Source organism: Rosa chinensis, chromosome 1 (genome assembly GCF_002994745.2).
Source record: "Rosa chinensis cultivar Old Blush chromosome 1, RchiOBHm-V2, whole genome shotgun sequence".
NCBI lineage: Eukaryota > Viridiplantae > Streptophyta > Magnoliopsida > Rosales > Rosaceae > Rosa > Rosa chinensis.
In genome coordinates, this window is record NC_037088.1 from 61,411,689 (window position 1) to 61,539,940 (window position 128,252).

Consider the following 128,252-nt stretch of genomic DNA (forward strand, 5'->3'; position numbering starts at 1 on the left):
TGCCAGAAACCCGACTTTGCATCGAATTTCGAAAAGACTTTAGCTCCTTTGAGCTGGTTGATCAATACTCTTACTTGAGCAATTTGATAACCGTCTTTGACAGTTTTCTTGTTGACATCTCTGTAGTCAATCACCATTCTAGCTTTTCCTCTAAGGTTTTCTGCATGATTTCTCACGTAGAATGCTGGAGCATGATGAGGGCTAGTGGAAGGTTGAATTAATCTCTTGTTCAGAAGATCTTCAATATCTTTTCTGAATTCTTTTTTATCTTCCTCTTTGTACTGAGGAATGGCTTTGACATGACAGATGGCATTCATGTCATGTAATCTTAATTCACAGACCACTGGGTCTTTTTCCCAAAACTTCTGAGGGTCTACGTCGATATTCTGTTAGAGTAGTTTCTTGATTTTTTCAAGAGTGAGAACTTTCTGCAACTCAAGCTTATTCTGAAAGTGCTTAAGGTTATGCTCATGAATGAAACTAGCTTCTTCTTCATCTGCACTAGTTGTTTCTTCTTCTTCTTCTTCTGAAGATGATTATTCAACAAGTAGTTCTCCTTGTTGTTTGATTTGGAGGATGGTTTCAAATTTGGGTTTGTAGGGGGTAAGATCACACCTATTCTGTTGCGATCTCTGATATTGGGTAGTAAAGTTTGGACCTACAATACTTTTGGCTTGAGTAAGCCTATCTGCCCAGAACACCCGTTCTCCTTTTCTGAAGCCTATTGCTTCTTCATCTTGAATAAATCGCTGTTGGAGAATGAAATCATTTCCCAACAAGAAATCTGAGCCTTGGCCTTCAGATTGCCAGACATTGTGGATGATAAATGTTCCTCCACCAATGGTGATATGAACATTTTTTGCTACTTTATTCATGGTGAGATGACTTCCGTCAAATGTAACACCTGTAGTTGTTCTTTTCTTATCTTCTTTCCAGAGTTCTTCTGGAATTGCAAATCTTTTTGCAACAGTAAATCCTGATCCATTATCTACAAAGGCATGTAGATGATATTTTTTGTGATCAGGGAATTTAAGTCCAATCTCTATGTAGTTGCTGTATCTACTAGTAGAGACGACTTTCGATTGTTGAAGCTCATTTTCTTGAGCTTGTTCCTTTGGAATGAATGGTTTACATTCTTCTGGAACAATTTCTGGTGGTTCAACCAGTTCAAAATTTTCTTTTTCATCAATGTTTTCTTCATCGATGATTTCTTCCTTTATTTTTTAGGACGGTGGTTCCATGATTTCTTGGAACAAAGTTTCTACTTCTTTCTCCTTTTGCTCAGAGAAATATTCTTCATATTCTTGTTCTACCAATTGGTTGACAATACCATTCTTGGTTTTCCTTCTTGCTTCAGCTATGAAGCATTCTTTGTGATAAGTCTTTTTTGACTCTTCACAAAACATAGGGAGACCATTCTTTTCGTGACATAAGTAGTAGTCACAAACGAATGTACCAGGGTTCACCTGATAAGCAGACATTATTGCCTCTGTCTTGCTTTCTTCCCAGTTTTTGACTTTCAGGACATTCATCTGTCTAGATTCGAAGTACTCTACTTCAGAATCTGATTTAGAGTCAGATGATTCTTCTTCTCCTGACCAGGCAGAGTATACTGACCTGTTGTCTTCTTCATCATCAGAATAGGCTATTTCGTAGCCTTTCATGTTTGCTGTTTCTACTATATGCTCATATTCTTCAAAGAGCGCTTTAGTAGATCTTTTACCCTTTTCTGGGCATTCATTGGCATAGTGCCCTTCAGCTTTACATAACCAACATCTGCAAGCTTTCTTGCTTGGTTGTTTATGTTGATTAGTATTCTTCTTTTTCTTGAAGAATTTCTTTTTAGGATCTTCATCCTGTTGTTTCTTGTAATTGGAACTTTTCTTGAATTTCCAATCTTTTTTCTTATTACTCTTTCTGAATTTTTTAGAGTAATATTTTTCTTTCTTTTTTTTCTGTGGAATTTGGATTCATGACATCCCCAGTTGGTTGGCATATCCAGTATTCCATAGCATAAATTTTCAACTCCTTTGAGTTGTTTCTTAGCCATTTTTGCTCTAAGATTGGCTTTGCATTGTTCTTTCAATAATTGCCTGATTCTGTTGGCAATTCCCCCAACTGAGAATCTTTCAATTGGTTTTTCAGCTATGCTTTCTCTCACAGCTGTTCTCCATGGTTCAAGGAGTTTCCTGTGCAACAGGTTGACTAGATCAATGTTTTCTAGTTCACCAATTGTACAGTAATATTCTTGAAATTCATTCAAGTATTCTTCAAAATATCTCATGTCACAGATTTTGAGAGTATAGATATTTGATTTGGCTGTTTCTTTAGCCTTCTCACTTAAATTTGAGAGATCTCCACAGAACTTATCGTACAGGGGTACTGCAAAATCATACGGAGATTTTGAAGTTTTGATCTCTTCCAGCCATTCTTTTCCTCTGGCTGTCTCTTTGAAAGAGAAGTAATACTTCTTAGCTACACCAGTAAGCGTAGTTTCAAAGTACATCTGAAGATCAGGAGCTTCAAATTTTCCAAGGGTTAGAGCAGAGGCCATCATCAGGCTGTCTACCCATTGGTCAAGAGTTTTTCTCTTGTCTAGAGCTTTGTCTAGATCTAGCCAGATACCATAATTTGAAATTGGTACTCTGGGTATCTTGTCGTCTGGGACAAATCTTTGAGAATTTCTTTCTCCATTTTTTCCCGTAGGGCTTTCTGTATAGGGAGTTTTAGTTTTCCCTTTTCTCTAATGATGGAAGTTTTGGAGCTATCCCCGTCTTCCATTTCAATATCCTGATAGGGAAGGAGTTTTCTTTCCTTTCCTGGATTGAAATTTTGCATTTCTTCGATTAGTTTTTCTAATCGTTTAGGATCTTCGCAGAATTCTGCTTCTTCATAGAGATCATAGAGCTTTTGTGCTCTAAGCATATTTACTGGTCTGTTCAGATCAGCTTCTAATTCTTCTTCAGTGATAGATTCTGTAGGTTCTTCAACCGAGAATTTTGTACCACTGCTACTAGCTCCTCTAGTGCTGTAGCTTCTTCTGAAAAGATTCTTGTTTATCCTGATATTCTCAGGACTGACATCACTTTTCCTGTGATTGTCAAAATTTAGACTGATTTCTCCAGTCTTTCTACTTTCATAAATTTTAGCTTTTGCACTTTCTGCTGGTAGCTTCGAACCAGATAATTTCCATTCAATAGGAAAAGTTACTTCATTCCAAGTAACCTTGTGAATCTGTTGTGAATGGTTCTTCTGACTAGTGAGGAATCCAGTAGTAAGACCAGGGATGTTAGATATCCTTGTCTTTGGCTCTACTGTGGTACTCATCAGTTTATAGTATACTCTGTATACTATTGCTAATTCTTGCATATTTTTTTTCATAGATATGCCATCTGTCTTGACTCTTAGTCTGAGACAGTGAGCTGCATCTTTTAAGCTGGTTGAGAAATTTGGGAAGCAATTGAAATAAGCTACTTGATTGCATAAAGATGCTTCAAGGGTTCCCAACAGACTAGCTTGAAAATCTGTTAGTCTATTGTCTTGGAGGACACATAGAACTGAACAGTTTATGCCTTCTCGAGCCAAGAGTTTTATGCCTACTTGGACTGCTCCAATATGCATAAATTGATAATTTTTTGTTCTTGCTCGGGCAACTTCTTCAGGAGTGATCAGTAGTAGATCTGTTTCTCCTATTGTGGAGGGGGTTGTAAATTCTAGTAGTTTGAAATGATGGCTCTCCATCAGATCAAATGTTCCCCTTTTGTAGATTTGTTTAAAATCTAGCTTTGGAATTGAGGCATTTTTTACCTCATATTCGATTTCAGTATATTCGAACTCTTCTGCATTTAGGAGTTGTACTCCTTTCTTTTTGCCAAAAATGCTCATCATTTTGACATCTCGAGTTTCTTTCGGATTTTCATACCGAATACTAGTATTACTAGTTGATGGTTCCAGAAAAATCATGTTTGGAACATGATTCTTTTCTGGTCTCTCTAATGGTTTGAATCCATTAGCTTTCTTTGTTTTTACTGTAGGCACTGTCTTGTCCTTCAGTATATTTTTCATAGAGTCCAGCGTTTTTTGCTGTTCATTGATTTTTTTACTAACACTTGTTAGTTTTTCTTCTTCCGTTTTTGGAAGTTCCTTGAAATAATCCAGTTTGTTTTCCAATTTTTCTAATTGGTGGATTATAACAGGTATTTTTTCTAGATGATCTTGATATCTAGATATTTCTTTCTGCAGGTTCTGATATTTTTCATCAGAGGATTTTAATAGAGAATTCAGTCTCTCTATTATTAAATCTGAAATTGTCCCCATTGGGGATTCCCCTGCTGAGCTATTTTACTAGCTCTGATACCAGTGAAGTGCATATCTAACCAATGCTCAAATAATCAAGAGGTTTTTGTTCCTCTTCCAGAACATATAACAGATTATCAATATCTTGCTCTACTTTATATATTCTAGTTTGAAGTCTATAGATGATATCCCAGTAGTCGGGAGATTCTCTGTTAAGGTTATCTCTATAGGCTTTCAATTTTCTCAATTTCTCTTTTTCTCTTTGCAATTCTTTGCTAGTATTTTTGCAGATAGCAATCAATTCAAGTCTGTCAACGATCGAAATTATGAATAGTAAAATAACTGTTTACCTTCGAGTATAGAGGATGGATTTATACCTGCAATATGGTTAAACAAACAAATTCAAAAGCATGAGCCCACTACGCTCCGTCAATTTTCTTTTTACTGAAGGGAAAGATTAATACTTAGAGAGAAAGTGAAACTTACTAAAGACAAAATGTCCTGAAGTGTAAACTTTTGTCCTTAGATGTATAGAACCAAAAGTTGAGGAGTTCTTTGTGTTTTGGACTTCTACTTTGAGAGCGTTGTTTACATTTTCTACTCGAGAACTCCCGAGTCTTTACATTTTCTTTGGTGATCAGGACCTCTTCTTGCTTGCCATATGGTATGACAAGATACCAGAAAAGACTATTGTTTGGTACGCAAATGGAGACAATCCAGCACCAAAAGGATCCAAAGTGGAGCTCACAAAGGATGGTCATTTCAGGCTCACAAAGCCTGTTATTAGTGGAGTTGCTTATGCTGCCATGCTTGACTCCGGCAATTTTGTTCTTGCAAACCAGAATTCATCAGCTCCTTTATGGCAGAGCTTCAAAGACCCCAGAGACACCATTTTACCGACCCAAGTGTTGGAAATTGGAGAAAAGCTCTCTTCCAGGCAGACTGCCACCAACTACTCAAAGGGCCAGTTTCAACTCCAATTTAAACCATCCGGTACGCTTGAGCTGTATCAGCCTTGCCTACAGAGCAAGCATATTCATCATACTACATAAGCAAAACATCGGATGCAGCTGATGCAATGAACTCTGGTTATCAGCTAGCCTTCAATGAGTCAGGTCAAGTCAATGTTGTTCTGAGGAATGGAAATATAGTAACCCTCTCAAGTCTCAAACAAAACAGCATCCCCATCAAGAGATTACTATTTCAGAGCAACACTAGATTCCGATGGGCTTTTTACCCAATACGCTCATTCAAAGTCCCTAATAAATGGGAATTGGACACCCTGGATTTCTCTGTGGTCTATCCCAGAAAATATTTGCTTGGATTCAACTGGAAACGAGGGCGGCGGGCCATGTGGATATAACAGTTACTGCAGACTTGATGCAAACACAAGGCCAATTTGTGAATGCGTTCCTGGCTTTTCTCCTTTAGATCCCGAATATAAGTTGCGCGGCTGCAAACAAGACAGGATGCACAGTTGTGAACCACAAGATGTATATGTGATGCATGATCTACCAAGTACTTTCTGGCCCACTTCTGTAAACTATGAAGTGTTGCAGGGACTCAGTGAAGATAATTGTAGCAGAAACTGCCTCGACGATTGTAACTGTGTCGTGGCTATGATATACAATGGGGGCTGCATTAAGAAGAAACTGCCACTCTCGAATGGAAGGCAAGACTGGAATATGTACGGCAAGGCGCTCATCATAGTACCAAAATCTGCTGACGCTTCTGAGAATCCTGCAGCTCGAGATTCAAACGCAGAGAAGAAAGATCAGAAAACTCTCGTCTTAGTAGGAGCACTCCTTCTAGGTAGCTCTGTGTTTCTCAACTTCCTATTTGTTGCAGCAATTGCTTTGCTTATTTTCTACACATACCGAAAAACACATGGGGTTATCACTAGCACATCAAGTATTATGGATGGAAATCTACGCGCTTTTACTTACAAAGAGCTCGAAGAAGCCACAGATGGTTTCAGAGAAGAACTTGGAAGAGGGGCTTTTGGCACTGTGTACAAGGGAATCATATCATCTCTAAGCTCAACAAACTATGTGGCAATCAAGAAGTTGGACAAGGTGGCACAACAAGGTGAAAAGGAATTCAAAGCAGAAGCGAGTGCAATAGCCAAGACCCATCACAAAAACCTCGTCAGATTGCTCGGCTTTTGTGATGAAGGGGAAAATAAACTCCTAGTCTATGAGTTTATGAGCAATGGAACACTGGCTAGCTTTCTGTTTGGGATTTCAAGGCCTGATTGGAACAAACGGATCCAAATTGCGTTTGGTATTGCCAGAGGGCTAATGTACTTACACGACGAGTGTAGCACCCAGATCATCCACTGTGATATCAAACCCCCCAACATACTTCTCGATGATTCATTTACAGCAAGGATTTCGGATTTCGGATTGGCAAAGCTTCTGCTAAGTGATCAAACTCTGACTCATACAGTCATTAGAGGGACCAGAGGGTATGTTGCACCAGAATGGTTCAGAAATACTCCAGTTACTGCATGCAAAGGTTGATGTTTACAGTTATGGGGTGATGCTGTTGGAGATTATCTGTTGCAGAAGGAGCCTCGAAATGGAAAGGGAAAATGAAGAAGAGGTGATACTAACTGACTGGGTTTACGATTGCTACGCGCAAAGGAGATTAAACAAGATGATCGAGGACGATGAGGAGGCCAGAAATGACATGAAAAGGTTGGAGAGGCTAGTAATGGTGGCAATTTGGTGCATACAAGAGGATCCATCTTTGAGACCCACCATGAAGAAGGTTACACAAATGCTCGAAGGAGTGGTTGATGTATCTGTACCTCCAAGTCCTTCTCCTTTTAGTTCAATATGCTGAAACTTACTGTATCCATGCATCCATAGTTGTTTCTTGACTTCTTCACTACTAATTAACTAAATTAAGGAAGGTCTGTATAAGTTTAACAATTCATTCTACAAGTTTATGTTGCGCCAAGCAGTGGCGGAACTAGAAAATTATTTTTGAAGGGGCCAAAAAAATAATAAATAATTATTTATAAAAATACATAAAATATATTTATTCTTTTCATTAAGAGCGTAGATATTAAAGCATGTATTAATGTTTTCCATTTAAATTTGATTCCTTAACATGCATTTTTCCTTCTCGAAAGCACTAACTAATAGGTTGAAATCTCATACATCAAGGAATTTATTAGTATTTTCCTTTCACAAAGCATATAAAATAGAGTAATTTGGAATGTGGAGGGGCCACAACATAATTATTTTTCAATTTTCTAATAAACTCCAGCCAATTATACATGGCCACATTAGATTATAATATGTCTTGGGGGGGCTCGGGCCATCTCTGGCCCCAATGACGTTCCGCCTCTGGCGCCAAGCCGCCAATTGTTAATCAAATTAGCTGGTGTTTCGAGATCAAAATATTAATTTAACAGTTTCTGCAATTTATGTACACAGCCTAATTCTAAAATTGAACTTTTTCTTTCTCCTTTTTTTTTTTGGTTAAAACAGGAGTAGGGAAGAGCAAAGTGCTCTCCCACCCCAAATTTATTGAAATAAAGATAATGTACAATCTAATAGGATGGTACAACAGCCAACCTCTTGGAGAACAATGTGAGTGACAGCAAATTTAAACAATACAACTAACACAAAGAGAAAGGACAAATTAATGAAAACGAAAGTTAGGGAGACCAAGCTTATCTCGTCGACATTGGTCCTGAATGAAATGAGGAGGCTCGTCCCACCAAGTCAATGCAGACAATGATAAACCAATATTAGCAAGAGCATCTGCCACTTGATTACCTTCCCTGAAAATATGAGAAGATCGGAAGTGCATCTGAGAAATGCGATGCAAACAATTACCCCATGCCACTCGTAAACGCCATGGAACAAGATGAGGATCTCGAAGAAAATTAAGCACTAGTGTTGAATCCACCTCAAGGAAAATATGCTTCCATTCCCTAACCCAAGCCAGCTCAATAGCTTGAATAACTGCCATGACCTCCGCATCAACAGAGCTAGGAATATCAAGGTTAGAAGCAAAAGCACCAAGGAATGAACCATGGAAATCTCTAAAAACTCCACCAAAACCCGCTCTCCCTGAAACACTTTGCCATGCACCATCAGTATTAATCTTAATCCAACCCAAGATGGGAGGGTGCCAATTAACTTCAGTAATCCTAGGAGCCCGTCGAGAACAACAATTTAATCCAAGATGAGAAGATCTTAGAGGAAACTTGTTTCTTACTAACTTCTAATGAGTTCTTGTTCTTGCATCCTACATGATACACTCCGTTTAGTTCACTTTTATCAGAACATTTAATGGATTATCTATATGAGCTCTGAAACTAAATATAGGAAACTTCCAACAATGGTCTCTATTGTTTAAAATTAATATCTAAAAGACAGAGCCGCTCACCTCCTTTCTCCTAGGGTTAGGGTTTCTGCAGTGTTTCTGTGCAATCATCAACAATGACTTCTGTTAATTCCATGGCTGCTCGGCTAGCTTCTTCTCTGGCCATTGCTGAGGGGAGGAAGCAAGTCGACCTGCGACTGTTGAGGGAAAATATGCACACTGTGAGCGTAAATGACACCCAACATAATTTCACTCGTATTCATTTAGTAAATAGAGCTTTAATTATTTCGGGTTCGACCCATTCAAGATAGAATGTGTCTCTTAATTATATTCCCTTGTTAAAGGGAAACACCCTTTGATTTCATTTATGAAGAAACCAATTGTGGATGTGTGTATGTCTATTTGTTTTTGCGGCTGCACCCGGATATTTGAATGAGTTGCCTACGTACCCTTGGAGAGGGATCAAGCCACTTGTATATAGTTCAATAATTCCAATGGGTAAATGACCCACTGGAAGGTATTGCTTTTTGGGATAGGAATAGTGTTTGGACGAATTTGGTGTAAGTGAACCAGGGATTCGATTTGTTTGGAAAGGTTGTGACGTTTCCTGGTGTTTGGCCGAATTTGACTGATGAGGTCAGGGATTCGGATTGGACGACCTAGGAAGTCATGGATTTTGTTTGGACTTGCGGTTGCATCTAGTGGGTCACTAGATTGCCTACATACCCTCAAGGAGGGATCAAACCGTTGTAGTTCTTGAGTTTGTATTTCTGGTATTGGCAGAATTTGACTGGAGTCAATGATTCAATTTAGGACTGGCTGAATTTTGACTGGTGGAGTCAGGGATTCTGTTTGGACTTGTGGTTGCATCTAGTGGGTGTTGCTAGATTGCCTACGTACCCATTGTGGGATCAAACCGACCGTAGTTCATAAGGATTTGTATTTCTGGTTCTATACCAACTTTTGTGTTCGACTGATGTATATATTTCTTGAATCCGTCAAGTGTATTTCTTTTGCAGAGATTCAAATCTTAGAGCGTCTGTCAATCTGATTTGGGCACCCAATATATTGAGGTTTGCAGTGGGCCTTGAAATTTGGAATGGGCTTTGGGCTGCAAATTAATCGGGCCAGAGCTTCTGAGGTGAATTGATTTAGACACCCATTGCGTTGAGCTTCTGAGGTTGGGCTCTGGGACTTGAAATGGGCTTCGCGCTGCTTCACTTTAGCTATGAAGTTGTCGACGGCTAATTTGGTGAGGCCCGTAACTTTGCATTGAAGATGTCTGACTTGACAATAGATATTTGATTTGGACCCATCGAAGAAAATAATTTCACTTTGTGATTTTAGGCTTTCCACAAATTGGAGTATTGAAAACTAATGGATTGTAAGTCTTCATTAATCCATTAATTTCTTTTTCATTATATTTCTCACATTCTTTTTGTTGATCAACCCAATGCTTTTTTCCATGCACCAGCATCAAATTGACTTTTACAATTAATGTTCTTTGTAGCCCATAACTTGGTTTAGTTACCAAGGACCATTGTGGAAGGAGTCTGACGTCATAGCCCCTTCTCTTTTTGTTCTGGAAAGCACACCATCGAACCAGAGTTGTTGCACTTTGGGTTTTGTTGTTTTCCTTGTTCGAAATGCTTCATGCTTCAGCTTTCAAGCTTAGTGTATTCCATTACCGTGTGGTCTCTTGTGGGCGTCATCATACTCCAACACACCAAGAGGAAGGCATATTTATTCTTCATTCTTGCAAGACCACATACATGACTTTTCTTTTCTTTTGTACATACCATTCCTCTGACACACAATTGTTTAATTTTCCTTGCAGATTTTGGCTTGGTGTTGAATCCCAACGGCGAATTAGTTTGCATTAGGCTTCATTCTTTAGTTGCCAGTTTGTCCTACATGCAGAACCATTTTCTCTTCTTTGGTTCAATGGAAAATAAATGTGAGTCATTTGTTTAAGTTTGCAGGTCCGGTATTCTCAAAAGAAAGCTTGCAACTTAGCTGACGTTGAGTTCTTGAACTTGCATTGAGTCTTGCAGGAAAGATTTGTCACAAGACCGTTATTATTTATGTCAATGGTAGGCAGTATGAACTCGTTGTCGACGTCAAGGGGTGATGATATAATCATCTAAATTTCTGATGGTCATGACCATCCATAACCTTGGTCGTTCGTGAACAACCTCTGTTATGTTTAAAGAGTACGTGATGGCAGCAACGTCATTTTTTTTGTGGATTTTGCATTGAAATACGGATGTTCATGAACAACCAAGTTTTCCAATGCATTAAATTTGCAGCACCATTTCGGAGGAATTTTGACCATTGAAACGAGGCCGTTCGTGAACGACCGTTTTGTTTCATGCGTTACGAATTTGAGAGCATCAACAATGTCATTTTGACGAAGAACTCTAACAACAATGGTCGTTCGTGAACGGCCTATTAGAGTTTTGGAGGCCACAAGACATAGATGACTAATTGGAGAGGCTTCACAGGGAAGGCAAATGTATACCTGCGGCTTTCTTTCTCTGGTAGCTGTTCTTCTCTGTTTCTTTTTGCTACGTCTCCTCCTCTGCTTTTTATTTCTCTTATTCTCTCTGTATTTTTTTTTTCTGCCCTCTGTAGTGTTTTTCCTCCTCCTCTTGCTGTAGAAGACGTGCCTTTTTATAGGCAACAATAGATAATCTTGATTAGATAGCTATCAATTCAATTCAAATTGAGGTTATAATCACCTTTGCCAATTTGAATTGAAATGATTATAGCATTAACAACTTTGAAAGTTTCTAGTGTCTTTTGTTCATTCAAATCTTGGATAAATCTTGACTTGGTCTTGAATGAAGATCATCCAAGATTCTGAATTTGAAATTTGATGTCTTGAGTACCACTCCACGTGATGCATGCATGATTTGTTATGTTGCTTCCTTTCTTTTTTTATTTTTTTTTATTTGAAGATAGAGTTTCTGTTATGCACTTATTTGAAAGCAACTAGAACTCTACCCTCTTTGGCCACAACCAACCAAATTTGAAAGATGCTGGACTCTTTCATTGTTGCATTAGACCCATATTTGCATTTTGGGTTTGTGAAATTTTTGATATCAACAGCGACCGACACAGGGGAAGGGTCTGCGGCAGGCAGACGTGTTTTTGGTGGGAAAGCTGCTCACCACTCGAGAATATACGACTCGATCCTTTCTGGGGATGTTTCGGAATGCATGGAGGGTACATGGATCACTGCGTGTAGAGGAAGCGGAGGGGCAAAGGGATCTTGTCACTCTGTTTGATGCTACAAATCGGGATCGGATCTGGAAGGGAGGTCCTTGGGTTTATAATCGCGCTCCAATTGCCCTAGCTTACTACGATGGCGTGGCTAACATTGAATCGGTCTCCTTCACCACGTCGTCGTACTGGATCACGTTGCAAGGCGCATCCCCCCTGCGTTCCGTTCCAAGAGGGTGATGACCACGATCGGCTTTACTCTGGGTGATTTTAAGGAAATTGAAAACAGGCCAAGAAGGTTGGAAAGCTTCGGATCAGGGTGGAGATTCCATATAACCGGCCACTGTCCTTCCAACAATGGTAATAGGTGGAGGATGAAGTAGAGTTTCTCTGCAAGTTTAAGTTTGACAAAATCTTTGGTAGATGCTCGGTTTTTGGTTTGGTTACTCACGTAGGCCTCGCATGCTTGGGGCCTCCTTTGGAAGAGAATGATGAGGCAGAACACATGGTCCTGGGTGCGTCACAGGCGAGTCACTCTGCTGCACCGGAGATGCAGCCTGCTGGGCAACTTATCTAGACCTCAGGTTCAGCTTCAACCAGCACCCTAAATGTAGGACGGGCTAGGGTTTCTTTGGGAGGCAAGGACATTGTCTTCCATACTGTGCTTCCCAACTCAATGCCGGAGTGACTGCTCCATAATCCGGCAATGCTGATGCATCGACCTTGGCGTCAAGCTCAGATATGAGAACTGCCTGAGATGATGGTTGTACCTGACAGCATCATAGGAAAGAGGAGACTGAGGGAGGATGATACAATCAATATCTCTCCTAAGAAGCTCAAACTGAGCCTTGCTGTTGGAAAAATAAATTTGAATCTGGAACCGGAGCAGCTAGGTTTGGTACTGGTGCTGCAAACTGAGGAACAACCCATCCATATGAAGAGAAAGAGAGGGAGACCTGTAGGTAGTAAGAACAAATTATCCTACAGGGAAAAGAAGAAAGCAAAGCAGGGGGATGAGACCAGGGTAAAGAAAAAGCTTCTCCCCAAACTTGACAAGGCAAGTGGCAGATCAAGCTCTAATCCGAAAGGGAAGGAGCTAACTCTTTTCTAATTGCAATTTTCTTTCCTTCAAGTCTATGTGAAGGTGGTGAAGCTTTGATATGTCTTCTATGACGTTTCTAATCAGTGTTTGTACCACAATCGCGTGCCTGGCAAGCAAGGGTTAGTTGAATATTTCTTCCATAGAAGGCAAGGTTTGATCACTTTGTATAGGCTTGCAAATTTGCGAGCGCATCAGAGACTTCAATAGTTTGCTATAGCTTGGATAAGGCAGCCATTTTTTAGTTTTGTTTTGGCTTTCTTATGTAAGCTTTGTAGACTATAGCCTTTTGGCTGTTGATCTATTGATATTCAACTTCTATTTCAAAAAAAAAAAAATGGTCTATATTGTTTAATGATATCAAAGTTAGGGGCTTTGTTGCATGCTTGTGCTGCTTTGCTCTAATTCTAAAACAAAGATAAACGATGGGGCCTTAAAGATTGAAGTTGGAACTTGTCTTCGTTTCTTTTAACAATCTTTACTGAAAATCTGCACGTAAGTTGTCATTGTTCTCAAAAAATTGCTTTAAACTCTAAGGAATATGGACTGCCTCTGCTTTGTTCTGTTTGATATATTGGTGACAAGTTTTTGATTTCGTCTATTTGAAATATCTTTGGATGCAGGAGGAATATGATACTCATCATCCAAAAGGTCATTGTGCAATGGTTCTTCCTTTTCTACAAAAGAGGTCAAAAATTATTGAAATAACATTGTGTTTGCTCTTGTACAATTTGGTCTTTGTGCAAGAACAAGAAAGGAAATTGGGATTTGAGTTTATGGATTAGGTGATAGGATTGAGGTTGAAGTTCTTCCTTTATCTTTCTGGGGTAAATATCATAATTGGGATTGAAGATGAAGAGGATGGATGGGTACATACCCATGGGTAAGGCAATAGAGGGAGTGCAACACATAAAATCATAAAATATAGTAAATTTTGTTGTAGAGAATTGGAAAAATGTATTGTATTCATCTCACCATGAGGTTTATATAGGGTTACCTCACGTACGTATACAAAATGCAATACATAATAGCTATACTAATCAATCGCACATTACAAGTATGTCAATCGCATACATTACGAGTCTGTCAATCGCATACATTAAGCAATACATATTGCATGAATAGTCATTATCATTCACAACACTCCCCCTTGGATATTCCATGTCAATAGTGTTGCCTCTGCTATGCGCTTCTAAGTTGCCTCGTCAAAAACCTTGCCAAATAATAAAAACCCTGTGGGAAAAAACAACCTTGGTCGAAGGAAAAAAAGAGCACAACGCGCGTGAATTGGAGTAGTCGACATCCTTCAACACTCCCCCTTGTGCCGCTCAAACTCGGTGATGATGTTTTGATCGTTGCCTCACTAAAAACCTTGCTAGGTAACAAAAACCCTGTAGGACAAAAATAACCCTGGTCGAAGGGAAAAAAGAGCACAACACGTCTTTCACTCTTCGAGATCGAACATGTAGACATCATACCTCCCCCTGATGTCAAGGTCTCCCCTTGATTTCTACAATTATGGGAGTTCGGATAACTTTCTTAATCCGATGCTCTTCACATGTTTCTCGAATGTGGATTTAGGTAACGACTTGGTAAACAAGTCTGCTACATTATCATCTGAACTGATTTGATTCACTTCAATATTTAGAAGTGTTTGTTGTTGCTTATTGTAAAAGAACTTAGGCGATACATGCTTGGTGTTGTCGCCTTTGATGAAACCTAACTTCATTTGCTCAATACAAGCTGCATTATCTTCATAAATGCATGTAGGTTCATATGTGGTAGACTTCAAACCACAAGTTCCTCGAATGTGTCTAACTACAGACCTTAGCCATATGCATTCTCGCACGGCTTCATGTAGAGCGATAATCTCTGCATGATTTGAGGAAGTAGCAACAAGGGTCTGCTTTGTAGACCTCCAAGATATCGCAGTGCTTCCCATGGTAAAGACATAACCCGTTTGGGAGCGACCTTTGTGAGGGTCAGAGAGATACCCTGCATCAGCAAAACCCATCAAGACATCGTTATCATTTTGATGGAAGGGAGGAGGAGCACGGAAGGTGGCGTTTTGCCTTGTGGAGTCCGATCCCACACTTCCATTATTTCTTTTCTCTCTGTAGGGATAGAACAAGCTCATATCAATCGTACCTCTCAAGTATCGAAAGATTTTCTTTATGCCAATCCAATGGCGACGTGTTGGCGCAGAACTGTGTCGAGCTAACAAGTTCAATGCGAATGAGATGTCCAATCTTGTGCATTGAGCTAAGTACAATAATGCGCCTATTGCACTTAAATAAGGCACTTCAGCCTCTAATAAGTCTTCATCCTCATCCCTTAGACGAAACGGATCTTTTTCAGGCTCAAGACTACCATCGATCATGAGAGTACTCACAGGCTTTGCTTTATCTTCATTAAAGCGCCTTAATAATTTTTGAGTATATGTTGACTGATGGATCATAATCCCATCACTACGGTGCTCGAGTTATAGTCCGAGGCAAAACCGTGTTTTCCCAAGATCTTTTATCTCAAATTCAGATTTCAAGTACTTAGCAGTTTCCTTTAACTCATCTAGAGTTCCAATTAGGTTCATGTCATCGACATAAACTGCTACAATTGCAAATTCAGAACTTGTCCTCTTTATAAACACGCATGGGCATATTTTATTGTTGACATATCCCTTCCCAATCAAGTAGTCACTTAGACGGTTATACCACATCTGTCCGGATTGTTTCAATCCATATAGTGAGCGTCTCAATCTTATTGAAAACTCGCTCCGTGGTTTAGAGTCACTTAACTTGGGTAATTGAAGTCCATCTGGAACCTTCATATATATCTCTGAATCTAGATCCCCATAGAGATATGCTGTAACCACATCCATAAGCTGCATGTCAAGTTTTTTGGAAACTACCAAACTGACAAGGTAGCAGAATGTTATAATGTCCATTACGAGAGAATATGTCTCCTCGTAGTCGATTTCAGGGCATTGTGAGAAACCTTGCGCCACAAGGCGGACTTTGTATCTAACAACCTCATTTTTCTCATTACGCTTTTTAACAAAGACCCATTTATGGCCAATAACATGCTTTATTCTTGGGGGTGTCAGCGTTATAGACCCAAATACATGTCTCTTTGTTAGTGAATCCAATTCAACCTGGATCGCATCTCTCCATTTAGGCTAGTCTGCTCTTCGTTGACATTCTTCAACGGAGCGAGGTTCGATATCATCGTGTTCTATAATTCATTGAGGATAATAGAATCTCGATTAAATGTCTCATGTACATTAGTGTAATTCATGGAGATCTCCATATTCCCTGGAATTGGTTCTAACATTGGAGCGTCCCCCAATGATGTCTCTTGGACATAACCATAATCTGGAATATCTTCATGAGACGGGTTATTTATGTCGATGATTAATGAATCTTTCTGTGCCAAACTCGCTTTCTTTCTCGGGTGAGAATCCATCGAACCTTTGGGCCTCCCACGTTTCCTTGCTGGGAGCCCGGCCTAAGCCATATTGTCATCACTATTAGTTGGGGCGGCGCCATGCCCAATACCTCTAGGGGTGGTGCCATGTCCATGATTTTTAGGGACATCAATCCTTGCAGGCACGTTTGAAGCAGGTATATGTGATCTTGTCACTTTAGCGATATCAAAAAACGCATCAGGCATAGAGTCTACTACATTATGAAGATTGAGAATTCTCCACACTTCAATTTCGGACTGTGCAGTTCGGGGATCAAGATGAGACAAAGTGGGGACAGACCACTACAATTCATGTCGTTCCTGTTGAACATTATTGTTCCTATCTCTCCCTAACGACGGGAAGACTGTCTCATCAAAGTGACAATCCGCAAATCTAGCGGTAAATAGATTGCCTGTCAAGGGTTTTAAGTAGCAGATAATGGTTGGAGAGTCATATCCAACATAAATGCCTAATCGTCTTTGAGGACCCATTTTGGTGCGCTGTGGCGGCGCAATTAGCACATAAACTGTACACCCAAATATGCGTAAGTGTGAGACATCAGGCTCATATCTTGTAACCATCTAGGACGCAGAAAAGGGTTGAGTGACAGTAGGCCTCAGACGAATGAGCACAGCTGCATGCAATATTGCATAGCCCCAAGCAGAAACAGGGAGATTGGTGCGCATAACCAATGCTCTAGCGACCATTTGAAGTCTTTTAATGGCAGCTTCTACGAGACCATTTTGGGTGTGAACATGAGGAACAGGGTGTTCAACCTCAATCCCAATGGACATGAAATAGTCATCAAAGATGTAAACTCTCCAGCATTGTCAAGACGAATTGACTTAATGGGATGATCAGGGTGGTGAGCCCTTAATTTAATGATTTGTGCTAGGAGTTTAGCAAATGCAGCATTTCTTGTGGACAATAGCATGACATGTGACCATCGTGTCGATGCATCAACCAACACCATAAAATATCTAAATGGTCCGCAAGTTGATTGAATAGGTCCACAAATATCACCTTGGATTCTTTGTAAGAATGGAATATTTTCCTTAGTGTCCTTTGCATAGGATGGTCTCGATCCTAATTTTGCTAAAGAGCAGGCTTTGTAAAATGAAAGATGGGCTTTTAGAAGCAACCAGGGAAGTATCTGGTTGAGCCACGAAGTCACAATTGACTTTAGAAGTAGAAAAAGGAACTAAGGAGGTATTGGTGGCGTCAATACCACTTTTGGGCCGCAGGGGGTAGGCGGCGCCAGCCCTACCTTGGATCGAATTTTGGTTCTAACTTCTTTTCGTTTTGAAAAATGGATGTCCGTGTGAAGTCTTTAATATACGGATCGTCATATCACGACTTGGGTGTCCCAAACGGTCATGCTAAAGCCTATATGTGTCAGAATCCCATAAGTCATCTCTCATGACATAGTTGGATTCAATAATTCGAATAGTGGTTGCATACAACCCACTAGAGCGACACATAAGTTTCTCTAATACTCGTTTATGTATGTAGTCGTTAGATGTGATACAAAGGAACTCTTGTCCATTCTCACAATATGTTTCCACATGAAAACCATTGGCTCTTATATCTTTAAAACTCAATAGGGTTCTTCCAGCCCTAGGAGCATATAGAGTTTCGGTGAGATTAATACTTGTGCCATTTGGCAACATAAATTGAGCTGGTCCTCGATCATGAATCAATTGTGATGGTCCAGCCATCGTAGTCATAGAAGACCGACTAGGCGTCATCCATAGAAATAGTTGCATATGTTGCAATATAGTATGTGTGGTGCCACTGTCAACAAGGCATTCCAACTCTCCAGGAAACATACTGAAAAATAATAAAGTTCGGAATTAAAACATGTCCATGACATCGAATAATAATTCGATACTTTATTAATAAAGATAGCCAATGATTACATCAAAGGTCCCAAAAAGTCTGATCCAAAATAAAATCAAACTAAGATACATTGTAGTCACTCTATCCGTTTGGTAACTCCAATCAAATATGAACAGGAAAGTAGAGAGAGATGTTGGTGGAGCGAGGCTCTCTTAAGTACCATTAATCTTAATGATTTTCCTAGACATCATATTTTATTGGGTGCACCACATAAGAAAGAGTTTAATACAATTGTCATTTATTGACTAAGGCATATTGCCATTACAAAAATTCTTGGAAAATAAAAAGGACTATTCTAATCAAAGTCTGCAGCATCCTTGTGCACTTCATCTTCAGCTTTGAAGTCCTCTATGGTGAGATTGATATCTCCACCATCTTCTTCTTCTTCTTCTACAACGTACACTTCTTGCTCCCTCAGGTCCCTGTATGCCCTGTATCTTGAAGCTAGTTGCTCACTTGCCTTGCATTGCTTGAACCAATGCTCACTTGATCCACATCGATGACACATGTCATTGTGGTTGCCTCCCTTTAATTGAGGTGCACGTTGTGGGCGTTCCCTAGGAGGGTTGGCGCCACCACCACTAGCCATGGCGCCACTACCACTACCAGGGATACCACGACCACCTCTCCCACGTGTGGCATTGCCACCACGTGTATTCGCACCAAACCTGCGGTTTCCTTCCTTGTTAGGGCGGTTATATGGACCCATACGTCCCTCATATCCCTTATTCTTAGAGTTCCGCTCCTTGCGCCCTCTTTTAGGTGCATTATAATTCGCCTCATGAACGCTCTTAGTTCCAATGGGCCTTGAATTGTAATTCCTCACTAGTATGTTATCATGTTTCTCAGCTACAGATATGAGATTGATAAGCTGATGAAATCTCGTGATTCGTCCAGCATTGACTTCAGTGCGGTATTGCTTTGATACCACAATGGCTAAAACGGGGAAGGTGGAGAGAGTTTTCTCAATTAGCTCTTGCTCTGTGACAGCTTGTCCACAAAACCTCAACATGGACTGTAGGTGAAGAGCTTCTGAATTATATTAAGCAACATACTTGAAATCAGCAAAGCGCAGATTGTTCCATTGAACCTTCAAGTCAGGGAGGAGGGAATCTTGGACATCACCAAAGCGCTCTTCTAGCGCTACCCATAGCTCTCTTGCATCCTTAATTGACATATACTCCAATCTAAGTGCTTTGTCCATATGGCGTCGCATCAAGATACCTACTTGAGCATGCTTTGTAAGTGTTCGCACAAACACACGATCCGGGTTAGGTGCCTGGATTATGGGTAATATTCCCTTTGAAGTGAGGTGGTTCTCAACATCGATTACCCAACTGTGGTAATCCGAGCTTGTTGAGTCAAGCATGGGAAAGTCGAGTCTAGGTTCATTCGACATCCTGAAAATAAGAAGAGAAGATATATTAGTTTCGGAGCTAAACTTCCACGAAAACTAAAATAATAAGATTTTCGAGCTATGCTACCAAGAAAACAATTTCCAAGAATCTCTTTTGGATTAGACCAAACAATAATGTTTGAATATGGTCACAATTTGATGCTTATGGACACTCTTAGTCCGAGCATTATGAACACTCTTAGTTCATACGAACACTCTTAGTTCGTTAAGCGTGAATCCCCACAATTCTGGTTTATTAAATAATCGAACCCATGTTCGTATATTGAAAATCCTACATAAAATAAAGGAATTTAAATGACAGGAAAGCAGGAACTTTAATCTTTAAAACTTACTTGTTGAAATTCGGAGCAGATTCGCTTCTGAACAGCTCCCACTTCGAATGGTGTACAGATCTCAAAATGACTCCAATAGGGCTGAAATTTGGAGTTCAGATAGAAGAGGCAGAGACAAACAACTTTAATGAAGGAAGGATTTTTATATGAGGTCCCAATCAAGAAGTTTTGGGGCGTGCAAACAGGCTGATCTGCACAGGAACGAGCGTGCTGCTGTGCTGCAGGGGCAGCAAGCTTGCGACGATGCTGCAGGGGCAGTAGGAGGCACATGGGTGCTTAAGGGCTGCAGGAGCAGCGCACGGTATGGCTAGCAAGGGCTAGGAGCTTGCGGCAGTTTTTGGTGAAAGAAATTTCGGGTGTTAGGGTTTTTTTTCCTGGCTAGGGCTTGAGTTAGAGTATCGTGCTGATAACGTGTTGTAGAGAATTGGAAAAATGTATTAGGAAAATGATTTGTGGCCTCAATGAGGCCTAAGATTTGTGGCCTCAATCTTAGGTGTCATGCCATGTCATCTACACAAATCACCTATTTGTTAAATCATGCCATGTCATTATTGAGAAAAAGATCATCTTATCCTTCAAAAATCTAATGAATCTAAATTATTTTGGCTTTCTTCTAAAAAAAATAAAAATTTGGCTTTCTTTCATTTTTTTTTTCATTACACTCGTGCTTAGATTTAAACAACAATTTTTTTTTCTTCAATCAAGAGTAGAAAAACTTTCATGTAACTCAGTTACTAGATTTGCACGTACATTCGATTAATAGATTTGTATAACACATGTATATGAATTCAACTTTTGTTAGGTTCCTGCAAATTTTGAAAATATAAGGTGAAAAATACATATTCATATGATTGTATTTATTCTTTTGTTCATTGTTTTCTCTTTATGTAGCTAGGGTTTAAACGTTAAATCTGAATTTATTATTTTTTGTTTGTCTTTCCCTTATATTTAGATTGCAGATGTTAATTAATGGCTGCTAACGTGTAATTTTTTTGTACCTCTTAATTTAGACATAAGTATTTCTCAAATTCAATTAACTAATGCTATATTTTTGTGGATGAAATTAAACAATATTTGGAAAGAAAAGTTAACGTCTATTTCTTGACACATAATTCAATATATTAATGCCATTTGGGAAGAAAAATTAAAGGAAATAATTTAATTAAATGAAGAAAAATATTGATCAAAGAATCTGTAGACATATCTCTTAAATTAATATATAATTAATAGCTGATATTTTTTTTTGTCACCTAATTAAATTTATTAATGTAATTGATTCACCCCCTAATTAACATCTAAAATGAAATGTAAAAGGGTTGGTGTTGAAATAGTATGATGTGGCAAGATATATTATATGGAATTGAAAATAAATTTTTATTTACTTATATGGCATGACACCTAGGATTTAAGGCCACAAATCTTAGGCCTCATTGAGGCCCTATATCATTGCCCAAATGTATTATATTCATCTCACCATAAGGTTTATATAGGGTTACATCATGTATACAAAAGACAATAAATAATAGCTATTACATTTGGGCAATGATATAGGGCCTCATTGAGGCCCTATATCATTGCCCAAATGAGGCCCTATATCATTGCCCAAATGTATTATATTTATCTCACCATAAGGTTTATATAGGGTTACATCATGTATACAAAAGGCAATACATAATAGCTAATCAATCGCACATTACAAATATGTCAATCGCATACATTAAGCAATACCTATTGCATGAATAATCATTATCATTCACAACAAATTTAGGGGGGTGTATTCAATTCAGATTTTAAAAGACTTTGTTTGAGTTTTTATAATCCATAGATTTACTTAATCCACAGATTATTTAAATTCTATATGGACTCTGATTGATTTTAATGGATTGATTTACTAGTATTTGTTTAGATTTTACAAATTCTAGCTTATGATGTTTTTGGTAGGTTAATTTTTTTCTTCTTCTTCTTCTTTAATTAAGCAATGGATGTATGGATCCAACTATAATACTATATCAATGACAAGAAAGTATGGCAATCTACCATTCTTTATGTTGTGTATAATGATATATGAACAATAAGAGAAAACTAACAAGCCAAAATGTTACACAAAAAATAAAGTAGTAAACTAATGACATAATTTATTTCATATCTAATTTACAAAAGAATCATGTGTGTATGTATCATCTTAATAATACCATTGAAAGTGAGCTTCATTAGCTAGAAGGATTAAGACTTCTAGAGCTATAGTGATAAAAATAAAATAAAAAAATTATTAGATGAGAGCAGAGGCAGAGGAAGATAGTGGGAAAATAAGTCTAAGACAAAATGGATAAGACACTTCTGTTGAGTCCTGCTTTTTTTTTTTTTTGGGTGAAGAGGTTTTTTATTTTTTGAGTAAGAAAGAATCCATCAAAATCTTTTGGGAAGTGGTTGGATTGTTTTTGAGTTTTGATATGTATAAAAAGCACTATAAAATCCTCCAAAATCCAGCATTTAATGAAATTCTTAAAAATCCGTATACTTTTGAATATCAGCATATTTGAATGGATAATTTTAAATCTTAATTGAATACATCAAGATTTTAAAGGACTGTTTAAAATCTCAATTGAATACCCATAGACTTCTAAAATACAAAAAAATCTTGTAGACTCTTGATTGAATACACCCCCCTTAGATAATAGGAGTGCAGATTACAATTTGGGGAGTGTAAATTTACACTCCCTAAAACAATGACTCAATTATCACCGATTCAGTTGATGCTTTCTGAAGGTCGATGATGCTACTACATAGAGGAAGTGGGAAGACAGCAGGGCCTATTAAAAACTTGGTTGAATCCATAAATGATATCCCCTCCAACCTTTAAAACCATGATTGAAGGATTTGCCAAATTCTCGGTCGATTGACGCGTTGCCCATATTATAAATACCCAAATCAATGTTTACTACTGAAGAGACTACCTTATTGTTCATGAAGTATATGCAATTGGCTTTACATCCAGAATAATCAGTGACCTCAATACAGAAGGAAGAACTACTTTGACTCAAGAAGATTGCTCTATTCCCCAAATTCTTGACCTCAGAGTCTTTCCATGATTTGCCGTTATCAAACGGGACCTCGAAAACCCTACAGGCGGTAGTGGATTCATACTTTTTACCGGAGTAGAGACACAAAACAAGCAATAGAGCTCCGGCGCATTCCACCAAGTATTGTTGTTTAATGCGGGGCCTCCTAGTACCAAGTAGTTCCTTTTGATTTATCTTTGGAGCAACAGCCTTCAGTGTTTTAGGGTCGTCGATATCACAAACACAAACGACTGAAACACAGCCAAAAGAGTTCACCACATAAAATTGTCCCCGATAGTAAGTCAGATCCCTGATATAATTGTACTCTGGGAATGATAGCTTCGTCCAATAATTTTCACGTAGTCCTGGTCTGCAATATTCCAAAGTATTATACGCATGAAACATGACTACGTAATCCGATGTCCAAGAAGGACTCGACGATATGACAAACTTGCATATGCCGTCATGATATTTTATCAAACTATTTGGGAGTGGAATGTTTATGGCATGTTTGAAGGGATGTAACAGATTAAATTCCAACTCTTTAGATACAGTGACTACAGTGACCAGCCATCCTAAAGAAGAATAGCACTTTTTACCTTTAGCATCTTGTAATTTACGTCTGTAAACCTTATCACCTTTTGCAGTCAGACTGTAAAGTCCAATCGTCACGTCGCCGCCTGCAACACCCCGTGGAAGGGTAAGTACTACTGGTAGCATTAGGAGAGGAACTTGATATGCTAATAATCTCAATCCAGTGCTAGTAATAGTACCAGTACTAGTACTAGTACTAATACTAGCAAGGTAGTTTTCCTTTGCCTCCATCGCCGCTGAACTCCATGATTTGCAAACTGCACCAAAAGCAATAAAATCCTCCAACGAAACCATCAACCGATTGGCGAAACAGAGAACAAGCTCTCGAGGAATATCCGTAGACCAGTCGACAGCCATTTTTCCTCTTTTTTTTCAGTCATGCGATCTTTAAGAATAGCTTTGCCTCGCCCAAGGGGTTATTTAGGGAGTATATATAGGGTTTAGGCTCCGTGACTAAACCCTATACTCTATATAGAGGCGCTGTGACTTGCCAACCGAATAATTCGAGATTTAATAGGATTTGGATGTAAGACTAAAATGGACATTATTATTTACTTGCAGAAAAAGCAATGGGAAATCTAGTGACTTAAATCCCAGATTACTTATTCATTATGTATCCAAATGCTTAAGGCAGGGAATCAGAAATAACTGCTTGGTTATCAAGCTAAGTGTTAATTAATAATATACCTAAGAATATGTGATTCTGTACTGAATAGCTTCCTTTATGGGAGGAGACTAAACCCTAGACTGAACCTGGTCCATGCACTCTCACCATCACCAGACATTCATATACTCGTCCCAGAGAGAGATTAGATAGTGAGAAGAGCAGAAGATCAGTGTTTGAGATCAATGGCCTCTTCAAGTTTGTTGACTCTTCAAGAACACTTTACTCATACATTTGCTGCAAATATGTTCATGTATTTTGTATGATTGTATCTATGATCCTTGTGTGTTGGATTACAGATTACAAATTACATTGGATTGCCAAGGTTTGTAAGCTTTTATTTGGACTTGCATATAACACATAATTCATCAAACACATGCATTTAAAGTTTACTTAAGAACAAGAATTAAAGTTTGTGCATTGACTACTATCCTGATCATATTACAATTAGGAAAGTGAATAAATATTGTAATATGTGGAAATCTGATTAAGATGTGAAGTAATATTCGCATGAGCATAATATCTAGCTGGTAATGTTTGCAGATTAGAGACTAACCATATGCAATTAGGATTCCTCAATAGGTAGGGATCCTTAAGCATTGTCTCCTATAAATAACATGGTCCCTGCCTTCACAATATATACACACAAGCAATATAATATCCCCATTATAGAGAGTATTGGAGAAAGACAGAAGATCAAGTTATCGCCATCGACACAATGGCATCTTCTTCATCAAGTAAGTATTCCGGAATCATTGGCCTCTGTTTGATATATCTATGTTTGTGTTCTTATGGTGATATGCTATGTCTAAAGGATTATCTCACAAACTTTTCCTGAAAGATAAAAGTTTACTTATTAGACTCCTAAAATGATATGGAGATAAAAGTTTACTTATTAGACTCCTAAAATGATATGGAAAGATTTGGTGAAAATCCTTCAACCATCTACTTCATCAAAAGAAGAAGGTGGAGCATCGAACAGCTTAGAGAAAAGCTGCTTATAAAGCAAAGCAACAAAATGAGAACCTCCAGATTCTTGATGTCAGTATCTTTCTTGGTATCTTTCAGAGGTACTATTACTTGTTCATTTAGTTTGTTACTTTTGTATGTAAACTCATTGACTGCTGTGATCTGTAGGTTTACAATTTTGAGATGACAGAAGTGATTAAACATGAATTTATGACACCATCATCTACCATTTTTTTGCATAAGAATGAGTTATTCTTGACAATTCAAAATCGAACTGTGGCTGTTTGGAACTTACGAGGGGAACCTGTGACTTTATTTCTTTTGTGGCATCCCGACAACAATACTAATGTTGTTACACCCCATATCTGATATACCTTTTTACTGAGTTACATGAAATTCTTTATGGTTACCGTTCGCAGTTATAATTTTAACGTTTAGGGGGTGGTTAAAAAAATTGACTTTTTATGAGTTAAAAATTTGAGAAAATCTCCTTCATGAAAGTTGTAGAGGATGTTAAACAGAGCGCGTGAATATGTGGTACGTAAAAATCGGAGTTCGTATGCAAAAGTTATGAGTGAATTACGAAAATTACTGTTTATGGTAAATTTTTTATATATAAGGAAAGTTACCCGGGTAGGTTTCCAAAACCGGAAACCCACCCCTCTTCCTCTCTCTCTCTCCCCGACTCTTCCTCCCCTCTCGGCCGAATTCTTTCCCCTTCGATTTCTTCCTCTTCCGGCCGACTCCGGACGTAATCCGGCCACCCCCAAGCTCGGTTTCTTCCCCCGGTCACGTCTGTGGAGGTATCTTTGGACGATTTGGCCGGAAAAGCTCGGATCGAAGGAAATTCCTCCCCGGTTGCAGTTTTGGGATTTTGCCGATTTCCGGCCATTCCGGCCACCTCCGGCCGCCATATTCCCATCGAAGGGTTCTTGGAGCTTCGGGGCTTTCCTTCACCGGCTCGATTCGGCCACTTAGAGGACGAGAGGAATCTCCACACGAGGAGAATCACGAGCGACGTCAGGATTGACCGCATATTGTGAGTGGACCTTTGATTTTAATTGATGCATGCAAATTAAATTCCGCAAGTTTTAAGTTATTGATTTATCAACTTAATTATCGAGCATTTTATTTTGGTTTGGATTATTGAATGTTTTATTGGTTTGAACTTTTGAATTAAGATTCGTTATGCTCGATTTGAGGATTTTGATTTATGCGGATTCGGAAATTTATACTATTGATTTTATATTTATAATCAGCTCTTTGAGCTTTTTATGAGATTTACGAAATAAGAATTCGAGGAAGCAAAACTTTATACTTCTTTATACCCTACTTATTGGAACTTGAGATGATCTTGGCGTGCGGGGTCACGTCTTTATACACTTGGATTCTTATTTCGTGAGATATGTGGGGAAACTATACAGATTTATTGGCTTTCGACGATCTTCTTCCTCACCATACGCGGGTCATGTGCTCAGGTCTCCTCCTCACTTACTTTGTGTTTGTGAGTGGCAGTTGAGGTAGCTTTCTCCTCCTCACGTGGGTGGTAGTCGAGGTGATATTCTCCTCCTCGTACAATTTATGTGCGAGTGGTAGTTGAGGTTATATGTTCTCCTCCTCGTACAATTTATGTGCGAGTGGTAGTTGAGGTTATATGTTCTCCTCCTCGCACAATCTATGTGTGAGTGGCAGTCGAGGGTAGGTAGAGCCTGAGGGGCTCCATTCCCGTATGGTGAACCCATTTTCCCCATGTTCTTTTGTTGTTGTTCTTGACTAGTGGGGCTAGTCGGTCTTTTCTTAATTATTGCATGCATCAGGAGGTTTATTGAGATAAATATGGAAAAGTATAAAACCCTTTTTCTTTCAATTATTTATTTTTGTCCACTCACGCTAACGTTTTATATACTTTTCCCTGGGCCATTCGGTTTCAAATGCCCAGATTGCAGTACTGTTGCTCGGTGTACGAGAGTGAGCCATAGTGACCGCACCTGCTTCCGCCATCACATTCTGTAGGTTACCTGGTTAACCTACTATATTCCTTGTCTATTTATATTCCTAGAATGCTCTGATTACTAAGGGATATGTGACCCAACTTATATGTATTATATTTGAGGTCTATGACCTAACTTTGGTGATTGTAGTAACTTGTACCTTTCGGAGATTATATATGATGTTGTTAGCTTTGAGATGGATTGTCTGAATTTGGGAGCAGGGTGGCTCCAGGAGTTGTGGTTGGTTAATTAGAAGTGAATTTTGGTTTCCGCAGGTTTTTGGGTTAACCATTTTTAAGGGAGGTTATGCCGAAATTTTTGGTAAATCTCCTTTAAAGGTGGGTCCCGCAGGACCACTTCGGATTCCAGGGTGGAATTCGGGGCGGGTCTTGTCAAATGTCGTATATATCTATACTATTATTAAGAGAAGATGTTTTGTTAGCCAAAACTGAAAATTTTGACAGTTTTAACCTTGAAATATTAAAAAATTTTGAGAATAAATTAAATCACAAGGGTAAATAAGACAATTACAAAATAGATTTTTATTCAGAAAATAAAAAAGAAATAATTCCACAACCTCTACTTTTCTCTCCCACTATTTTCTCTTTACAATAACTACCCACTAAATCTATTTCTTCTGCAGATAAATATTTTTTTTTTTTACAATTAAAATTTTCTTACACATGCAAAGCATGTGATTACAGAATAGTTACTAGTAATCAGAATCTTATTATTTCTTACTGCAAGAGTTGTTCTGATTATCCATTATTTGAAAACAATGGTAATTTTATCTTATACGTGTGAATATAGGATGATCAAGTTACATATATATACGTACGATGAAAATACCTAACAAAGCACTATTAAAATCTCCGCCTGTAAATCAAGCATTGAAAGTGGCCTGCTTTCATGTTGCGGTATGGGTTATTGGTGAATTGTGTAGTTAATTGTAATGTTTATTATAGAGTACTGTATTTTTGTCATTCCTTTCCAAGGATTTTAACTATCACATACTTCCTGTAGTAAAGTCTCCAAGTTAGTCGTGTTAGAAGGGTTTTTCAGTACGGCTCAAAGTTGTGAATACGTTGGATCTCTAACGATGTTTTCTCCCTATTTACAGGACCATCGATTAACATCAGCAATATTTTTACTGGGAAATGCCTTGCTAAAATAAGATCAAGCAACAAAATAGAAGACGAATGCAGTTGTATCGGCGAGTGTAGTACTACCCCTTGCAGTGCAAAGCAGCTTGTCCATTCATCAAGAATTAGCAGCACGGTTGCGGAAGCCTTGGAAGATTGTAATGCTCTCTTCTACGATGAGAAGCGGAACGAGATTTATAAGGGCAACATGCATGCTCTGCCTAGTTAATGTATGGTCTAACTAATGGCTATATCTGCAATGTCCATGGATTCAGTGTTGTGTTAATCTTGTAGATGGTTGACATCATTGTGCTGCCCCAGTAAAGCTGTACCATTAATTTCTCTTGTACCATTTACCTAAATCAGTACACTTTGTGTCCTGGCCTTCACTTATAAGTAAGAAGACTTTTTCATGGTGGTGAATTATAAAGCTGAATTCGACTGAAAATTAATCTCTTTTTTTTTTTTTTTTCCTCAAGTGCTTTTGTTAGTGTTATGGAGCTGGACATGTGGGAAGTGGAATTAGTGTGACCACAGGTCCCCCTCCTTTTCCTTCCTTTTTAGGGTACTCGGCCTTCTTCTGGGGTACCCTCTCTCTCTCTCTGGTGGTAAGAACAGCACTTTACATGGATTGAAAGTGTCGCAATAGAGAGAAGGGCATGAGTGGAGCGTCAGCTTTAAGATTTGGTCATCTCCGAAGTTTCCTCTTCTTCCACCTCCACCTTTTACACCACTAGCTTCAGGCTTCTACAACTATTGCACGATTTTGGTAATCCGTACTTTGAAGTATGACATACTCCGAAATAACTACACAGTTAAATTCAGTTAAAAAAACAGATCTACCACTTTCGGTAGAAGGTTTTGACTGACATCAGAGGTTCTATAATTAATATTATTTGGAACTGACATTTGAAGAATGTGATGACAGTAGATGTGAGATTTTTATGATGATCTGGGAAATGTAGCCATTGTCCAGAATCCGAAATTTCCTTTTGGAAACTACTCCTTCTATTTCTTGTCCTTAAAATATTTTGAAGCTAAAGGACACTAACATGTGATTTGGGGAATAATCACGACCAAAAAGAAATAAAGATTTTACGGAACAAATAACATTTAAACAAGTGGCCACTGCTTTTTGCAAACCGAAAAATAGAAAGAAAAGAAAATAGAGTAAATCCATGATTTGATACCCATCCTTATCATATGAGAGATTTTTCTAATCCCAGAATTTAAGGTATACTTGACTTTGCTGAAGTGAATAAATTAAGGCTATAACATCTCATGACTCATCGGATAAAGTTTCACTCGTCAAAAACTTATTTTAATGTTTTATTTCACAGATCTGAGAGAGTAATCTATTATTTTTGCTAACAAATTTAATTAGTGGTGTTCATTTAGTTAGTAAATGCCTATAAAAACTATGTTCATTTGTCGTTGGATGTGATAGTGGAAAATAAAACAATTCAACTTAAATGTAATTATTTTTATCTTTAGATTTACATCTGAAGGTAGTTAAGCAAGATATTATTAGTCAGTAACTGACCAGATGAACATTATTACAAATCCAATAATGACTTCTTCACTTATCAGTTATTCATTTTAATGCTAACTACAAGTCGGAATTTAAAAGAATAATTTTTTTCGTTTAATCCGAAAACCACTTCTCTAAAAAAAAAAAAGAACAAATCAGGACAATCAATCAAGACAATAATAGTAATACTTCCTCAGGCTAAACTTCTCTGGCAAATCAATCATTTTAACGGTCTGCTTTAGCCGTAAGTCTACTCAATCGGAAAAGAGTAATGCATTATTATTTTGAGTAACAAAAAATAATTATGTTGCAGACTTGCAAGGCGGTGGCTTTTTAGCTCCTAGTATTAGTCTTGAATAAGCCAAGAGTCGTTGTACGAGTCACTTCACTCTCTCTCTCTCTCTCTCTCTCTCTCTCTGTGTCTCTCTCTCTCTGTGGTAGAGACGTAGAGTAGTAGTAGTAGGAGAAGAAGAAGAAGCAGTGGCCACAACCACACTGAAACCAAAGCCCAAACCTTTTTGCTTTTCCTTTTCCTTTTCCTTCTTTCTTCTCTTTTCACTCTTCATCTTCTTCTCCATCTGCATTCTCGCCACTGCACCTTCTCATCAGATCTCTCTCTCTCTCTCTCTCTCTCTCTCTCTCTCTCTGCGCCTAAGGTACACACACCGCCTCCCTCTACTCGCATTTTCAAAATCTCCTGCTCGGTTTTTCGGCTTTTGATTTCGAGTCATTGAAATGAGGATGAATGAGTTTGAGGAAATCTTTTCGATTTTGCATGTGTTCGTGGTTTGGATTGGGAACTAGTTAGTTAGATTTGTTCATAATGCTAAAATTAGCATTGACTTAATTTGGCTGTGGTTGATTTCAATTGAGTCTTGTTCCGATGCTGAGATAGGGATTTCGTCTCCTTAGATCTGAATTCAAAATGCTGAATTTTTGTAGTAAAGGTAAAAAAAAAATTTGAGTTTGAGCTGAATCTTGATTTTGAATGACTTCTTTTTTCTCTCTCGCAACTTTCGAATTTTGTTGAAATCGAATCGGGATAAGCAATGCTGCTAATTTGCCTGCTGAGTGGTTTTTTTCTTTCTTTTTTTTCTTGTGTTTGATAATGACATTCATGGAGTGTCGGTGTGAGTATTGGAATAAATTCTCTATAGATGAGTTGGCATAAAGGTTGCTGCTTTAATTGACTGGTGCACACTTTTTCTCTATGTTTAGTTGTAAGGTCACTGATATTAATTCTCCTTTTTTTTTGTCCGTGTTGATTTTCTGTCCCTCATTTTCGGATTCAGGTTGCTCTGCTTCTGCTGTAAGCTAATTGAAAATGGAGGCGGAGATAGATGCTGATACACTGTTAGATTATGCTGAGTTTCAGATTTTTCCATCCCACAACAGGTTAGATTTTCGGTACATTTTACTTTTTAAGTCTATCCTTCTGGTATTCAGTTGTGTTGGATTCTTGGAATCATGTTCTTTCTGCATACACTACAATCTGTTATCTGTGGATTATGAATGTTGAGAAACCCTTCCATTATGATTTAAATTAAACGAGAGGTTGTTGCTGAAATTTCAATTTCACAACTTGATCACTAAAGAAGGAATGGGCGATCTAGGGAAAAGATTTCATGAACATTCATTTGAGCTAGATATATAAGTAGTTATCAGGTTGTGCACTGATGATTCTTGTGTTGGACAACTCCACCTCTGTTTGACAGCATCTGAATACTTACAGAGAGAAACCCTCCCATGTTGTTTTCTTTTTCTATTTCAAAGTACGTAAACCACAAGGTCATATCTCTTTCTTAAGTAATTCTACCTCGACAAGTGATATTATGATTGAAACCATGATGTCATTCTGGTTGCATACTGGAGGAACTCTTCTACAACATGCAGATATAGTTTAACTTGAACTGAGTATGTATTAAACAGAATTTAAGGGTGATTTGTACGGACCCAAGTTTTTGTGTGTAGAACAAAAGGATTTAGGGAGTTGCATTTCCACTCTCCCTGTCCCTATGCGAAAATATTTTGGTTGTGTTTGTTACAGTCTGTTAAATTATAGGTTTGGATCTGCATAGTACTCAACAGTCAACACTACTCTTTTAACTTTATCCCATATCACAATTTCAAAAGTTTCTGCTAGTTTATATGACATATTTCTCAGTACATTATCTGTTCTTTCCCGTTGTGATTCTTTTCTTACCAATAAGCTTTATGGTGGTTTAGGTATGAGGCGCATGTTTCCTGTGATGGCGTATTTGAAAAGTTAGTAGCTGGACCCCTAGAACCACTTTTGCCACATTTTCTGGAAGTACATGAATTATACTCAAGGGGATCAAATGCTACCTTCAAACTCCAACTTCCAGAAAGCCTGCATGGTGCAGCATGGTTCACAAAAGCAACTTTAAGCAGGTTTTAGAGAGACTTTGAGTACTAATATACTCTTTCATTGTCACTTGTGTACTTACCTCTTTTGTTTCTTTCATTGGAGCACTTATATTTCCTGATACGAAAACTATCTTATTTCTTCCCAGATTCTTACAAATTGCTGGTTCACCAGATGTTATACATACTGCTTCTGCTCTCAAAGATGAAATATCTCAATTGGAAGAAGCCAAGAAGTTTCATGTTTCTTTATATGGCCAGGTCTCTTCCACCTTTAAAAATTGATGTTTGAGTATGTGGTTTTTTAATCATACTATTTTCTGGAAACTAATATGCTTAATTGCTTGTCAACAGCCTGAAGTCGAGATTGCATCGCCAGATGCTTCAAAGTAGGTCCTTTCAAATGTTTATTTGGAATCTCATGTTGATTATTAATTTAAACTTTCATTTTTCATTTAAGATTCTATTTTAGTTGCATCAGCATGAAGCTATAGGAATTTGTACTGTCAGGAACGAACTTTTGCGGGCTATGGACTTGAGGCTTACAGCATTAAGAGGGGAATTAGCTGCAGCTTTTAGCAAGACTTGCCATGTTTCCTTCTCCTCTAAAGAGGTCACAGATTTAGCAAAGTTTTCTCAACATTTTGGACCAATAGATTTCAGGTAAGCTGCATTATTTTACCTCATACTTTATTTATGTCCATGTGCTTAAATAGGTGTAGTGAAATTTCATTTGTTAAATATTCTTACAGAAGGAATATCATGGTGAAAATGCAGGAATGTTTTCTGCAAGTGCTTAGAACAGTATCAAGAAAGCAAGACCGCTGACCCCTTGAATGATGACAAATTGTCATCCACATTCAATTTTAGAAATGACAATGTTGATGAGACAGATGGAAATTCTCAGATGTCAAAACCAATGCAAAGTGCTAAACCAGTAGAATATACTGTTTCACCTGCAAAAGTTGCCCAGGTTGAGAGACAGAGTTCAACTGAAAGTGGGGAGTCTTCTGAATCAAGTGATGAGGACCAAAGATCTGCAGAAAGAAGTCGAAGTCTTATGAGAAATGCGGCACCTAGAAGGTCGGCATCTCCAATGCGGAGGGTTCAGATAGGTAGAACCGGGTCGCGCAGGGCTGCTGCATTAACTATTAAGAGCCTCAACTATTATCCATCTAGGGAAAAGCCTTTTTCTAATGAAGATGGTGAATCCGAACACTCGAATAAGAAACCTGAGTTTAATGTCCAAAGGATCAGTGTTCAAGACGCAATTAGTCTTTTCGAAAGCAAGCAGAAGGATCAAGCTACAGATACTCAAAAAAGGAACTCATTAACAAATATATCTGCGGTTCCAAATAAAGCTGTATTGAGAAGATGGAGTTCAAGTGTGGGGGTAGCTTCGACCCAATGCCAATCAGAAATTGTCTCTGAAGACTGTGTTCCTGTGACTCCCAATGGTAAGTCTAATGGTGAGACTCCAAAATGTTCAGAGGAAGTGAAGTCAGATTCTGACCCTTTACCTACAGGTCAGAACACTATTGAGACTCCAAAGGTTGATGTCAACCAAGAAAAATTGGAGAAAAAATCAGTGCCATTTGATATTCATGTGGACAGTAGCATAACTCAGGAAGTTATTAGAAAATCAACAGCATCGAGTGAGTGGAATCAAGAGAGGGAAGCTGAACTGAACCAGATGCTGAAGAAAATGATGGAAAGCAAGCCTGTTAAATCTACAAAGTCACAAGCTAGCAGGAACCCAAGCATTCCCGCTGAGAATAGAGGTGGGTTTTATGACCACTACAAGGAGAAGAGAGATGAGAAACTACGAGGAGAGAATTCTAGAAAGCGAGCAGAAAAGGAAGCACAAATTAAAGCCATGCAGCGGATTCTTGATGAAAGGAAAGCAGAAATGGCCTCTGCAAATGTGAATGATAGTGATAAAAAACGTGTGCAGAAGCCCCAAAAGTCGCTTGGAAAATTATCTCAGCCAGCAAATCCCAAGAAGGAAACTTTAAAACCTTCTGTTCCAAAGAAGGTTTCACCTAGAACATCACCCTTGCCTGCTACACGCAAGTCGTGGCCATCAACACCAACACCAAGAGCCACAGGAGTATCACCAGCTAAAACTCCTGTTAGTGCCTCTTCTGCCAGCACTACTCCAACTCGTCAAAAACCCAAGCCTACACCACCCACAGCTAAAGTGGAAAGGCCCCAACAGCGAAAGAGAAATGTGAAGGAATCGGTGATTAATAATGATAGGAGCTTGAAGGGAGTGACTGAGAAGCAGCAGCAAGCAGTCAAAAAGAACGGAAAAGCAACAAAACCAACAAAACCAACAGTAGTGACAACTTCTGGTGATTTTTCTGGTATAATTCCAGCGAAGGCCAACAAGTCGACCAAGAAGAGCAGTGTAGTCCCACTGGAATCGAAACCTTTTCTTCGCAAGGGTTCTAGAGCTAGTTCTGGTGCTGGTCCTGTCGTTAACAAGACCAGAAATGCTTCTCAATCAGACGAATCTTTGAGAACCAGCAAAAACATGGTTGAAACTCAAGAAGCTGAGGTGGTTGGTAGTGCTTCTGACCTTGTGAGTCAGCATCAAGGGCCTGATCTTATGTCGGTGGGTTTTCCTGATGATGTTGTAGAATCAAAAGCTCCAATAAATGATAATCTGACGTGTGATGAGACACAGGAGGGTGACCCAGTTTCTGCTGATAGTAATGATATGAAAGATGTTGCAGATTCACCAACGAAAATTCAAGTTGAAGAAGAATCAATCATCTCCCCAAGTGCTTGGGTGGAAATAGAGGAGCATCAGGCCATGTCCCCATATAACAACAGCAAGTCTCAGCTTACCACTTCAGCCAATGTTGCACCATCTGGACTGTCAAGTCCTCGTGTCCGTCATTCTTTGTCCCAGATGCTGCAAGAAGAAAGCAATGAACCAGATAATATTGAGTGGGGGAATGCAGAAAACCCTCCGGCTATAATATTCCAAAAAGATGCACCAAAAGGACTGAAGAGGCTCCTAAAGTTTGCTCGGAAGAGCAAGGGAGATGCAAACAGTACCGGTTGGTCTAGCCCATCAGTCTTCTCGGAAGGAGAGGATGATGACACTGTACTCAGAAAGGCTTCTCTTCATGCAAAGAACTATGGGCAGCAAAAGACATCCTTATATGAAGGTTATGATGCTCGTGAACTATACTCTGGTAAGTTTCATCCTTCTTTTTGTTTATTTTGTATCCCATTTTTCCCCTTCCTCTGCAGTTGTTGGTTTTATTGAAGTAGATAGTGGACAAAGGCTGCACTCGAGCCGATTTGACCTTGCACACACACGCTTATTCCTTTCATATTCCTAGTCTGATGGTTTAACTGTTGGGGATATGTGCATACAGCTCAATCAAATATCAGCAAATTTGAGGCACAGAGTTCTTCTCATAAGTACCAAGAGGGCCGCGACACAGCTGCAGCACCAACAACTAAAGGTTTGTCTTCACATGAGATCTAGAGTATACAAAATATTATCATCAATGATAGATTACTCCTATTTTGATTCGCCATTTTAATCTTTTAATAAGATTCCAATACTGTCTACCATTTTTGTGTTTCAGCAACAAGGTCATTCTTCTCTCTTTCAGCATTTAGGGGAAGCAAACCAAATGAGATGAAGTTTCGTTAATGCTAGCGATGATTATAGACTATAGAGTAATGGAGTGATGCTTAATATATGCCACTTTGTTCCTGGCCATTGCAAGTTAGGCGTGGCTGAACTTTTTGACTCGTCCTTGTTCTTCACTGTCGTTGTAGGCTTGTAGCATGTATCAGACCACATGTGCAGGGATGAGTCATCCCAATACTTTTGTAATCTATCTCTTTCGTTTTCAATTTCACATTGTAATATTCTATCTGTGCATTCAACAGACCCATATTAACCCCCTATGCTTAGAATGTTATACAACTACAGGTTAGTATTTTTCAAAGGAACAAAGTCGTTTCATATCATATCATATGCAGATTATAACGTGTAAAAATTGCCTATGCCTGATTAAAGACCAGCTGAAATTGTGGCCTACTTTTATGTTAAAGCTCGGGTTCCCTTACACGGCTGCTTCATTTCTCGTTTCATTAGCTCCTCCACTAAAGCATTTCTCATTTTGATTGGCTTAGTTTGGACATTGTCCATGCAAGTGAGGTTAAGAGTGTGCAAACCCTCGCCCTTGGCAAATGAGGCTAACGTTGGGCATGGCAAGTAAGCTAACGGTGTCTATGATGACGCTTATGCAAATGAGGATAACAGCGCCCATGAAAGTGAGGTTAAACACCAAAAGATATCGTATTTTTTCCAACCTTGTGGTAACTAGCCCACGAAATTTCTCCCAAAAAAAAAAATTGTTGTCCGAGACCATGATTTCCACCTGAAACTATGGATTATAGCACGGTTATTTGTTCAAAATCGCACATTATTTTCTCACCAAAATCATCTTATTGGTGAATAATGATTTTTGAGCAAATCATACAAGTAACAGGACTCAAATATCTTGACCCAAATTTTCAGAAAATCGTGGAAATCATAAAATAAAAAATCTGATAATTTTTTTTGCACAACGTCGCTTAGAACCCAGGTCTGAAGGCTTTGCCCCATTGGCTTGAACAGTGCACACACTTTGCAAGACCTAGATATCTGGGTTGTGATAGTCTCAAGCTATTTCCAGAGTGGTTGCAAAACTCAAAGTCGCTCTACAGACTAAGGATTGTAAAATGCTCCAGAATGTCGGCTTTGCCCCGAGGAATGTGTCAACTCACTGCTTTGACAGACAGTGGGGCTATCCTTTGGAATTCAACACTGTGGCCTAAGAAAGTTGTGCATCCTGAAATTTTATCACCCACCATACATGTATTACTCGCAACAGTATTTAGGTTGCAAACCATTGAACAAAGTTAGCAAAGGATTACAATCACTGTCTATGAAGAAGAAGAAAAGATCAGAACAGGAGAGAATATGCTGACTGAAATCATGTGAGTTGATACTTGGCAAAATAGGTCTTCCCCTCTTTTCTGAGGAATTGAAGATCTGGGAAAATGACGTCTGTATGTGATCCATAATAACATGAAAATATTTGATAGAGTCGATCTATGCTGTCCACGGCACCACTGTCACGCAATGATAACTGGATAGATGAGAGCTTCACAAGTTCATATCCAATAACAATGTGATTAAGGTTATAGAGCTTTTCCAGGATCTGCCAATTGCCCACAATAGAATCATGAAAATAAAATTTGGAAGTATGTACTAGAAAAATCTATCGAGGATATTTTGAAGGAAAAGACAAAACAAGATCATTCTTCTTCATGACTTGAAACTATGACAGAAGTGGGGACTATGAGCTAGTAAAATCAAAAGATTTCATATGACTTGAATCACTTGATATGTCATTGCATTTGTATCATGCTCATCCCCACATAAGAAATATCTGGGAAAAATATTGCTCGGGGATTTTGAATCTCGACTTTCTGGTCATGCTTAAACTGCGGTCAATAACCATGATGTATCTTATATATGAATTCATCCTCACAAAGATCTGATCTAAGAAACATGAACTAATGCAACAAAGCTAGGTGAAACATGAACTAATGCAACTAAGCTAGGTGATGTGACTTGCGTACAACAAGAGTTTTACCTCAATTGATGCTTTACAGTGCTCCATTGCAGGTTGCAACTCTCCGACCAAACAAAATGCTTGTGCAAGATTATCTTCTGCCTGCAAATATGAATCATTCAAGTTAAGCATAAACTGATCCAGTCATATGAGCCAAACTTATGAGGATCATTGCAGATTCAAATGTTACAAAAAAAAATGGCCAAGTGCTCAAACACAAAAATGTAATAATATTGATCATAATAACTTGAACAAGGAGAAATTTATATCATATGAAAGTAAAGTGTGCTTGAAACTCACCTCTGCAATTCTTCTATTATATGCATGCAAAGTTGATCTCAGCACACCAAGAGAACTTAAAGCACCCAAAAGCGTGGTACTAGAGACATTTTTTGAGTCTATTGAATTCTGTAATCTGTCAAGAAATGAACAGTCAAGACTCTAGTATGCAGAGTGATGATAATAGATACGTGACTTAATTTCAAAGCCATGGACCACCTCTTAGATAGTGTTATACCTTCTGATACAGTTATTTGCAGCTACAGAGGAAGATTCTAGATCACGATAAGAACCACATTTTAGACAGTAGCCAGGATTTAACTGGTAAAAGCTATTGATTTGCATATCATTTGCAGCTTTATTGATGTCATCAATATTGAGCTCTTCAGCCTGAACAAACATCAAAATAGTCGGTGAGGATAACATAAAAAGAATCCAAAAGGAGTTGGCAAAAGTCTTATAAATAACCAAGGTAGTCAAAAGTGAAGATACACAATTGACTACCATTTTCCGCATGTAGTAGGGCCGAAAAGTTTCTCAAGTAAAAATTCAGGATGTGACTCCAATGTCAATAATCCAGTTTAATGCTAATATTAATGTACATTACAGAAAATACAGAGTACCTGAAGAAGAGAGACGATGCTGTCAGTGTTGATGATGTTCGGTAAGTGCTTAAGTTTCTCTTTTTCACAGTTAATAACAGAACTCTCCAAGACTATGCCAGAACAGTTCAGCTTCACACAGTGAAACGCATTTAGCACTAAGTCTGAAAAGTTCATTTTTGAACAACCGGTGCACTGACATCGAAATGAGTACTCATCTTCCAGAAACTTAATCCTGTCCTTACAATCCCACTGCCCAACCTGTAGAACTAAAACTTAGTTTTCACCTAGAAATGGCAACCTTTCATCAAATTGGCGTTTCAAATCATGGCAGAAAAGGTTTTGGCGAACAAAACGGGTACTTAATTCTGTATACTACAGCTGCTTGATCAAGCAGTTACAGGGAGAACATCACAATGTTATTCCATATTACCAGAACTGAACGAGATTAAGAGTAAGTGCGTGTACCTGTGGACCATAGGACAACTCAAGGGGACACCCTGCTGAGACATATTCTGTAGTTCGTATATGAAGAGTGCGTGAAAGGAAATAAGCATGGATGTTAGGTCGACAAGAATGGTTGAACAAGCTTCCTGATGCATAGATAGCTTGACCTACTCTGACCTATAAAAAGATGATGATGCAGCATGATTCAGAAGGCACACATATGTAAGTACATCAATTACAAGCATCTTTGCATTAAATTTTTGAGTGTCGCACATGACAAAGATCAACAGTATTATTGTAAAGACGGTGTAAGGAGGACAGGAAAGGAGGGAAAAAAAAGGAAAATATAAAAGCATACCATAAATGCAAACCTGTTCCACATTACTGGTTGGACCTCCTTCCCAAGATGACAGATTTCCAAACTGATCTACTAGTTCATGCTGGTCAATGAATTTCATACGAACAACTGTCATAGAGTTCACCCTAATTTGGGATATAAGTATAACAATCTGCAACAGCAAGAGAATTGGAACATCAGAAAACAGATGGCAATCAAGCATGATATTAAAAAAAAATGTAGATATAGACTGCCGCAGCATACACAGCTATCAGAAAACAGCCTCCATTACAACTTAATCTCTGACATGATATATACAAATAATATATATATATATATATATATATATAGAGAGAGAGAGAGAGAGAGAGAGAGAGACAACCTGTGAAATGGAGATCCCGTTTATTGGTATTTCAAAGCCATTACAATGTTGCAGACAGCATGATAATACAGCAGAGAATATATGTAATTCCAATTTCGATTCTGGAGGCATTTTTGAATAATGATGAGAAAGATCCTAGAAGAAAATATAGAAGTTAGTCAGTTACAAATCAAAATGTATTCGTGAAATTGACACAAGTAACTTAATTCGTAAAGTAGAAAACCTAGACAGGAATAACAGGATATGTACCGAAATTTCTCCGAGATTAATACTATCTGTGGAACCTCCTCTTTTGATTATAGAGTTGACTAGTACTCGACCAGCCAAAACTATCTCAGAAGGCAATACTGCTGGCCAGGGTACACCTTTACATTCATGCTTATGTTCAGAAATCTGATCATCTCTTTCAGAATCAGCAATTAAAGTGGCCTCCACGATGTACTTCTGAAGGTTGTCTGGTAGATACTTATGAATGCTTTGATTGTTTGGGTAATCGCAGCACATTTCTCCTCCTGCCTCTATACAGCATTTCTGGGAGCAATACCATGGTATTGAACATGATGTACATGGGACTTTATCCGCTGGTAGTTCATTCAAGCAATAGTGGCAATGTGTTTCCCGGCAATGCTTTAATATTATCTGCAAAGCCAAGGGCCGATATATTTTAGATTCCTCATCAGCAGCAGAAATGCAGGTATTTGCAGTGGCAATAAGAGCTCTTTATTCATACCGTTGCAAAAGGGTCTTCGGTATGTACCAAGGATGCTTGAGGAATGTCCACCGTGGAAGCCAAACCCTTTCCTTTCTCGGGTGTGGTGACACATTGTAATTTCATTTGGTGTGGTTCATCTGATGGATGACAATGTAATTTAATTAGGTTCTTAGTATTTCAGTTCCCTGATATTAAGAAAGAAAAGACAATTAGGAGATTTAACCAGCAAAACAAGCTACAAACTCCAGGATGTCTTCGCATTGCTAAAGAAGATTGCACTTAAAGGCTCAGTAACAAAAGTGTACTCAAAATGAGACATCTGCCATCGCTACTATCCCAAGGCAAGCATGAAAACCCAGAAGCTTAATTGAATATAATACAAGAAAACTCAAGTTCGATAAAACCAAAAGCATATTATAAGTGAGAGTACTATTTCATGCTGTTTTGCGCCAAGATGGAGCTTCTGTATGTTTCCAACTTGTTTTATTCATCTTTAGTTTTCATCACAGTTTAAAAACATAGGGGTCCAGAGTGTATCATTATCGCAAGAATTAAAGAGGATTATTAATCAACAGTGAGCAGAGCTTTTCAATCACAAAGTCCAAAGAGCCCAGTATAGTACATAATCGATAACTACCAGTAGTTTCTAACTTGTAATCTTACCCAACATATTTGAGTTATTCTGATTATGTCGTGTCGATGGACTTGCGGCTTTATACTGTTGGTCCAAAACTATCTTCATCTCACTTTCTATCTGTTTCTTCCCACCAACTGATGACTCCGCAGTCTTTGCTACATCCAAGTCCCGTATTGCATCCTCATATTTTCCCATAGATGCATTTGCCTTGCCTCTTCTAAACCATGCCTACAGCAAAAACGAAAAAAAGTAAAACAGGAGAAAGCTAGTGCAACCCTCTTTGTCTCTCTTGTTCTATATTCACAAAGTCATCAACTCCATTACAAACACAAAAAAAACTTTCCACATCAAGAGCATCTCACCTTGGCATAGTTTGAAGAAATCCGAAGCGCCCGGTTGCAGTCTCTTACACACTCCCCCACAAGCCCCATTTTCTAAGCAAAACACACCACACATATATCACTAACAACCAACCAAAACTATCAAAAAAGAAGCCATCTTTATCACGTTTTCAGTACACGGTACTCACATGCAATACAGAAGCCCGGTTCACATACAAGGTAGCAACCAACTTTCGGTCTTGTTCATATGCATCCATTGGAGCAACTCGCAATGCCTAAAATATAATCAATAATTGCACAAATTGAAGTAACTAAATCACTCTAATTAAAAAACAACTAGAAAATCTACCTGGGTATAGAAATTCAAAGCATTAGCATAATCACCACTCAAGAAGCACCTATTCCCCTTTTGCTTACTCTCCAAAGCACCCTCTTTATTCTTCCCGCACAGCGCAACTTCCGGGTCCGTCAGGTCATTAACCATCTGGGAATTCACAACAGATTCATTTCGGTTACCCCTCGGAAGTTTCGAGAAATAAAATGAGAAAATGCATGACCTACTCGCTGGAACGGCTCGAAATGGAGAAGGAAGTCGAGGAGAGAAGAACACGAGCTGGGCAGATCGTCAGTAGTGCTCTCTGCGATCATTTGCTTTAGGGTCTCGGGAACTAAAGACTTCAGCTTCTCCATTACTGGTTGTTGCTGTTTGGGCTTGGCGGTGGTCAGAGAGTTCGTTATTTTTGGTGGGAGGAGGCGGAAGAAGGCGGTGCTTTTATAGTTTTCCACTTTAGGTTGATGTCCTTAATCTTTTATCAAATTGCCTATTCATCCTCTCACAAAAGAATATTAGGAAATTTAAAATAGAGGCGCCAACGACGGAGGGTGGAACCGAAATGAAGAATAATGTCATTCGATATAATAGAGCGTGGTTAGAATATGTACTTAGTTTAGAACTAGGGAATGTCGGGAATTAGTTTAGAACTAGATTTGATAGGCTATTTTGAAGTTCAAGTTAAAATATCATTGTTGAAAACTAGGGTTCATTCACGAAGGTTATAATATCTCACTCTTGATTGAGGCCAAAATTTCATCTTATTCATATAGACAAGTCCCTTCACCCCTGTTCAAGAGTTGATTTTCCAATACATAAAAGGATCATCACTTGCCGAGAGTGAAATGTGAGGTTGCATAAAGTTACCTTCACCCTTGTTTGATTGATATTAGGTGCATCATCATAAAGCTATAGGCATTTGTACTATTAGAGTATTAGATAAGATGGACTTGAGGCTGACAGCATTAGAAAGGGAATTAGTATAGTGCAGCTTCTAACAAGGCTTCTCAATGTTCTCATTCCTTCAAGGACCTAGCAAAATCTTCTAAATATATTGGAACAAGAGGTTTCAGGTTAAGCACCATTGGCTTAGTAGCTTTTTAGTTGCTGTGTAAGTAACCATTTGTTGAACTGCAAAGATGAAGGGAGTTATATGATCAACAAAGAAACCATCCATTAGCACAAAAGGAAAAATAAGCAATCTTCTTTTAACACTTCTACAAAAGCTTTTAGTCTTTGTGACCTCTGTGATATCATTATTACACAATCACGCAATTCTTCAAGACTTCGACTAAGCCCAAGCTCTTCTCACGGGCACGAGATCTGATGTTTTGATCTCATCTATCTTAGCAGCTACAATGAAATCATTCATGGTCAATCCTCCTGCAACAATGGAAGTTGGTATTGTCATTGACAAATGGTTTTGCAACAGCCTCAAGAAAAAGTCCTAAAAGTTTGCAAGAAGTTTACCAACGGAAGATGTCCATAGCTCTGCTCTAACTTGATTGGGTTGCTCCAAGTGAAGATTTGGGAAATGCCCTGCAGCTTCCACAACCTTATAAACCCTATTGATGAGTTCAACCCCACATTGGTAATCTCTCAATTTCCACAAGCACTGTAGTTTGAGCCCATCTTCTCCAACTATCAATCTCCACCCAAGAACCTACACACAAAAAAGAAGCACAATATTCTTGAAGCAAAAACAAAAAGGGTCCTCAAAACTGCGCATTATAAAGAGTAAAAGAACGAAACTCGAGTCACGCATTTCATCGAACACGTTATGGGCATTTTGCAAGTGTTGGTGAACGAAGAAACTGACCTTCCTGAGGAGCTCTTGCGCGTCCTCTTCAAGCATAGGAGCCTGGAGAGGAGAGACAGGGGTGCACTCTTGCTGGGCTAGAGAGGAAGCAGACACAGTTGGGATGAGGATCTTGTGCTCTGTGTTCTGGAAGCCCAGTACTTTGTCTCCAAACTCACTGGCTATCTCTGCCGGGAACGGGTCTCTGGCCCCAAAGTCTCCAAACATGTCATGTTCCAGAGCCTGGGTTCTCGGGCCGGGTCGGGCCCGAGTCGGAAGAGTGAAGAAGTTGGGGTGGTGGTGGTGGTGGTGGTGGTGACATGGAAGAGAGAAGTGAGGGAATGAGAGGTTGGTGGTGGCCATGGAAGTTCGGATTTTGTTGGTGTTATCTGGATGATGATGATGATTGGCTTTTGTTTGGTTTCCGGAAAAAGGCCGGCTATTGGTGCCCGAGGTACTCAGAAAACCACGTCATTAACTATAATTTTGATGCATTTATCAAATTTTATCTAGAAATTTCACTTTACTAGACTATCGATTTTACTCAAAAATTCGTTATAGGTTCGTGGTTAATTATTTTTATCCAAAAATTATATTTTAAATTCGATTACTTCACTTATAAATTATAATAGTGTCGTGACCAGTGGTGAAATCGAGATTTCAATCTTAAAAATGCATATTTCAGAACAGTATTTGATCCTTATTATTCTTCTCTTATTACTTGGCTCATCATTTCAACAACTTTTAGTGCAAATAATTGAATTTTTGTTATTCAAGAAATTGAATAACAAATTAGTTAAAAGTCGGTGGGTATTTCAAATTAGACTGAAAATAGACATGGAAGTCAAAACTTATGATTTAGAAACATAAAAATAAGAGTGAATTTAATCAATTTATGGCAAAAACTTAATAAGAAATTCAAATTATTCAATCATGTGGTGACCCGAGAGATGGGTCCCACAGCACCACGACCCCGAGCCAATGAGAAACCGACATGTCACAAATGACATCCCGATAACTCATCAATCCGAAATCGCAAGGCTTTTTGGGTTTAGATTGTTGGTTTACAAAACATTTTCTTGGACAAATCATTCTAGCAACCTATTTTCAAAAGCGGAATTTAAAGTGGGCTAAAAGATTTGGGCTTACAATCAGAGCCAAATTTGGAAAACAAATCACTAAGTAACAACCAGGATGAGAGACGCGCCTCAGGGTTACGGGCCTCTCGAAGTTTTGTAAATAAGCGAGTAGGAAACAAATAAATAAGTAAAAAGTAAATAAATAAGTTACTTCAAAATCCGATAAGAGACCAAAACCTTCTTTTAATAAAGTCAAAGAGAAATGCGCCAAACCGGGCCATGTGCCTCCTCTGTGCGCTCCCCGACCACATACTCGAAACCTGCACACGGTTGTAGGTGTTTGAACCCAAACTAAGCATTTTGGCCTGACAAGGCGTGTCTTGGAGAAATTGAGCCAATGCCAGTGGCTCAAGCTATATATTGTCGACAAGTTCGAAATATATTATTTATAGGCTAAATAAAGCCTACCTGCAGAATTATGGAAGATTATGCGAGCTGTAAGAAAAGTCAACTTTAACACATTTTCCCACTTCGGCTAGGAGAAACCGAGCCCAGCTCAAGAAAAACTGGAACCAAACAATAAGGGTGAGCTTTCGTTCTCGCATGTCCAGTAAGGGCCGACCCAACCATGCTAGGTTTAAAAAATAATATACTTGAAGATATTTACTACATAATATTGTGCATGTTTATCGAAAATACTTTAAAAAGAGGCAACCACAAACATTTGTTCTCTTTTATAAAACATATGCAGCATGCTTCACACAACTTGGAGCTCCGATATACGTACCTGATGCTAAACTAAAACAAATCGGTGACCGATCCGGTTCGTCATCATTAGAGAACCGGCCAACTACTCTGTAGTCCATGTGACTACAAGTAGCGAAAGTGTCTATTTCCTGGCCCTGAGTCTCCTATGACTGGTTCATTGTTGGTACTCACCCTTCCTCGACAAACACAGGAGCACAGCCCCCTCCGAAGGTTCACGGTTATCGACACTGTATGATCTCTAGGAATCAATGCGTCAAGGTCCCATTCACTTTCAGGTCACAAGTACAAACATACAATGGGTACAATATCTCAACATGCAAGTCTAGCCTCGGTTTTTGCAATCAGCAATTATCAGTTATGAAAACACAGGTATCATGAGGCATTAACTAATGAACAACCAAAAACGCACTTGCAGACAACATAGTATCTTAGTATAGCATTCCACATATATCGAAAAACCTCTAACAAGGAAGGGACAGCTCACCCTACCTGGATATGGAGTGCTCGTCCACATTCGGGTTCGATCCCGACTTTTGATCATTTGCCCGAATCCAAGTGCACATGCTCAAGTTCTTTATAATAAAAATAAAATTAATGAGTAACTTAACGTCACTATAACTCAACTAACCGAGCAACCAAAACATTTACTTAATTTCCTTAAAGTCCAACGGATTATCCTTTAACATAAAAATCTATTATCCATTCCCAAATAATCCAAATGATATTGCATTTGAACCATTTGGGATATGGTGATCATGCTTAGCACTTTGGCCTTTATTTCTTTACCCTTTTTACTTTAAGAAAACAAATGACAATTTCCATTCCCGAACATTCCACTAAACATAATAAGCTCATTCAGGATATGGTGATCGGACTTCTTTCCTTAATGTAATTCAGGTCAACCAAGTTGACATTTTTACTTCGTCTTTAAACCTTAAGCAAATAAATAGCAACTACCATTCCCGAATAATTTCATTTTACGGTAATTCCGGGATATGATAGGTTTGGAATATTTCTATTCACGGGCCTTAAATTGAACATTCCACATATTAATTCACTTATCAAAACCGGTCCATTCTTATTTACCACTTTTCTCATGCATTTGACCAAACCTCCGATTCCATTCTTATTTTACATTTAAACTTCGAAAACAAATTCATCCTTTTAATTCTCAAGACAATTCTCGTCTATTCAATAAGCTAATTCATACTTATTCATGCCAAGTTTCCAACATAACTGTTAATACACAAGCAGCATAACCATATCTTATTTTGTTTACTCAGTAATGCCATAACTTTTATCAATACAAACAACACACAACCATATCGATTCCAAAATGCACAGTCCCCTTACCATTCTTCTTTTTCCCAAATTAGAAGTCGAATCGTCGAAGCTGCACTCTACCACCATTAATCCTTCAGATTCCCTAGTACGCAAAAATGGGATCAATAATCCATTCTCAACCAATCCATATCCAAAACAAAGTCTCGAGTTTTCTTACCATTCCTTAACATCAACGTAACTAACCCAGCAACTCCTCTCTTCCAAAACTTCAAATTCCGTAACTTCACATACCTAAAGTCCTCCAAATGCAGAACTCCTCAAACCTCAAATCAAACGGCAATAGATTAGGGTTTCTCAATCCACATCTAAATTTGGGGTTTTAACCAAAAGAGGGTACGATGATTACCTTCGAAATAGTGTGGAAATCCGGCATCCATGAGCAGTGGTGCTGTGGTGGCTCACGTGCAGGCGACGACGCGTGCGGAGGCTCTAGTCAGAGTTAGAGGTCGGGTTATGGGTTTTTGGTCAAGGGAGAGATGCTGACTCCATGTATGGTGGTGGTTTGGCTCGTTTCGGACTGGAGATTGAAGAACGAAGGCATGCAGAGCTCGATTTCCGGTGATGTGCATTCGATGTCTTCTGGTGATGGGATGTTGGGGGCTTGATGGTCGGCGCTCTCTGAGCTCACTGGAGGCAGCGGTGTATTAAAAAGGTAGCCGAAAATCAATGGATCGAGGTTGAGAGGCAGCAGTGTCGCAGCCTTAGGTAGTCACAGGTGGAGGTCGGAGGCGGTGCATGTCGATGGTGAGGCTTGGGCTTGGGTCGGATTTGCGTGCCGGATCAATTGGAGGTGGCGGTTTTGTTAGGTGGTGGCCGGAGATGGGGTTTTCAACCTCTACAGTGGGAGGACGAGAAAGAGAGAGGTCGGGGGAGAGACAGCGATGCGGCCGAGAGAGGAGAGAGAAAGAGAATGGTATTCTAGGGTTTTCTCCTAGGATACTTTCTATTTATACTTGTGTCCCTGAAATACCAATTTTGCCCTTCTGACGAATTACAAAACTCCTCTAGCTAAATGCTTTCAGTTTTGAGCTCGTAACTTTTCTTTAATTTGTTTTTCGTCGGAAACTTCCTAAATTAATTCTTGACTTCGTCCTAGGCCCAAAACTCAATTTCGTTAAAACTAAAAATTCAAATCTTCACTACAACTCAATTCGCCTTCCTTTCAAATTTGCTTCGACGATATTTTGCTTCAATGAACTTTAGTAACCTTCTAGGCCCAAAACGAAGGACTCTGGCCCAAACTTAAATTATAAGGCCCAAATCGAAGTCTCTACACCGAATTAATCTCTAAGGTCAATTTCTTCACTTAAATCACCTGGCGAAAAATTATCTTCTAAAAATTAAACAAAATTTTCGGGGGCTCACAAATCATGATAGGGATGATACTACAAGAGAGAATGTAAGATCAAGCTCGAGTTCAGGCTTATTGTTTCAATATAAAACACGATTCATATCAAAACTTGACCTACCTGTCTTTACTCTTTCAGGGGAAGTCATATATCGATCTCTCTTATCTCTGTAATTGCCTCCTCTCAATCCCAAAGATATATTGGGCACATATATATTGCTTGCAATTAAGTCAGTAGTTCACTTAGCTCACTAGCTAAACTAAATAGCATATTTACATACAAATGAAGTTCACTCTAGCTTGTACCTAGATCTTCCATCTTATGGTGGAGTGGTGATACCTGCAGAACATCGGAATAAGTCATCATCCATCACCTATAAACACATGAACTAATTAACTCATCAGGCATCAGCTATATATTAATTAGAAGGGATACATGCAGTACTTACTTCCACAATTGAAGTTGTGATGGACTCGCCTTCCACAAGCTTCAATCTTCTTAACGAGGCTAGGGACAGTGATCAAATTAGCGAGCTTGGGAGTAAATATGGGGCACTCACACTCAAAATTTCCTAACCAATTTGCAGCAGTTTGCAGAAACGTTATTGCCCCCAAGAATAAGTTCGTGCCTTGCACTCGTTCACGAGAAGCTTGTTCTCCTGCTTGCACTGACTCGGCGTCGTGTCCGCCTGCACCTTCGGAACCAAATCCAAATTAAACATTCGCCAAGCAAAAAACTAAGCATATCGTCATCAAGCCCCTGATCACCATCACTATTTTCATTTCTGTTACTACTTGATTTTAATTAGGGTATGTATTTGGACAGTGCAGAGTGCCCGTCTATATCCATATTTCCAATTTTGTAGTCAACAGGAACATTTATCATAGATTCATAATGGTCAAGATAATATAAGAAGTTTTCAGGTTTGATTAAAATCCACTCATCTAAATCTGCCGTGGGTTTTGAGATGTAATCTAGGTCAAGTCCCTCCTTGTCGAATACGATATGATTTGGTCTAGTATGATTTCAGCTATAATTTCCAGTTGCGCAGGAACGTAGACAATCACTGTTAAAGTCGTGCAGGAACGTGTCAATGGGACTCCATATCACAACTTAAAAGGACTATTCAAGCTTGGAATTTTTTGGAAAACCACAAATAAGGGAGTACGTTCACCTTAGAATAAGCAAACTAGCTAGTTGAAAAAATATTGTGCCAGTAATTTGCACCCTTTTTGCCGTGTGTTTTGGACTGTACGTAATTCTATAAAGTTAAGCCCTGCCTTCACCACTAATTAAGAAATGCATGCCTGATTAGTTAATTAGGTCTAATTCTAGCTTATAGTGTTGACAAGATTAGAAGAATTCATTATCATTTAGTATAATTAATTGTATTTTAAGCATCCGGACTAGGTCGCCAACTCCAGGAACTCATAATGATTATCTGATTGCATATATATTACTTATTAGTTCCTCTTTTCACGTACAGAAGGTGAAAATAATCAAATATGCATATCCCACAACAAAAGTTGACTGATATTTGTACCTAGTTGGAAGATCTATCTGATAGTATAAATAAAAATAAAAATGCGCTTTTTTACTTATTTATGGAAATTCATACATCAGGATTTTCCTTATTTCCTCCTCTCAATCTCTAATATACATCCGCATAAATGCATAACTAATACAGAAAGCTAAGATGCATATTTTATTTGTCAAGCATAATTTATATAAATATATATATTCTTCTGGGATCTTAGTGCATTCCTTCGAACTCATGGAGTGGTGATACCTGCAGAAAAATAAAGGTTATGATAAGCTATATGCAAATTAAAGTTGTGAGTGAGATTGAGGAAGAAAGACTTACTTCCACACTTGAAGTTGTGAGGAACAGTCCTTCCGCAACCTTCAATTTGCTTAATGATACGTGGGACGTTGAGCAGATTGGCAAGCTTGGGAGTAACATAGGGGCATACACACTCAACATGAGTGACCCTAAGGCGTTGGCAGCAGTATGCAGAGGGATCACTTCCTGTAACAACTGCCTTGCACGCATCAACGAGAAGCTTTTTCTCCTCCTTACACTGGCTCGGTGTCGTGTCCCCCATTGCTACCGGAACCACATCCCAAACACCCACCAAGAACAATAAGCATGCCATCAAACCAAATAATCCTGGCCTCATCATTTTAACTTCTCAGGTTTTCTAGCTTCTTTACAATTTGTTTTCCTTCTCTCTTTACTTTGTGGTATTAGCAGTAGGCACAAACCCACATTTTATAGATCGAGAATAGGTGATACTTGCAGGAAAAGGTCACCAACTTGGAATATTTATTTAGTTTGCAGAGTCAGCTAGTCTGCATGTTAGGTACGTACGTATATAATAGCTGGAAATAAGAAAATCACCATGGTTAAGGAACCTACTATTCAACTTCAAGCAAGAGAAACTTCTGGAGAACTACATACACTTGCGTTCAGATTGTATGAATTTCTATAATTTAACAACAATGACAGGCCTAATCCGGAGTAAGTAGCCAATGTATGACTATGACTAAATAAGCAATATTTTATCAGTGTTTTCTAGAAATTAATATTTGTATATGCATGACCGCTGCTTCGACTTGTGTTTTACTTCAGACGAGTGAGACTTGCAATTTAATAAGATTACCCTGTCTTGGCCGGTTGGAGGTATATATAGACTTATAGTCTTCTAATTTTTATATTAATACATAGATGAGGAAATTGGTGTCACAGGCTCACAGCTACTTGTAATATCCGTTAAACCTACGATAAACAAACGCGATGTTAGCATGGAGAAGTCTCTGCATTGACCCATGAAGTGGTGTCCAGCTGTCATAAATGTAATGCGAGCTTTCTAGATATCACTACTAGCAAAACAGGCATCTCACATAAATTTAACTCACATAGATTTTATAAAGCCACAGATATATCTGTGAATTGGATATACAGAAAACCATGTGAAATAAGTATAATTGGGCACAGAAGAGTTTATGGAATAACAATAACCACAAAAGTCTGTGTGAAACAACATCAGATACAGATGTCCGTGTGAAAGTTAAAATACTTTATCTACTCACACGGTTGTCCGTGTGAACCCTAATTCACATAGACTTCTATGTATATCAAATATTAAATTATTAAAAAATCTTTTGTTTTTGTGCTATATAAATTATAGAGGGACGGTTTTCCGTGGCCGAAACTTTTTGACACAGATATCTATATAAAATGAGCGTTGCACATATATCAGTGTGAAATGTAGATACGGACATCCATGTGAGAAAAAACACCCATACGAATCTTCGAATAAGAACCGACAGATTTACTGAGATAATTACACATGGATATATGTAAGAATTAAGAATGCATTTCACACATATTTCAGTAGCAATTTGACCCATTTAACCTATCATCATTATCGCCTCTCTCTCTCTCCCCCCTCCTCCTCACTCTGCCGCCTCATCATACCTCCTTCCTCTAATCACCATCTTACTCCCTCAGACAACTTTAGCCTTCCCTCAACCCCATATCTCCTTTTTCAACCAATGCAATTGAGCTTTAATTAGAAAAACAAGAGATCGATCAACAAACGCAATTTGAAGCGGTTGAGGTCATCAATAGCAGAGTTCACCCGTCCTCGGCCTCCACCAGAGCTCAGGATCCATGGACCAAATCTATCCTATGTCACTCTCTCTAGTTCTTTATCTTTCAATTTCCAACTAGTTCCTCTCGAAATGGATTAATGGGTATTGTAAACTCTGTGATATTGATGAGGCTTGGTTGGTGATGAACCAGATAAGTGTAGGATGGTATAGAAGGTCAGTTCTTCTTCTCTCTATCTTTTACAGTTGAGTCATTTTTGTTTTTCACTATTTGTTTGCTGTAAAATGTGAAAAGTTATCTTCTTTCCCTTCAATTTCTCCTCGATAGTTAAATGTTAATGATTCTTTGTATTTCCTCTTTTCTGGGTTTTCTCAATTGACCACAGTTTCTCTCGGTTTCGATTTCTGAATGTTTATTTGAATCTACTAAGGAACCCAAAGCTTTGAGCTTTATTCTTCACGTCTGGACTAATCTCGTCTCTTAAAAAGGGTGAAATTCTGAATCTTTCAGCTTAGAAAGAGGTAGAGTTTTCTATCTAATAACTTTTCGTTTTCTTCATATATGCATATTTCAATGGCAATTAAAGCTTCAGAAACGGTGATCCTATATATATGTGCTTGACTGATAGCATGTGCTTTCTTTGGAAGGTGTAAGGCTGGTAATTTGGAGGTTAAGCAAGTTTCAGGGACACAGCTGTTGTACAGGATTTGCGGATCGGGACGGTCTAGTGGGTCTGCTGGGTTTGAAGAGAAAATGGACTTTGCTTTTGACAAGTTAGAGAGTGGGATCAAGAATGGTAGTGTTTTGTTCTATACTGGGAGCTATGAGTCGGTTTATATATTGGGCCAATGTGAGGGTGATTTGAGCAACAATGATTGTGGGGATTGTGCTTATGAAAAAACTGATTTCCAGTGTGGCGATTCAGTTTCTGGGCAAATTTTGCAAATATATATATATATATATATATATATATTTAATACCATCACTATTCCACACTAACATCTGTGTGAGTTAAGAAGATATTTCACACTGATTATAATTTTAAGAAATCATTTGGACTCACACGGATTGATATAAATTTAATTATGCATGTTAATAGATAGTGGGGTCCATGACAAATATTCACACGGACTCCCAAAACTAGGCCTGGGCATTTTAGCCCTAAAGCCTGAAAACCTAGACTGAATAGATCCGGGCCTGGCTTTGAGGAAAAAAAAAACAACAACAAAAAAAGCCTGGACCATTTGCATTTAAACGGGCCACTCCCGGGCCTTGTTATTCAAACGGCTGAAAGCCCGAAGTCATATAACATTATAACCCTACATCTGTAGGTACACTGCCTTGACTAAGAGACTTCAAAATCACAGCCTTTTTCTAGAAATTGACCCCGATCCTTTCCCAAACCGCCAAATGCAACCCCGACCCTTTCCTAAAGATTGAATCTGCAGCCTTCTTCAGTTGAATCAGTTATTCACTTCTTCGATTCCCTTCGCAACAAGAACCATTCACTGCTTCACTTATCCAGTTTCCCTTAGCAGCTCAAAGCCTCGAACCCAGCCTGGGAGCTTTCCTGATTTCGAATTCAAAAACCCTAATTTCCAGAAACCCAACAATCCCTAGCCCTCAATCCCTTCTGCCCTTCTTTGATCTGCTCGAACCCATTAGAATTCCTAGCTTTCCTGATTTCGAATTCGAAAACCCCAATTTCCAGAAACCCAGCAATCCCTAGCCCTCAATCCCTTCGCCTTTCTTCGATATGCTCGAACCCACTTGAATTCCTAGCTTTCCGGATTTCAAATTCAAAAACCTCAATTTCCAGAAACCCAGCAATCCCTAGCCCTCAATTCCTTCTAGCCTTGTTCGATTACTAACTCAAAACCCCAAGCCCTCTTCGAAAACTAACCCGAAGCCTCTCAGTCTTTGGTAATGGCACCCGAAGCAGCTGCAGTTTGTGGGGACGAGTTTGTGGTAGCTTCCAGCCAGTCTGAGGGCGGTGATTGATATTTATTTTTGGTTGTTTATATGTTTTTCTTATTTCTGAGCTTTTGTTTTCAGCTTCTGCTCTGTCACTTTCATGTGGGCATCTATTTGACTATTTGTTATTGTTGTATTTTCTCTTTTGTTTAATAAGTCTGCATAATGATGTGAGATGGTTGACTAATAATGTGATTTGCATCTGTGCCTATTTGACTAATAATGTGATCTGCACAATGTGAAATGGTTGTAGGATGAACATAGCTTGCTAGACAGCATTTGATGGAGGCAGCTGGAGGCTTGGAAATAAATTAGTTTGGTTTCAAACTTTATTTTTTACTTGGTCAGAAATAATTTATTTGCCTATTTGGTTTGGAACTTCATTTGGTCTATAATTCGATTAGTACTTCAGTTCTTTAGTTGGTTTTATTTATACTTTGAAGTTTGAACTTTTGAAGTTGGAAACTTCACTTCTTCAGTTCTTCATTCATACGGTTTGAATTTAAACTTTAAAACTGCATTTGTTTGTACTTTGAACTTTGAACAAGCTATGAAGTTTGGATGTTATTCTAGTCATTTTGCACCTTAGTTTGTGACACTGATTTGTATGATGTTATTCTCTTCTTTTAAACCCAGAAAATCAAAAACCTGATGAAATTGTGGAGAAAATGAACAATGTCAAAATTGGACTTTTGGGCCCGAAAACCCGACAAGACCGGCCCATTCAATTACTGTCTGGGCCTTCACCGTCCCTATAACTGGAAAACTTTATTTGAGCCTGGCCAGAATAAAACGGGCTTGGTCCCAGCCTAGCAAAATGACATGAGGTCCCGGTCCGTGCCCAGGCCTACCCAAAATCGTATGAGTAGAGCATTAGCGCCCCCTTCAAAGGCAATCGAAAAACATTCCATGCTTGCATTGTAGGTATAGCATTTTACACACTAATATCCATGTGAAATAGCATTATTTCACACAGATTTAAATCTGTGTGAGATGTCTGGTTTGCCAGTAGTGTATTTTCCTATTTTACAGTCTATAATAATTGTTAGGGTGTCCTAACTATAAATAGGCTATGTTTGTAAGAATTGTTACTGTGTTGCATTAATTTGAGAGACTCATAAAATTTGTTCCATAGTTTTCTTTCATTTTCTTCTAGCTATCAAGTTTGGCTATGGCGTACATGTTATCATGGTATAAAAGTAAGTTATCTCACGTGTGCATGTCTCACGGCTACACGGGCTCTACATCACCCAAAGTTGTCCATATGTATGGCTTGAAAATTCACCACACTTGAGGGGACGTTTTGAGAATATGTATATCCCACATGGGAAAAATGAGACCTTGCCTATGGGTTTATAATGATTTGGGCTACTTCATCCATTAACAATTGGTTTTGGATGTGAAACCCATATTATTTTATCAAAACTAATATGAAGACAATTCATTGTGGAGCCATCAGCCATCAGATGTATAGATGTCGACTAAATTAATTTTGTCTTTGCTTGTTTTGTGAATGATCTTCTATTGACCCACCAAGAAAAGAAAAAACACAAATTATTCTACAATATAATGTGAAGCTAGTTTTCTTTAAGAACACGTTTACTTACTTGGAATGATAATGAAAATGGAGAGATGATTCCGAGATAAAAGTATTCATGCATTTACTAACACATAAAGAAATCGAAATGGGTATAGGTCACTCCTCCTTATTAGGAATCGTTTCCTGAATACTCAGGAATTTGATTAGGAAAAGGGGAGATGGGTTTAGGAATCAAAGCATCCAGAATCAAGGCTGATTCTTTTCTTCTCCCATTCCAAGTTGTCTCCGTTTTTTTTTTTTTTTCATTTCAAGTAAGTAAACAATTAGTAGTAAACAGAGTCACGTATGAGAGGGTGTGTTAAAAAATCATACATCTAATTATGGACATGGTTAAATTGTGAGCGATAGTATCAATTAGCAATGAGTCACGTGTACCACACTTTTAAGTCGTTTATCATTCATAATTAAGCCTTTATCTAAAAAGTGATGCCGCGCCGTTAATTGATATATCTTGGATCTTCGATCCACGACTATGAATATTAGTTAATCAAAAATATTTGAAAGAATTTAATATATTTGGACCTAACAAGAACAATTTATTGCATCCGAGCATAAGAAGCAAGACAGAGCAATTTCGACCAATCAAAGGCATCCTGTCAACCAGTCGATTCTGACGATTTCCAATTCCAGTTTTATAATTTTTCTGTTTTCTCCTTCATGAGCTCTTTTGTGCTTTCTTTCAAAATCACAAGTAACTAATTTCTTAGTAGTTAAGTGTTGTTGAAGCCACGGTCTTGTTTTTATTTTATGACTTTTTATTAGTTTTATTTATCAAATGGATGAGAGACAAGAAAACTAGCTGGCACCCAAATATTAAGATCCAGTCGTCAGTGTGTCCCAGGAAATAATGGCTCTCCATGCATGCTTGGTCTTTGGCTAGACTAGTGATTTACTTCAGGAACCGGGCCGGCTGAAATAAAATTATAGTTAAATTATAACTCAAACAAGTAAATTCTTGGAGAGACGTCGATCTTACACTGTTACAAATATATGGTCTTCTAGTTCTTGCATATACAACAAACACTACCAGAAAACTTGTCTTTTACGACGCGCAAATTACGGCGTGCATGGCATGCACGCTGTAAAAGACTGTCTTTTACGGCGTGTTTTTATGTGCGCTGTAAAAGACTTCTCTTTCTGATCTTTTACGGCGTGCATTTCGTGTGTGCCGTAAATGTCATATTATATTTACGGCGCACATATAATGTGTGCCGTAAAAGACTTCTCTTATTGATATTTTACGGCATGTTTTTCATGTGCGCCGTAAAAGACTTTCCAATTTGATGTTTTGCTTTTTTTATGTGCGTCGTAAATGCCAAAAAATTTGAAGAGCCCGCTATTATTTTTGGCTCAAATTCTAATTTCCCTCTTTACTGGAAGTTTGCTATGAAAACCAGAAGATTCGCCCTCGCCTCAAAAGAAAAAAAAAATTCTCCCAAAGTTCTCTCGTCCTCCCTCTCTATCCATCGTCGCAAACACCCAAAATCACCTACCCATGTAATCGTCGGATCTTCCACCTCTCCCTCGCCCTCTCCGCCTTCTCTCCCGTCGACAACTACGTCTTCGACTGCAGCTCCACCGTGGACTCCACCTTCGACGATGGCCGCCGCTTCGTTCCGGACTTGTCCACTTCAGCTCGCTCAATTTCACTCCGAAACCAAAACCCCAATCCCAATTCCCCCCAAATTTATCAAACCGCTAAGGTTTTCCGGTGGCCGTCCTAATATGAGTTCCAGATCCGCGACCTGGGCACCCACATGGTACGAGTCCATTTCCAGAGCTTCAATTCTTGTAATTTTGATTGGAATAGTGCTCAGTTTCATGTCTTGGTGAGACGCATTCTTGATAAGTTAAGGGCCGTAGATAGTGGCAATGGTGCCATTGACAATCTCAATGATGCCATAGTGGAGGAGGAAGGAGATATTTCTGGCCTCGGACTTGAGAGGCTCTTGGCAAGGCTTAACCGGCTTTTATCTGGTAAAGGATATTTGATTGTGTTGGATGATGTGTGGCACATTAGCGAATTTTATTCGGATTTAGGTTGTACATTTCAGGATCGGTTATCTTATGGATTGCCTAAGGGTAGTGGTGGTGCTGTTATTGTCACCACTAGGATACCAGAAGTTGCTGAACACATGGTTGGCAGAAATAACTTGATTACTGTTGAGCCTTTGGACACAGAAAGCTGCTGGCGAATATTTATGGAGACTATCAAGGATAATAAGGAAGTTTTAAACATTTCAACTCATGAAACTTTGGATAAGATTAAAAATGAAATTAAGGACCAATGTTACGGTCTACCATTGGCTGCTAAGGAGCTCGCAGGAATCATTCCCAAACGGATTCGTGAGATAGAGTATTCTTCTCAACTTTTCCTAAATGTATTCTTCTTTGGTTTTTGCTTCCTTTTTTGTTTTCTGTTTTTCTTATTTTGATGGCTGTATATATGTGTGGGTGGTTTTTATACTTCATGCTTTACTTAAACTGAAGTGAGATGGAGACACTCATATGAATGAATTTCATATCCTTCATCTTGAACTCTTGCTAAATTTTTCTTGCATAAGTATCCTATATGAAGAAGGAAAATTAGAATGAGTGATTGTGATAGATTTTGCATCTCACAATTGATAGTTTGTGGATGGAATTGTAGGTCCAACCGCTTCTTGAAGGAGATGTACATTCCTGATGAATTGCTTCATGCTGATTTGGAAGTCGAACCTGCTGTCCATATACCAAAATTCCCAGTATTGGTGTTTATTGATATGAAAAATATGAACAATAAACAGCTTGGAGAAAAACTCCTTGACAAATTTCGCTATCATCTTAATAAAAAGCAGGTATTTTTCTTTTTCTCTGTAACTCAGATGTAGTACTTTGACATAATCATTTGTGAAAAGAAAATTAGCTCATATCATTGTAAAGATGCATGCCATTTCACCTTTATGTCTCATTCCTTTTCCAGGTTTTTGCTGTTTTAGAAGAGAAGTCTGATACGAAGAAAAAAGTAAAGGCACATGACCCTGAGAGGGTGCTAAAGGATGTTTATGGCACTTTAGAAAAGCTTAAGCGTAAAGGATATGGTTTTGCTGATGAAATTCAAAAGACGATGACGGTTATAGTGAGTAATGTGTTGACATTTATTTATATGCATCCCTATGTTTCTTTTGTTGTTTTGATATTTTGAAGTTCAGCTTCTGATATACTTTGTGGGACTAAATTTTTTCTATGATTAATTTTCTCGGTGTTTGGTGACTGTATTTCGAACATATATTCATTCTCAGATTGTTGGTGGTGATTCTGTGGCTAACTGGATTTTGGGAGTTATCTGTGATCTGAAATTGCCGGAGTTACCCTCCATTGCTCCAATTCCGCTGCAAACCATTTCTCTTATTGGTGGTAGCATTTCAAGTTCCTTTGGATGGGTAGGACATTTCTCTTTTAGCAAGGCATATTTTCTGTCTGCATGTTGGTGAAATGCTGTTGGTTTCTTGTTAGTGTTGTTCGATGGCTTAGGCATGTTGTGAGATATGTCACTGGGCCAATGGTGACAAGTTTTAGTCCAATGAGCATGCTAAATATGGACTGATTGCATTAGTTTGCAGTTTGTTGCTTCCCTCGTAGTTGTATTATAACTTAAAAGGAGTCAGTTTCCAAGCGCATGATTTCATAACTACAATAAGCATATTAGACACACATTGTACATTTCAGTAACTACTGTGTTACTGTATTTTCTTTTTTATATACATAATAGGTTCTGCCATAAGCCACTGTTAACTTTTCATGGAAAGATATGGCATGTAACTGTGTTTGTTTTGTTGAGGACTCTCCTGAATCCTGACAGAGACAAATTCTATTAAAATTGGTGCCAATTTTACCAATTCTTGGGAAAGTGACTGACTAATTATTATAATCATTATTTTGTCTGAAACAAAATTATATGTAATAAACTGCATTTGGTGAATATGATCTAGTGTGTATTTGTACTTTTTTCACTGTACTTAGAAAGAATCTGGAGAGGAGTAGCTGCTCTTGTGTATCTTTTCATTTAACTGTATGCATATGTAAGATATGCTGTGCTTGGTGAAATCATTCTTCAGATACATTTTGGAGAGAACAGCATGCAGAAATGTGAAATTATGCTCAATGATTTGATTGGTTCTAAGAGGACCAACACCAATATTAAAGCAACCATAGCTCAGCCATCTCGTATAGGTAGCTTTGAAAATATATATATATATATATATTTTTTTCCTACAGGTGTTATTACTTTTGGGGCTTGCTCTCGTATTACCAGAAGTCTACTATAATTATTTATTTACATTCTTATAGTTTTACATATCTTCTTGGATTCCTGAGTCTGAAGGTTGAGAGAGCACATTAGCTGTTCTATTTTTCATGAATCACTACCGATAATATGAGATTGACACTATATATTGATGGTTAATGCTGTCTCAGTTGGAATTGCAGTTTGAAGATAGAGAAATGCAGTTCATGGTTGCTCCTCTTCATGCAGCAATTATAATGCAATTTCAAGATCAGAAAAGGTAAATGGGAGGAATATCTGAGTATATCGTTTTTGGTTCATTAATTTTTCTCTTTATTGATATTGCCTACTTTCAGCTGGACCTCCAAAGATCTTGCAGCTGCAGTTGGGGTTCCAATAGATACACTTAATCGGAGGATCAATTTTTGGATAAGCAAGGTACGCTGATGGACTCATGCTTTCATATTTCATAATTTGATTTTTGTTTTTCAATACATACACTCTTTGCTTAGTTGTGACAAACCCTAGTGATTTCAGTCATCTGTTTTATTGAATGAGAAAATAAGTGTTAGACATTGAGCACAAAACTCTAGCTTACATTTGGAAAGACCCAGTAATTCAAGTCATCTATATTGTTATATTTTGAGGCCTTAAGCATTGGAAATCAAGATTAAAGCTCTCACGGTTGCCTCTGTTTTCCTATTGAAGGGAATTCTTGCAGAATTACTTGGGGAAGATACTGATGACCATATGTTTACACTAATGGAAGGGATGATTGGTTCTTGCCTCTGTTTTCTATTCTGCTTCGTCATTTTTTATTTGTAGGACTGCAACTTGGTGAGGCACTAGGGCTGTGAGTCCTGTGACAATGAGTTACAATCTTGTAGATAGAGTAGGTGAAAGAAATGAATGTAAAGTAGTGTAGGAAATGGATTCTTCTTTACTTGCAAGCAAATTTTATATGATGTACAATGACTATATAAATGAAGTTTATTAACTAACAAAAATATAGAATCATGAAATAACAAATAAATTGTGAATTTTTTGTTTTTATTTTTTTTTATTTTTCAAACATCATTTACGGCATGCATGGTATGTGTGCAATAAATGTAACCCTCTTTTACGGCACACATGTAACTCATTTACGGCGTGCATGGTAAGTGTATCGTAAATGCACCTCTCTTTTACGGCCCACTTTTGACTCACTTATTCAGCGCACATAATGTGTGCTGTAAATGATAGTTGTCTTTTACGGCATGCCCATTTACGACATGCATTTATGGGCCGTAAAATGTCATTTACGGCGCACATTGTGGGCCGTAAAAGACCTTTTTTCTGGTAGTGAAAGAACATTCTTATACAACAAAGAAGTCAATCTCCATGGTTAACCATGATGAGATTATGAACGCCATGGGAACCAGGGTACCTATGTTATGTGGAATGTCTTAAGGTTAGCTGTTCAATCCAGAGATTCGATCTATAGCTACCTATTGTTAAAGGTTAATGTACCTTATAAGACATGATCGAAAATGATCAGAAGTAGACTTATGTTGCTTCGGTAGAAAATGTGTCGTTGCAACACATCACTTCACAGCAGAAACATCTGTGGTGGTGGAGAAAAAATGTTAATGGAGAAGTATATTTTTGTGCGAAATTAAATTATTATCTGTTCTTTCTACAATATAGGTTTTGTAAAAACAAAAGTGTGAATACTGAATACAATTTTTAGGACATGGAAATAGTTTATTTCAGGGGTACAAATTAATTTAAAGTTTAGGGTTTGGGATCCTTAATTACCTAGAACCCCTCTATATCGTAAACATATTATACTTAATTACAACAAAAATATCATGCAAAATAGGAAAAACTGAATAAAATTCTGAATTTTGTTATTTATAGAATGTCACACATCCATTTCTTCTTAGTTTCCTCCTCTCAATCTGATCATAATTATTGATACATATTGGCACAATCACAATGCACTTTCAAGTATATGTATATGTAAATCACCTAATTAGCCGCCGAGAAAGCTAGCCAAGATCGAGGGATCGATACATATACATATACATATACATATACATATACATATATATCTATATATACTATTTGTTCTTGTAGGATCGACTTTGATCTTCTTATGGAGTGGTGACACCTGCAGAGAAAATGAGAATGTCAGGAGCGATATATACATAAATACAAGCAAATACTAGCTTATTCATGAAGTCACTGCAAATTGAGAGAGAGAGAGAGAAAGACTCACTTCCACACTTGAAGTTGTGAGGAACAGTCCTTCCGCAACCTTCGATTTGCTTGATGCTGCGTTTCACATTGATTAAATTCGCAACCTTGGGACTAAGGTATGGACACACACACTCGGCATGAGTAACCCTAACACGTTGGCAGCAGGCTGCAGATGGTTGAAGTCCAAAAATAATTGGTTTGCATGCACCAACGAGAAGATTCTTCTCCTGCTTGCACTGACTTGGAGTTGTATCCCCCTCTGCCATAGGAACCACACCCACCAAGCACAACAAGCATATCATCACAACCACTAAGCCTGCCCTCTCCATTTTCTCTTTATCTCAGTTTCTTTTTTTCTTTCTAGTTGTTTTCCTTGTGTCTTAGTTTGTGGCGTTATCAGTATACAGTACTCCCCCATAATTATATAGATCGAGAAGATGGGTGAGATTGGCAAACCAGGAATGTGTTAGGAAGTTAGGAAAAAACTATTCCAAGTCCTCCAGTGTGAAGGCAATGACTTTTCTATATATGGACATATCACATATCGAAGTTAGGAAAAAACTATTCCAAGTCCTCCAGTGTGAAGGCAATGACTTTTCTATATATGGACATATCACATATCGATCATCATGCATGGACAAGCAGAAAAGTGCTAATCAGGCTAGACAAAGTACGTACGTGGTGGAAAAAGTATTGGTACTTGTGTTCAGATTATACATTTTTTCTTTCTCAATTAAATTTCAGTTAATTTTGGCATGTATTTTGCGCTGTTGGAAGATACCGAGCTGGTCTAGATAATACCATCTTCCACAAGAGTTTAATTTAAGTACGTCAAATGTCATTATCACGTTATCAACATTGTGGAAACAAAAATACTATTGAATTATGATTACTTGTTGGTCTAGTACATGATCGCGAATATCTTGATTTAATTTTGAAGTATTAGTTGGAGGGTGAAATCTTCATATGGTGGTCAACTTCATGTACTCATCATAATGATACCCATTGGTTATAAATTTGATAGAAGTAAATTATTTATTTATTGTTTCAATTCTAAGAAGAACAAGCTCAGTCAAAATTCTAATTTGAACCTAAGCATCTAAATATCTGACATACTTACTGGTCTCCCGTCCAATGGTTCACCGACTCCATAACTATTATTTGATCATCAATGGCTGAAGGCTAAAGTCCTCATCTTGTTTGTGGAAATTAAAATATGAGATGAGTCAGTTTCGCCATTAAAGTAGCGCGATCGGCATCAATAGTGAGACAAGGAATCTGGCCAAATATTCAAATCCAGTACGTGTTCATTGTTCCCAGGAAATAATGGCTCCAAAGATTAAATAATCTCCATGCATGCATGCTTGGTCGTTAGCTAGACTTGTGATTTACTTCAGGGGCCGGCTGAAACAAAATTATAGTTTAATTATAATTTAAACATATAAATTCTTTGGGAGATTTATTAGAGATATTACATTGTGACTTTATATGGTCTTCCAGATAGTTTGTGCATACTGCATATATATAACCAAATAATTAAGAACCATGATGAGATGGTATAATTAAATTCCATGGGCACCAGGGTACGAATCTTAAATGTGGAATGTATTTATTTAGCTGTTCAATCTAGAGATGTATGACTTGAAAATTATCAAATAACTCTATGTTACATCGGTAGAAAATGTTTTAAGTGTGTTTCAATTTGTCTTGCTGAATTAGTATCTATGACGCTAAGATGTAAGCAATTTAGGGTGATAAGGAGTCATAATTCATCTCTCAATGGCTTTCGAACATCGAGTCGTTGTAGTATAGTGGTAAGTATTCCCGCCTGTCACGCGGGTGACCCGGGTTCGATCCCCGGCAACGGCGAATATTTTTGGTTTTTCCTATATCACTGCAAGTTTTGTTTCTTTCCATACCGATTTGAATTATAACCTTCTGTGATTCCAGGTAGCGTAGTTGGTTATCACGTTAGCGGTTAGCCTCATAACATACCAAGTGTCCCCGGTTCGAACCGTGGTTTAGACACTTTATATTTTTTTTATTTTTTTGCTGGAAATAAAAATAAATATGATATTAGCTTTATACATTTGGGACAAGCAGGGGACCAAAAAGACCCAGGTAAAAAAAAAGAGCTTGTGAAACTAGCTAGCTTGGCCTATCATCAGGCCTAATAGAGATTCTTTTTATTAAGATAGGCAAAGATGCATGAATAGGGAGTGCTATCAAACTCAATTATCCCATAAGCATGATTATGCTCTGCTTAGCAATTGTCATGATATGTTACATAAAGCAATTATTTCAAATCATATATAGTTGTGGCTGATGGCTCCAACTATTTAGACCTTTGGATTAGGAGGAGGAAGCAACCATTTGGAACCCTCAATAAAGCCTAGGCTGATGAAAGGTTTGGCGTCTACATCGCTCAGCTCTTTTGTGAATTTCACTCTTTTACTCATGCTTGAACCTGGACCAGTATTCTTGTACTCTCCAAATTGAACTTTGCTGCAAATTTTTACCATCATGTTATAAACATGAAAACAATGTAAAATTGTACCTGAAAAAAAAAAAAACTAAGATGAGAATTTGCTAGCTTAATCCTGCTTACTTGTCGTATTCGGGGTGGAAATTGTCGGTCCATCCTTCTGGCTTGACAACTTCTCCCATGTTGGTGTAGGCAAACAACACCTTGGGAGCAGCTCTCCAAGCCCTGCCCAAATATGTGCCATTGCCGGTCCCGGTTATGTTGCAGTGAACAAATGAGTATCCGTTGTCCTCATCACTTTCCCTTGCCTGTGCCGTTATCACCGTCATTCCGTTGTCCCCTAGCACATGTAAATGTGTGTTCTGTGGTACAAAAAAAAAATGTATCAAATTTGGTATGAGCCAAATGTGAGCCAAAAAAAAAAAGCATAACAAATAAATAGATGATGTTGATGATTCAACTTTACTTGAGTACCAAATAGAGAGATTTTCCTCTTCCGAAGATGAAATCTACAGTTCCTTCAACGTAGCAATCCTTGAAGAAATGATAGCCTTGATCATCACAAAGGGTGTCCTGAAATCCAAACATTTTGCAATTGTACAATGCGGCCTTGGTCCCGAATACCCTCAAGGCAACTGCTTGTGCACCGTCTTTTTTCCCATCCGGCCTAGGTGAGGAATTCTATTAAAAAATACACTACTTCATAATTAAATTTAGAGACGTAATTTTGAATATAAACACAATATAAGAAGAACTTAAGAAAAGAATTACTATGATGTTTAAGTTAACCCCAATGAAGTAGTTGGATTCCACCGTCAATGTAGCACTATAAAGCGTCCCATTATGCTTGGCGGCATTACCATCATATGTCAAATTCGGCATGTTTTGTGAATCCCCAAAAAATGTGACAAATGATTTATTTTTTGGAATTGTTATTTTCTCATTGTATGTACCCCCTCCAATGTATATAATTACACGTTTAGTGTTCCCAGCCGGAATGCTATCAATGGCCTCCGAGATTTTCTTGTAGTCTCCCCCATTTTGCTTGACCTTCACAACTTTGGCATCACCCTTCTCCGCCTTGACAAGGGCAGGGTCAAGCGAGGACTTCTGTTCTGCCAACGGCTTCACATTGTCTTTGACCCACTTGTCCAGTCCGGATTTTTCAGCTGGTATGACTGCATCATCTGCCATGGAAACGGTAGCAGCAAGGAGAATCGTCGTGATCATCATCAGAGCTGCATGGATGGCCAACCATTTCTCTCTTATGACCATTTTTGTTTTTTGGGTGTGTTGTGATTTTTTTATTTTTTATTTTATATATTTTTTTATTTTTAAGAAAACGGTATATGATTAGAGAAAATGACTCAGGTGTAGTGTGATTAGATTATGAATGCAGAGGCATTGCTTTTATAGTTTACAATGCATGAAGTACGTACAATAGATATGATTAGAGAAAAACCAAAAATATGCGAGGGTTGGAGAACTTCTCGGAAACTTGTCTGTCTCAGTTTCTCATTTGAGGTTTAGATTCGTGGGCTCTCAACTACTGTTTGGGTAAAACCGTAAAAGCATAGAACTTGGCTGAAGGCTAGACTCCTCGTCTTGTTTGTGGAAATTAAAAAATGAGATGAGTCATTTTCTTTACTATATATGGCGGGTGAGACGAGAAAATGGCCAAATATTAAGATCCAGGCTTTAGTGTTCCCAGGAAATGATGTGTCCAAAGATTGAATAATCTCTGTAACCCGAAAAAAAAAAAAAATGAATGAATGATGGGGGGAGGATTCAATGCATAGAATAATTTTCATGATGGTGGAGATAGTAAAAACTACACGAGGACCAGGGTACGTAACTTAAATGTTGAATGTCTTTAGTTAGCTATTCAATCTAGGGATTCGATTTGTGGCTGTTTACTGTTAAAAGTTTACTTTGTAAGACGTACTTCAAAATTATGGTGTGTTATTTCGATAGAAAATATGTAAGTGTATTTTAATTTGTCTTTTGGAATTAATTGAATTTTTATCTATGACATTAAGATGTAACTTAGTAATCGAAGGTGATAAGGGCTTATAATAAATTTTGTAATTATAATTGATGTAGAAGCTGTTATTAGAGCAATAAGTCGTTGTAGTATAGTAGTAAGTATTTCCGTTTGTGACGGTGTCATTGACTTGAAAATATTTATGCAAGCATACGTATCATTGTCCAGTATGTGAAATATTATGCTCGAAATTATCATATCTCAAGGAGTAAGTGTTGGATGACTTGAACCTAACCGAGTTGATTGGCAATAAGACACTAAAAGCAAAAAATGAAAAATAATAAAATAAAATAAAATAAAAACTATCAACAATCAAAGAACCGAGTATTGACAATGCTCGACTTAGTTCACATCAAGTTTATTCAAAGCCATTAACTTATAGTATGAAGGTGGATATACACAAATGAGTCGAAGAGAATGTCAGATGCTAAGGAGCATTCTTCACCTAAATTCTATACTCTAGATGCTAATTTAATTTATGTGCAATTTAACTCATGTGCGATCCCGTGAACGGGTGAATGGTTTTGTTTTTTTATTTATATAACTACACATTTTGTAACGATTATATAAATATTGGAGCTAACAGCTATCAAAGAGTCTGGGTGGTGTAGTTGGTTATCACGTTAGTCTCACACACTAAAGGTCCCCGGTTCGAACCCGGGCTCAGACACTTTTTAAATCTTTTTTCTCTTGCTGGAAATAGAAATAATCAAATAAATTTGATATTAGCTTTATAAATTGTCATGATATGTATATAAAGCAACTATTTCAAACCAAAAAAATGGTAAATTACCACAAGATAATTTAGAACATACACTTTTTGAGAAAAAAAGCTGGAAATAGAAATAATCAAATAAATTTGATATTAGCTTTATAAATTGTCATGATATGTATATAAAGCAACTATTTCAAACCAAAAAAATTGTAAATTACCACAAGATAATTTAGAACATAAAGCTCATATGCAGGCCTTATTTTTATGAAATCCATGCGGACATAAATTGATTCATGCGGAAAGTTCAAATCTATTTATTTTTCTAAGCTTTCAGTTAATTATGAAATGACAACAATACTCATTCGTCTTATCTTTTTGATTCTCCGGTTCATCTCTTTGCTAAGTTAGAGAGAGAGAGAGAGAGAGAGAGAGAGAGAGATCAAATAGATCGAGATTGTGTTCTTGATTCAAGACGGAGGGATCAGAGATCCTCACTCCAATCTGTACTTAGATTTGTAGTTGGTTGAGGTCTGTATTTCTCTACTAAATTTGTATTTCTTTGTATGATTTGAAATTTTCTATTTATTGTTAAAAGATCATAGCAAACTGGTCAAACAGTGACACCACTAGAAGCTACTTCATTAAATAATCTATTTACAAATGGTTCTTATGTTACGGTCTGAAAAAAATACCTATGTTGATTGTTTGGATCTGAACGACAATATGTTTATCTTCTGGGTTGAGTTTTTTAGTCAGTTACTGAGGTGCAGCAGAATTTAATAATATATGTCTTTGCATGTTGCCTTGCTATTTTGCTCAAAATTTTCAAGGTGGTTATTGCTTTGAGGTTTGAGTAGAGATTTAATGTTATTTACCATATAACAGTTCAATAACATATTATATTTGTTATCCCTAATAGTTGTCTATGATTCTAAACGGATATTGACAGTCAGTACAATTGTGAATGCTACTAACAGTCAGTACAATTGTAAATGCTACTGACAGTCATTAACAATTCAGAATATTATTATTGAAGGTCAGTAAACTACGTAAATATACTTCTAGTAGAAATATTATTGGTAGTAGGCTTGTTATTGATGGACAATAGCATTTGCAATATTGTTACTAAAGGTCAATAGCATTACATAAATATACTTTTAGTAGAACTATTATTAATTGTCAGTAAAGTTTCATAACAATAAGGGAGTGATATGAGGTTAGTTATATTATACATGGTTATTTTGTTTTGATTTTAGTTAAAATAAAATTGTGCACTATTTACATGCTATCACGTACCTTGTTGAATTACATAGTCATATTCTACTAGAGGTTAGTATAATATATTCAATAGAGTTATGTAATGTTTTGTTTACACCACTAAAAGAGATAAGAATGTATCATCTGTTAGAACTTTTTGCCACAATACTAGGCTATTGTTAATAGATTTACTCAAATCTACTGACGATAAGTAGGATTGCATAACTAGTATTGAGAATCAAGATTAGTCTTAGGTCTAGATTCTACTATTCCATTTGGTTTGCTGTTAGTTGTGAAGTTCAAGTTCTTTCATGATTCAACTTGGTGAATAACTATATCTTCAATTATTGATGTGCAAATTATTTGTGCAGGCCAACATCTTCTGTTCAATTGATTCCCCAAGTCAAAAGTGCTATAGAATATATGCAGGTAAAGTGCATATGTGTTTTATTTCAAAAATTGTCAATTTGATGAGTAGAAAACAGTGAATTCTGTAAGTTTATTATTAATTTAATATTCATCATGTGAACTTCACTTTTCAGAATTTAACATACCCTATGTTTTGGCTTGATGGGAAACATGTTTTCGCTACTTCAATTCAATAATGAAAGCTAGATTATTTTTAGAGATATTAGAAAATTTGAGCTTGGTCTGTGTTTATCCGCTACAATTCGAAACATGTAAATAAAAAAGTTATGACCTGAACAAGATAATTTCAATACTTCAAAATTTATTATTGTTTTGTACTTTTGGTACTGTGGATCAAAAAGTTTTATAGAGTAAAGAAAAGAAATACTAAGAAATGAATTCAGAAAGGAGCAGTGGCATATTATGTAAATATACTAAAATTTATCAAAATTTTGTATTTTCAACCATTTGAACTAACTTCACTGTCCGCACGGAGACCGCTTCCTCCACTTTTGCGCATGGGAAAAAAATAATAACAATTGTAGATAATGGTCATTGGCCCAACAACTGTATTTCAAATCATATACACATGCAGTTGTGGCTATTGGCACCAACTATTTAGACCTTCGGATTTGGAGGAGGAAGCAACCACTTGGAACCCTCAATAAAGCTCAGGCTGATGTAAGGTTTGGCATCTGCCTCGCTCAGCTCTTTTGTGAATTTCACTCTCTTACTCATGCTTGAACCTGGACCAATACACTTGTACTCTCCAAAATTCACAGAGCTGCAAATTTTTACCATCAACATGTTATAAACATGAAGAACAATGTACAATTGTACCCGAAGATGAAAATCAAGATGAGAATTTGCTAGCTTAATCTTGCTTACTTGTCGTATTCGGGGTGGCGATTGTCGGTCCATCCTTCTGGACTGACAACTTCTCCCATGGCGGTGTAGGCATACACCACCTGGGGACTAGCCCTCCAAGCTCTGCCCAAAAATGTGCCCTTGGCGGTCCCCGTTATATTGCAGTGAACAAATGAGTATCCGGTGTCCTCTTTACTGTCCCTTGCCTGTGCGGTTATCACAGTCATTCCGGTGTCCCCTAAAACATGTAAATGTGTGCTCTGTGGTACCAAAAAAATACGTATCAAATTTGGTTTGTGCTAAATATGAACAATAAAAAAACAAGTAAATAGATGATGATGATTCAAGTTTGATTGAGCACCAAATAGAGAGATTTTCCACTTCCGAAGATGAAATCTACAGTTCCTTCAACGTAGCAGTCCTTGAAGAAATGATAGCCTTTATCATCACAAATGGTGTCCTGAAATCCATACATTTTGCAATTGTACAATGCGGCCTTGGTCCCGGACACCCTCAAGGCAACTGCTTGTGCGCCTTCTCTTTTTCCATCTGGTTTTGGCGAGGAATTCTATAAAGACCACAATACTTCGTAGTTAGAGCTAGAGGTAATTTTGAACATAAACACAATATATATATATATATATAATATTTAAGAAAAAAAATTACTATGATATTTAAGTTAGCAGCAGTGAAGTAGTCGGATTCCACTGCCAATGTAGCACTATTCACCGTCCCATATTTGGCGGCATCGCCGGAATATGTCAAATTCGGAATGTTTTTTGAATCCCCAACTAATGTGACAAATGGTTTGTTTTTTGGAATTGTTATTTTCTCATTGTAGGTACCCCCTCCAATGTATACAATCACACGTTTAGTGTTCCCGGCCGGAATGCTATCAATGGCCTCCATGATTTTCTTGTAGTCTCCCCCATCTTGCATGACCTTCACAACTTTCGCACCCTCCTCCGCCGTGACAAGGGCAGCGTCAAGCGACTTTTGTTCTTTGAACGGCTTCACATTGTTGTTGAACCACTTGTCCAGTTCGGATTTTCCGGCTGGTACGACTGCATCACCATCCGCCATGGAAACAGTAGCAGCAAGGAGAATCGTCGTGATCATCATGAGAGCTGCATGGATGCCCATCCATTTCTTTCTTCCGGTCATTTATTTTTTCTATTTTCTTGTCTTTTTTGGTTTTTGGTGATTTGTGTGTTATGATTAGATTATGAATGCAGGGGGCATTGCTTTTATAGTCTACAATGCATGAAATATATAGAACACAATAGATATGATTAGAGGAAAACCAAATATATGTGAGGCTTGGAGAACTTCTCGTCTTTCCTAGTTTCTCTTGTAAGGTTTAGATTTGTGGGGTTTCAAATACTCCCTTTGTATAATTGGTAACAGAAATATACTAGCTATAGCTAGCTAGCCAATTGCTCACAATTGAAAATTGCAAAGCTTCGATAAGAAAAAGAGCAAAATTCAACGTCAAAAAGATAATTATATAGACTTATAGCACAGGCTAGTTAAGACTTAAGGCTAAGTTTGTTATCACTGTGAGAAAAATCTGCTGTAAAATAAGTATTAGACCTACATCTTAGGTATATTGAGTTTATATGAATGCATTTAGTCTTCTTTGTCTGAAAAGTTTATATGAATGCATTTAGTCTTCTTTGTCTGAAAATTATTTATTGATGAATTGTAAATTTTGGAATTTGAATTTAAAATTTAAAATTGAGCTAAAATTGTGATCTAATTAGTGAATTTGAAATTATTTACTTTATTTGGTTCTAAGGGCAAATTGGACTATTAAAAAAAGCAAATAGACCGCGATTAACAAGAAAATATGCACGGACTAGATCTAATTTTTATATAACAAAAAGGACTTGAATCGAATTAACTCTTTATTTTACTGCTGATTATTCTCACAAGGAAAATGATTTGTGGAGATCTTAGGTGTCATGCCATGTCACCTACACACATCAACTATTTGTCAAATCATGCTATGTAACTCTTGAGAAAAATACCATTTTATCATTCCAAAATCTGACTATGTTATTTTGGCTTTCTAAAAAATATTTTAGTTTTTTTTTTTTTTCATTTTTTCTTTTCATTATACTCATGCTTAGATTTCAATAACAATTTTTTTTTCTCCAATCAAGAATAGAAAAATTTCATGTAATTCAGTCAATGGATTTGCACATACATTTGATCACAATAGATTTGCTTAACACATGTATATGAATTCAACCTTTGTTGGATTCTTGTAAATTTTGAAAATATATATAGTGTGAAAAATACATATTCATACGATTATATATATATATATATATTCTTTTGTTCATTTCTTCTAGGTTTAAATGTTATATTTGAGTTTATTTTTTTTATTTTTTTCCCCCATATATTTAGATTGTAGATGATAATTAATGGCTACTACTAATTAACATGAAATTTTTTCTTACCTCTTAATTTAGACATATGTATTTTCCAAAATCAATTTATTAATGCTAGTTTTTTGGATGAAATTTCAATGTTTGGAAAGACAAGTTAATGCCTATTTCTTGACACCTAATTAAATATATTAATACTATTTGGAAAGAAAAATTATTGGAAAGAATTTAATTAAATTAAGAAAAATATTGGTAAAATAATTTGTAGACATATCTCTTAAATTAATACATAATTAACAGCTTATCTTTTTTTTTTCTTCACCTAATTAAATTCATTATTGTAAGTAATTCACCCCTAACATCTAAAAGGAAGTATAAAAGGGTAGAGTTGGTGTTGCACTAGTATGATGTGGCAAGATATATTATGTGAAATTAAAAATAAAATTTATATTTGCTTACATGGCATGACACCTAGGATTTGAGGCCACAAATCTTAGGCCTCATTGAGGCCCTATAAATCTTACCTATAACACCATAATCGATTCTATATTAAAGGTAAGCAAAAACTTCTTACCAAATCTATAATAAAGGTAGCTGCGAATTGAAGATGTCATGTTAGTAAGACATAAAAATGATCTAAGAAGGGAGAAGCCACAAAAAAAAAAAAAATACTAACGTGAAAGAAAAAGCTAGAAATAAACAGAGAAATGAGAAGTATATGTTGGAAATAGGATATGCATGGAACAAGAAGTGGGAAAAAACGATGATTCGTTAGAAACAAAGAGGAGGAAGAAGAAGAAGAAGAAGAAGAAAAAGAAGACAATGTGTGATAGGCAAGATCAAGGAAGAATAATATCTTAATATATATAGATTCATCTTTTGAATTCAATCAAGAAACTAATAATATAAATTAAAGTCAACACATTAAATTTGCTAATTTTACATTAATAAGATTGCAATAATTTAGGATTCCCATTAATATATTGGCTTTTACTGTTTATTGTGCAAAATATATTAAATAAGGGTATGTTAGGAATGAAAAATTTAGGTGTTGAGTCAACATGATAAAAAAAAGAAATAAATCCAATGTGACAGCTGAGTCATAAGACCGCGAATAATAAAAAAATTCATCCGGACTGCATCTAATATAGGCTGTGAGTTTTGGACTTGGATCTAATTTAAATTAGTAGAGTGTTTGGTAATTGCATTTTTAAAATATATATAATCATAAAAAACAGTCGTAATGTGTTTGGTAACTATTAGTGTAGACCTACTGTCACCGTATAAAATAACCAAAATAGACATAGACGCTAAAGTACTTCGGTTCATTACTTCATTTGTTTGGTATCCTATCACTTGGCATGTTAATTAGCTCAATATTACTATCAACGTTTACTTTAGTTTCGATGTACATAGTACAAAATGAAACTCTTATTTCTCTATCTTTGATTCTTTGCAACATATCCAGCAGTGATAATTCGTTAGAACTAGATCCAGAGAGCTTGTAAGTTGTAACAGTCATGATTTAAAACAAAATATGAGATGGGAGCTGGTGAATTGAAAAATCAATTTGGCTACCATCACAAGCTACAGAGCACATGCTATATCTATAAGCATTAGAAGCCTTGGCTACTAAAAGCCGTCATGATATAGCATTAGAAGCCTTGGCTGCTAAAATCAACAAGATTTCACCAACTGAAGAATCATTTCAGATTTCTACTTTGCCCACCTAAAATTATAAGAATAATTACATAATGATTCCAGTGTAGGAAAGGGAAGGTCCATGATCTCAATAAACCCTCTGGAGCCTTTTCTTAAAGAGATATGATAAGATATAAACCCCAGAACTTCAAAGAAAGAAGAAGAATGAAAATTATCAAAGAAAGATGAGCAGCGGACGCTAGATTAATTAGAAGTATCTGAGTTCTGAATTCACACTAATCGCTGAATGAAAAAAGAATTGAAGAGTCACTTTTTATAGGCAAAGAGGAGAACAGATTAATAGGGAGAAGAACGAGTGAAGAAGAGCTGTGAGTGAGAGCCAGAGCGAGAGCGTTGAAGAAAGAATGGGATGGAAGGTGTAAATGCAAAATTCAGTAGGGATATTTCGGGTATAATAAAAATTCATTATATTGTCGCTGCTCCATTGCGTTAAGAGAACGTGGATTTTTAAAAGCAGGTCTCCCCTTTTGCTTCTCATTTCCGCGGCCACAGACCGCGAATTTAAAAAAAAACGTCAATCTTGCAAATTATCCAAACACGTCGGTGGATTAAATTGGTAATTATACACAGTTTTTTTCTCAGAAAACGCAATGCCAAACGGAGCCTACATACATATTAGGTTAACGGTGACGTCTCCAGGAGTTTTGGCAGGCTACATGGTTAGTCCATTGCAAAATCGACGTCTGATTTGAGTTAGTTAAGCTCTTGAACCTCTTCCAGTCGTGAATCACAGCCGTCAGATCCACCACCTTGGCGCTTATTGTGCGGCAACAGTTAGCATGAACGGTTGTGACAGCTTTGAAGTCCCTGCTGACTTCACAAAAGCCACTGAAATAAAGGGTGTCCAAAAACCTCACTCTGAGGCCTAACTCCTTGAAAACACCTTCCCGGATCATGTTGTTTAGAACATCCTGCTCTTTCAATCCGGCGGAGTCGTTTTTCCTGGCGTACCACTTGTCGAATAATGAGATTGTTCTGTTGTTGGACCGCACAATGTAGAAGCCTGAGTTGATGGGGTTGGCTTCAGACCACTGATCGCCATTGAATTGATCAGTACTGATCTGGAGATCTAAGCTATCTATGCTTTGGTTGTACTTGAGCCTTGGAAGTGGATTCCGTAGCCACATTACATCCGCATCCTGTGAATGAAAAGTTGGATTAAAATTTTTAATTTTTAAGTCCATAACCTAATGAGCTTGAATTGAATTCATCTACAATATAACCAGAATGATATCAACAAGAAAGAAAATGTTTTTAAAAATCTAACCGCGCTTATATTGTTCTTTTAGATTGTCATTTTGAAATCATTAACCAAACTAGTTCTTTTTTAAGATCGAGTTAGAGTGATGTCTAATCTTACAACATAACATTCTCGATATCTATTATAGCTAGAAGAACAAAATGTTTCAAGAATGTGTTACATATGATTCTACACAATAAAACGTCAAATTCTTTTATCATTAATCACTCTATGAGGTACAACCCATATCTCACATCCTCCACGGAATATTTGGTGACTTTTCACAACTTTTATTTTAAGTTTCTATAAATAATTGTCATCGGATTTTGCGTAAAAAGGCTTATTTTTTGAGCAAATTGAGGTTAGCAAAACTTGACCAAAACTTGTTATCTAGAAATAGGCATATTTTTCCTGGACAAGTGACCTCTATTGTATATCATCCTAAGACCATTAAAAACTGTCCCTTTAAGTGAGCAATACCTATACGATAGCATAAGGAATATATGAATATACATTACACTAAACATAGTATAAGAGGTCATGCAATAATGTCTATGATCCATTATACATTTCGCCTGACCACTAGTTAATGATGTGAATCTAAAATTTTGCCCACGATTGTAGGCCAACTATTCACAATAGTAATTGATTTTGACTTTGGTGACAGTAAGTTGTTAGACAATTGATTAGGCGTGATCTTTTCTCGTTGAATATATGTCAAGAAATTTATGGCACGTTTACTTAATTAGAATAGAAAATAATCATGAATCGGAGACAAATGAAATAGAAGAAGAAAGGAATCGGTATTGATTTCGGATGATTGATTCATAAACCCATCTCTCCCTTTTGTAATCAAATTCCTGAGTATTCAGGAATCGATTCCTGATAAGAAGGTGAGACCTACATCCATCCATTCCGATTCCTTCATGTGTTAGTAAACACATGTATTCTTTTACCCGGAATCATTCCGATTAGTAAACGAATGAATGTTTTTACCCTTAATCATTCCCTCCCATTCCAAGTTAGTAATCATTCCAATTAAACTAAGAAATAGACTCACCGTGAATATGAAACTATAGCCTTTCTTGAGCGTTTCTCCGAGAAAGAGAGTTCTCCTCCACATCATCTTGATAAAATCTTGAGACATGTACACTTCCTCAGCATCAAAATCGACTCCGGCCGTCTCAAGCTTGTAGCAGTGAAGATGGAGAAACTTGCAGCGTTCAAAGGATGTTTGATCGGCCGCCACAAGAAGTAGGTGATTAATCAAGTTCCTTGTGTCTTCTCCAAGCCAAAAACCGTCTAAAAACAAGTCAAGCATGGACTTATCGCCTTCTACATAGGCTTTGTTTATAATCGCAATGATCACAGTCTTGTTTTCCATGGAAGCCTCAGACAAAGCTGATTCAAGAGCATCGCTCCTGCTCGTGTCATTGACCTATATATAAATCATAAAGATGATTAGATTGAATTATTGAAAATTTGAAACAAGACACAAAAATGATAATCAGAGATTAAGATGCTTAAGCATAACTTACCTGTTTAGAGGTTTGACATATTTGGCGGGCAAGAAAGAATGGATTGGATCCGTTCGAGCTTTGATTGAACACGAACAATACTAAACCAGCAAATATCAGAAGGAAGAATTTTGCAAACTGTTTACTTTCCATGCTTTGCTTGTTATTTAAGGTGTGATGGGAACTAGCAAGGTTCTTATAAATGAAAGGTCTTCGGCCATATATTGGAGATTCATTAGGCCTCCGCACCCATGAAAACTGGAATAAACTGACCAAGGCAAGCAATATGCGTGATTCATAGCTAGTTAGGCATGATTTTGGTGAATTAATTAATTAAGTTTAGAGTTTGACTAGGCATGTGTTTCTTGCGTACGTACGTATTCCTTCTCCAACTCATCTTTTATCTTTACACTCTGTCAAATAGAGTAACAGACTCTATTGAAAAAATAAATAAATTATTTTACCTATTAAAAATTGACTAGTAACCACCCCAACTAGACACAGATTTAGATCGTTGTCCGGTCCTTTGCATATCAAATTAAAGACCCCCCTTTTTTCCCTATTTGTATTGTTTACTTTGTCGCTCAGATAAATAACCGTAGTAATTTAGGATAAAACATTAATAACCTATTCAATGACCTATTTAATAACCGCAATCTAATAATTTCTTAGACTTAATTAAATATGGATATCCGTTTACTAGTAAAGTTGAAAGTCTGAAACATTCAGAACAATTAGACCTATTACAATTAATATTCAATAAATTAGGGTTTTATTTATTTTTTATATTATTTTTGGTCATTATTCCTCTTTTTATTAAGGGGAATATGACTATGTTTATCTTCTTCCTTTTTAGGGAAATTCGTTCAAACAGTGTCTGAACTTTTCCAGACTATTAATTTTCATACCTATACTTTGAAAAATGTCATAATGGTACCTGAAGTTTTGGCCCCGACCTAATTTCTGTACCTAGCAACAGTAAAGTCGTCAAGAGCGTTAAATTTTGAGGGGTAAATCTGGAACTTCAGGTATTCTCAAGGGAAAATCTTCTAAACAGTGTCTGAACTTTTCCAGACTATTAATTTTCATACCTATACTTTGAAAAATATCAAAATGGTACCTGACGATTTAAGCCCGACCCAATATTCATACCTAGGAACAGTAAAACGGTTGACTCCGTTGAACAGTACCAGAAAAGTATGCCAATAACTACCATGCCCAATACGAGATTCAAATACCAATATCAACATGGTATACCTAGATCTAAATATTCATATACCCGTATCCAGAAGAACTCAGGAAGATCGGCGTACGATGCCAGACCACCGCCAACAGCCGTGCTCAGACCTATACTTGATCGGAACCCGACCTTCATCTACATCGACGACCTGAATTCGGAATCGTCCTCCGACACCCCAGAACCTGACTTAGGGTCCCGCGTCAAGGCTGTCTAGCAGATTGCCCAAACTACGACATCCCGTTTTGACAAAGATCGGAATCGCTTCGCCATTCCATTTCCGACAGAGATCGGACCCAGACTTGACCCAAAGTGGAATTACCAAAATTTCAGATTCCTTTGCTATCAGACTCGTCGGATTCCAACCTAAAGCATTGAAATTTCCTTGCGCATCCACCCGAATAATCTCCATGATTCCAATTATCTGGTGAACTAGGCTTAAAACCGAGCAAACACTTGCAAACCAAACCATTTTTGCTGTTATAGCTACCAAAATTTCCACATGCATCTACCTAATCACGACTTTTCTTTCCTTCTTCTCTATTGTCTTCTCCCAAACCCATCAAAAAAAGAAAAATTGAAATTGATTTCAGCTGCAAATAATTGAATTTGATTTTTTGGATTGTGGGTTTTGGGATTTTTGATTGAAATCGAAGCAGAGAAGATGCTGGAGAAGATCGCGTTGCTGGCGAAGCCATCACTGAGAGGGAATAATTGGGTGGTTGATGCCTCACATTGTGGATTCGATCTGTAATAGCGAATTCCAACATATCTTCTAGTACCAGAGCTTCTGTTAGGAGTAAAGAACCTGAGTTCAATTTTTTCTCCTGATAGAAAACTGAGGTAGGTAGCTGAGTTCTGCGGCTCTCAACTGAGGTAAGACGAAGACCTTTGACTTCGAGGTCTAGGGGGCAATATTTGAACCCAACGGTAGTTATTGACATACTTTTCTGGTACTGTTCAACGGAGTCAACCGTTTTACTGTTCCTAGGTATGAATATTGGGTCGGGCTTAAATCGTCAGGTACCATTTTGATATTTTTCAAAGTATAGGTATGAAAATTAATAGTCTGGAAAATTTTAGACACTGTTTAGAAGATTTTCCCTTGAGAATACCTGAAGTTCCAGATTTACCCCTCAAAATTTAACGCCCTTGACGACTTTACTGTTACTAGGTACGGAAATTGGGTCGGGGCCAAAACTTCAGGTACCATTATGACATTTTTCAAAGTATAGGTATGAAAATTAATAGTCTGGAAAAGTTCAGACACTGTTTGGACGAATTTCCCTCCTTTTTAATAAAACTATGTTTATCTTTTTTTGAGAGAAAATTAAGTTCACAAAGAAAGCAAAAGTCTTGTTGATTTCTGAAAGGTTTTGGGCCTACTCCTAAAAGGTGGGCGTACTTTGGGGTGGTAGCTTATTTTGTTTTACAATAGGTTGTGTTAGAGTACTCTAAGGAACGACTTTTTTTTACGACCCCTTAAAAGTGTGTTGTATTTGTACTGCTTGCTGAACTTCCAATACAATGTTGATATTTTTGGCCAGAAAAAAAATATTCAATAAATAAATTAATAACTTCTATTAAATAATAATCCTGGTTGGTGAATTAATTAATTGGGGTTAGAGTTATAGTTTGAGCGGAAGTAGTGCTTTTTCCCGCTTTGGCTAAGACTTGGACGATGATGTACGAAATTATGTGTTTTCTAATTTCTTCTTGCCTTATGCCAAGTTGCCAACAAATCTCTATCTTTATAACACTTTTTCAAATACAGTAATGGACTTAATTGAAGAAAATCCGCTAAAAAGTATTAATGCACCCTTTATCAGTTTATCAAATCTTTAGGGTTGGACGAATTATTCGAAGACCATCGGTAGGTGCTGGGTAAACACTGGGGATTACCCTTTTCAATACACTAGGGATTACATATTTTTATCCAATTGTGAGTGAGTCATTGTGCTACGTTACCTATTTTTATCTTTTTGTGGATTGACACCCATATTCTATCCCAAAAAAAGAAGAAAAGGAATTCAATTAAATTAAGATACTTACCTACCACGCTAGTTGCCAAATATCTCCTTTTTTTTTCTTCACAAAGATAGCCAAACCCCCTATTAGGTTGCCAACCCTGACCAAATTAAATGTGTGCTGGTAAATCAGAAACTTGACAAAGAGGGTTCCTAGGATTCTAATATCTGACCCTCTAGGTTTAGAGTTGGCCTCGGCTCGTCGACCTTCCAACTGCCGGAGCAATCCCAACCCTAGCTATTACCCCATTTAGTACTACATATACATGATGTAATGCTTGTTTGTCAATCATGCAGTACATATCGGTTGGTTTAAATGTATATTTTACCAAAAGCAAAAACAAATGCATATGTGATGCCATAGGTTAACAATATTCTACGTTTAACTGAAAGATCGGAACGTACCTTTCACATTTTCAATTTCCAGTAACATCGGTGTGGCCGTTAAAGTGTCGTAATGTCATGCTATATCAGTGAATGATCTTATGCAGAGACTCATCTCCTACCATATGCCAAGCAGATCTCTCATGATCAGTCGAACATTACTATGCCAGTTAGGGCATGGATAATGAATGCTATTCCATGTCACCTGGATATATGCGTTTTTTTTTTCTTCTCAAAAAAGAAGAAGAAAAAGATATATAAGTTTTTTGAATATACATTATAGTGATTTCCCTATATTTGTAAGAGTAGTTCTATATACACAACCCTTCTTTCTAAATACACATCCCTATGTCTCTCAATTTTTTTGGAAAAATTAAATTCCTTTAAGACCCTTACAATAACTGGAAAAAAAAAATGATGTTGTGTTGACGATGACGGAGGAACCCTGGCCAACAAGGATGCATATTTTCTTTTTCCACTAAACCCTATCTTAGATATTTAGATTATTTTGTTAAACTTCTGTCATTATTCTAGGTCTTCTTCCTTACCCACCTTAAACGTTAAGGCTTCTTTATCAAATACATACATTGTTAGTTCTGTTATACATATATAAGAACAACCCAACCCAGCCGTGAACAAAAACCACTGCATGTTGATTTCGGTTTCAGGTGGTAGAAATTTGCAAGCATCCAATATAATCTATATATAAGACAGAAGACATATATACAGAGAGCCCATTCTTGATAAGCCATTAAGCCCTTGGAACCTGGAAGATTGATCTATTCAATCCATTGCAATTTCATCACATTTCACATTATTCAATCTGAGGCAGAGATCTAGGATGACCTTGCCTTCGCTCCAATGGATGCATCTCTTTTCAGCAAGGCAGTTTAGGCTTGTTTATCAATATTGTACCTTAATTTCTTATTATTGGATTTGGTAGTTTGTGACTAAATTTTTCTTTTCCAGAGGTGGGATTTGTCACCGAAAATTAGTGGTTATTCAAGTATAGTGGTGATGAAGGGTGGTGGTAGTGGTGGAGCGATGATAGAAATAGATGAAGGTCGTTGGTATGGAGATGTATAGTTAACAGGGGTAAAAGAGGAAGTTTGTGGCACAATAATAATAAAATATTATTGGGGGTGTGTATTAAGTACATAGGGCTGTATATATAAAATTTCTCTTTGTATCGCAGTAAAAAAAAAAGGAAACAAAAAAAGAAAAAAAGAATATCCAATGTAACCATGTCTATATGCTAAAATGATTTTTTTTTTCATTTCTAATTTTTTTTTTTTCCTGAATAGAGAAACAGAGATCCAAAGTTTCATTAGGTTGCCAGATCCAAATGTACATCAAAGTCACCGTCGACATACTAACCGGAGCCGGACGCCCAAACCTCATTTTACATTTCTAGCTTTTCCTTTTTCTCTGAAGTTTGTGGGGGTTTCTTATGTCTGATTGCTTCATTTCTCTGGTAATATAATACTAGCTAGGTTCCTTAAAAAAATATATATTAGGGTTTGCCTTGTTTCAATCTTTTCTGGATATTACTTTTCTTTTGGAGGTTAAAGCTATTGAATCTTGATATGACAGAGATTATTGCATATTAATTTTTAGGAGCTAGAGGGAGACTATGCATAAAGATAAAGGGGATCATCATCATCATCTGCGAGGTGTAGTTAGATCACATTCTGAACCGGCTTTGAAAGACAAATCTTCATACACTCCCTCCACGTCATTTGCTGCAATTGGCCATTACAATGACAACAATCTATTCTTTGAAGAGGGTCAGTTCCTTTCATACAACCAATACCTACCTGTGTATGCATATGTCTATACAATTACATATGCGCGTGTGTGTATATGTATCTATGATAGCATTTTGTTCAGAGAATTCATATTTATTATTAACCAACTTGTTTTTGGACTTGTTAATCCATGTCTGGTGTTAATTAATCAATTTTGGAAGCGGACATTATCACTCTATTTCTCAGTTTTGTTTTACATGTAATTTTCTTGGTCTTCATCTTATTGCAGAGGAATCTGAAACAAGTTGCGAAGATTCAGACGTTAGACGTTTTGATGAAGAAGAAGATTCATCTTGGATATCATGGTTCTGCAATCAAAAAGGGAATGAATTCTTCTGTGAAGTTGACGACGACTATATCCTAGACGATTTCAACCGCTCTGGTTTGAGAAATCAAGTGCCATTCTATGATTACGCATTGGATATGATTTTGGACGTTGAGTCTTCTGATATCGGTAAAACTTACCTGGCCATTTTCCATGACTGCTTTGTAGAAAAATTATATTTAGTTATCCTGCGATTTCAATTGCATTGCTACTTCTAGAGTCACCAAATTTGTTCACCGTCCGTGCACATAAGAATATAAGATCACTATCTTGGTTGACTAGATAAGAAGAATTGTCACATTCTTTCGATGAACAAAATTTGGTAAGCACTAAAGCACATTTGTGGAGTCTAGTCACAGTATAATGTAATTTTTTAAGAATGTTGAATTTGTTATATGTGCTAGCTAGTGCTTCATGTTTGATCGAGTTGAGTAATTTGTTTTCCTTTGGGAACAAATAGATGGTACCTTACATGATCATGAGCAGAATAACTTGATCGAATCCGCGGCAGAGATGCTCTACGGTTTGATTCATGCCAGATACATAACAACTACTAAAGGAATTTCTGCAATGGTAAGATTTATTTATGTTAACCATGGACCCATGGTAGTTAACTAGTTATCCAAGCTTCTGGTAGCTAATACCGTTGTGCAATTTTAGTTGGAGAAGTACAGGAACTATGATTTTGGCAGATGTCCAAGAGTTAACTGCAACAAACAAAGATGTCTACCTGTAGGTGAGTCTGACATTCCAAGATTGACTACCGTCAAAATCTACTGTCCCAGGTGTGAAGATATCTACTCTCCACAATCCAGACACCAAGAACGTATCCTTAACCGTTGCATATGTCTAAAGTTAAAGTCATCTTTGTCTACCTGATTTGGCTGAATTTTAACTTTGCTCCATGGTTACAAGATCAATGTGTTTTCAATCTTGGTGACTGGTGTGGAGTTTCGTCAAATTATCATTAAAAATCACCAGTGCAGTGGCTCTCGGCTTTCACCCTTGAGTGCGATTCACAGGTGATTTTTAACTTCAAATTGATGAAATTTGACTTGTGACCAAGACTGGAAACATCTGAATACACAGTAAAAATAAGTAAGCTGGTAAGGCTAGGACCCAATCTTATATGATTTCTTGTACTTCAAAACACAAACAATGTTTCCTTGACAAGTTTAGAAATCGATGGGGCATATTTTGGAACCACGTTTCCTCACCTGTTTTTCTTGACTTATGGGCATCTTAAGCCAGAGAAGACAAGTCAGAACTATGCTCCAAGAATATTTGGCTTCAAAGTCCACAAGAAATAGACAGGGGAGGGCACTTCGCATTCTTTGTACTGAGTAGTTCAGGAAGGCTTTTTAACTTGTTTAGGCTGTGCAATTGCTGGTACGCAATTATATATGCTTCAACTTGATTCTTTCAACATAAACACGGAACAGAAATCCTTATTGCAGTTACATGTAGAAAATGCCATTCATTCGGATCATGATTTAATTGAGATGTGCATGCATGGTGGCCTTTTACTTTCTAAAGTAACTAGAAACTTTGAAGTGGCAGAGGCTAGCTAAAGTATAGGCTAAAAGCTTGACTAGAAAGAGTGAATAGATTTTTAATATATATTTAGAACTGGCTAATAATATGGTAGCACAGACTCCTATTACCAGCATTCAGGGGATCATAGCTGTTACCACACAGATTGTACCAAATTCCATCACTGAACAAGTCAAATGGGTATTATATTTCCATGGACAATCTTGTCCAAACAAAATAAGGGTTAGCAAACTGAGTGATCATCTAAAGGGAACACTAGGAATCAATCACCATTCAGCAGCCACTAGGTTTCCAAAATCACATCTGATACTCTGGATGTCTTCATTGATAACTGTTGCTTCTGCTTGCAACCTGCTAATTTCAGAAACTTTGACCTCTTTCATTGACACTGCCATCATCCGTTTTTCTTGCAAGTCCTTAATCTTCTTGTCAATCCCAGTGATTGTTTCATTATAGGTGGTTGTGTCATGAGTACTCCCTGTGATCCTAAGTTTAACTTCTTTTGATTGTTTCTGAAGCTGTCCCAACTTTATTTTCATGTCTAGCAATTTCGTCAGACGATGCCTTGGTGCCTTGACATCAAATCCCATCAATTCCATTTCAACTAGTCCTTTCAAATAGCTTTCGATTAATTCTCTAGGATCATCAACTCCTAAATTGGAAATCTTCTCAACCAAAGAAGCAAAGGCTAACATACTGCCAATGGCTGCTCCTTCACGAAATACAGGATTCAAGTTCACCGCAAAATGAAAATGCGGCTTCTGCGGAAAGTTTTTGAATACTTCCATGGATTCAAGATGTTCCCATAGTGGAGAATTCTTTACAAAAGGCAGATTTAGACTTTTTTCTTGTTGGTTGACAGTCCCAGCAGGGTTACCTAGATCACAATCTTGATGTTAATCAAACAGACTACAGCCAAAGGAATCTATTTGAAATTATCACTATTCAACTATAATAAGCAAACTCAGGCATAGGGTATTTGTCATGTTCTATCATACCTATATGTTCAACAACATTAGTCTTGGACACTTCAGCATCAGAAAAAACTCCAGTTCCGTTATGCTTTACACCTACAAAGCCAATGTTTTCAGGATACCAATGCTCTATTTCCATAGTGCACAGAAGGCATTTTCAGGTTGTGACCTCTTATACCTGTCAGTTTGAACCTTTTCTTTCTTTGGTAAGTTGCCAGGTTTTGGTTCCCGCTTGGATTTGCAGGCTTTTCAAGTATATCATTCATACAACCTGCAGCCACAGATCCAGAGTCATTAAGTTCCTCACAACCAAATCTTAGCACATTAGAGATCTCCAATCTGTAACCATCAAACGAGTGATGTCTAGCTTTGACATATTACACACACCTGCTGCTGGATCTTTTGGGTGTTGAACAAGTAACTCAGCCTGTTTTATTCCACTGCTCACTTTATCTTCATTACCATGTTTAATCTCCTAAATGAGTGAAGAACAAACATCATAGTCAGAAAAATTGAGTTAGATGGTAGTAATTACAACATATGCATCCAAATCCATATTTACTATAAGCGAAGCAGAACAGTTTTGAATTAATTCCAGATTCACAAATAAAAAATAAAAAAACAAAAAATCTCAGGTTTCTTTAAGAACAAAAAAAAAGCCTTATTAAGGTAACGCTGAACAGTTTTAGATAATCTTGTTTTCTTGATAAAAGAAGAAATTTCAAGCAGCACTACTATAATATACATGCTTTGAGTTAGCTATCAGGAGAATCATCTTCTCGTATTTTCAAAAGCTAAGTTTATTCTTCAAAATCACAATGCTCTTGCATTTGTTTGATAGGAAGCACATTGGTCTTATTGTCTTACATTTAAACTGCTCAGAAAACTTACCTTCACAGGAAGCAGACATGAATTTCCAGCATGCAAGCCCCCAATTGCTTCAGGCTCTGACGGGATACCAAAAGATTCAATCCTGGTCATTACATTTTCATCTTCAATGTATTCTTGGTCACCTCTTACACTTTTACTGCCATTGCTGACTGCACACACACACGGGCGCACAATTTCATTTAACGTTAATCAATGTGGACATATGCACGTCTCGGGGTTGTGGATGTTATACCATGCAATTTTCGGGGTATACCCTTCCTTCCACGTTTTACAAATTGTGAGTTTGGTTGTCTCCCCCTTTTTACAAAATTGATTGCTAGACTATCCAGTTGTTCAAACTGCTGTTGCTCATTCGTCTGCCACAGGATTAAAATGCATTCACATCAGGACATCGGATGCAGAACTCAGAAGAATAAGTATCAGATGAGAAACAGCTATTCCATCTCTTAGTTAAAAAACAGCAGCCCTACTTTGAAACATTAAAATGAAAAATTCTGAACCAAATTATATATAAAAGAACAGCACCACTTGGACTGCCTCCAGGTCAATTGGTGCATAATAAGGCCTCTCTGAGAACATTAACCTTAGCTTAATACTGAAACATATCTATTTATAATCCCATATGAACCACAGAGGCCTAGTTTCCTTTCCCTTTTAAAAATTCAGCAAACATGTAAAGTTGAGTAGTTCTATGTTCTAATATTCCCCCAGGAATGAGCATCACTCAACCCTGCACTTGGGGTTTAGAGAGGCAAGACTTGACTCCCAGGTTTGTGCACCCCAACAGAATGTTCATTAATAGGAGGCTAAATGCCACTGAGTTACGTTCTTGAGAGACCACTTACCTCTTCATCAGTAAATAGGCCTTTCCTCTTTGATGTTTTAGCTGGGGTTTTCCTTTGATAGGATTGTGCAAGAGACAAGGTGTCTTCTGAATCTTCCCCTTTTAACTTCTTGCAGGGAGTGGGACTTAAAAATGTTGAATCATCGCTAGGATGCTGAGATATTTTCAGTTTGTCTTTGGTTCTTTCACAAGGTAACTTATCCATGCAAGGACTCAATTTCTTCATCCTAAACTTGGTATGACAAGGTGTTTTGCCTACAGAATTACTAGAAATTTCACGTGCATGTCTTGGTTGTACTCCGCAATACTTAGTAGAATGAAATTCCTGAAAAAAAAAAAAAAAAAAACCAGCATTATGCCACCTAGGGCTAATTTGGGTCTATGTATGCTTTCAGCATGGTAACTTCAAATTGAACATCACTAAACCATCTGTATCCAAATTGCATCACAAAGTTGGAAAAAAATAAATGAAATCACCACTCCATTGTAATCCTTGCCTTCTCCCCATCAAAAGGGTAAGCCACATGAAATTAATACAGTAAAAGAACTCTTATAAGTTTGTGAACAATGAGAATTATCAACCACTTATAGGGTGCCAAGGGCAGTATTTCTATTTTTCTGAAACCTGTATGAAAATATAGTAGTAAAATGAAACCTCTGAAGGGAATTTCTAACACATCCCTATGATGAGGAAACAGATTAAAGGTACTGATCATTAACTCGCCGAGACAGAAAGTTAGTCAAACATTTTCAGAACTAAAGACAGCCCTGATCCCTGTATAAACAAAAGGAAAGCATACATACCGAATCGCTAGTCACCCATTGTTTACCAATCCATTCCAAGTGGCACCTTAACTCTGGATGACAAAACTCCTTCTCCTCCTTTGTGAATCTGAAAGTGACAACGTACCTCTTGTCTGTAAGAACTTCTGTAATGTCCCCTACCCACCAACCCATATCACAGAATGCATCCACCATTTGTGACAAGTGAAAATCTTTTTCCTCTTGCTGTGGAGGGCGAGGTCGAATCTGGTGATCAGCTACAACTACTTTAACAAGACCATTTTTATCATCATTTTCTGGGGTCTTATATTTGTATTGCACCAAGAAAGAGTCACCCCCTACTTGACCAATAAAAAATGCAGGTAACCACGAAGACCATAGATGATCTTTTTCCAGATTCACTTCAACTGGTGTCCATGGCTTGTAATTTGATCCCCTCAACACCTGAATCAGTGAAAAACATCAGTTTCACTTTTACATCATCATCTAAAGCATACCATAAAGAGAACTTTTGTCATCCCTAGTGTAACAAAAGGCTCTTACGTTCATTGTACATGTTATGAACAAATGAATTTCAAAAAACCATCACCTCATTAAATCCACACACTACACAAAACCACAACCTGGTCATTATTTCTTTCCTAAAAAGAACGGCTTTCATTCATTAAATCATAACAAACCTCATTACAATGATCAAGGAAACGCCTTTACACTATCTAGATTCTTCAAACACAAAATTATCCACAAGAATCATAACAAACTGCTCTTAAAAACTAGGAAAACGAATAAAGACTCAAACTTTTTAAACAATCAAAACCAATTCCACAGCCAAACAACAGAGTAAGACAATGTATAAACTATTGCAGAGCACATGTATGCTCTTTAATCAAAAGAAGCCTCAAGTAAATTGCCAACATAAACCCAAGTAAAACCCTGCATTATAAAACAAACACAACTAAAACCCTGCATCAAAAAACAAACCCACATATGCATCATTACCAAGAAGACCAAGAACTAGTACCTGTCTTGGGGCTCTGGTCCAAACCCCATGGTCCCAATCCCAATGTGACCTCAACTTACTGCGCTCCAGCTCCAGATAATCCGGCGGTTTCTTAAACCCCACACCATACTTCTCCCCCACAACACTCATCACCAACCCAGTCCACCAACCTTCAAGGTGAAAAGCATCAACGACGTCGTTCTCCTCAAACCTCTCCTCCTCCGCATTGTCAGCCGGAGGCGGCTGCCGGAGAAGCCCCACGGTGGTGTGCTCGACAAGTGGCTTGGTGGGGTCCTTGTCGGAGACAAGAGTCTTGTACTGAATCAAAACCTTGTTGGAAGTAAAGGTCTTTCTTTTTGAGGCTGAGGAGTTTGCTGGTGGCTCTAAGATTGTTGCAGGGAACCATGCACCTTCAGACCCTTTTTCTTTGCTGCAAACTTCGACGTTGGCGCCTTGGGTGAAATACCCAATAGGGTTATGGCCACCATTGCTCTCCTGCTCCTCCATTTTGGTTGGTTGCTTCACAGTTTCAAAGGAGGAAAAATTATTACTATACAATTTTGGCACTGGTTTTTCTTACTGTTTTGGACCCTATGTCAATCCCCTAGTTTCATTATCATACAATCACAATGGTTCGATTTTGTCTTCTCGTGTGTTGTCTCAGCTCAATTGCTGACACGTGTGTTTTCAGAGATTTATTTTCCTGTTTTATTATGTTTACGGGATGATCAACGGACGAGATCTGTTCTGTCGTGCTCCGGAGTATTGAAATTTTAAAGTCTGAAGTTGTTGGATTTGATTATTGTAGGGCGCACCACAATTTCAGTTTGCAATCCAACCGTTCTGGCTCCAGTTGGGGTTAACTCATTGAATAGGGCACAACATATACAGTTTGTAATCTAACCATTCTCAACTCCAATTTCAATATACGAAGCATATTGAAATTTGTTTATGCTTTCAATTTTTTTTTTCTTAATTAGACTCTACTTTTTTTCTTTGTTTTGGAGATTATGACCAATATCCCAAGTAAACAAAATCTAATCAACTCTAGAACCAAGTTCTTTTGTGGTCAAGTAGTAGAGTCGATTGAATCTAATTGAGAAGAGACTAGATTATAATCAACAATCACAAATGATAATTCCAAATTTTAGAAAAATAATAACAAATTATTTGGTACCTAATCGGGGCCTCGTCGTGTTCAATTCTCTGTATGTGCTTGGACAGGCGACAGTGGTCAATAGTCACTGAGACTGATAAGACGCTTTCGAGACTAAATATGTAAATTAGGATTAAGGATTTGTAAATTCGGTGGGTGTTTTTGACTTTTATATTTACATATTTTCTCATAAGAAACGTTGTCGTATTGAAAAAAAATACAAACAAAAGAAAAAGGTGAATGTGACCAAGAAGTCTATAACACTTGCCATAGTTATTAAAGGTGAATAGCATTATGGACTAATATGGAATTATTTTTTTTTACATCTTATCAATTTTTACCATTTGTATGGTAGTGAAATTTGGCTTTGATAATATAATGCAGCATATGGTTCTGTTTTTTTTTGGGAACATCAACAATGTTTATAATATCTTAATGTAGATGTTGATGTTCCTAATATCTTAACGTAGATAACATCTAATTTTAATTCTCATGCACGTCCATACGGCGGACCAAACAAAGTCTGAGAATGACCAGAGTACTACAGCTTCCATCAGTCAAATTAAAAAGGCATTGTTTTATTCAAAAAAAGTTAAAAAGGCATTGCATATAAATTAGTCTCCATGGACAATCTTGCTCCAAACAAGAATTAGCAAAAAGAGTTCCCACCTAAAGAGACTCACTGATTACTTCTGATTCTTATTACAGCAGCTAATCTGTGCAATCACAATGGAGCAGCAGCTAGTATGTCGAAACCATGTTGGATGCTCTGAATGCCTTCACTGATAACTTTTGCTTCTGACTGCAACTTGCTAAGCTCGGAATCTTTGGCCGAACACATTGACACAGCCATGGCCCGTTTTTTCTTCAAGCCCTTGATGTTTGCTTCTAAGTCCTTGATCTCCTTGTCAATTCTACAGATAGTTTCAGTGTCCTTGATTGTGTTTTGTCTACACGCCGTGATCTTGGTTTCAACTACTTTGGACTGGTTTTGAAGCTCCTCCAGCTTGGCTTTCAGGTCTAGCAATCCAGTCAGACGACACTTAATGGCATCAACATCAAAGCCGTGCAGTTCCAATTCAACTGTCGCTTCCAAGTTGCTATCAATGACGTTTCTAGGATCACCAATCCGTATCTTGGAGGTCCAGTCTACCAAAGTGCGAAAGGCTAACATTTTTCCAAAAGCCGATCCCTCACGAAACACCTCTTTAGATTTCAGTACAGGATGAAAATGCGGCTTCTGTGGAAATCTTTTGAATACTTCCATGGATTCAATATTTTCCCAAAGTGGGATACTTTTCACAAAAGGCAAATTTGGACTGTCTTGTTGCGCCACATCACCTTTGACTCCAGTTTCAATTTTTCTTCCACTTACTTCATTTTGTTGGTTGGCAGTTCCAGCAGGGTAACCAAACATGACGTTAGTATACAAAACTGTAAATAAAAACTGTAAAGATAAAGGAATCTATAAAAAATTTCACGACATCTTACTTGATCCCTCCACGGTTTTTACAGAATTCCCTTCCTTTATGAATAAAGATTGATCATGATCAAGTTTCTTTGCAGGAATTCCAGACACAGCCAGCTTAACTTTCTCTACAGAAGCTACAGCTCGGCCATCTCTCACCGAATCTCCAGAACCTGAAAATTTGAGAAAAATACCTGAATTTTAGACAAGAAAGATAGACCAATTATGAACCACCATGTAGCGAGAATTGTGTTTCTCACCGAAGAATGTGGCACAGATTGAAACTTTCTATATACTATCATTTAGTGAGGATTCTGTAGCTTTGGGATATTACCTGTTGTTGGATCTTTTGAGTGTTCAACAACTAACATAGGCAGTTTTCTCTTCAGTTTTATTCCACTGCTTGCTCCATCTTCATTATGTTGTTGGTTATCCTGCATGAGTAATGAACAAACATCACAAACAGTGGAAGAATTAGCAGCTTTCATTTTTCCCTTTTCTATACTTTTTGTGATGCTGATTTTTTATCTCTATTACTGATTGCCCTGTAGATTGTATACAATGATGTTCTGAGTTTTGTTTCTCTTCTAATTAAGTTCAGGATTGACTTACCTCCATAGGGAGCAGACATGAGCTTCCAGCCTTTGATCCCCCCATTATTTCATTCTCCGAACCGATCCCAGAAGATTCAATTCCGTTAATTACATGCTCATCTTCAAGATTTTGTTCATATGCTTTGTCAATTCCACTTCTCTTCTTGACTGAAACTAAAAATACTTAGTATGTATATAGATATAAACAGAGAACGAATGTTTCACTTAATGTCAATCAGTCTCCAAATTAGATTTGTGGATACATCACCATGCAATTTTGGTCGTCTAGCCTTTGTACCCTGTCTAACACCAGGGGAAGGGCTATCAGCTTGTGATTTTCGTTGTCCAACCCTTCTTTTTACGGGAGTGGTTACTTCACCATCCAGTTGCCCGACAAGTTGTTGCTCGGACTTCTGCAAGAGGAATGTAGGGTAATTCTAATGAGGGACATCGTGTGTCGGAAGAAACAAAATCAAAGAAAAATGCCTATCTTCAAATCCTATCAAGTTATAAAATGATGGAATGAGAAAAGTTAATGAGGTTTAGAGTGGCCTTTGACTTTGTGTAACACTGTAATGTAAAGCACATTCAGGAATGTGATCCTAAATACAAACGTTTTTTTTTTTTTCCTGAGTTACTTACCTCTCCATCTTCAAAAGGCCCTTTTCTGTTGGATGTTTTAACTGATTTTGCCCTGCCAAATAATGCTGACAGAGATAAGGAGTCTTCTGAGCGTTTCCCTTTTAACTTCTTTGAAGGAGTTGAACTTGAAAATGTTGCACCATCAATAGAAAGCTCAGATAATTTGAGTTTCTTAATGGTATTTCCGTAAGGTGATTTCTTCACAAGACAAGTCAACTGCTTCATTTGAGACTTAGTATGACAAGGTGTTTTTTCTTCGGATTTTCTGTAATTGCTTCTTGCATATCTTAATCGTTCTTCATTGACAATAGAATTTTCAAGTGCCTGATATAAAACAAAAAGATAAGCCACCCGAAACTAAACTGAGTCTATATATACTTCTCAGCATATTCACATAAACTTACTGAACTTCCAGAATCACATTGCATAATGATGCTAATCCAAAAGAAAAGACTGAAATGATGAACTGACTGATATCATCGCCATCATCCTTCCCTTTGTCCAAACATAAGGGTCAGACAGAGTGATTCAGACATAACAAACAGAATCATAAATCCCCATATGAACAAAATGAAAACATACATACCTTAGGGTCAGACACCCATTTGCTACCAATCCATTCTGAGTGGTGCCTCAGGTCTGACGATCTGAATTCCTTCTCCTGCTTTGTGAATCTTAATGTGACAACATACCTTTCCCCTGTAAGAACTTTTGTAATGTCTCCAACCCACCAACACATATCTAGGTATGCATCCACCATTCCCAACAATTCAAAAGCTCTTTCCTCTTGCTGCGGAGGAAGAGGTCGAATCTGATAGTCCGATACAACTTTAACAAAACCATTTTCATGACCATTATTCGCACCCTTATAACGGACCAGGAAAGAATTGCCCCCTAATGGACCAACATAAATTGCCGGTATCCAAGCATACCATACACGTTCTCTGTGTAGGTTCACTTCAACATCTTCCCCAGGGCTGAAATCCAATCGCATCATCATCTAAACAATCAATAAAAACAATCAGTTTTCCATATATAGCATAAACTAATCGAATGACAAACAAACATAACCTCGAATACTAATTTCGACCATCACATCATTACTGGATGCACATTATACAAAATCCCAACTTTGGTTCATCAATCATCTACTAAGAAATGGAACAATAAATGCATCAATGACAATCATGCAACTGCTAATCCAGCTGGGTTCTTATTGCATGAACAGTATGTTCTTAAAAAGGGTAAAAATTTCAATCTTTCTGAGCTAGACATATAATCAAAACCCATGACATAAATTCCCAAATAAACCCAAAACAGAGCACATGCATAAACCCATCAAAAACCCCCCAAAATCCAACATGCATTATCAAAATCAACCAAACCCAATTCACCTACCTCCTTGCCGGCGCGAGTCCACTCGCCGCCGCACCAATCCCAATGGCGCCGCAGCTCGCCGCGCCCAAGCTCCAGCAAATCCGGCGGGCTCTTAAACCCCACCGTGTACTTGTCCCCCACAACACTCATCACCACCCCGGGCCACCACGCGTCCAAATTAAACGCATCAACGACGTCGTTTGCCTCAAACCCCTCCTCCTCCTCCTCCGCAGGCGGCGACGGCCGGAGCATACCCACCTCGATTTCCTCCGTCAGCGGCTTCGAAGGGTCGTCGTCGGAGACGAGAGTTTCATACTCTACCACCAGCAACTTCTGCTTCCGATTCCGATTCCGAAGCGAGAATGGGGACTGGTTTGGATTTGGGTCCAGGACATGAGCAGGAAACCACGCACCTTGCTCGTCGCGCACCTCGACTTTCGCGCCGCGGCTGAAATACTCACATGGGGGACAACTGATCTCCTCCTTCGGGCTCTTCATTTCGCCGGAATTTGGGTTTCTTTTCTTTTCTTGTTCCGGCAGTGATAGAAAACGGCGGTCAGTGTGTGAAGTCCACTGCGATCTTTGTGGAGTCAAAATGTATTTTCTATAAATTTTCAAAGTTGTTCTCGAGATTCTCTTCAAATATCCCACCCACTGATTGATCAATCAGGTCTTGAGCGACGTGTCGCAAGTGTTGAGGCGACATGTCGTTGTTCTCCCTAGGTTCCAGAACATTCCTTAATTAACCCTGGTCTCTGTTATATATTGTGGTTAACCCTAATCATGCATCCTATTTATTATGTTCGACCACTTGGACTAGATACATGCAGGTTCAAATATACAGCTTTCAATGGTGATCGAGCTCGATTGAGTCAAACACAACTGTCCTAGCTAGCATCTATTTGATTCTTGTTTACAGTGAAAATAACTTGGTTCGATCTCTTGCAATATATACATAGACTGCATGCAGTTTTGTCAAGATCTTGGGTAGAGCTAGAAATTAAGAAAGGTTCATAATCTGCCGGAAATGGAAACGACAGGCCAAAGCTATTGCAGACAAACAGCAAACACGAGAATCAATAGGAAACAGATAAGGATAATATATAAAACTGGTTTCGAATAAATTAAGACTAAGACAAATAAGTGCAAGAATGCATGGCTGATGATATGGTCCCAGCATTCTAAACTGTTTGTAAATAGAGTCAGATCGATAGAGGTTCCCATTGACCATCTTGCTCCATAAGTATTACTTAAGGGTTAGCAAAAGGAGTGGTGATTATTGGGGAACTAGGAGGCACCACATGATCACCATGCAGCTGCTGCTAGATTTTGGAAATCATGCTCGATGCTCTGAATGCCTTCATTGATAGCATTTGCTTCTGATTCCAACATACTGATTTCAGAATCCTTCGCCGCCCTCTCTGACACCGCCTTTGCCCTTTTTGACTGTATCTCTCTGATCTTTTCCTCCAAGTCATTGATCTCCGCATCCATCCCACTGATAACTTCAGAGCCTTTGTTTCTTTCATGCGTACAATTTGTGATCAGGATTTTGACTCCGTCTGACTTGTTCTTAAGCTCTGCAAACCTAAGTTTCATGTCTTGCAATTCATTCAGTCGGACCTGGAGTGCCTTGACATCAAATCCCAACCGTTCCAGTTCAACTAGAGCTTCCAAAATGTCGTTGATGGAGTCACTAGGATCATCAACCTGCAGCTTCAAAGTGTACTCGACCACAGCAGCAAAGATATGCATACCTCCAAGGGCTAGTCCTTCACGGCATAACATTTTAACCTTCAGTAAGGGCTTAAAATGTGGCTGTTGCGGAAACCTTCTGAATGCATCCATGGATTCCAACATTTTCCAAAATGGAGATTTTTTCACGAAAGGCAGATGTGGAGTGTCTTCTTGCTCAATTTCACTTGTAATTCCAGCTTCACCTTGTCTCCCAGTAAGCTTTGCTGTCCCAGCACGCTTGCCTAGAGCACATTTTCCATTCAATTTTGTCAGACAACATGAAGTGAGGTCTGGTTGTAGTAAGATTAATCAAACAAAACACAGTGTAAGGAATCCATGAAAGCTTCACAATATCTTACATGAGCCCTCAGTAGTATGTTCAGAATACATTTCAGCTATGCTTGATGCCTGAAATTGATCATGAAGGGTTGTTCTTGCAGTCCCAGCGGGGTTACCTAGAACACAATCTTCATGTCATCAAACAGACTACAAAGAAAGGAATCGATCAAATTTTCAAGATAGCTTACCCTCCAAAGTGTTTTCAGAGTCCATGTCACACAATAATAAAGGTTGATCAGGAAGAGGTGCCTCTGAGGATATTTCAGTCCCAGCCACCTCTACTTCCATTGCAGTAGCTTGAGCTTTTCCATCTTCTGTTGGATCTTCAGAACCTGAAATTTAAGAAGACTTGATTTAAAGACAACAAAGAAATATACACACACACACAGAGAAGAGGATAAGCATGTATCACAAAAGCAAAAGAAAATAAGATAGACAACCAAAGTAATCCACTAAAATTAAAGTTTTCAGCTCACTGGAGCCCTCCATAGACTTTTCAGAATGCATCTTGTACATGCACAATGGTAGAGGCTGATCATGAGTAGGTGTCTTTCCGGGTAGTCCAGCCTCAGCAACTGGAATTTGTTGGTTGGTAGTTGCAGCAGGGTTACCTAGAACAGAATCATGATATTAATCAAACAAACTACAGACTAAGGATCTATCAAACTTTTCACTATACCTGCACACTCCATAGTGCCTTCATGAAACATTTTTCCATCCTGATTAAGAGTGCATTGAGAATGCATTTCATCAACCGGATTAACTGAGCACTCAATGGTGTATTCAGAAGGCATTTCATCTGTACACAATGATACTGGCTGATCATGAGCAGCAGGCTTTGCAGACAATCCAGGCACAGTCACCTGAACTTCCATTCCAGATGCTTCTGTTGTCCCATTTCTTGTTGAATCTTCAGAATCTGAAATTTAAGACAAGACCAAAATTAAAAGATAATACAGTGTGAATAGTACAAGACAAGATAACCGTGTACTATAAAAGAAAAGGTATGCCGCAAAATATGTTTTCTTTTTCCTGTTTGTTTTCTAGACGATCAGTGATGGAAAGGGAGAGTATGGATCACGCTCATGAAAATGTTTTCTAGTTCTGCAGTTCTGTTCACATCTAATGAGCTATAGCAAAGTAAATAACCATTTATCTTTTTTCAAAATATAACCATTTAAGATTAGTTTTGTAGCTGTGACATATTATACACATCTTCTGCTAGACCTTTCAAGTGTTCAACAAGTATATCAGGCAGCTTACCCTTCACTTTTGTCTGATTGCTCACTCCATCTTCATCATGTTGATTAATCTCCTGCATTATTGAAGAGCAAATTAGAGAAAATTTGAGCTAGACAAAATAAGACACAATATGATGCCACCAAATCCATTACTATTTGAGATAATTAGGATATAAACACTTCAGAATTAATTGAAGATATTCATAGCTAATCCTCAAACACTGTTTGAAATCTTGACATACATAATCCTAGCCCTTCCATCCCTTGGGCAGCACCCTCTATGATCTAAGCATGCAAGCCCTTTCATTTCATGTAATAGGGTTTATTAAAACATTATTTTCTTGATAAAAGAAGCGCTAGTTATGTCTATCATTGAACAGCAAAGTTTCATTCCCATCATCACTGTCTTACATCTGTGATGATAGGAAGCACAGTGATCATAGATACATATTGCCTGTACCACTTAATGTAGACTTTAGTTTTGATGTCAGAAATCCATCTTGACATTGGCAGCACATCCTAGATGGACTTGGGTATCTTGAAAATTATCCAGAATCATACATGAATATGGCCATGACAACTGCCATCCAACGAACTTTTGGTTTCAAAACTTTGTTGCAAATCTTCCCTTTTTCTTCTTAGTTCTGAAAGATTCCTTTCCTTTTTTATAATGTTGTGATACTCGAGTTTATCTATAATGGTGTTGTATTGTTATATTGTTTGTAATGCTCTTCTCTTTCTTCTGTTCCCAGGCTTCAGATTTACCTTCAAATGCAGGAGACTATAATTTCCAGCAAGTGATCTTCTCGTTACTTCAGAGTCTGACTGAATACCAGAAGATTCAGTCTTGTCCATTACATGCTCATCGCCAATACATTCTTCATCAGCCTTGTCCATTCTACTTCCCTTCTTGACTGCAACTAAATACAAACAATAGGTTATATGAATTACACAATTCTTTCATGTAATATTACTCAGTGTGGTTATACAAATCCGACGGTTATGGTCTTCTTACCATGAATTTTCAGTGGCGGACTGCTCCCATCAAATTGTGATTTTCTTTGTCTACCTGGTTCTCCAAGCAGCGACCCAGTCTTCTGCAATAGGAATCATGCATTCTAATCAATAACAAAATCAGAGGAACAAATAATGCATCTATTATTAAAGTATAGCACCAAATTCCAACACTAGTCTCTGGGAGTTCACTTACCACACCATCTCCAACAGGGCCTTTTTCATTGGATATTTTAATTGGTGTTCTCCTCACATATACTTCATCAATAGAAACAGATTCTTCTGGATGTCGTTTTAACTTCTTGGAAGGAGTTGGACTTAAAAATGTTGCATCATCATTAGGTTGGTCCAGTCGTTTCAGTTCATTTGTGGTTTTCCTATAAGCTGATTTATCAATGCAAGGACCCAGCTGCTTCATCTGATTCTTCTGTGAGCTAGCATAAGGATTTTCTTCTCCCGTGCTATCCTTGGTAGCAGGTGACCTTTTAAGTAGTGTAGCTACCGCAGAGTTTCTGGAATTTGTGAATGTATGCTGTGTTTGTTCTATGTCATCCATCGCAGACCCAAATCTCTGAAAAGAAACCAAAATTAAGCCATCCAGAAGTAATATGAGTCTAAATAGGTTTTTCAGTACGGTTAAACTAACATGAATGAGGAAAAGATGAAAGAAAAGAAAAGAAAAGAAAAAAAAATCACAGCTATATGATGAAGCAACTATCATCTTCATCATCGACACTATCACCACAATTCTCATCATTCTTGGCTCTGTCCCAATCATAACAGTCGGCCACATGTTTTTGTTTGTTTTTTTGTTTCTCAGTTTTATATCTACAGTACCATTGTAATGGTTCAACTTATTAATAGTACAACTCTTAATGTAGGACAATTAGAGCTATCAATCAATTAGCGTGTTCCCTAAGCACAGCAGAACCTGTCTATTTCTCTGAATCATGTACAAAATTATAGTGGCAAAAATGGAAACTATCAAAAGAAATGGAAAAACACAAGTGAAAACTAATTCCTTCACTGGAGAAACAGAATGTAGTAATTACTATCTTTGAAATCAGAGAGTGGTTCAAACATGTTGACCACCAAACTCCTAAAGAAACTCAACCATTAACCCCAATATATAACATAAGGAAACATACATACCGAAAAGTCAGACTCCCATTTTTTGTCAATCCATTCCATATGGAGCCTTAGTTCTGAGCGACTGAATTCTTTCTGTTCATCTGTGAGTTTAAAAGTGACAATGTACTTTTTGTCTGGAAGAACATTTGTAATACTTCCAACCCACCAACTCATATCATGGAACGCATCCACCATGTCCAGCAAGCAAAAACCTGTTTCGTTGTGCCGTGGAGGGCGAGGTCGGATCTGATGGTCAGATACAGCCACTGTAGCAATCCCATCTTTATCACTGTTCTTTAGGCTCCTATATTGAACCAAAAACAAGTTCCCCCCTAATGCACCAGAATAAATTGCTGGAATCCAAGCAGACCATAGATGTTCTTTGACAAGTCTCACTTCAATTGGAGTCCCCGGACTATACATCGATTCCTTCATCCGCTGAACAATCGTTGAAAAAAAAAAATCAGTTTTCTTTTTTATATCATAACCATAACCAAAGACTACATTGATTTCTTGCCATCTCTACAAATAACAAAAGGAAACCAGACTCACTGTAAATTAGATCAATGAATGTATCACATCAGAACTAAATGCTCTTGGCCAAAGCATGACAGAAATCAATGGCCACATACACTAGAAAGTGATGATCAATAGTCCCCCTCTGTTCTATCCACCCAAAAAAGACTACGAAAACTTCCAACTTTCAAGTCACAGAGTAACCCCAGAAGAACATTTTACAAAGTAGAATCAAACTCGATTTCGAGTACTGACTTGGACCATCACATCATCATTAAGTATAATAACCCCAAAATTACAACTTGGGTTCATCATTCACCCAAAAAAGGAAGCAACTTTGGTTCATAAATCATGAAAATTCGCAGAACAATGAACCACACCAACATTTTCCAGCTATTTTCTTAACAAAAAATAAACGAAATTTAAAAGTAAAAGAACAGAGTATGGTAATTTCCCAGCTCCATGTTTCTTAAACCCTGAAAACCCCTAAATCCCCAAACAAATCAAAACTAAAACCCACATGCATCATCAAAACGATGACTTTTATACCTTCTTGTATGGTCTGGACCAAATCTCGTTGACCCAATCCAAGTGACTCCTCAACTCACTCCGGCCAAGCACCAGCAACTCCGGCGGGTCCCTAAACCCCACCCTGTACCTGTCCCCTCCTTCCACACTCATCACCACTCCCGGCCACCACGCGTCGTTGTGAAACGCGTCCACGTCTTCGCCGGCCTCGAATGTCTTCCCGGGAGCCTCCACCGGCGGCGACGGCCGGAGGAACATGACGTTGGTGTACTCCGTCAGCGGCTTGGTTGGGTCCTTCTCCGTGACGAAGGTGTTGTACTGGACCAAGACCTTGTTCGAGTTGAAGCTCTTTCGTTTCCTGCCGAGAACCGAAGAAGGATTCGACGGCGGCTCCAGGATCGTCGCCGGGAACCACGCGCCGTGGAAGCCTTCTTCTTCTGTGCGCACCTCCACTTTCGCGCCTCGCCTCCAGAACGAAGTCCGAGTATTGCTGCTCGGTTTCGCCATTGAGAAGAACCAGCACTCAGTCACTCACAGAGTTTATGCGAAGAAGAAGAAAGGTCAATTTTGGGTCTTTAGAGAGAGAAAGGTGAGGCCTTTGAGGTCTTTTGTTTTATAGATACTTTTCGTGTCCGAGTGACACGTGTGACTGTGAGCAATTTTTTGAAAACGTTTTGATCTCCCTCCTTTTTTGCCTCTTTTGGGAAGGTGGCTTTAATTTCCCTCCTCAACCGACCGTTCCGTTTCTGGACATGGATTTGATCAACGACGCGTCGTTTGGAAGAGTTCAGAGACTAGAGGTTGACTGTATCCAAGTTCTATATTTTACTTTTACATTTCAACGACATGTGAAAAGTAAAAGTGATTTTCTTGGTGCGAGGTAATTAATTTCTTGTGTGAGTCGGTTGCAGGGTCACCTTGTGACTTGGGTTCCAAACTACTCCACTAAGTGGAGGATTCTATAACATTTCTTAATAAAAGTTGCACATATTATTAATAGAAACCTGTAAAGTCAAAGTGGTTTTAGCTTTATAGAAACTTGTAACACTTGTTAATCTATATAAATCAACACCGGAAAATGGCAACCCCCGCAGATATGTGTTGACATATCTTCTAAATATTTTGTATATGCGTGTAATCAACCCATAATTACAATATACAAAATTACAAGTTCACATAAATATTTGTTTTCGGCTTTTTATATTAACTTATGTTTTTTTTTTTCTTGGTTACAAAAAGTTTAGGTGAGAGCTTGGTTACGCTACACCACCATCGCCAGGGCACGCCTACAACCTCAACCCTGCAGGACTTACGGTGACACCTAACTGTCACACAGCCCACAGGTATGGATTTCCGCAGGTACTTACAGATCGCGAACCAACGAGGCCTGCTGGCAGAGGGGATCGAACTCGGGTGGGGGTTCCAGCACGAGGCCGCCCATGCCAACTGAGCCAAACCTCGTTGGCATAATTTAGCTAGATTTGAATATTACCAAGGGTTTTATTATAGCCGTGCCAACTCTTCCATGTTTGTTCATCAATGTCATGGTTTTCGCCTCATTCTTTATTTCATCAATCACCGATATTTACCTCTACATCTATCAAAGTGTTAAATATACATTCTCAACACCGTAAGAACACTCAAATCAATTGTAACTAATGTTTTCCGCTTTACATATTACTCGGTACAAGAGTAGTGTCTGGAAAATTCAACACAGCTAACAAAGCAAATACGAAAACAAGGTTAGCTTATGATTCTTCATGATTCTAATCACTTCTCCCGCAGTTATTATCCCTTGAGCCTAGTACGTCTTGTCCAAGCTGAATTTTCAATTATTATTTTGTTTTTTGGCAAATTGCAAGATAAATTAATTAATCACATCGCAAATTGTCATTAGTCATTATTTGTCCAATTTGAAGAAGGCACGCCAGTCAAAGCTTCTCGTCTTCCTCGTCAGCTTCCTCTCCCCACCACCAACTCCACATTCTGCAACTCTAGAAAACCAAAGCAAACCCACCTTTAAATTCCCAATCCCATCTCCTTCTTCACACCCAATTGCTCATCTTCCTCAAATTCTCAATCTTTTCTTTGATTCAAATTCAAATTCTCAATCTTTTCTTCAAAATTCAATCCACCATGTTAATGCTGGTTGACTGCTCCAACTGCCACACACCTCTCCAGCTGCCAGCTGGCGCTCAGGTAATCCGCTGCGGCTTATGCAACGCCGTCACCCGCATCGCCGGAACCTCCTCCTCCTCCCGATCTCTCCTTCCTCCTCATCCGCAATCCCCCCACGCGCCGCCGTCTCCGTACGGACACTCGCCTCCGCCGCCGGCCCACGGACGGAAGAGGGCGGTGCTGTGCGCCGTGTCGTACAAGGGAACGCGGCACGAGCTCAAGGGCTGCATTAACGACGCCAAGTGTATGAAGTATTTGCTGGTCAACAAGTTCAAGTTTCCGGAGTCTTCCATTGTCATGCTCACAGGTAGCTCTTGATTTTTTTCTTCATTTTAAAGATTTGATTTTTATTTTAAAGTATTGATTTTTTGATATTGTGTGTGAATTGAACTGTGGTAGGCTTTATCTCCAGGTGGTCCTTATTCTAGATGCATTGCAAAATGGTTGAATTATTCCAAATTCATTGTAAATGAAATAGTACTTGTTTGTATGTTTTAGTGTTTGGTATATTGTTAATACTTCATTGGTGACCACTAGGTGTTATTACTAGGAAACCGTAATTGGCGAGTAGCAATGCTCAATCTGAAGTTCGCCTTAATTTCTACTTAATCTTCAAAACCATTGTTTTGTTTTTTTGGGTTTTATTCTTGTCATGTTGGTCCTGAACAACTGAATTTGACATTATGTGCGTGCACAGTATGCGTCGGTGCACAACTTGAAAATTAATGACTGCTAGTAAGAACTGGTTTTGAAATTGATAAGGAACCACTGTATCTTTTAGAATGTCTTTAGAAATTGTTCCGAAAAAAGTAATGCAAGATAGCTTCTGATCTTAATCTCTATCTGCATTACTTGTAGAAGAAGAAGCTGATCCTTTTCGACGGCCAACCAAACAAAACATGAGAATGGCACTGTTTTGGCTTGTGCAAGGTTGTCAAGCAGGGGATTCTTTGGTGTTTCATTATTCGGGGCATGGATCACAGCAGCGGAACTACACTGGAGACGAGGTGGATGGATATGATGAGACACTGTGTCCCACGGATTATGAGACTCAGGGGATGATCGTGGATGATGAGATCAATGCAACAATTGTTAGACCTCTTCCTGCTGGAGTTAAACTTCATGCTATTGTAGATGCTTGCCATAGTGGTACTGTGCTAGATTTGCCATTTCTCTGTAGAATGGACAGGTAACTCACAGTTTTATATATTTTGTTGCTTAAATTTGTTATGTCCTTGTAGCACACTTCAATTTCTTCTTAGAGACTTTTCTGCTTATCGTTGCTCTGATATCTGTTTGATTGGTGCATTCTTCTGTGTGGATGTAGAAATGGGAGGTACATATGGGAGGACCATCGTCCTCGATCAGGTGTTTGGAAGGGAACAAGTGGTGGTGAGGCCATTTCCTTCAGTGGCTGCGACGATGATCAGACCTCTGCTGATACCTCAGTAAGTAGTGGACAAAAGCTTTGAACAGTTAATTCAACTAAAGTGCCAATGTTGCCTTTTCTAGCATAAGGTTACTAAGATAAAAGCCAACACTTCACTGAACACAGGCTCTGTCAAAGATTACCTCAACTGGTGCCATGACTTATGCTTTCATCCAAGCCATAGAGCGCGGACATGCAACCACATACGGAAACATGTTGAATGCAATGCGATCCACCATCCGTAACACTGATGGTGGTGCTGGAGGCGGTATTGTGACAACCCTTATCTCCATGCTTTTGACAGGAGGGAGTCTCGGAAGGTTGAGACAGGTATGATTATCAATGCCTTTAACATGAGTTTGACCATACATGGGATCCAAGTTTGTGGGTGTGTCTATGCTGATTTCAGTTGGCATCTCTAACGTTCCTTTGGTTTTTGCTGCAGGAACCACAGCTAACTGCCGATCAACAATATGATGTGTATACAAAACCTTTCTCCCTATAGGGTATTAATAGCAATATTTTCATCCTACTGCTGCCCCAACCTCCCAGTAGTGTTCTGTACGCATGTATAGTTCTAGGACCCAATTTTGTAATCTGCAAGTTCTATTGTATGTGACTGTCAATGTTTGATCTTCAATATATGCTAATGTTCTTTAATTCTTTCAATATCTATTCTGAAATCTGTATCTGAAACTTCCATCTGATGATGGAATTGTTCCTTATTATATTGAAAATTAGTGCAGACAGAATGATTCTCACCTAATCTCCTCCATATCCTTCATACAGATTTCATGAATACGACGTTTATCCAGTACTCCATTTCCAATTATTCTATAAGATAGAGAATCCTATCTTGACTACAATTTTCACCTAATCTCTTTCCTATAAGAATGAATGACTTTGATCAAATATGGAAAACATTATGCTAAGATTGGGTCAAAAGTTGAGACATTTTTCTTAAACAATAAGTAATCAGAGAAGTAATACGGACACAGATTATTATTAGAACTTGCATTACAATATGCTAAGATTCTCTCAACATATAACAAATAAGAATAATGAATCATAATTATCTGGAAGCCATTCTTAGATATACTTGTTATGCATCTACATCTTCTACTTTCTTGCAGTGCTCTGAGTTGGCTTTTTCATTAACTGCACGCATTGCTTCTTATACCTTGCGCTGTCCTTGATAGCCATCTCCTTTTAGAACTGCAGAATGTATATATCTTTTAGTTTTCCTTTTTGTTTCGAAATAAACGAGTACAAGAAAACTGAATAGCAAGTTTTTGATTGAACGTGGAGAGAGAATTTGAGAGATCACATACCCTTTTCTTTGTTTGAGGGAGTTGGCACCACATTCGACCAAGTTGCTTACTTGTTTCCCCAAATGAAGAGGACTTAACAGAACCCCGAGTTGCCATCACAAAGAAAGCATAAGAAGTGCATGACCTTATGGAAACCTATGCCTTCTTAGCACCGTCTCAAACACATCATCAGTCTTTTGATTCTTTCCTCCATGCCTCTTCTTCCCACCAGGCCTTAACTGTGACGACAACATTGATATTCGAGGAAAATAGTTCACTGGAGATATCACCCCACTTCTCAGCCTCTCGTCACAATTGGTCCAGTACTACTGCCACCTCTTCAGGAAATTGACTATTCTGATCTTCTAGTTCTTGAACATCATTTGGTGGTGTCACATATGAAGAAAAACTTGAACTTTGACATGAACGATGTTCATTTTCGGAGTAAGATGCATCTGCGCCAAGAGTGTTAAACAGGCTGTTGTTGTAATCAGTGATATGTTTATCCTATTGAACTGAATTGAGAATTTCAAATTCCCAGTGTCGCCTCCGACTTGAATGGTGTCTCCGGTGAGAAATCCGGAGAGTTGGAGAGGAGTTGTGGGCATCAACAACGAATTTAGGGATGATTGGTCATTATTTTGGTCTAGTCCAGTGTCTGCCATGAATGGTAAAGAAAGTTCAGTATTGCGGTTTGCCGACAAAAAAGGTGTAGAGAAAATCAGAAAAAGTAAAATGAACGTGGGTACCGGGTAGTAAGTTTGTGTGGGAATACTGTTGAGTAAAGGTGAATTGTTGCATTGTTTGAGTTTGTAATTGCATGGCGTCATTTGACCGCTACAAGTCAACATGACAAAATTTTTTCTTTGATTTAATTTTCATTTCTAAAATATGTCGACTATAAATCTCATCCATTATGTGATCTTTAGAACCCTTGACAGGCGATCTCTTTACCGTTAGATTTGCGGATTGTCACTTTGATGAAACAGTCTTCCCGCCATTAGGAGAAGATAAGAACATCACCGTTCGTTATTCAAAAAATAAAAAAAAAAACATCACCGTTCTTGATGAACGACGTGAATTAACATGAAATGTCCCCACTATGTCTCATATTGATCCCCAAACCGCATGAAAATAGTGAAGTGCGGACAATTCTAGATGTATAGCGTATAGAATACAATCATGTTGGGGGACACTCCAACATTTGAACCCACTCCCGAGAATAGAGAAATCTCGGTAAATTTAGTGAGGTTTAGAATCAGAATGATATTATCATCGATGATATTTTAGTATTTGCGGTGGCCACCAAAATTATAATAAGCGGTGATCTCGAACCTTGCTTTGTTGATCAATATCAATGAAGAGACAACTGGCCAGAAAAGAAATAAGTAATCCGGGTCAAATTAGATTCCTTGACAAAGAGAAAGGTGTTTGGACCTGTTGTTCCTACACCTCCTATGTTAAACCCATAGAATTTAAATGGGTATTTGTAAGGAAGCATAATGAGAACAAAGAAATTGTGATACACAAGGCTTGTCTAGTGGCGCAAGAATTTTCTCAACGCCCTATGGTTGATTACGAGGAGACGTATTCTCCCATAATGGTCGTCATAACGGTAAAGAGAACTGTATCGGTACAAGAGATGAAAATTAAATCAAAGAAATGGAGTCCAAGCACAGTGCGGATGAAATTTTGGTCCATCAACCAAATTACATCCAGAAAGTGTTAAGATGCTTTAATGAGGATAAAGGCAATCGTGAACTTGAGGTTACAGGGAGACAAGGTGAAACGTACTGGGACAACAAAGAAACAATATGAGGATAAACGTATAGTTAGCCATCTCCTTGTAGAACTGCAGAATGTATATTGAATGAGGATAAACGTACTAGGACAGCAAAGAAACAATATGTGGTTATAGGGAGACAAGGTGAAACTGGAATTACCAGTGACATTGAGCAAGAAGACACTCTACATCTGCCTTTTGTGAAAAAATCTCCATTTTGGAAAATGCTGGAATCCATGGATGCATTCAAAAGGTTTCCGCAATAGCCACGTTTTAAGCCCTTACTGAAGGTTAAAATGTTATGCCGTGAAGGACTATCCCTTGGAGTCTTTCTAGGATGAGTAGATTTATGCCGAGTCATTAACCATTAGATGTTTCTTTTTTCTTCTGAATTACTAACCGTTGAGGTACTAAACTAAATCAAATCAATGAACAAACTAAATTTGTCAAACATGAACCGTTCATGTTCATAATTGATAAATCACGATTATAAATGTCCTAACGATTTTCAATTTGGTTGAAAAATTGCATAAATAACCTACACATGAATATCTAAATATTTAGCAGTTGATTTGAGGAAATAAGAGGGTCATATTAGGATTGGGTTGGAATGTTCAATTATGTTATTACTCCCTCCTTTCTACGTGGCTTTCTTCTTGTCCGCTTCCTTCCTTACCTTATTCAGATTGGGTAATCATCACGCACTCAAAGGAGGTGCGCTAACCGACATGATAGAAAATTTAAAAAGATATTTTGCTATTTACAGCCGATAGGCCGTTCCCTAGTCCCTCTAACTATCAAAGCTAGTAATTTCATTCTATTTCTTTTTCGAGGATGCCCAAAACCAAATTTTCTAGAAATAATGGTTTATTTTTTCTTTATTCATCAAATAATGAAATGTTGCAAAATATATTGTTTACTACTTTCTGTTACACTAACCAAAATGATTTTACTGTTTAAGGAAAACTGAATTGGGAGAGAATTAAATCGTACTTTCATTGATAATATGAGCCTCTTTATGTAGAGGATTACAAGCATAGAGATAAAGTTTTACATGGAAATATAATCGTACATTGATTGGATATCTCCTAAGATTCTTCGAGAATATCTCTAATATAAACTCTATTTCAACTAGAGCAAGTAACCTCGAGTTTGGGTCAGACACATATTCTGGATTTAATTGAACATTTACATAATCTTTATTCATCAAGAAATTAAATTTTGCAAAGTCCTTAAGGATATAGCTATATAAGGCAGTCGACACCGATCTATTATTAATCGCCATGGTAGAGTGAAACTATTACAAAAATATTCTATACATTGTGATTTTCATTCGTTGACCGAATGGAATGATTCACTCCCTTATTACCTTTAAATGTTATTGAGTAACTCAAAGGTATGTAGGCACATATCTCTCACATTTGGATGAAAAATGTTAGAATTAACGAATGGGATGTAAATTGACAATTTTCGCCAATTTAGAATCTCAAGTATGTCTTCCAAAAAAACAATTCCTCAAGTTCGACGTGTCGTTTTTAACTATTGGGAAGCTAATAGAATGGCTCTACGAAAATGTAGACAGCCAAGGAACATTCTTATGACTCAGAGTCTTCCCTCGATGGCTCGATGCAATCAGGGGCCTTACAGGAAGTAAATTTGTTTAGTCCCTTAAAAGATTAATTATTTAATTTATAAAATTTTACTGTATTTTTCTCCCTCATCATCTCGTGGAATAGGGTTATCAAGTTTTCCTCACCCGACCCGACCCGACCAGGTAAAGTTTATATATATTTCACTTGAGGCCCTCCCAGAATCTAAAATTCCCACTCTCTACTCTCTCAGTCTTCTCCTTTATCCGAAGCTTTCAAATTTTCCGACATGGTAATATTAGCAGTACTAGCAGCAGCTACAACACCACCACCTTTCGCTGCGCCCAATTCGCTAACTTCCGCACTGGGCCCACCATGGAAAGGTCAGTATCACTCTCTCCCCTTTTTCTCTCTCTGTCAAGGGTTTTGGGTTTAAGCTTTTAAGTTTCAATTTACAGGCCTCACTGGAAGTCTGGGATCACCTTCAAGCTTGCAATGGCTAAAGAAACAGGTTTTCCTCACTGAGCTTACTCTAGTGTCTTATAAAGTATTGAACTTTGAATTGGGTTTATGTAGTTTCTTGTTTGTTTTGGAATTTTCAGAGACAATGCAAAAGGAAAGCTGGAACAAGTAGTATCTGTGCCAAATTTGAGCTGAAGCCTCCTCCATATCCACTGGTAAGGTTTTAAGTTTCTAATTTGAGTGTGGATTTAGGCTTCAATCAGCAAGTACCAAACTTTAAGTTCATTATAAGGGAACATTTCAATCAAGTTTCAATCTTTTTGACCCTTCATTGGTTAGTATTGGTAAATGAGGAGACTGAGAATTTTAGCTGACAATGGCTGTGAAATTTGTGAACTGGGTTAGTTTAGATGACAATGTTGAGCCGGTTAATGTTGTGTTTTTCGAAATTGTGACGGTTTGGTTTGATTTGTAATTTTTGAGTAGGATGCGCTGGAGCCGCATATGAGCAAGGAGACTCTGGAGTATCACTGGGGGAAGCACCATAGGGGTTATGTGGATAACCTAAACAAGCAAATCGAAGGAACCGAGCTAGATGAATTGTCGTTGGAAGATATTATACTTGCTACACACAACAACGGAGATTTGCTTCCACCTTTCAACAATGCTGCACAGGTATGCTATTCATGAGATGATTATTTCGATAGAATTTTGAACTCCTTGATTGTTAAGGTAGTGATCGATTGAATCCTCCTATGGCGTCTATGACAAACGTCTATGACAAACTTTTTCAAGCATTTAGTGTTTACTTATGTTCTGCATCAATACCATCATGCATATGCTTCAGTGTCATTATTGAAAGAGTCATTTCAAAGTTAACTACCTATTCACGTATTGCTTTTTCACCTTTATGCAGATCTGGAACCATGACTTCTTCTGGGAGTCCATGAAACCAGGTGGTGGAGGAAGGCCATCCGGGGAACTTCTAGAACTAATTAATAGAGATTTTGGTTCTTTTGAGAGATTCATTGATGATATAAGGTTGGCTGCGGCTACACAGTTTGGTTCTGGTTGGGCTTGGCTTGCATGTGGGTTTGGCTTCCGATTGGCATGTCTTATTCTTTGCCTTTAAGACCGCAAATTCTGTTGTGACCCTGCATTTGGCATACAGTAATATTCTCTATTATTTTGTTTTCTTCAGATAAAGCAAATAGACTTGATGTTGAAAATGCAGTAAATCCTAATCCAACGGACGAAGACAAAAGGCTTGTAGTGGTGAAGAGTCCTAATGCAGTAAACCCCCTTATATGGGATTATTCTGTGAGTATCATGATTCATTAAGTTTTTCCCAACTTAAGTAATGAGATACTTCATAAGAAGTTCATATGGGTAATGACTTTTCTTATTGCTCAATGCAGCCGCTCCTTACCATCGATGTTTGGGAGGTATTTGTAATTTATCTTGTATATTCATGTCTGAAAATAGTTATATACTATATATGGGTTTGGTTTTTGCTGAATTGCTAAATTTGTTGTGGAAATATGTTTTGTTTCAACAGCATGCTTACTACCTCGATGTTCAGGTGAGACCCTGTTAATTAAACATGCAGTTTTCCTCTTATGAGAGGGTGTTAAATGGAACTCTGTCTAATACCCTGTAAATCTTTGGTTAATACTGCAGAACCGGCGAGCTGATTACATAACATTCTTTTTGGAGAAACTTGTTTCATGGGAAGCAGTCAGTTCTAGACTTGAAATTGCAAAGGCTCGAGCTGTTGAAAGAGAGGAAGAAGAAGAAAGGAGGAAAAGAGAAGAAGAGGAGAAATCATCAGATGGCGAAGTTGCAGAGATTTATGTGGACAACAAGAGCGATGACTCGGAGGCTGAATGAATTCAGTTTATTTCACCATGAGAAAACTGATAACAATTTTGAGTTGGTTGCCTTCTGTTTTGCTGCGACTGTGATAGAGTTTAGTTAGGCGGCATGTACTAATATGGTGCAAACAAAGGCAGATAAAAAAACAAGAGCTTGTACTATTTCCTTATTACTCATGTATACATGTAATGTTCTTAATATACAAACGGTATTAGCTGTACACTATCATGATCATCTTATTGGAGAAGTCTTATTAGACAAAAAACTGTCCAGAGCTGAGAGCCTTGAATTGTCAGCACATGGGGGTCCAAAGATGTTCCAAAACCGAAGAGTCCCGTCTGCAACAGCTGATACTAAAGTTAACCCATCAGGGCTCTGCAACAAAATCAATACAATGACCAAAGTTAGAGCCTATAAACTCTATCTACAACCACAAAACCTTAACGACTTAAGAAAGAAAATTGTGGGATGTCAAACCTGAGAAAGCTGAAGGACTCTGGAGGTGTGGCGCTTCAAGTTCCCCACTTTTTCCATGGAAGGATACCTCCAGAGGCATAGCTGATTCTTGATTTGCTCGCTCGGACTATAACCATGGCCACTCAGTATCTCTTTGTGATGCCTGTTCCACTCCAACCCACAGACCTGGATTGTTTTGTAACAGATTAGAATATCATAAAACCATTAAAAGCTTATAAGTTGAAGACTAGTTTCTCTAACTTACTTGAGAGTTGGTATCAATGGTGTTGATACAGGTCCCCATTTGTGTATTCCATAACTTAATACACCCATCTTCTGTGCCTCCTCCAGAGGCAAGTACACCAGACTGATAAGGACACCAAGCAAGCGCCTTGACTGCAGCACAATGGTCTTTGAAACAATACAAGTATTTCGATGAGTTCATTCTCGAGGATTCCCAAATGTACAAGAGGTTTTCATTGCCACCGCTTGCCAATAAATTGCCTGTTTCCGACCATTTCAAGCCACAGACTTCTTGAGAGTGTGCACGTAAATGGCAAGTCACATTGTTTCTTGCTCTGACTGTCAACATTAGGGAACAAATATAAGAAAAGAAAAGAAAAAAGCGAATAATTCCACTCAACCAATGATTTAGAATCAGAATAGAATAGCTTAGGTTTAGTAACAGTCACAAAATACCATCATGGTTAATAATGGACCGGTCTCGGCTGCCTGATGTTAATGTGTGACCATTCCAAGTAATGGTCGCTACCCTGCGATTATGGCCTTTTAGGCTTCTAACCTGTGTGACACATATAGATGAACAATGGTTTCAACTTCGTTCACCAAAAATGTCAAAAAGTAATGAGTAAACTAGTTAAAAATAATAAGAGCTTTACCAGCTTGGAAGCCTCAGCATCCCAGAGTTGGAGTTTCGAGCCCTTATATCCAACTGCCAAATATTTGGCATCTTGAGACCAAGCTAAACTTGTGGGGTGATCATTCTCATTGACATGAAACAGCTTACGTACATTTACTGTCTCCGAGTTCCAGAGGTATAAATCGAGGCCCAGAGCAACTGCAAGAACATTGTTCTTTCCCCAGTCCATGATGTTCATGTAAAAGTCATTTCTCATGTTTGGTGCATCCAGAACTCTACTTTCTCCCTACAGCAGCACAAACTTGGATATTGAATCATGTACACTTAGATTAGGGTGTCAAAAGGATATTGTATTCTGCACCATAAACTCACTTCAAGTCCGAAAATAGAATCTAACATTATGCACAAAGCATACAACACTATCACAATTGTCTCAAACTGCAGCTTCTTTGAGTTATCCTTTTCCCATTTTAAAGTTCATAAGCTCAGAAAACCACTGCAGAAACACTAAAACTATGCATGAAGCACACACCACTATAAATAGTATCTCAAACTTTCTGTCTATTTCAGTAATCTACATCCCTTTGTAAAGTTCATATGTTGACCACTAAACAGTAAATGACAGATAATTCAAGTCAAGGTTCAAGATTAATGCTTGAGATATTCCAATACCTTAGGCAAACTTCGAAGCTGAGTAGGTTTGATCATATTACTATCAAATTCATCACTCCGGCGCATCTCATCAACACAAAGAAGCGGTTTTCTACTAGATTTTGGGCTTCCCCTAAAAACCAACATCTTAAAAGGGTTCCCATCTGAATCCAAAGTCAGTTGGTCCTGCAATTTCTGTCTGTATGCCTCCTGCCACAACAGAAAAGAAAACCAAAACCCATCAAAAACCCAAAACACCCAAGAACTAGGACACCCATTTTCAGCATTCAAGGAATTCAAGTACTGCTTATAGCAAAAGTAAGAACTGAAATGCTCATCTAAAACCCTGACATACCCAATTCTTGATTTTCAGAACAATCATCAATCACAACATTCAAAAACCAAAACTGACAAGAAGCAAAGTGTTCATACATTGAAATTCGAGTTCCGATTCGGTACAGTTCGGTTCGTCAATAAGCTCTGGGCTTGATCAAGATCCATCAAACTCCTATTGGGTATAAACCGATCACCCTAAGAACAAAAAATTATCAATAAACCCAAAAAGGAACAGACTTTCCACAAAGAATGGCAAAGAGAATCAAAGAAAAGTGAAAATCTTGATGAACAAGAAAGAGGGTAGTGAATATTTTACCGGAAATTCGTACTGGGTATTTGGGCTGCTGTTCATGCGAGTTGGGGAGTACCAATCCGATTGAACTTCCCACATGTTTTGATCAAATGGGTTTTTTTTTTTGAGTCCTTGGAGGAGGAGGAGAAAATCTTGAACCAGAAAGAATGGGAATGCAGGCATTCCAACAACTCCCGCCAAATAGATTTATAGGTGGGGGGAGGAAAATCCAACCGTTGCTACTTTTGGGACCAAGTTTGGGCCTAAACCAAGAGAAGGGAAATGCTTAACCGAACCCCTTTGTTTGTTTTCCCCATTTACTTTCGAATTTTTTTCTTTTTAACATATGCAAGAAATTGACTAAACAATATTAGCTCACTTTCCCAAAAAAAAAAAAAACATAAATTAGCTCAATTATTGTTGAATAACGGTGAAGAAGGTTGTTATGATTTACCTATAATCAAAGAAGAAATAGTAAGGAGCCAAGTAATATGGGAAATGTACGATACAAATTGTATATTTATATTGATCTCATTAAATTATTCCTTGAGAAGTTTGGCAAACTAATTTCAATTGATTTTTGTTCAATATATTCACATATTACATGATGCATAACTGGTACGAAAATAATAATGGTGGTAGCTTTTTTACTCTTGGAGTTTGTACCCACTGGTTGATGACATTTTCATGATTATTGCATCTACAGATCAGTGATAAATGATGAAGGCTTTGGGGATGTAAAAAAGATGGAGCATGAGTATTCAATTTCTGCATATTTTAGGGTCACCACTGTCAATTTTTATAACTCTAATAGATCATAGTGACCACATGATTACTAGGACAATTTTCTATAGTTGATGTAATTAGACTATGCTGACTCTTCCCCTGTTAAGTTTAGAGAACTAAAAACCAAGTTTGAGCTCATCTCATATGGCCATCTGCTTTCAAATTAAAAGCACTACAAGTCCAAACCAACAAGTGATATGCAACACTGATCAGTTTTTGAATGCAAACATCTATCTCTGCATTCAAAGTATTCTCGTATTAATTATAGTATCAAGAACTTATTGATGGAAATGACAAAGGACAGTCGCAAGAGCTGACAAACCATGTTCACTTGTACATAGATTACTAATGAAAGGTTTCCAAAATAGGAGTAAAATTCTCACTATCCATTTTACAATCCACACTTCATGTTTGAAAAAATAATTTCGTATTTCCAAAAATGCTTCCTATAAATATATGATGAAACTCCTTGGCTTTATGCATCAGTAACAGCGGCCTGCTCGAGTTTCTCAGCCTTCAACAAGATCTAAATGTATAAGACAGAAAAAGGAAATTGTGATGACTGTGGCCTGTGGGAATAGCTGAGCCAAAAACATATTAGTTAGGACAAAATCCAATCTAACACCATCAAACCATGAACAGCCTTATAAATGTGATACCCAAAACAATCATAACACATTTTCTATGTAAAACAAAGAATAAGTAGGATTATAACTATAGAAACTCTTGCAATTAGACATGGAGCAGCATAGCAATTGTATGTGTCATACAATTCATTATATTTTCTGCAAAGTACAAATACAAAGTAACCGGGTTTTACGAATTTATACCCATGCCCAAGGCAGTGAGCTCAACATCATTGCACTTCTGCAATAAAGACTATATTAGAGCATTTCCAGCGGTGGTGTCAAAATTCACTGTGGAGCTCCAACGAATACAAAAGGTAGATTTCATCATCTTCAATCCATCCTTCAAATCCACTGTGGATAACAATTCTTGGTTTCATATGTCAAATTTGACAGCTCAAGTCATCTGTCATTTTATTGTTTCTTCCCTTCTCCTCTTTCATGCTACCCAGATCATAGTCATTCATGATCCTTCTCGTTTCTCTATTTCCTCCTACAATATACAAATTTTCATACCCAAACCTTCATGGATCATTTATATGAAACCAAAAATTAAATCTTCATTCAGATTTGGAGAAAAAGAGAGGAATAGAGTTAGAGTTTGGAGTCAGAAAGAAAAATTGATGAATTGGATTCAAGCAGCTCCGATCAGATCAAATCCCGAGCAATCAAATCATAGTAGTGGTGCGATGGTTGATCATAGTGTTGAGGTCACGATTGTGTTTGCGATGTTGGAATTTGGGCTACTTGTGGTTGCTTGAATATGTTATACTCTGTTAATAACTCAATATGGTTGCTTTTCTAATCACCCATAAAAAGCTAGAAGAAGGCGAAGAGAAACAGGAGAAGAAGATGGAGAGAAAGAAAGCGACAATGCAGTTGTGTTTTAATAAAATAAATAATAATAATAATAAAATATTTATTTATTTTAACCTACAGGTTGGAGTGTAAAAGAGTTTTTATCACCGACGGGGTTGTAACTTTAGTGCACCAGACAGAATGATACCTAATTTTTCAAAATAATCAAAAATGTACCTAAACTTTTAAAAACAAATCAACTTGATACCTCCGTCTATGTTCCGTCAATAGTCCATCAATTGAAAGGATATATCAGAAATTTCACATCACCTTAATTTAAAATGACATAATTGCCCTTTATTAATCATCTTTTAGCTCTTTTTTAATGTTTTCCTTCAATTTTGCTGGTATACATGTGCATCTCCAATCCAATAAATCCATAAACCTTTTCAACTATCTATTCGTTTTTCTCTTTGGAAACTAGAGATGGCAATTAGGTGGATAGGGGATGCGGGATCACAATACCATCCCCATCCCCGGAGTCATTCTCCACTCCAATCCCCAATAAAAATATATAGGGGATTCTCCGTCCCCATTCCCACTGGGCACTAAGTTTCCAAACCCGTCCCAAATTCCAATAAGAATTTAATAAATAAAATATTTTTTTCTCATATTTCCTTTTTTAAAATCAAAATCTACAACCAATAAAATTAAAACGTGATTAAATTCATAAATCATAATTCAGTGAGTGTAAAAATCAAAACAACATTAAATTAAAAGTGTAGTCAGTAAATATATATATATATATTTGTTATTTATATTATAAAAAATAAATTTATATATTTATATATATATATATATATATTCATTTCTTGATCTATTTCTACACGTCAATACTATTGCAGTGGGTAATGATCATGAAAAATTTAGCTTTTTGAGTTGGTAGTTATGGAGTAACAGAAATCTGCACAGGCACGAGGAAAAAACGCCTACACCGGATGAGCTTTGTCGGCAGGGGAATGGCATAATGAATTCCTTGCTTGTCAAATTACAAGAGCCCAGCAACCTTTGACACAACTCTCTCTAGTATCCTGGAGCCCACCACAGCTGGGGAGCTTGAAAATGAATTTTGATGGAGCATGTGACTGGGCGTTGTATTCAGGGACCACCAAGGAGGGTTAAAAGGAGGTATGGCAGTTCCCCAGGTCGTTGGATTACAACCAAGGTCAGTTGAAGCTCTTGCCTTGATTCATGGCATTCGATTCACTGCTCATGTGGGGTTTAAAAGATTGGAAGTAGAAGACAGAAGGTGATGCTCTGTCCATCATTAATTCTTTACAAGTTGATTGTGATGATTTTAGTTTTTAAGGACATCTCTTAGATGAAGTTAGACTTTTAGTACAGTCGTTTGAGTTTTGTAGTATGCATTTTGTGAAGTGGGAAGGCAACAACGTTGCTCACCGCCTTGCAAAAGAGGCATTGAAAGTTAGTCAACCTTTTCTTTGTTTAGAGTCGGGGCTATCTTGGCTAATTCAGTGTGTCAGTATAGACTTTCAGTTAAAAGTCTACGTGTGCAAGATTCCTCTCTTGGTGTAGAATCTTGTGTTCTATCTCGTTGTATTTGCGTTCGTTTTGAATGAAGTTCTCTTTTGATAAATAAATAAATATATATATATAAATTAAATATATATACATATTATTGGGGCGGGTTTGGGGATGGAGATCACAATACCATCTCCGCCCCATCTCTAATCTTAAATAGCAGGGATTGGGAATCCCCATCTCCATTCCCCATTTGTCTATGAATTCTCTTCCCATTAGGAGTGGGTATCCAATGAAGCTCCACCCCACTGGAGATTTTTGCCATCCCTACTGGAAACATCTCTCTCGTATCTATCCGGAGAAAGGAAGTTAGTTTTTTGGGTCTCCATCCCTTAAATGAGAACTACCAATAATTAAGAAAACATTAGCTATCTGGGTTCTTCATATGCATTGACAATTCCTTATGAGCTGTGTCAAATTCAAATTTACCTAAAAATTTTTGACCTCTGGTCTTACAAATAGCTCCATCAGAAATTTAGATGCATCATTCTACAACAAAATTTGATACAATAAAAGATTGATGAACTTGGAGGAAACCCAAGTCACATCAAGAATTAAGTTCATATTCAAGAACCCAAAAATCTCCAGCAACTCAAAATCAACAATCCAAATTGAAAATAGTGTCAGAACATTTCAAGAAGGTACGAAAACCATAAATTGGAGGACACGTATTCCAGTAACCCATCGACGATTAATTTTCTATCCAATAATCTCAAACACTCAAAATTATTAATCCTAATTCAGATTAGTATTAGCACCAAAAATCCCCCCTATTCTATAAACTATAACAGCCTATCAAGAATGTCAAAAACCATGAAATCCAAAGAACCTACCCAAATCACTACACATTCAACAATCACTCGCACAGAAACCATCCACATTCATATCATAAATCACCTAATTCTGAAATTTCCTACAGCCCAGTTGAACCAAACCAAGATTTAACAAACCACAGTACACTATGAGAAAGAATAAAAACCCTGAAATTTCATAAAGCCCCAATTTATAAGTATTACCAGGCTTCTGATTTCTAAACAACCAAATTCATAAGTTTTTTCAGGCTATTGATGCATATAAACTTTGTTTTGTGCTTATTGTACATAATGTTTTTACACATTGAAATTTGAGTTCCGATTCGGTATAGTTCTGCTTGTCAATAAACATTTGAGCTTGATCAAGATCCATCAAACTCCTATTGGGTATAAACCGATCACCCTAAAATATGCACAACAACAAGAAATAAACATTTTGTTGGAAAATCGTTGTGTATTGGGCGTACTGTGAGGACCAATCCGATTGAACTTCCACATGTTTTGATCAAATGGGTTTCTTTGAGTCCTTGTTTACTGCTCTCTGCAATGAAGAAGAGGAAGAAGGAGAAGAAAATCTTCAACTAGAAAGAATGGGAGGGCTGGCATTTCAACAACTCCCCCCACCATATAGATTTATGGGTTAAGAAAGAAGATGCAACAGCTGCTACTTTTGGGGACAATTCATATCAACACCGGGCTGTCTTTGGGCTTGGGAACAAAGAAACTTTAGCCTCGGGGCTAGGTTTGGCCTAAACTAAAGGGAAAATGATAGAGACACTTTGTTTTATCTTTTAATGCAAGACAACAGATGATCGAAACTTGTGCTCATTCATCCAAGTATCTAACCGTTATCAAAATAAATAGACTTTTTTTGTCGAAGAATGATATAAATGAGAATATTAGCGAAGAAGGTTGCTAGTATAAAATATATATATGATTAAAGACTAATCGATGTTTGGTAAGACTATCTAAACCTTCTTACTGATTAAATCAACTCTTGTCTTCACAACTGGTCGTCGATGGGTAATGTATAAGGATTAAGATTAGACTTACGATGTACTAAAACAAAATAGAAAATTAAAGCTATCCTTCATGAAAGAACCGTAATTTACCCGATTTTGCTCTGCCCATTGATGGATCAAAAGAAGAAGAGAAGGCCTAGCATGGGAAAGAAGAGCCTGTCAAACTAGCCAGGATGATTGCCTGGCCAAGCATGAGCTTTGAACTATGAACACAGAGCTGAAGTCTCTAATGGAAGAGCAGGCAAGTCATCCTTGGCTACCAAACAAGACTCTTGTTCCCATGCAAGTCCTCTCTTCCTCAACATTCACGATCACTCTCTACAATGGAGGATGTGAAACACTGCATTCTAAACTCTCTAAAATTATAGCCTGTAAAGCTGAAAAATATTACATCATTTCTGTTTGTAGTATGTCACTTGTGTGTTTGCACAATTTGGCTGACATGATGGAATAAATTCCTTGAGGGAAGAAAAGGGAAAGTTCATGGGGGTCAATCTGGGACACTGATAAACCAACTTGATCAATTTGTGTTGACTTCCCATGATGCTTTGATTTTTTGGTCATGATGGTGATACAAATTTAGGGCTTTTTTTTAGAAAAAATAAGGAATTTGTTTCAGAGAAACTGAAGAGTGAATTGGTGAGTCTTCTTCTCATATTGAGGGGGTTTATATAGGGTTACAAAGTAGTGTAAATTTGCCCTACATACATTAGTATATTTGCTACACAATTTCTCTACCTCTCAATGTGCATTTCATATAAACCACACATTCTCCACTTCTTAAGTGCATACTCCATGATATAGACATTTTACCTATTTACTACAACACTCCCCTTGGATATATCATGTCAGTAGTATTGTCTTGGAGGTGCGCTTCTAATTTGCCTCGTTAAAAACCTTGCCAAGTAATAAAACCCTGTGGGAAAAACAACCTTGGTCGAAGGAGAAAAAGAGCACAACGCGCGTTGAGTGTGGAGTTTGTTTCTGGATAACATGGTGCTTCTCTTGTTGCCTCATTAAAAACCTTGCCGAGTAACAAAAACCCAGTGGGATAAAAATAACCTCGGTCGAAAGGGAAAAAGAGCACAACACACCCTTCACGCTTTTGAGATGAACATGTAGACATCTCCCCCTGATGTCTGTGTCTTCCCCTGATGACAACGATCATGGGAGTTCAGATAATTTCCGCAAGCCAATTCTTGCCACATGTTTCTCGAACGTGGATTTGGGCAATGACTTAGTGAACAAGTCTGCCACATTGTCCTCAGATCGAACCTGGTTCACCTTGATCTTGAGGAGCTTCTGTTGTTGCTGATTGTAGAAGAATTTGGGCGATATGTGCTTGGTGTTGTCGCCTTTGATGTAACCTTGCTTCATTTGTTCAATGCAAGCAGCATTATCTTCATAAATGCTCGTTGGCTCATCTGTGGTAGACTTCAAACCACAATTGCTTCGAACATGCGTAACTATGGATCGAAGCCATATACATTCACGAACTGCTTCGTGAAGAGCAATAATCTCTGCATGATTTGAAGAGGTAGCGACTAGGGTCTGCTTTGTAGACCTCCAAGATATCGCGGTTTTTCCCATGGTGAAAACATAACCAGTTTGGGAGCGACCTTTGTGTGGGTCAGAGAGGTACCCAGCATCAGCAAAACCTTCCAAAACACTTATATCGTTTTGGGATGGGGAGAGGGAACGCAATCCACTATGTGTGGCGTTCCTGACACTTGATGGGTCCGAATCCATCTTCTTTCTGTAGGGATAGAACAAGCCCATATCGATCGTACTACTTAGGTATCGAAAGATATCTTTAACACCAGTCCAATGGCGTCGTGTTGGCGCAGAGCTATATCTAGCTAGCAAGTTCACAGCGAATGAGATGTCTGGTCTCGTGCATTGTGCTAAGTACAATAATGCACCTATTGCACTTAGGTAGGGCACTTCTGCCTCTAGCACTTCTTCATCGTTATCTTTTGGACGAAATGGATCCTTCTTTGGATCAAGACTACGGACGACCATTGGGGTGCTTGAAGGCTTAATTTTGTCAGTGTTGAAACGCCTAAGCATCTTTTGGGTATAAGCTGATTGATGAATCAGGATACCATCTCTACGGTGCTCAAGTTCTAAACCGAGGCAAAACCGTGTTTTCCCAAGATCTTTCATCTCAAACTCGGATTTCAAGTGTTCAGCGGTTTCCCTTAACTCTTTAAGGGTGCCAATTATGTTCATGTCATCGACATAAACCGCTACTATTGAAAATCCGGAACTTGTCCTTTTTATGAACACACATGGGCATAGTTCGTTATTGACATATCCCTTACCAATCAAGTAGTCACTTAGACGGTTATACCACATTCGTCCGGATTGTTTTAATCCATATAGTGAGCGTTTCAATCTAATTGCAAACGCGCTCCGTGGATTAGAGCCACTTGATTTGGGTAGTTGAATTCCATCTGGAATATTCATGTATATCTCCGTATCTAGATCCCCATATAGATATGCAGTAACCACATCCATAAGCTGCATGTTCAGTTTTTCGGAAACTACCAAACTGACAAGGTAGCGGAACGTAATAACGTCCATTACGGGAGAGTATGTCTCCTCGTAGTCGATTCCAGGGCGTTGTGAGAAGCCTTGCGCCACAAGACGAGCTTTGTATCTTACAATCTCGTTTTTCTCATTACGCTTTCTAACGAATACCCATTTGTGACCAACTGGTTTGGTGTTGGGTGGTATTGGTACAATTTTGCCAAATACCTTTCTTTTCGTTAGAGAATCAAGTTCTGCCTGGATCGCATCTTTCCATTTTGGCCAATCAGCTCTACGTTGACATTCATCAACGGAGCGTGGTTCGATGTCATCGGTCTCAATAATCTCACGCGCCACTGAATACGCGAATACATCATCAATGATGATGGAGTTTCTTTCCCACGTCCCATGTACACTAGTGTAATTTACAGAGATCTCTATGTTCTCATGGATAGGTTCTGACACTGAGGCGTCCCCCAATGATGTCTCTTGGACATAACCATAATCCGGAACATTCTCATGGGACGGATTTTGAGTATCGATGATCAAAGGATTTATTTGTGCCTCATTCGCTCTTTTTCTAGGGCGAGTATCCTTCGAACCAATCGGTCTACCGCGCTTCCTTGCGGGACCTACAGCCATAGATGCCACATTATTGCCATGTTGAGCAATGGTGCCATCTCCTAGCGTTAAAGGAGTGGCGTTATGTCCATTATTCGGGACATCAATCCTTGCAGGCACGTTTGCAGCAGGTATGTGTGATCTCGTCACTTTAGCAATATCAGAAAACGCATCAGGCAGAGTGTCTGCTACGTTCTGGAGCTCGATTATTCTTCGCACTTCAAGTTCGGACTGTGCGGTATGGGGATCGAGATGAGACATAGTGGGGACAGACCACGACAATTCCTGTCGTTCCTGTTGAACATTTGTGTTCTTATCTCCCCCTAATGATGGGAAGACTGTCTCATCAAAGTGACAATCCGCAAATCTAGCGGTAAAGAGATCGCCTGTCAAGGGTTCAAGATAGCGGACGATAGTTGGAGATTCATATCCAACATAAATGCTTATTCGTCGTTGTGGACCCATCTTAGTACGCTGTGGCGGCGTAATAGGCACATAAATAGTACACCCAAAAATGCGTAAGTGCGAGATATTAGGCTCGTACCCAGTCACTAGCTGTAACGCAGAGTAAGATTGGGTTGCAGTGGGTCGTAGACGAATTAGCGTCGCTGCATGTAATATTGCATATCCCCAAGCAGAAACAGGGAGATTAGTGTGCATTACCAATGTCCGTGCTATCATTTGTAGTCGTTTGATAGCAGCTTCTGCGAGACCATTTTGGGTATGAACATGGGGAACTGGATGTTCTACATCAATCCCCAGTGACATGCAATAGTCATCGAATGTTTTCGATGTAAACTCCCCAGCATTATCAAGTCGAATTGACTTAATTGGATGGTCAGGGTAGTGAGCCCGTAGACGGATAATCTGGGCGAGGAGTTTAGCATAAGCAGCATTTCGAGTGGACAACAGCGCGACATGTGACCAGCGTGTCGACGCATCAACCAATACCATAAAGTATTTGAAAGGTCCGCATGATGGTTGAATTGGTCCACAGATATCCCCTTGGATTCTCTGTAAGAACGGAATGAGTATTTTAGGATCCTTTGCGTAGGACGGTCTCGGTCCTAATTTCCCGAAGGAACAGGCTTTGCAAAATGAGCGAGGGGCCTTAGAAGCAACCAATGAGGATTTTGGTTGGGCCTGAGCGTCTGTAGCGCTATTAGAAGCAAAATGTGTGACTACATCTCCTTCTATGGCATTGTAGCTATTTGGAGGAACAATCATGGCGTTATGCTCATGGTTGGTGTCATCACATGGGACTTGGCCAGCCTTATGGCGCCCCAAGACGGCTGCAGCACCAGATGCTGCAATTGTTGCGGTCTTGTTAAGTCCAGGAATCAATTCTCGATTCTTGCTTCTTCTCACTCTGAAGAATGGATGTCCGTGTGAAGTCTTTAGTATACGGAGCATCATATCACGACCAGGGTGCCCTAGTCGGTCATGCCAAAGCCAATATGTGTCAGAATCCAAGAGATCTTCTCTTATGACATTATTGGATTCAATTGGTCGAATTGTAGTGACATAAAGTCCACTAGATTGACACATAAGTTTCTCTAAGATGCGCTTTCGTCCGCAATCATTAGAGGTAATGCAAAGGAACTCTTTTCCGTTCTCAGTATGCGTTTCCGCATGGAATCCGTTGGCTCTTAAATCTTTAAAGCTCAATAAGGTTCGATTTGCCTTAGGAGCATAGAGAGCTTCAGTGACTTTAATCAAGGTGCCATTTGGCAATAGGAATTGGGCCATTCCATGTCCTTGAACTAAACCTGATGGCCCAGCCATCGTAGTCATAGTGGAATATGTAGGCAACATCTCCAAGAATAATTGCCTATGTCGTAGAATGGTGTGCGTAGTCGCACTATCAGCGAGACATTGTAGTTCATCCATTCCTTAAGAGAAAAGCTCGTAATTAAAAAGGAGTCATAAAGGAAAGAACTCAACTTTTATTAATAAGCCAAACGGAATTACATCATCATTTATTTCATCAAAGAAAGCGTAATCCAATAAACTTAGTTAATGCAAAGCAATGGTAGTCGTCTAACTTCTTTCGGTAATTCCAATGCAAAGGTGACCAGGTGAGTAGAGAGATGTTGGTGGAGCAAAGGCTCGCTTAAGTACCAATTATCTCAAAACCTTCCTAGACATCACAATTACATTGAGTACGCCTACTTTTGAAGAAAGATTAATCCCATTGGCATCTACTATAGGATAATGTGGCGATTGCCTACATCTCTTGGAAAATGAAAAGACTTAATCAAAATCGCCAGTTTCTGGGTTTTGATTTTTGTCGTCTTCCACCCTTAGATCGAGATTGCCATCTTGATCTTCTTGTTCCATGTAATTTGCCTCCCTTGCTTCACGATACATTTTGTACGCGTTTGCAACATTCTGGGATGCTTTACATGCCCTTGCCCAATGTCCAGGTAGTCCACATCGGAGACAAGCATCATTATGGTCAGGTTCCCTTGATCGAGGTGCTTTAGGAGCACTTTGAAAACGGTTGTTTCCATTGGTGGTGTTACCACCATAACCGGAGGCTTGGCCTCGCTCTCTCTTCACACGTTTACCTCCACGGTTCCGTGCACGCCTATCTTGGCGGTTTCCTTCCTCTTTAGGGCGAGAATATGGACCTGAACGTCCATAATTATCCCTTCTTTTAGGGTTTCGCTCCTTGCGTCCTCCCTTGGAGGTGCGACTATAATTAGACTCCGGAATTGACTTGGTTCCCACGGGTCTAGAGTTATAGTTCTTCACAAGTATGTTGTCGTGCTTTTCAGCTACGTTCATGACACCAATTAGCTCATGAAATCTTGTGATGCGTCTAGCATTGATATCAATTCGATAGTTTTTAGCTATCATTAATGCAGAGACAGGGAAGGTAGAGAGAGTTTTCTCGATCAACATCGTATCAGTGATTTGATGTCCACAGAATTCCATCATAGACTTGATACGAAGTGCTTCCGAATTGTAGTCAAGAACTGTCTTGAAATCACAGAAGCGGAGGCTTTGCCATCTCTCTTCTAAGTCGGGAAGCAGGGAATCACGGACGTTGCCAAAACGCTGCTCGAGTTCTACCCATAGCTTTCTTGGGTCTTCCTCATTGAGGTACTCATTTTGGAGCGCGTCATTCATGTGCCTTGTCATGAGAATGATGGCTTTTGCTTCATTAGCCTCTCTCTTTGCTCTATTTGCTTCAAAAGCAAGAGCTTGTTGAGGAGTAAGCACGTCCTGACTTGGCTCTTGGATCGTACTCAGGATCCCATCAGCCTTAAGATGCTGGCGCATATCACGGATCCACCTGTGGTATCCTGCGCCTGTTGTCCCTAGTGGGTTGAAGCTCAACTTGTTCAGGTTACTCATCCTGAAGAACAACAAGAAAATAGGGTTAGTTTCGGAGCGAAAAAGGCTACCACGAAAAACTATAAACTTTCTGAGCGTAATCGCTTTCAAGAAATTAGGGATTTTCTGAGCGTAGTCGCTTCCAAGAAAATCTTGATTCCAAGAGGGGTTTTGGATTAAATCGAAACAATGATGTATGTGGTCGATTGTTTTCTTCTCAACAAATTCTAAGTTTGGAGGACTCTACAAGCTCCAAGCTTGGAGTGAGCACGAACCCCCACAGTTCGGCCTTTTTGGTCTCCCCTATGAAGAAGAAAGGGGGGTAGAATAAGGGATGTTGGAAGTCCCCGTGAAAAGAAGAGAAAAGTAATAAAAACTTCAAAAACGGGAACTTTTAGAAAAGTTTACCTTAAGAATTGACCGGAAAAAGTGTCCGGAAAGTCGCCGGAAAAGTGTCCGAAAGTCGCCGGAAAAGTGTCCGGAAAGTCGCCGGAAAAGTGTCCGAAAGTCGCCGGAAAAGTGTCCGAAAAGTCGCCGGAAAGTGTCCGGAAAGTCGCCGGAAAAGTGTCCGGAAAGTCGCCGGAAAAGTCGCCGGAAAGTTGTCGGAAAGTCGCTCGACAGATGTGTCGACAGCTGCTCGGCAGCAGCTCGGCAGCTGCTGCGCAGGTGCTAGGCAGGCTGCTCGGCAGGTGCTCGGCAGATGGCTCGGCAGGTGCTCGGCAGCTGCTGCGCAGGGCCTCGGCAGATGCTCGGCAGCTGCTGCGCAGGGGGTAGGCAGGGGGTAGGCAGGGGCTCGGCAGCTGCTGCGCAGGGGGTCTGCAGGGGGTAGGCAGGGGCTGTCGGCAGCACTTCGGCAGGGGCTCGGCAGCACTTCGGCAGGGGCTCGGCAGCACACTGACAGCGGTTCAGAACTTCCGGCAGCCGGTTCGGCAGGTTTCCGGCCGGTTCTGGGGGTTCTGAAACCGGTTCTGAGCTTCTGGGATCAAGGGCTTTGATATGTGATAGGATTTGGGGGTTTCTTGTAAGGTTGGTAAAATGACCTAGTTCGGATCAAGAACTTTCACTACTCTAATCGATTTCGATTCTAATTCTAGAGCGATTTCGTGCTGATAACGTGTTTCAGAGAAACTGAAGAGTGAATTGGTGAGTCTTCTTCTCATATTGAGGGGGTTTATATAGGGTTACAAAGTAGTGTAAATTTGCCCTACATACATTAGTATATTTGCTACACAATTTCTCTACCTCTCAATGTGCATTTCATATAAACCACACATTCTCCACTTCTTAAGTGCATACTCCATGATATAGACATTTTACCTATTTACTACAACAGAATTGTCTTTATAAGCAATTTAGATAGATACATCAGTTTTAATTTTAAGTACATGATATAGAATCTTTCTTGCCTCAAATGGATTAGTTCCCCGTTGCCATTTTTCTCAAAAGATGTACTAAAATTTGGCTTCTGTTTTATAAAGGCATTAAGAAAGCATCTTTTTTGTTCATGTGGTAAAATAATCCTTTGCTTTATGCTATGGGAGTGGGAAAACGTCAACCAAATTGAAATTCCCCACATTCAAATTAAAGTCATTGCCCATTTCCAGCATTCAATTCGGTTTACTTGCAAGGTGCTTAAGTAAACATTTCAATCAACTTAGTATTGATATATGAGCTTACTATTGGTATATGAGCAGAATCAGCAATCTAGTAAGTTTAGCTGACAGTGGCAGTAAATTGTGGTACTAGTTGGGTTAGTCCCTCCTTATTTGGAGGAGAGTAAAGGCTAGTTTGGAAGTGCTATGACTTTTTAAAAAAAAAAACTGTTGCTGCTGTGTTGTGAGAATAATCAGTTGTGAATTAAAACAGTTTCATGTTTGGTAAATAATATTTTTAAAAGTACTGTATGTACATAAAACAACTTCAGAGCGTGTTTTGATCCACAAGAGCTTCTAAAAGCAACATTTTGTTCAAAATTTTAGATTTTATTGTGTTTGATAAATAAATAAAAAATAGCTTTAATTAAAAGTTATAGGTCACTGACAACAAATTTTAGAAGCAGCTTTTAGAAACTCTTGTGGATCAAAACACGCTCTGAAGTTGTTTTATGTACTGACAGTACTTTTAAAAATATTATTTACCAAACACGAAACTGTTTTAATTCACAACTGATTATTCTCACAACACAGCAGCAACAGTTTTTTTTTAAAAAGTCACAGCAATCTCAAACTAGCCTTAACTCATGTGGTTGTTTTACGTACTACATGAGGAACACACTTTCTACTATTCCTTTGGTGACCCAATAAATTTAAAAGAAGGCTAGCTATTTGAAATTATGAATAGCTAGGGTGGTGCAGCAATTGTTGAATGTTGGAGGGAAACATGCATTAATGAGCATGCCAACATTGAGCATGAATCAAGGAGGAAGCTTGACTTTGCTTCCATGCATGGTACGTGCATATGTTGAATTGCATGAAGAGCAATGCCTATA

The 128,252-nt window shown here is 38.1% G+C and overlaps 17 protein-coding genes, 1 long non-coding RNA gene, 2 other non-coding genes and 1 pseudogene across 30 annotated transcripts; 9 read left to right on the top strand and 12 right to left on the bottom strand.

Annotated features, from left to right (window-relative positions):
* LOC112168582 overlaps positions 1-7,291 on the top strand; it is a 10,583-nt pseudogene extending 3,292 nt beyond the window's left edge.
* A 15,597-nt stretch (positions 7,292-22,888) lies between these two features.
* On the bottom strand, positions 22,889-24,085 carry LOC112171304. Its single transcript, XM_024308509.1, has one exon. It carries the CDS (start codon positions 24,083-24,085, stop codon positions 22,889-22,891), a length of 1,197 nt encoding a protein of 398 aa, XP_024164277.1.
* Positions 24,086-30,396: 6,311 nt separating this feature from the next.
* Positions 30,397-36,387, top strand: LOC112191291 (muscle M-line assembly protein unc-89). 4 transcript variants are annotated; one of them, XM_040511361.1, is made up of 9 exons: positions 30,397-30,683; positions 31,320-31,420; positions 32,252-32,437; positions 32,560-32,671; positions 32,765-32,799; positions 32,921-33,073; positions 33,188-35,616; positions 35,803-35,892; positions 36,019-36,387. In XM_040511361.1, exons 2-9 carry the CDS (start codon positions 31,350-31,352, stop codon positions 36,084-36,086), a joined length of 3,144 nt encoding a protein of 1,047 aa, XP_040367295.1. In that variant the 5' UTR covers positions 30,397-30,683; positions 31,320-31,349; the 3' UTR covers positions 36,087-36,387. The 4 variants fall into 4 exon arrangements, with proteins under 4 accessions (XP_040367295.1, XP_040367291.1, XP_024186409.1 ...); XM_040511357.1 differs by lacking the exon at positions 30,397-30,683 and adding an exon at positions 30,954-30,972 and having other exon boundaries at positions 31,318-31,420; XM_024330641.2 differs by lacking the exon at positions 30,397-30,683 and having other exon boundaries at positions 31,216-31,420.
* Positions 36,388-36,875: 488 nt separating this feature from the next.
* Positions 36,876-42,654, bottom strand: LOC112197457 (SET and MYND domain-containing protein 4). 2 transcript variants are annotated; one of them, XM_024338178.2, is made up of 15 exons: positions 42,363-42,654; positions 42,151-42,285; positions 41,990-42,076; positions 41,823-41,894; positions 41,487-41,688; positions 40,842-40,960; positions 40,361-40,750; positions 40,112-40,246; positions 39,764-39,901; positions 39,414-39,569; positions 38,967-39,206; positions 38,582-38,733; positions 38,365-38,479; positions 38,086-38,166; positions 36,876-37,647 (listed from the first exon to the last, which is right to left on the bottom strand). In XM_024338178.2, exons 1-15 carry the CDS (start codon positions 42,489-42,491, stop codon positions 37,420-37,422), a joined length of 2,379 nt encoding a protein of 792 aa, XP_024193946.1. In that variant the 5' UTR covers positions 42,492-42,654; the 3' UTR covers positions 36,876-37,419. The 2 variants fall into 2 exon arrangements, with proteins under 2 accessions (XP_024193946.1, XP_040367297.1); XM_040511363.1 differs by lacking the exon at positions 42,363-42,654 and having other exon boundaries at positions 42,186-42,285.
* A 627-nt stretch (positions 42,655-43,281) lies between these two features.
* Positions 43,282-44,386, bottom strand: LOC112176708 (probable pterin-4-alpha-carbinolamine dehydratase, chloroplastic). The gene is made up of 3 exons (XM_024314768.2): positions 43,952-44,386; positions 43,603-43,795; positions 43,282-43,515 (listed from the first exon to the last, which is right to left on the bottom strand). The coding sequence occupies exons 1-3, from the start codon at positions 44,291-44,293 to the stop codon at positions 43,424-43,426; spliced, it is 627 nt and encodes a 208-aa protein (XP_024170536.1). The 5' UTR covers positions 44,294-44,386; the 3' UTR covers positions 43,282-43,423.
* Positions 44,387-50,043: 5,657 nt separating this feature from the next.
* LOC112182160 lies at positions 50,044-50,734 on the bottom strand. The gene is made up of 2 exons (XM_024320609.2): positions 50,335-50,734; positions 50,044-50,259 (listed from the first exon to the last, which is right to left on the bottom strand). The coding sequence occupies exons 1-2, from the start codon at positions 50,651-50,653 to the stop codon at positions 50,243-50,245; spliced, it is 336 nt and encodes a 111-aa protein (XP_024176377.1). The 5' UTR covers positions 50,654-50,734; the 3' UTR covers positions 50,044-50,242.
* Positions 50,735-51,971: 1,237 nt separating this feature from the next.
* LOC121051726 lies at positions 51,972-52,962 on the top strand. Its single transcript, XR_005806637.1, has 3 exons — positions 51,972-52,301; positions 52,517-52,607; positions 52,734-52,962. It is a non-coding gene; the product is annotated as an uncharacterized LOC121051726 (long non-coding RNA).
* Positions 52,963-57,417: 4,455 nt separating this feature from the next.
* On the top strand, positions 57,418-60,781 carry LOC112171312. Its single transcript, XM_040508017.1, has 8 exons — positions 57,418-58,016; positions 58,311-58,497; positions 58,623-58,778; positions 58,942-59,106; positions 60,128-60,204; positions 60,281-60,362; positions 60,633-60,702; positions 60,750-60,781. Exons 1-8 carry the CDS (start codon positions 57,418-57,420, stop codon positions 60,779-60,781), a joined length of 1,368 nt encoding a protein of 455 aa, XP_040363951.1.
* Positions 60,782-62,026: 1,245 nt separating this feature from the next.
* Positions 62,027-62,552, bottom strand: LOC112181615 (probable non-specific lipid-transfer protein AKCS9). Its single transcript, XM_024319991.2, has 2 exons — positions 62,185-62,552; positions 62,027-62,076 (listed from the first exon to the last, which is right to left on the bottom strand). The coding sequence occupies exons 1-2, from the start codon at positions 62,492-62,494 to the stop codon at positions 62,060-62,062; spliced, it is 327 nt and encodes a 108-aa protein (XP_024175759.1). The 5' UTR covers positions 62,495-62,552; the 3' UTR covers positions 62,027-62,059.
* Positions 62,553-63,962: 1,410 nt separating this feature from the next.
* Positions 63,963-64,034, top strand: TRNAD-GUC. Its single transcript has one exon. It is a non-coding gene; the product is annotated as a tRNA-Asp (tRNA).
* A 284-nt stretch (positions 64,035-64,318) lies between these two features.
* LOC112171318 (pectinesterase 2) lies at positions 64,319-66,025 on the bottom strand. The gene is made up of 4 exons (XM_024308523.2): positions 65,422-66,025; positions 65,125-65,331; positions 64,774-65,012; positions 64,319-64,670 (listed from the first exon to the last, which is right to left on the bottom strand). The coding sequence occupies exons 1-4, from the start codon at positions 65,923-65,925 to the stop codon at positions 64,505-64,507; spliced, it is 1,116 nt and encodes a 371-aa protein (XP_024164291.1). The 5' UTR covers positions 65,926-66,025; the 3' UTR covers positions 64,319-64,504.
* Positions 66,026-67,290: 1,265 nt separating this feature from the next.
* Positions 67,291-67,364, top strand: TRNAV-CAC. The gene has a single exon. It is a non-coding gene; the product is annotated as a tRNA-Val (tRNA).
* A 2,105-nt stretch (positions 67,365-69,469) lies between these two features.
* On the bottom strand, positions 69,470-71,169 carry LOC112171327 (pectinesterase PPME1). The gene is made up of 4 exons (XM_024308528.2): positions 70,608-71,169; positions 70,303-70,509; positions 69,963-70,201; positions 69,470-69,858 (listed from the first exon to the last, which is right to left on the bottom strand). Exons 1-4 carry the CDS (start codon positions 71,103-71,105, stop codon positions 69,693-69,695), a joined length of 1,110 nt encoding a protein of 369 aa, XP_024164296.1. The 5' UTR covers positions 71,106-71,169; the 3' UTR covers positions 69,470-69,692.
* Positions 71,170-74,453: 3,284 nt separating this feature from the next.
* On the bottom strand, positions 74,454-77,089 carry LOC112182510 (uncharacterized protein At1g28695). The gene is made up of 3 exons (XM_024321004.2): positions 76,835-77,089; positions 76,357-76,734; positions 74,454-75,195 (listed from the first exon to the last, which is right to left on the bottom strand). The coding sequence occupies exons 1-3, from the start codon at positions 76,964-76,966 to the stop codon at positions 74,677-74,679; spliced, it is 1,029 nt and encodes a 342-aa protein (XP_024176772.1). The 5' UTR covers positions 76,967-77,089; the 3' UTR covers positions 74,454-74,676.
* Positions 77,090-81,768: 4,679 nt separating this feature from the next.
* On the top strand, positions 81,769-84,070 carry LOC121051572 (casein kinase II subunit beta-1-like). Of its 2 annotated transcripts, none has more exons than XM_040514158.1 (6): positions 81,769-81,863; positions 82,079-82,248; positions 82,499-82,723; positions 83,055-83,167; positions 83,255-83,420; positions 83,774-84,070. In XM_040514158.1, the coding sequence occupies exons 2-6, from the start codon at positions 82,095-82,097 to the stop codon at positions 83,902-83,904; spliced, it is 789 nt and encodes a 262-aa protein (XP_040370092.1). In that variant the 5' UTR covers positions 81,769-81,863; positions 82,079-82,094; the 3' UTR covers positions 83,905-84,070. The 2 variants fall into 2 exon arrangements, with proteins under 2 accessions (XP_040370092.1, XP_040370088.1); XM_040514154.1 differs by having other exon boundaries at positions 81,774-81,935; positions 83,774-84,068.
* A 122-nt stretch (positions 84,071-84,192) lies between these two features.
* On the bottom strand, positions 84,193-89,210 carry LOC112191755 (DUF724 domain-containing protein 7). 3 transcript variants are annotated; one of them, XM_024331249.2, is made up of 9 exons: positions 88,662-89,210; positions 87,662-88,084; positions 86,859-87,182; positions 86,267-86,369; positions 86,014-86,162; positions 85,510-85,597; positions 85,301-85,393; positions 85,147-85,218; positions 84,193-85,025 (listed from the first exon to the last, which is right to left on the bottom strand). In XM_024331249.2, the coding sequence occupies exons 1-9, from the start codon at positions 89,145-89,147 to the stop codon at positions 84,415-84,417; spliced, it is 2,349 nt and encodes a 782-aa protein (XP_024187017.1). In that variant the 5' UTR covers positions 89,148-89,210; the 3' UTR covers positions 84,193-84,414. The 3 variants fall into 3 exon arrangements, with proteins under 3 accessions (XP_024187017.1, XP_024186955.1, XP_040370085.1); XM_024331187.2 differs by having other exon boundaries at positions 86,246-86,369; XM_040514151.1 differs by lacking the exon at positions 86,859-87,182 and having other exon boundaries at positions 86,246-86,369.
* Positions 89,211-90,349: 1,139 nt separating this feature from the next.
* On the bottom strand, positions 90,350-94,493 carry LOC112191906 (DUF724 domain-containing protein 7). Of its 2 annotated transcripts, none has more exons than XM_024331417.2 (8): positions 93,898-94,493; positions 93,086-93,499; positions 92,500-92,823; positions 92,126-92,270; positions 91,877-92,031; positions 91,599-91,698; positions 91,288-91,437; positions 90,350-91,170 (listed from the first exon to the last, which is right to left on the bottom strand). In XM_024331417.2, the coding sequence occupies exons 1-8, from the start codon at positions 94,372-94,374 to the stop codon at positions 90,521-90,523; spliced, it is 2,415 nt and encodes an 804-aa protein (XP_024187185.1). In that variant the 5' UTR covers positions 94,375-94,493; the 3' UTR covers positions 90,350-90,520. The 2 variants fall into 2 exon arrangements, with proteins under 2 accessions (XP_024187185.1, XP_024187252.1); XM_024331484.2 differs by having other exon boundaries at positions 91,877-92,025; positions 93,898-94,492.
* A 461-nt stretch (positions 94,494-94,954) lies between these two features.
* On the bottom strand, positions 94,955-100,942 carry LOC112171335 (DUF724 domain-containing protein 7). 3 transcript variants are annotated; one of them, XM_040514564.1, is made up of 11 exons: positions 100,404-100,942; positions 99,360-99,776; positions 98,404-98,778; positions 98,209-98,290; positions 97,959-98,107; positions 97,216-97,267; positions 96,632-96,871; positions 96,393-96,563; positions 96,141-96,284; positions 95,973-96,068; positions 94,955-95,855 (listed from the first exon to the last, which is right to left on the bottom strand). In XM_040514564.1, the coding sequence occupies exons 1-11, from the start codon at positions 100,887-100,889 to the stop codon at positions 95,182-95,184; spliced, it is 2,886 nt and encodes a 961-aa protein (XP_040370498.1). In that variant the 5' UTR covers positions 100,890-100,942; the 3' UTR covers positions 94,955-95,181. The 3 variants fall into 3 exon arrangements, with proteins under 3 accessions (XP_040370498.1, XP_024164303.1, XP_040370496.1); XM_024308535.2 differs by having other exon boundaries at positions 96,429-96,563; positions 97,959-98,113; XM_040514562.1 differs by having other exon boundaries at positions 97,959-98,113.
* Positions 100,943-102,305: 1,363 nt separating this feature from the next.
* On the top strand, positions 102,306-104,658 carry LOC112195942 (metacaspase-1). The gene is made up of 5 exons (XM_024336184.2): positions 102,306-102,867; positions 103,419-103,749; positions 103,888-104,008; positions 104,116-104,319; positions 104,435-104,658. Exons 1-5 carry the CDS (start codon positions 102,519-102,521, stop codon positions 104,492-104,494), a joined length of 1,065 nt encoding a protein of 354 aa, XP_024191952.1. The 5' UTR covers positions 102,306-102,518; the 3' UTR covers positions 104,495-104,658.
* Positions 104,659-108,892: 4,234 nt separating this feature from the next.
* On the top strand, positions 108,893-111,228 carry LOC112174368 (superoxide dismutase [Fe], chloroplastic). Its single transcript, XM_024312128.2, has 9 exons — positions 108,893-109,054; positions 109,130-109,182; positions 109,274-109,348; positions 109,620-109,808; positions 110,050-110,221; positions 110,335-110,453; positions 110,552-110,578; positions 110,692-110,715; positions 110,814-111,228. Exons 1-9 carry the CDS (start codon positions 108,961-108,963, stop codon positions 111,021-111,023), a joined length of 963 nt encoding a protein of 320 aa, XP_024167896.1. The 5' UTR covers positions 108,893-108,960; the 3' UTR covers positions 111,024-111,228.
* Positions 111,192-113,834, bottom strand: LOC112174358 (cell division cycle 20.3, cofactor of APC complex). Its single transcript, XM_024312121.2, has 8 exons — positions 113,648-113,834; positions 113,428-113,526; positions 113,017-113,205; positions 112,364-112,630; positions 112,164-112,266; positions 111,730-112,046; positions 111,486-111,650; positions 111,192-111,383 (listed from the first exon to the last, which is right to left on the bottom strand). The coding sequence occupies exons 1-8, from the start codon at positions 113,804-113,806 to the stop codon at positions 111,240-111,242; spliced, it is 1,443 nt and encodes a 480-aa protein (XP_024167889.1). The 5' UTR covers positions 113,807-113,834; the 3' UTR covers positions 111,192-111,239.
* Between the last annotated feature and the right edge of the window lie 14,418 nt (positions 113,835-128,252).

Bases quoted from the DNA above. Each gene is read 5' to 3' on its own strand.
- LOC112191291 (XM_040511361.1), top strand. From the start codon at position 31,350: ATGGAGGCGGAGATAGATGCTGATACACTGTTAGATTATGCTGAGTTT. The intron at 32,438-32,559 runs GTTTTAGAGAGA...ATTTCTTCCCAG, and splicing joins ACAAAAGCAACTTTAAGCAG to ATTCTTACAAATTGCTGGTT. The intron at 35,893-36,018 runs GTTTGTCTTCAC...TTTGTGTTTCAG, and splicing joins TGCAGCACCAACAACTAAAG to CAACAAGGTCATTCTTCTCT.
- LOC112171312 (XM_040508017.1), top strand. From the start codon at position 57,418: ATGGTACGAGTCCATTTCCAGAGCTTCAATTCTTGTAATTTTGATTGG. The intron at 58,498-58,622 runs GTATTTTTCTTT...TTCCTTTTCCAG, and splicing joins ATCATCTTAATAAAAAGCAG to GTTTTTGCTGTTTTAGAAGA. The intron at 59,107-60,127 runs GCATATTTTCTG...TTGGAATTGCAG, and splicing joins GACATTTCTCTTTTAGCAAG to TTTGAAGATAGAGAAATGCA.
- LOC112191755 (XM_024331187.2), bottom strand. From the start codon at position 89,147: ATGGAGGAGCAGGAGAGCAATGGTGGCCATAACCCTATTGGGTATTTC. The intron at 85,219-85,300 runs GTATAAGAGGTC...TTGGCTTTGTAG, and splicing joins GAAAAGGTTCAAACTGACAG to GTGTAAAGCATAACGGAACT. The intron at 85,026-85,146 runs GTATGATAGAAC...ATTGTGATCTAG, and splicing joins TAATGTTGTTGAACATATAG to GTAACCCTGCTGGGACTGTC.
- LOC112176708 (XM_024314768.2), bottom strand. From the start codon at position 44,293: ATGGCCACCACCAACCTCTCATTCCCTCACTTCTCTCTTCCATGTCAC. The intron at 43,796-43,951 runs GTCAGTTTCTTC...TTTTGTGTGTAG, and splicing joins CGCAAGAGCTCCTCAGGAAG to GTTCTTGGGTGGAGATTGAT. The intron at 43,516-43,602 runs GTAAACTTCTTG...CCATTGTTGCAG, and splicing joins GCTATGGACATCTTCCGTTG to GAGGATTGACCATGAATGAT.
- LOC112197457 (XM_024338178.2), bottom strand. From the start codon at position 42,491: ATGGAGAAGCTGAAGTCTTTAGTTCCCGAGACCCTAAAGCAAATGATC. The intron at 42,286-42,362 runs GTAGGTCATGCA...GTGAATTCCCAG, and splicing joins ATTTCGAGCCGTTCCAGCGA to ATGGTTAATGACCTGACGGA. The intron at 42,077-42,150 runs GTAGATTTTCTA...ATTATATTTTAG, and splicing joins CTTTGAATTTCTATACCCAG to GCATTGCGAGTTGCTCCAAT.
- LOC112182160 (XM_024320609.2), bottom strand. From the start codon at position 50,653: ATGATGAGGCCAGGATTATTTGGTTTGATGGCATGCTTATTGTTCTTG.
- LOC112174368 (XM_024312128.2), top strand. From the start codon at position 108,961: ATGGTAATATTAGCAGTACTAGCAGCAGCTACAACACCACCACCTTTC. The intron at 109,809-110,049 runs GTATGCTATTCA...ACCTTTATGCAG, and splicing joins CTTTCAACAATGCTGCACAG to ATCTGGAACCATGACTTCTT. The intron at 110,454-110,551 runs GTGAGTATCATG...TGCTCAATGCAG, and splicing joins CCCTTATATGGGATTATTCT to CCGCTCCTTACCATCGATGT.
- LOC121051572 (XM_040514158.1), top strand. From the start codon at position 82,095: ATGCATAAAGATAAAGGGGATCATCATCATCATCTGCGAGGTGTAGTT. The intron at 83,168-83,254 runs GTAAGATTTATT...GTGCAATTTTAG, and splicing joins CTAAAGGAATTTCTGCAATG to TTGGAGAAGTACAGGAACTA. The intron at 83,421-83,773 runs GTATCCTTAACC...TGACAAGTTTAG, and splicing joins ACAATCCAGACACCAAGAAC to AAATCGATGGGGCATATTTT.
- LOC112171335 (XM_040514562.1), bottom strand. From the start codon at position 100,889: ATGGCGAAACCGAGCAGCAATACTCGGACTTCGTTCTGGAGGCGAGGC. The intron at 98,779-99,359 runs GTATGTATGTTT...GTTTCTTTTCAG, and splicing joins AATGGGAGTCTGACTTTTCG to AGATTTGGGTCTGCGATGGA. The intron at 98,291-98,403 runs GTAAGTGAACTC...TTCCTATTGCAG, and splicing joins GCCCTGTTGGAGATGGTGTG to AAGACTGGGTCGCTGCTTGG.
- LOC112195942 (XM_024336184.2), top strand. From the start codon at position 102,519: ATGTTAATGCTGGTTGACTGCTCCAACTGCCACACACCTCTCCAGCTG. The intron at 104,009-104,115 runs GTAAGTAGTGGA...CACTGAACACAG, and splicing joins AGACCTCTGCTGATACCTCA to GCTCTGTCAAAGATTACCTC. The intron at 104,320-104,434 runs GTATGATTATCA...TTTTTGCTGCAG, and splicing joins GTCTCGGAAGGTTGAGACAG to GAACCACAGCTAACTGCCGA.
- LOC112171304 (XM_024308509.1), bottom strand. From the start codon at position 24,085: ATGGCTGTCGACTGGTCTACGGATATTCCTCGAGAGCTTGTTCTCTGT.
- LOC112174358 (XM_024312121.2), bottom strand. From the start codon at position 113,806: ATGCCTGCATTCCCATTCTTTCTGGTTCAAGATTTTCTCCTCCTCCTC. The intron at 113,206-113,427 runs GTATGAACACTT...CTGTTGTGGCAG, and splicing joins ATCGGAACTCGAATTTCAAT to GAGGCATACAGACAGAAATT. The intron at 112,047-112,163 runs GTATTTTGTGAC...TAATGTTGACAG, and splicing joins GTCCATTATTAACCATGATG to TCAGAGCAAGAAACAATGTG.
- LOC112171327 (XM_024308528.2), bottom strand. From the start codon at position 71,105: ATGACCGGAAGAAAGAAATGGATGGGCATCCATGCAGCTCTCATGATG. The intron at 70,202-70,302 runs GTGCTCAATCAA...TTGGTACCACAG, and splicing joins GTGGAAAATCTCTCTATTTG to AGCACACATTTACATGTTTT. The intron at 69,859-69,962 runs GTAAGCAAGATT...AAAAATTTGCAG, and splicing joins CGCCACCCCGAATACGACAA to CTCTGTGAATTTTGGAGAGT.
- LOC112171318 (XM_024308523.2), bottom strand. From the start codon at position 65,925: ATGGTCATAAGAGAGAAATGGTTGGCCATCCATGCAGCTCTGATGATG. The intron at 65,013-65,124 runs GTACTCAAGTAA...TTTGTACCACAG, and splicing joins GAGGAAAATCTCTCTATTTG to AACACACATTTACATGTGCT. The intron at 64,671-64,773 runs GTAAGCAGGATT...AAAAATTTGCAG, and splicing joins TTCCACCCCGAATACGACAA to CAAAGTTCAATTTGGAGAGT.
- LOC112182510 (XM_024321004.2), bottom strand. From the start codon at position 76,966: ATGGAAAGTAAACAGTTTGCAAAATTCTTCCTTCTGATATTTGCTGGT. The intron at 76,735-76,834 runs GTAAGTTATGCT...ATTTATATATAG, and splicing joins TATGTCAAACCTCTAAACAG to GTCAATGACACGAGCAGGAG. The intron at 75,196-76,356 runs GTGAGTCTATTT...TTTCATTCACAG, and splicing joins GCTATAGTTTCATATTCACG to GATGCGGATGTAATGTGGCT.
- LOC112191906 (XM_024331417.2), bottom strand. From the start codon at position 94,374: ATGAAGAGCCCGAAGGAGGAGATCAGTTGTCCCCCATGTGAGTATTTC. The intron at 93,500-93,897 runs GTAGGTGAATTG...TTGATTGTTTAG, and splicing joins GGACTCGCGCCGGCAAGGAG to ATGATGATGCGATTGGATTT. The intron at 92,824-93,085 runs GTATGTATGTTT...GTTTTATATCAG, and splicing joins AATGGGTGTCTGACCCTAAG to GCACTTGAAAATTCTATTGT.
- LOC112181615 (XM_024319991.2), bottom strand. From the start codon at position 62,494: ATGGAGAGGGCAGGCTTAGTGGTTGTGATGATATGCTTGTTGTGCTTG.